This window comes from Lepidochelys kempii, chromosome 19 (genome assembly GCF_965140265.1).
Source record: "Lepidochelys kempii isolate rLepKem1 chromosome 19, rLepKem1.hap2, whole genome shotgun sequence".
NCBI lineage: Eukaryota > Metazoa > Chordata > Testudines > Cheloniidae > Lepidochelys > Lepidochelys kempii.
The window spans coordinates 9,619,228-9,741,123 of NC_133274.1; the positions used below are offsets into that span (position 1 = coordinate 9,619,228).

At 51.8% G+C, this 121,896-nt stretch overlaps 8 protein-coding genes across 14 annotated transcripts in view; 6 read left to right on the forward strand and 2 right to left on the reverse strand.

Moving 5' to 3' along the window:
* Positions 1 to 948, forward strand: part of PDIK1L (PDLIM1 interacting kinase 1 like) — a 12,435-nt gene extending 11,487 nt beyond the window's left edge. For all 3 annotated transcript variants that reach the window (XM_073317572.1, XM_073317573.1, XM_073317571.1), the window contains one exon: positions 1 to 948. This exon is cut by the window's left edge and continues 3,012 nt beyond it. The gene's annotated coding sequence lies outside the window, so the exon portion shown is untranslated.
* An 8,490-nt stretch (positions 949 to 9,438) lies between these two features.
* FAM110D (family with sequence similarity 110 member D) lies at positions 9,439 to 25,592 on the forward strand. 2 transcript variants are annotated; one of them, XM_073317569.1, is made up of 4 exons: positions 9,439 to 9,498; positions 11,487 to 11,649; positions 12,665 to 12,789; positions 23,243 to 25,592. In XM_073317569.1, the coding sequence occupies exon 4, from the start codon at positions 23,559 to 23,561 to the stop codon at positions 24,612 to 24,614; it is 1,056 nt and encodes a 351-aa protein (XP_073173670.1). In that variant the 5' UTR covers positions 9,439 to 9,498; positions 11,487 to 11,649; positions 12,665 to 12,789; positions 23,243 to 23,558; the 3' UTR covers positions 24,615 to 25,592. The 2 variants fall into 2 exon arrangements, with proteins under 2 accessions (XP_073173670.1, XP_073173668.1); XM_073317567.1 differs by lacking the exons at positions 9,439 to 9,498; positions 11,487 to 11,649; positions 12,665 to 12,789 and adding an exon at positions 17,812 to 17,894.
* Positions 25,593 to 31,680: 6,088 nt separating this feature from the next.
* Positions 31,681 to 39,179, reverse strand: C19H1orf232 (chromosome 19 C1orf232 homolog). Its single transcript, XM_073318088.1, has 4 exons — positions 39,093 to 39,179; positions 35,635 to 35,826; positions 33,396 to 33,493; positions 31,681 to 31,981 (listed from the first exon to the last, which is right to left on the reverse strand). Exons 1-4 carry the CDS (start codon positions 39,177 to 39,179, stop codon positions 31,681 to 31,683), a joined length of 678 nt encoding a protein of 225 aa, XP_073174189.1.
* A 6,884-nt stretch (positions 39,180 to 46,063) lies between these two features.
* ZNF593 (zinc finger protein 593) lies at positions 46,064 to 48,308 on the forward strand. The gene is made up of 3 exons (XM_073317620.1): positions 46,064 to 46,334; positions 46,792 to 46,854; positions 47,748 to 48,308. The coding sequence occupies exons 1-3, from the start codon at positions 46,138 to 46,140 to the stop codon at positions 47,875 to 47,877; spliced, it is 390 nt and encodes a 129-aa protein (XP_073173721.1). The 5' UTR covers positions 46,064 to 46,137; the 3' UTR covers positions 47,878 to 48,308.
* A 14,214-nt stretch (positions 48,309 to 62,522) lies between these two features.
* CNKSR1 (connector enhancer of kinase suppressor of Ras 1) lies at positions 62,523 to 85,103 on the forward strand. 2 transcript variants are annotated; one of them, XM_073317531.1, is made up of 21 exons: positions 62,524 to 62,772; positions 63,836 to 63,993; positions 64,276 to 64,478; positions 65,280 to 65,364; positions 69,446 to 69,487; positions 69,624 to 69,743; positions 69,822 to 69,881; positions 70,440 to 70,508; positions 72,563 to 72,691; positions 73,138 to 73,223; positions 75,359 to 75,486; positions 76,661 to 76,842; positions 77,521 to 77,551; positions 79,248 to 79,420; positions 80,197 to 80,270; positions 80,666 to 80,737; positions 81,269 to 81,342; positions 82,559 to 82,623; positions 82,859 to 82,988; positions 83,660 to 83,841; positions 83,930 to 85,103. In XM_073317531.1, exons 1-21 carry the CDS (start codon positions 62,721 to 62,723, stop codon positions 84,137 to 84,139), a joined length of 2,325 nt encoding a protein of 774 aa, XP_073173632.1. In that variant the 5' UTR covers positions 62,524 to 62,720; the 3' UTR covers positions 84,140 to 85,103. The 2 variants fall into 2 exon arrangements, with proteins under 2 accessions (XP_073173630.1, XP_073173632.1); XM_073317529.1 differs by having other exon boundaries at positions 62,523 to 62,772; positions 69,624 to 69,881.
* A 2,161-nt stretch (positions 85,104 to 87,264) lies between these two features.
* Positions 87,265 to 87,864, reverse strand: LOC140900584 (claudin-23-like). The gene has a single exon (XM_073318089.1). The coding sequence runs from the start codon at positions 87,862 to 87,864 to the stop codon at positions 87,265 to 87,267; it is 600 nt and encodes a 199-aa protein (XP_073174190.1).
* Positions 87,865 to 91,534: 3,670 nt separating this feature from the next.
* CEP85 (centrosomal protein 85) lies at positions 91,535 to 110,769 on the forward strand. 3 transcript variants are annotated; one of them, XM_073317604.1, is made up of 14 exons: positions 91,535 to 91,616; positions 93,582 to 93,654; positions 95,125 to 95,277; positions 98,312 to 99,039; positions 100,563 to 100,696; positions 101,550 to 101,667; positions 102,096 to 102,281; positions 103,668 to 103,820; positions 104,076 to 104,230; positions 104,853 to 104,973; positions 105,462 to 105,512; positions 105,603 to 105,710; positions 107,037 to 107,262; positions 107,868 to 110,769. In XM_073317604.1, the coding sequence occupies exons 2-14, from the start codon at positions 93,600 to 93,602 to the stop codon at positions 108,029 to 108,031; spliced, it is 2,352 nt and encodes a 783-aa protein (XP_073173705.1). In that variant the 5' UTR covers positions 91,535 to 91,616; positions 93,582 to 93,599; the 3' UTR covers positions 108,032 to 110,769. The 3 variants fall into 3 exon arrangements, with proteins under 3 accessions (XP_073173705.1, XP_073173708.1, XP_073173707.1); XM_073317606.1 differs by lacking the exon at positions 91,535 to 91,616 and adding an exon at positions 92,623 to 92,666; XM_073317607.1 differs by lacking the exons at positions 107,037 to 107,262; positions 107,868 to 110,769 and having other exon boundaries at positions 105,462 to 105,651.
* A 5,723-nt stretch (positions 110,770 to 116,492) lies between these two features.
* SH3BGRL3 (SH3 domain binding glutamate rich protein like 3) lies at positions 116,493 to 120,877 on the forward strand. Its single transcript, XM_073317602.1, has 3 exons — positions 116,493 to 116,678; positions 119,023 to 119,190; positions 119,938 to 120,877. Exons 1-3 carry the CDS (start codon positions 116,631 to 116,633, stop codon positions 120,001 to 120,003), a joined length of 282 nt encoding a protein of 93 aa, XP_073173703.1. The 5' UTR covers positions 116,493 to 116,630; the 3' UTR covers positions 120,004 to 120,877.
* The last annotated feature ends 1,019 nt before the right edge of the window (positions 120,878 to 121,896 follow it).

The following is a 121,896-nucleotide window of genomic DNA, read 5'->3' on the forward strand; positions in this document are numbered from 1 at the left end:
TCTTGCATGTGACTTTGTCTATAAAGGTAAGGTTGGAATTTAAACTTTATAATTAATAAATGGAACTTATTGGAAGTCATCTGTTCATTCTGTTAATGTTTTGTAAATTGAATCAGTACACCAGAAGCCCCAGCTTGCCTTTAAAGACAAGGTCACAGTGCAAGGAGGAAGGTAAAGCTGTGACTGTGTGCACAGTGGTACTGCACAATGTATTAGTAACATTCCGACACTGAAAAGTTGATACTTTTTTGAGGGTGATGTAAGATGAAAGATCGTGCCCTGCTAGAATGACACTCTTGAAGATTTTAAAAATATCAAAATACCAAAGCAGGGATACTAGTCTGTTCACTAATGTACCCTAAAATGTTGTTCTGTCTTGGAATAATATTTAGCGCTTACCTTCTTTGTGAATCAATTAATCTCCTCTGAAGAGTTTCAAAGGATAACAGTGAACCTGCTTCTTAACTTTTGTTGAGAAATTAATTTAAAGCGATAGTTAATGGATCATACGGTAGAACTGTTGATTTCCCAAAGTGTTTCTTTGCACTGATTGCCACTTTAAAGGCTGGGGGTACCTATAAGACCCTCTCATGGTGCTTAGCCTAGTGGTGGTGATGAAGCTGAGTGTTTCATTGGTTAACACTGAATGGTAGTCCTTGAGGTCTCTGGTTTTTGTGTGATTTTGTTGGTCTGGTGTTTTTTTTTTTTGTTTTTTTTTTGAATCTTTGATGTAAAACCTTTGATCAAAATATTGTAGCAGCTACAAAATAATTCACCAGCATGACACAAAGGTCAAGATATTCATCAGCACTTCAGAAAGAGAAGACTTTCTAATCTTTCTTTAAAGTTGTAAAATATATTTTATGAAGAATTTATAAAGGCAGAAAATTATTGTGTAATTTATTTCAAAACAATCATGAACTTAATAAAATTGGAATTTAAATGAAACTTTTTGGAGACTGTAGAGAAACTTTCTTCCTAGTCAGTGTCATTGGGCTATATATTTAACCATCACCTAAACTACAGACTTTTTCAGTCACTTGCTTGCCAGGAAAGGACTATGGAATGGTATCGGTTTCTTAGTATGTCATTTTCTTAAATTAACTTAGTGCTTATGAAAGGTGCTAGATTGATGTCTTTTGAACCCTGAAGTCTCTTCTCCATTCTTGGCAGAGTTCATGTTTTTTATTATTTTTTTGATAACTTTGACAGATATCAGTTTGTTTTTAAGCATTTACTTTTTTTTTAAATTTTCACAGCTGTCAGAAGTTATGGAGGGGTCAGACAAAAGACCGTGAGATTCAAAAAGTTAAAACTTTATAATGGTTAAAACACAAATTGTCAAGATCATGTGTCAAAATATACAAAGTAAATAGCCTTAAAGCAGACTCTAGTAACTTCTCAAGCAGCATTTTTCTTTCTTTGCCTATCTGTAAATTTTTGTTATGGAAGAAAATATTTTTTTTCATGGGCTTGTAGATATAGGTTGAAATTTGATGCCTACTGATATTTGCTGATTAAAAATCGAATCCTTCCAATTCTATCTATGTTCATGGAAGAAGAACATCATCAGTAATTTTTCTTTTGGTTTCCCATCCGTGTGTCACAAATCTGACAGCAGGGACTGATGAGACATAAAGATCAACAGCTAATTTTCTTACCAATAGAAATGGGCCATGTCCGTTCAGTCCCTGCTCTCTCTGAGGCTGTTAATGAGGGTCTAAGTCATGGTGGTAAGAACTTGTGTATAAGACCATTAAGAAGTGGTCTGAGATAACAAAAATGTTCTTGTACATACCACTGAAGGCATCAGATTGCAACAGTTTTCAGTCATTGCCACCCAGGGCTGTCTTTTGAATCTCTGAAAGACCATCTCTTGTTACCAATCCTGTTAGGCTTTTGAGCCTATCCCAGCAGGATATTTGTAGATCGAGATGCATCAACCCTTTTGGGTCACTGACACATATTCTATTAGAACAGAGGTTCTCAAACTGGGGGTTGTGACACCTCGGGGGGTAGCGAAGTTAGTATGTGGGGGTTGCAAGCTGTCAGCCTCTGCCCCCACACCCTATTTCACCTCCAGCATTTATAATAGTGTTAAATATAAAAAATGCTGTTTTTTTTTTTTTTTAAATTCAGGGTGGGGGAGGGGTCCCACTCAGAGGCTTGCTGTGTGAAAGGGGTCACCCATACAAACATTTGTGAACCACTGCTTTAGAATGACCTTTGTACTGTTAACTTATGCTCAAATACACACCAATGGGAGGTTCATCCTAGGGGGATGTCTGTGTTGTGCATTGGAATAGTCAGACTTCTTCCAGAACGATGCCACAAACTGTTCTGAATGTGTGTAGAAATTGTCACCAGCCCAGCAATGACATCTTGCAACATTAGCCTCACTGCAAAGGATTGGAGGGAAGCATTAAAGAAAGGTACTAACTGGCACGTCTCCTTCCTCAAGTATAGTATGTGGGCAGAATGCCCAGATATGACTTTATTGTTTAAATTAGTCTGGTTTTAAGTTGAAGCTGGAAAAAAGCCTCCCCAGTCAGAGGGCAGCACAGGTTGCTTGCTTAGACAGATCCTGGACCCAGTTAGATGTAATTGACACTCTTTGGGGAGGCATGTGAAATGACACTGACTCTCCTAGCACACTGGGGTCCTTGGCTAGGGCTTCTAAGCACAACAGTAATGCTAATAATTATGATGAAAAATCTTAGTTGTGATAATGAGTGGAAATATAAAAATACTCTCAATGATTAATTTAAAAAAATATTGGTATGAGTGTTCCAGACTGAGGGATCGTACAACTGGGGTGAAATGATTAATGTATAGAATAGCACAAGCTGTACACTTTATAAATTCTATTTCCTTGTCTTCTGACTCCCCTGTCCCTCCACCAAAGAAATCTTTCATCTTTGCCAATGCATCTAAATCCTGACCTACGATACCCTATCTATCCCAGTGGAGAAAATGGATCTGGTTCCCAGCTGCGAAAGACTTGTGTGCTAAAATCAATAAGCTAATGCGTTCCTCCCCCTGGTCCTTACATTTTTGCTACAGGATAAAACTGATTTAATTCAAGGCAAAACTGTCCCAATTCCTTGATGGACTGACTTATTTATTTTAATTTTTTTTCAGAATGATGATGATTTTTAAACAAACTAAATTCCCACCCAGCAAACAAAATAAAATGCTAAACCTACATCAATGTATTAATGCTTTTAAAACTGAAATTAATGTGAGTGATGCAAAGAAGGCCACATTTTTCGAAATTTAACACAACTACTTTATTTCACTAATTTTTTGCAAGACGTTAAATTCTAGTCTGATCATGCTCATACTGTATTTATTGGCAGGGCGTTGCTCTTTGAAGCTGGGGTTGTGAACTTTACTTGCTTTTGTTTTTGCTTTCTGTGTTCATTTAAATAATGCTCTTCTCTGTGCATTGGCCAATCAGGGCACTTTCCTAAATTGCAGCGTAATGATAGACGTTTCTTTTGCGGTTTAGATAAAATCCTGTCTGAGGAAACCTACAGTAATTATGCCCCGCCCCTTGGAACATTGCCCTCTTTTAAAGTGCTGCATTTTTTTTCCCCCTTAACATTGACTGTTTGTTAGTACAAGGTCCATTTAAGCTTGTGCAATCTGCATAATGAACTTGAGGTTTTGTGTACTGTTTTTTCTTTCCTACCAAGGATTGGTGTTCATGATTCTTTTATGCTTATGTGTGCCAATTAAATGTCTTTCTAAACTTCTACTGAAGAGCTGTAAGAGAGGAGAAAAGGGTAATGAACTTCTACTAGCATACAAAGGATACTGCTTCAAGGTAAACTAGCAAAAGATGTTTAAACACAAACCATTTTAACAGGGCCCCACAGCTCGCAGGAGACACTGCCAAGTAGCATGTGCTGTGCCTCATTTCTTTTTCAGTCATGGGGTGAGCAGCTGATGCAAAGTGCTGGTTATTCTTATAGGTACAGTCCCACCAGTTAACAAAGAAGGATTTGTTACACCCCATATTAGATGCCACAAATTGCCTCCGTGTGTCTGACCTATCTGGTGAATATTTATGAAAATACATTAGTAGAATACCCAGCTCTTACAGTGCTTTCCATCCGTAGATCTCAAAGTGCTTTATGAAGGAGATCAATATGATATCCCCATTTTAGAGATAGGTACAGAGGTGAAGTGACTTGTCCAAGGTCATCCAGCTGGCCAGTGGTAGAGACAGGAGTAAGAATGTCTTCAGAGGCCCTGTGCAGTGCTCCATCCACTAGGCTGCACTGCATCAGATTGGCTGGCAAACTGCTGACTAAAACAGAAGGTAACTGTGTAAAGAATGACAAATAGTTGTGCCAACTCTAATATTTACCCAGTTCAGCTAACATGTTCTATTGGCTGTAATTTGGAACTTTCAAATGTCCCACTGAGTAATATGGAGCATGGCCACAAGGTGGCACATGATAACCATGATTTTTGCCTGAGTCTGCCTGGGTTTTGAATTGCCTCACTTTAGTGTTGATGGTGATGAGATCTAGCTCTGACTTTATCTGATGAAAAGCACTAAGTCTTACATTTATTTTCAGTAAGAGCCCTGGAGCCTGAAATTTTCTATACAGCAGTGCAAGCTTTCCCCCAGGCTGCTCCTCTAATGTCCCTCAATGTGACACAGAAAGATCATTTCTAGGGGAGTCAAGGTGACCCATTCAGTCTATGGCCTCTGCTGTTACTGCCACAATGGTCCCACTTGTCGTGGTGATTTATTGATGTGAAGCCCTGTTCAGTGAAATCATTTTGATGGGCCTCACTGGAGTTCTCACTGAAGTCACGGGAAGTGGTATCCTAGAGGTGAATCTCCCTTGCTGCAGATTAAGTACATTACTTCTTGTCCTACTCTAGTGGACACAGAGGACAGTGGCACTCTTACAGGAGAATATCAGGGCTCCGAGAAACTATCCTCCAATCACTCCACTCAGAAAGAGCCAGTTGACACAACTGACTTCCTCCAGAAACTCAGCAACATCAACAAGCTCCCTCTGAACACCATCCTTGCCACTATGGATGTCCCCTCCCTGTACACCAGCATTCTTCACAATGACAGCCCTGCTGCTTGCCTCAAATATCTACAAGGCAATGGACAATACTCAGATATCCACCCCAAACATCACCAACCTCATCCATTTCATCCTCATCCAGAACAATTTTACATTCAACAACAAACATTTTGTCTAAACCATGGGAACACCGTTGGTACTAGGATGACTCCCCAGTATACCAACTTCTTCCTGGGCTGCCTTGAGGAAGAACTTCTGGACAAACACACCATGCAACCAATGACATACCGGAGATACATCAATGATATTTTCATCCTCTGGACACAAGACTTAAACTCCCTCATAGATTTCCACCACAACTTCAACAACCACCTCCCATCCATCAAACTCTCTAGAATACTTCCCCACTGGTGTCAACTTCCTGGACACCACGATCAGCTTCAGCAATGGAACTGTATGGACAACTACATACAAGAAACCCACTCATCTACCTTCACAGATCCAGTAACCATTCCAAGCACACCAAGAAATCTGTTATCTACAGCCAGCGCTCAGATACTACAGAAGAAAGTCCAGCATGTACACCTTTTAACACACTTAAAACTACCTTTAGTGAACAAGGACGCCACCCAAGAAATAGATGCCAGTATGGAATGGATCCCCCCAAGATAACCTATTTAATGGGGGGGACCCAAAAACCTCTGATCACATACCCCTAGTTGTCACCTACCACCCCACACTGGAATCCATATGCGGTATCATTAAACAATTACAACCCATATTCCATGGGAACCACTCTTGAAAGAAATTTCTCAAACTAAGCTCATCAGAATCTAGCTCCCCACAACCAGGACTCACCAACTCAAAGCGGCAGCAGAGCCTGCCAAACAGATGCAAAGCTTGCAGATGTATCTCCACTGCTTGGAAGATCAATTTCCTCCTCCCCCCCCCACCCCCCAACACACCTTTCAAGATCCATGAGTCTTACACATGCCTTTCACAACATGTGATGTACCTCATCCAGTGCACTAAATGCCCCAACAACAACTATGTGGGTGAAACCAAACACTCTGCTCTTGAATGAACTCACACAGAAAAATAAGACAAAACCACCGTATCTTCCATAGGCTAATACTTTTCACAAAAGGATCACTCCATATCTGACCTCAGTCCACATTCTCAAAGGAAACCAGCTCAACACCTTCAAAAGATGAGCCTGAGTGCTTAAATTCACAACTTTGTTAGACACTAAAATCATGGACTGAATGGAGACACTGGCAGTTATGGTGGCGTATGACAATCTGTAACCCATTAACCCCTTCTCTTCTCTCCTCCCCCCCCCTTTTTTTTTTGTTCTAGGACGGGGCGGTGGTGGTGGGGTGTGGTGTTAACAGGCCACTTCACCTTGAATGGTCTCTTACAATATGTGTTAATTGCTTATGCTAAACAATCTGTTCCACCTTGTATTTAGCTGAGACACTAAGTACCTTCCCCAGACCTAGAGAAGTGCTCTCTGTAGGTCAAAAGCTTGTCTTTCACGAACAGAAGCTGGTCCAATAAGACATTACTTCACGCATCCTGTCTCACAAAGAGTTGATCCCTGTCCTCTGGGTAACAGCCTTTAGCATATTTGAAGACTCCTATGAAATCCCCCTCAGTCGTCTTTCCTCCAGACTAAACATGCTCAGTTTTTTAGGTCAAGTTTTCTAAACCTCTTGCATATTTGTTGCTTTCCTCTGGATTCTCTCCAATTTGTCCACATCTTTCCTATGGTGTGGTGCCCAGAATTGAACACACTACTCCAGCTGAAGCCTCACCTGTGCTGAGTAGAGTGGGACGGACAGTTACCTCCTATGTCTTACTTACAACACTCCTGTTACACCCCAGAATGATGCTTGCCTTTTCTGCAACTGCCTCACGTTGTTGACTCATTCAATTTGTGACCCACTGTAATCCCAGATCCTTTTCAGCACTTCCCTATTTTGTTGTTGTGCATTTGATTTTTTTTTCCTTCCTAAGTGTGGAGTACGTTCTTTAAATTTAACAAGATGAATTTCGACTAATTCTCCAACTTGTCACCGTCCTTTTGAATTCTAAGGCTGTCCTCCAAAGTGCTTGCAACATCTCCCAGCTTGGTGTCATCTGCAGATTTTACAAGCATGCTCTCAACTCCATTATTCAAGTCATTAATGACCATATAGAATAATACTGGCCCCTGTGGGATCCCACTAGGTACACCCACCCAGTTTGACAGTGAACCGCTGATGACTACTCTTTGACTACAGTCTTTCAACCAGTTGTGCACCCATCTTATGGTAATTTCATCTAGACTGCGTTTTCCTAGTTTGCTTGTGAGACTGTCAGGAGGGACTTTCAAAAGCCTTACTAAAAATCAAGATCTATCATGTCTATTGCTTCCCCCTTTTGCCCTTCTCCCCACCCTCCCCCATCCACTAGGACAGTAACCCTGGGCAAGAAGGAAATTAGGCTGGTTTGGCATGATTTTTTTTCTCGATAAATCCATGCTGGCTATTCCTTATAACCCTATTATCCTCTAGGTGCTTACAAATTGATTGCAAGCACCCATCTCCCTTTCCTACCCTGCCTCCCCCCTTCCTATCAGTGCTGTTGAGAAGCTGTAGATGACTACTGTTGATTAGATCTCAAACACTTAAAAACACTGCCTTGATCCTTTTTGTTTTCAATTTATAGACCAGTACTGCCCCCCCACACCCCCTCCCCAAGCTCTAGTTGCAGGTGGAGGGCCTTCCACCTAGAATGAACAGCAGACAACACCCAGGCATAGAAATCTAGACACTCGCAGCTCTGGTGCATCAGCTCATCTTGCAGTGAGACAGTCATACTGACCTCCAACCATAAGGGACTTTTATGGATTAAAACAAGCAAGTAGAATTGCACCTAGAAACAGATTGGTATGTTGCATGCTCACTGTGGCATCCGAAGGCTTTTAAAAAACAATCTCTGAATCCAGATGAGTGGTTGCCACCCAGCTTCCCATCACTCTCATCCCACCAGTCTTATTTTGCCCACTACAGGCAGAGTCATATATGGCTTTTGTTCTTTCTCTTGAACCTTGGCCCGTACAATATTCTTTGAGCAGTCAAGCCGTTCTATCTGCTAGGCAAAATCTGTGGCATTCTCAAGCGGAAGGTATATTGAACGTTCTAGAGTTCTTACTATCAAGTCCTCAAACTCTGGTCAGGGAAGGACTAGGAGATGGCATGGTAGTAAAAACACCTGAACTCTGTTTGTGCTCTAGCTCAGTGGTTCTCAACCAGGGGTTCACATACCCCTGGGAGTATGCAGACGTCTTCCGGGGGTACATCAGGGATAGCTCAGTGGTTTGAGCATTGGCCTGCTAAACCCAGGGTTGTGGGTTCAATCCTTGAGGGGGCCATTTGGGATCTGGGGCAAAAATTGGGGATTGGTCCTGCTTTGAGCAGGGGGTTGGACTAGATGACCTCCTGAGGTCCCTTCCAACCCTGGTATTCTATGATTCTAACTCATCTAGATCAGTGTTTCTCAACCTGGGAGCTGCAGCCCCAGGGGAGTCACAGGACAGATTTAGGGGGATTGTAAATGCAGGGTCAGCATTAGAGATTGGCAAGCAGGACGATGCCTGGGGCCCCAAGCCAAAGGGGGCCACGTGAAGCTAAGTTACATGCTTCAGCTCTGTCCCCTGGGGCTCGGTCTTCAGACGAGGCTCACAAGTGAAAAACAGGCTGAAGTATCACACTGAAATGTAAGTACAATATTTATATTTCAATTAATTTATTTGATGATTATATGGTAAAAATGGGAAAGTCAGCAGTTTTTCAGTAACTGTGCTGTGACACTTTTGTATTTTTAGGTCTGATTTTGTAAGCAAGTAGTTTTCAAGTGAGGTGAAACTTGGGGTACGCAAGATAAATCAGACTCCTGAAAGGGGCCTGGGGCAACTGGAAAAGTTGAGAACCAAGTCTAGCTTATACTATTGCTAGCATTGGTGAAGAATTACAGGTCGGAATTTTGTCCGTATAGATGCAGCCCTGAAAGGTCGCCTCACCGTGCCCCTTATGTAACGTTGCTCTGAACACAACAGATACACACATGTACATCTTTTTAAGGATACACCTTGTAAAATGACACACTATTGCACACACAAATCTTTTATAAGCCTGTCCTCTTCTGCTCTCTAGGGCAAAACCTTTGTTGCATTCTAAGTGCCAGCAGTCTCTCTGGGCAAGAAAAAGTTTGAAAGCTTCTGTTAAATGTGTAAAATTTTTACTAAGTTACAGGAAGAAAAGTGGCCTTCATTTTTATCAGTGCAGCAAGCTGACGGCTCACAAGAGAGCCTATCCTGAGGAAACTGAAGAGAATTGGAAAATTCAGTTGTCAGTGGGTGGCTGTCTTCCAGAGGAGTCAGGATGTCTCACTTTGGGTACGTCTGCCCTGCCGTCTGACATGCGATTGCAGCTCAGGTATACCTACTCACGCCAGTTTCACCCACGCTACCATGGCTAAAAACAGGCAGCCTAGGCTATCAACATGAGCGTGTGCCCAGGGTCCCGGAGATGCTTGTACAGCCCTTGTAATTGTGTCTACACAGCTATTTGTTAGCTATGCGACTGTGAGCATGTCAACGTGCTGCAATCACGCCTCCGATTGCCGTGTAGACATACCCTTTGTGGCGAGGGACTGTTGTACTCCTGGAGGTGCTGGAATGACTGGCATCCTGATTGCTTCTGGTCATTAAAGATCTCGTCTCGCTTTTTGTGGGAGTTTGGCTGTAGGCCTGGCTGTCCAGGTAGACTTCCATCTCTGGAAAACACATTCTCCCTCCCCTCCCTGCAGTCTCGACTGAACGCAGCAGTCTTCAGTTCTTCTCCCACATGTTTCTAGTGTGTAGCCTTTCAAATTATTTCTTGCCTGATCATCTGGGGTAAATTAGAACTGCATGAAGTCCTTAGTGATCTTCCTGGACTGTTCCATTCTTCTGCCTTCCTGGTTTATAAGATGCTTTGTTATAGGTTGTAGGTAGGTAGATATGAAAGTCCTTTGCATGTATTGTTGTCAGCATTGCCAACCCCAAGTGTTTCATATGTTAGGCCCACCAAAAATAATAAGTTTACAAAATAACAAATGTTCGGTTCTTCTGATTTACTCCTTGGCTCTTCAGCCTTTAGAATCCCCATTTTCCAGCATTTTTCCTGCCAACATGAGGGCTGGAGATCTTGTTTAACCCTCCCCCCATCTCCCTGAGATTGTCACATGATCACCTGACTCCAGGAGCTGGGGCTTTAAGGAAAACCCTCAGATAGCATGAGCCCCGTGATAAAACTGCAGGAGTGGCCGACACTACTCACCAGTGCGTATTAGGGGATACTTTGGGATGGACTTTTAAGGTAGCTTGTTGCCTCAAAGGTGGCCTCTTGTGCAGGTTTCACAATAACTTATGGTGCTGCATCGCCTTTCACCCCCAAAGTGCTTGACAAACTATATAAAGGGATCCCTTCACTCACTTGTGAAAGCAGCCCCCTCTGGATGAAGGAAGGTAGCTGTTCTACACTGCAAAGCAATAGTACCTACCTACCCTACCGGCTAGGAGAGGAAATAAAGAGGAACTTGGGATCGGATTGAAACTGCAAGCGGAATTTGAGATCAGCAAAATTTTCCAATTCAGCTGAAAGTGAGAGGGATTTAGGTACTTCTGAAAATTGTTTTCCAATGTGTTTACAGTGGGCTGGATCCTTACATTGATTTACCCAGGCAGTCTGTGCGCAGTAAGCCTGAACCGCTGATGCTCAGGGCTGGAATAAAAAGGGCTTCTAGTTCTTTGTTGCTCAGCTGAGCTGAGAATAGACGCAGCACTTAGGGATTTAATTTAGTAGGGCAGCAAAAGCAGACACACTCCTGAGGCTCCAGTCCTGGGAGCTGCCCTTTTCCAGTCTGCTAAGGGAAGCTGGAGCTGGCTGGGTTATTGCTGGCAGATGAGGCCTCAGAAACCTTTGTTGTTGTACCTGGAGAGGAATGTTGGCTTATCCCGCAGCACCCAAGACTGCCGTTAGATCGTGACTTGGGGCTCTAAGGCATGATCCGATTCAGCGTGCTTCGTGCGTCTATGCTGCTGGCTGGTGTGGTGGGAGTCTCTTGAGAGCAGCTGGGAACTGTTCCTGGGTGCGCTTTTGTGTCTCTGCCTGCCAGGAAGGTGCAGGCTGTAGTCAAAGGTTTGGTAAAAGGGCCAGGCATTAGCAGGAACAATCCCCATCTGCTCGGCTGCTATTACTCACCTCTGTCTTTACCAGAATAGCTGGTTGAATTCCAGCGCTGTAAACAAACTGAGCATAGTAAGCCATGATTCATGCTGGTGGGGGGCTGCAGAGCTAACAATAAGAGAGGATGTTTTTAACACTGTTTGTTCTTTTCCAGCTTGGCATTTCCAGCGTGGGACCCTCCTGTCCCAGAAAGTTTGCTGAGGGATTCTTCATTTCCCACTCTGGGTGATCCTCTCTCCCCCATTATCACTCCATGCAACTGTTGACCAACAGCCGCAAAGCATGGGAAGGACCAAGCATGTGGGCCTGGCACTCAGGTGCGAAGTAGCTCGCTGGGGTTTTCACACCTCGTCCCATCTGATCTGTGCACAGAAAGCTGGGATCAGCAGTGTCTGATGTTGCCCTGTTCTCCAACCGGGCCTGCCCAGCTTTCTGCAGTGATGGGAGCACTTTGCTCTTCGCAAGTGCCTTCCACCCGCTCAGGATGCCAAAGCACTTGACACACACCAGCTGAAATCACTGCAGCCGGGGGTGGAGGTTAAGTTAGTAGCCTTTTTAAATTTTTTTTTCCCGAGGTGCTGGGCGCCGTTGGCTCCTACTGCTGTCAATGGGAGCATGGGGGCTCCGCACCTTTGAAAATCAGCCCACACATGGCTTACCCACGCCATGCACAGTGACTCTGTAGCAGAGATGTAGGAATAGGACTTAAGACTCCTGGCTCCCAGGCTTATGTCTCCGTCACTCGTACAGAGACCCACCCAAGTCAGGGGCTAGGATTCTCTCTGTAAGTACATGGACAGTTAAGTCTAGCAGTTAGAGCAGGGCCCTGAAAATCAGACCACTGGAGTCTGATTTCTGCCACTGACTTCCAGACTGACCTTGGCCAGGGCCGTTGCTCTGGGTGGTAGCTCCCTCAGGAGCTGCAGCGGATTCAGTGACTGCAGGTTGGGGACGTGCTCTGAGATCCTTTGCTGGAAGGCACTGAAGAAGGGCAGAAAGTTGCTCTCCAGCTCAGCACTTTGTCTCCTGTTGCTACATGAGCAGCAGTAAAAAAGCCCTTAAGAAGGAACATACCTATGGTATTTTCACAGTCCATAAAGGCCCCCACCATCCCCCAGGGGGTGGCATCGTTAGCAGGAAAAGCAAGCTCGAAGCTCAGCCATTGCTAGTCACTTTGTGCCTGCCGATGGCACTCAGATCGCTTTCCTTCCCTGCGAGCGGAGTGCATGCAGCTGCCTCTGTCACTTTCCCCGCCGGAAGCAAAGGTCAGGCTGGAAATCATGTGTTTTCTTTACCCAGACCTCCCTCCCTGTTGCTTCTTTATTATTTCAGATGGGCTCGACGGAGACTTCCACCCCCGGGATGATGTGCTGGGGAAGCCGAAGTGAAACCTAGCCCCTTAGAGTTTTGCTAAGGCCCCAATTCAGCAAGGCTCCTGAGCATGTGGAATTCAGCAGGTGAGTGGTCCCATGGGCTTTAATGGGACTAATCGTGTCATTCAAGCTATGCACATGGATAAGTTCCAGGCTGAATTGGGGCCCGATACCGCAGAAGGACCCATGGATCCGTGTAGGGGGTTGCCTACTGACATGGGAGGTTGTCTTTGATCGTTCAGTGCTGAGAGCTTGAACCATCTCTAGCTCTTTAGGGCCTTGTGCATGCTGGGAACAAAATCACTGTTGCTACAATGGTGTCTGAGCAGGGTTCTAGCTCGTTTCCTTGAGCAGTGCCGGCTGGGCGTTTTTATCTGCCAGCTACGGCGCTGACCCGTGCTGTAGGGACTGATAGTGGAGTCGGCATAGCACGAGTCTCAGAAGACACCCCTGCCCTCAGTCGTCAGGGAACGCCGGCCGAACTCTGCTAGCAACACCAGCCTTGTCTGCCAGGAAGCTCCCACCAGTGCTAGGACCCTCCTGCTGGGGCCAGCGCTCCATCTGTGACTGTCAACTGAACCCGCTCTAGGGCTGGAGCAGGCTTAAAGCATGGCTTGGGCCCGTCCACCATGCAAGACCCAGCTGCGCTGGGACACTTCTTTGTTCTAACTAGGGCCCCTACCATGAAGCTGTCTGGTGTACATAGTCTTCCAGTTATAGAGGTCCTTTGGGCCGGGAAGAAGCCGAGACTTGTGTACGACAGGTGCCACAGATAACTAGGCAAAGTGTCCTGTGGGATCATCCCGAGCGTGAGGAGCGTTCAGAGGCAGCCTCGCTCCAGTCACAGCAAGGACAGTGTGAGCTGTCGCACTCGGGTCCGTGAGAGAGACGTGAAGTGAGCAAGAGGAAGGACGGCATTTCTGCTTTGATACAATGCATGCAATAAATGCACCAGGGAGAAGGCTGGACAGATACGGTGGGAAGAGAACAGGGAGACAGAAATAACTGAACAGGGGCCAGAACTGTCCTCATCCCTGCTAGCGATTTGCGCCATAGTGGCACCTAAAGGCCCCGGCCACATTGTGCTAGGTGCTGACATAGAACAAAGGGGCGAGTCCTGATCTCACGCTCTGCGTCTACACTAGAGCTATGCACCATGCCCGCATAGCCCCCTGGCGTAGGTGCAGCCTACACCAACCGGAGCGTTTGTCACTGTAGGGACACCACCTCCCAGAAGGGCATTAACTATGGGACGGGCAGCCCTCTTCTGTTCAGTGAGCTGCCCCGACACTGGGGTGGTGTTGGCATAACTACGTCAGCCAGGCGTGGCTTTTTCACAACCGGGACCGCGGTAGCTATGCTGACAGAACTTTCAAGTGTAGATCAGGCCTAAATATATGCAAAAGACAAGTGACTGCATCATCTCATTGTTATCTTGCAATGGTACTGGGTCGACCCCAGCTCCTGGCAGTGCCTCTGGCCAGGCAAGGGGGAGCTGGGCTGATCCTGGCATTACCTCCACCCAGACAGGGGGAACTGGGCTAATCCTTGTTCCTGGCATTGGCTCCCTCCGGCAGCGTGGGGCTGATGACGAGGCAGGAAGGAACTGACTCTGCTGGAGAAAGGTGATTGTTGATCATTGGACTCTGTTTTGCCTGTGATATAAACAAACCAGTCTGGGCTGTAGCCCCAGGTGGATTTCCCTTTCCACTTTCCTTCAAGTCCCCCTTCCTTTTGGCGCCATCGCTTCCGGCAATCGCGCTTCGCGGAAGCTGGGGGCTGCAGTCACTCCCCGCCTGCTGGAGCCGCCCTGGCCGCGTATCGACCTGCTGCAACAGCGTGCCCACTTTGTATGTGTTACATTGTCCTGGACTCAGCAGGCCACTGGTGTGAGCAGGAGCCATGCACTAAAAAGTGTGTAAGTGTAAAAACACTGTTGCAACTTCTGTTATAAACCAACCCCAGCTTCCGTTTTAAACTGACTGTAAATTGAGCATCAAAACCAGGGGAAGAGCCTGTAAGAACGGTGGTGCTGCAGGGGTAGGATGTAATATACTCATGCCCCCAATGCATTGTTTCAGGGTTCGGTCTCGCTGGCTTCAATGGGACCAGCGTTGCTGTGACAGGACCAAGCTGCAGCCCTGAAAAGGACGGGAGCCAAACGCATCCCCTGGGAGGGAGGGCGAGCTGGGGGCAGGGGTGATCTCTCTCTCCTTGGGCCCGGTGCCAAATCTCACTTTCCCATCTCTCGTGTCTATGCTCCTGTCCCTCAAAACGGGGGGCTGGAGCACGGAGAACTGAGCCAGGGTTTCAAGTCTGAATAAGCTGAGAGCAGAAGGAACAAGCTGCCCTCTGCCTGCTTCAGCTCTGCCTGCTGCTCCCGCTGGCTGCCCGGAGAAGTGTGCGGCGTGTTGTTTACAGAGCTGGTCAGTCTCCCTGCCTCGGTGCTGGGGAGGGCCCTTTCCCTGCAGAATGAACAGCCCTCAGGCAGGTCAAAGGGCAGATGTAAAAATAACCCCTGGCTTCACTCCACCTTCCTGCAATTTATAAACTCCCCAGGAAAGACAAAAGGCAGGAACCTTCCCCTGGCTGGCCGGCTCTTAACCCTTTTCGCTGCCAAGGAAATGCAGCAGCAGGCCTTGTGCTCTCCCTCTGCTGGTTCAGAGTCTCGTGTCTAGCACCGTTCTAGGGACAGCGGGACACGTGCCTGCTAAGGGACAGTGAGAGGGGAAGTAAGTAACAGAGGTTAGAGCTCAGGCTCAGGGCTTGTGGGGGTTAATGAGCCTAATTCCCCTCTGGTGCAGCTTCACTGCAATGTGTGTTGGGGATGGATCTGGGCCAGCGAGTAAATGCAGCAGATGCAGAGAAGTTCTGGGGAACTATTCTTGCGGTACCCGCCGGTCCAAGGTCCGCTCAGACACAGCCGCCTGTCAGCCCATCAGCACTCAGTTCATGTTTGCTCGCTCAGCGGGGGTCCCCGGGGACGGCGAGTTCCTGCTGCCGGGCTGCACCCCGGGCCTCTGAGTAATGAGGTGTAAAATGAGAAACAGCTGGGGCCCCCGTATCACTGTGTCTCATTCCAGACCTGGTGCTGGCAGGGAGAGGGCAAAGAGAGGAGTGGCTGTTTGCTGCAAGGCCTTGAGGGTTCTCTCCCAGCCCAGACGGAGACACCCACTCCATTGGTGCAACCTGTTCCCTCCACCCCCTCCTGCAACGCCCCAAGTGGCAGCTCAAGGTGTGGAAGCTCAGACAAACTGAGCAGGGGGAATGGTGTGAGGGTGGAGCTTGATCTAGACCAGGGGAGGAAAGCCGGTAGGGAGGAGAACGGGACGTAGACTCCAGGACTTAAGCCCAGTTCCTCGCTTCCTTTGTTGTGATGGGAATTAGGTGCTGAAAACACCTTGGTGAATTTGGGGGTTAATGACAGTGGGGCTTGTTCGGAATAGCCCGGGGAAGCGGGTGGGTAAAATCCGGGCCTGAGCAGTGATGGGCCCCCGGGCAGTATTTGCATGTTACCATTTGTGGCAGAGTTGCACGCACAGGCCGCAGCTCGGATTAGCAGTATCTGTGGTTTGTCATGTGTTGTGCTCGGCGCTGCACGTACACCTGGGGAGAGTCCTGCCCTGAATAGCGCGGTCGACCTGAGCAAGACAGGAAGGATCCTTGCCCCCGTTTTATAGATAGGAGAAACTGAGGCCCCGAGAGATGATGTGACTTGCCCAGGCTCACTCAGGCATCTGCGACAGTGCTCGGCACAGAACACAGCTCTTCTGTGTCCCGGTCCACGAGGCCGGCCTTTCTCTGCAGCCACTTAAAAGGCCAGAGGTTTCCTGTGAATGTCAGAGTCAGACCACCCGTGCCGCTCCAGGCAGCAGGCAGACAGGGCAACGTCAGGGCACCAATTGAAACCTGCCAGGGAGATCAACTGCAGCCACAAATGGATCCTCCCTGGCCATGTGTGCATGCAGCCCCCTCCAGTACCCTAGAGACAGAGATGGGGGCGGGGGGAGCAGCAGGGGCGTTGGAGAGTCTTCTCATCAGGAAAGAAGAGGGTGAGGCATGGATGGTAAAGCAGAGAGGAGGAAGGTAGGCAGAGTTAGCACCGGGGTGTCATTGCAGAAAAATCTGGGGGAGGGAGGGAAATCATGTTGTTATATGTGATTGTCTATTTCCTGGAAAGTCTGGGGGGTGGAGTGGAAGACCCAATGGAGCATATAGACCTATGAAAAGTCTGGGGGGGGTGGGGGGGAACAATTGCCCCATAGCAAATGACGCCTCTGGTTAGGAAGGGGCAGATTATATGTAAACAAGCATAAGGCAGATGTAGGGGAAAGGCCGGGGGCAATGTACAGTGGGTAAGAGACGGTGGAACAGTTTTAGATAGAGTGGGCACTGTGGTACGTGTTGCAGCTGTGCAGAAAAAGGGAATGTGGGCATGAACCTAGGAGAGGGAGGGAAGGTGTTACTGCACTAGGAGCAGGAGGGCAAGGGTTAATGCTGGGTGGGGTCAGGAAAGAAGGGGTTAATTCTGGGTGTGAGTGGGAAAGAGTTAATGCACTGGGTATGAGCTGGAGGGAAGGGGTTAATGCTGGGTGTGAGAAGGAGGGCAGGGGTTAATACACAGTGAGCTGGAGGGAAGGGGTTAATGCTGGGTGTGAGAAGGAGGGCAGGGGTTAATACACAGTGAGCTGGAGAGAAGGGGTTAATGCAAGCTGAGGGCAGGTTGGCAGGGGTTAATGTGGGCGGGAAGGGGATAATGCAGGTGGGCGGGAAGGGGTTAATGTAGGCTGGGGGGCGGGCAGGGGTTAATGCAGTGGGTCTGAGCTGGAGAGAAGGGGTTAATGTAGGCTGGCGGCAAGCGGGAAGGGGTTAATGCAGGCTGGGGGCAGGCAGGGGTTAATGCAGGCTTGGGGTGGGCGAGCAGGGGTTAAGGAGGGCAGGCAGGGGTTAATGCAGGCTGGCGGCGGGTGGGTGGGAAGGGGTTAATGCACTGGGTCTGAGCTGGAGAGACGGGGTTAATGCAGGCGGGGGGCAGGCGGGCAGGGGTTAATGCACAGGGAGGGGATGGCTTTCCCCTGACCCTGTATATCCCGCAGCCGCTGCAGGCCCTGGCTGAGCTCAGTTCCCTGGGAGCTCTTGGCAGGGCAGGACCAGCTGGCGCTTGACTGGAGATGCCTTAGCCGGGCTTGGTGAGTTCACCCTCTGTGTTGAGGTACCACTTGCCTGGAGCCCCCCACCCTGCCCTGCCTTAGAGCCACGCTGCTCGGCTCAGCAGAATTTCTGCTGCAAGGCTGGGGTGGTCCCAGGGGGGAGCAAGCAGGGCAATTTCTTAAAGCCCCGTGCCACGGGAGGGGGCCGTGAAGCTAAGTTGCTCAGGCTTCGGCTTTAGCCCCTCATGGCGGGGCTCAGGCTTCGGCTTTCTGCCCTGGGCGCCAGTCAGTCTAACACCGGCCCTGGGAGGTAGGAATGGGGGGATGCGTGACAATGCCAGGCTCTGTGGGCAGGGCGCAGTGTCTTGTCCCTTGGGGCAGGCCATGCCCTGCTGTGGGCTCCTCTGGAGCCCTGTTGGCTCTGTGCAGCCCTGGCGAGCGGGTGCTACCTTCGGGCGTCCGGCTCAGGGCCCGCGGGAGGCTGGAGACCTGGGCTGGTTGCTTTTGGGAACTGAGGTCTGGCTGCCCTGTGTTTAAGAGCTGTCTCTGCAGGGCACGGGCCAGGGAGGTGGGTGAGTGTCTGCCCTGGAACTGCTTATTTATAGCACTACATTTAGGAGGCGGAAGGTCAGCTCTTTGGGCTTTTTATAGCAGGGTTTTTGTTTGTTTTTTTTCTCCTTGCATCCTAGTGGCCCTGGGATAACACAGGATGGGATCTAAGCTCCCAAATGGAGAAAATTTGGTCTAGCTTCAGTGCTGTGTTAGGATCCACAGGGGAACGCCCCCAGGGGGAGCCTTCCTGCAGCCTTTGCAATCAACCTCTCCTTGGTGAGCAGTGCAGGGGGTGATCTTTCGAGATGCATGTTTTTCCCCGCCTGTGAACTCCAGGGCTGGAGCCAGGTGTCTGGCAACAATGAGCAACGAGGTATCTCATGTGTTGGCTGCTGCTGTCCCAACTCATGTGGCATGTGTGTCTTGGTACGGCACCTCGCCCATGGTGAGTCTTTTGTCTCGGGGCTGGATTTTCAATCAGGGCCAGGTTTTCAAGTGCTCAGCTCCTGTTTATGGCCAGTTTTTCAAGGGCATTCAGTCATGAACCAAGCTGAGCTCCGCTGAAAATCTGTCCTTTGGTGTCCTGGCCATATTCTAACTCGGGAACTCTCTCTCTGCCCTGGCATTTTCACCTGTGCAGCATTCTTCTTCCTTTCCTACACCAGCCATTGCTATAGCGTTGCGATGGGCTGCTCAAGACCTGCTGCATTCCACCCCATAGGTGGGTGCAGTGATCCTTACCTGGCTTTACATACAGGACTGTTATGTGGCTTAATTCATGGGCCTGAAATGCTTTCAGGTTCCCCACAAGGTGCTGTACCCAAGCAGAGTGGTGGTGTTGTGGTAGGAACAATCACATTTTGACTCGGAAGCTCCACGGCAGATCTAGCTGGAGTATACTGGGGAGAGCTGGCAGAAAACTTTCCTGGCAAAATATGGAGATGCGCTGAAATAAAACTTCCCTGTGAAAAAAACTGTTTGTTTGTCTTGTGATAGCATGTGAGAGGCTCAGTCAGTGCACCAGGACCCATTGTGCTAGGTGCTGTACAAACCTAGGACAAAGAGACAGTCCCTGCCCCCAAAAGCTGGTCTGTAAGACCAGAGACGACAGATGGATGCAGGCAGACAGGGAGGCACAAGGGAACCAAAAATGTTGATTTTTTTATTACGTTTTTTTAATTGGGAAAACGCAAAAGGAAATGGTTTGAACGAGTGTTTCACTTTGATGGAACACATTTCCTCTCCCAATTTCTCAGCTTACCAACATTTTGCTTCATGAAAATTCTCACCGTTTTGACTTTTCCTCCTCCTTTGGGATGAAAGCAAATGTGGAAAGAGGGATTTCCTGCAGGCTGGAAATTCCATTTCCCCAGTGGCTCTAATAACAGCTTGGGAGCTGGCCTGTTTGCTCCCCCGCTGACTTGATCTCTGCCCTGAGAGCTGGAGTTGAAATTCCTGCACTCAGGACTGATCAAGGCAGTGAACCTTTCCATCAGAAATGCCCCTTGGGAAGGCAGCAGGGAATCTGTGCCTTTATATCATGCAACCCCTCTTTGCATGACCGAACTGGGTAAGCCAAACCCTGGGCAGCCTCTCCCTGGGTGGCATGAAGTCTCCGTGTGAAAGTCTTCCTGATCTCCAACGTGTGGGATCTTTACCATGACTGTGCAGGTCAGAGGTGTGTGGTGGGATTAAAGGGCAGGAAAGGCAGAAGGAAGTGGGGCTCAGCTGGTGGAGGGTTTGGGTGCTGATCCCTTCCTTCCTAACACCACAGTATCAAACTCCAGCTGTTGCCTCTTTCTCAGTCCCAACTCTTGCTTCTCATCTCAGAAGTCTCGGTTGGTTCAGCTCCAGGGCGATCTGGCTCTGCCATAGACTTCCTGTGGGATCTCGGGCAACTTGCTTAACTGCTTCATGCCTCAGTTTCCCCACTTGTAAAATAGGAATGAGATGGACATGCCTCCAGCGGATGTTGAAAAGCTTATTTTTGTTCTTGTTTGTCATGTGCTTGGAGATCCTCAGCTGAGAAGAGCTAAGTGTTCATGAGACAAGTTAGCTGGGGGGGTGTCTTGAGTGTTCCCTGGCAGGCTGGAGGGGAATTGTGGGGGGAGGGAACGCAGCTCAGAGTGTGGATGGGCTTTTCTCCAGCAATGGGCAGAGAATGGTGACTGCCTGGGGCAAGCAGGCTGGTTAACCATTAGCTTCCGATCAGTCACTTCAGCGCCATTTGTGTCTCTTCTGTTAAAGGAAACCATCTGCTTGGGCCATTTACAGCTTCTGCATCTGACTCCAGGCCCCCTGCACTAGCTGCTGTCAACTTCAGCACCAGATTTACTGCCCTGGTCCCACCCTGGCCCCTCTTTAGCCAGCCCCTTAGGCTCAGACCTTGCTTTGTCCTAGTCCTTCCCTGGATGGATGGTCAGTCGGGAGGTGAATAAGAGCCATTATGCCCAGTGGGCTAATAATGGCTCTCTGGTGGTCACGATGCCAGCAGTGACCTCTGGCTGCTCATTTAGGGCCTCCTATGAATTAGGAATTAGTCATGGGGCAAAGCCAGGGGGGATTTTGCCCTTTCTAAGCCTTGTTTGTTGGAGGCTTGTTCGCTGTGAATGAGAGGTGGTTGGGATCTGAGCCTGCAAAGTTTAATGGTTCGGGGATTGGCCCACCTATTCCAGGAGGAGGCTCTTTGGTTGCTGAGGATAAAGGGTCCCAGAACCAGACAGGTGCTTGTTTATATGACAGTAGCACACGGAGGCTTTGCACGCATACCTAGTCAGAGCCAATCCCTGCCCCAAAGAGCTGACCATCTAAATAGATGAGCCAGATGGGGAAACTGAGTCACAGAGACAAAGGAGGAAGTGACATGCCCAAAGTTGCCCAGCAGGTGAGAGCTGGGAGTAGAACCCATGTCTCCTGACTCCTAGTCCAGTGCTCTAGCCGCTGGGCCATGCTGCCTGCTGGGGGACTCTAGCCCTCGACAACCACTATGGAGTCAGTGTGTCAGCTGGCTGAAACTTGGACGGATTAAAAAAAGCCTTTTTCTTGTTTTCCTTTCTGAAAAGGGAAACCCAGAAGGGAGCCCGTCCCAACCCGGGGCTGCTCAGACGCTGTGATTATTCTGAGCCACGCGGAAGGCGAGTGGAGCCAGAAACGCCCTTGTGGCTTTTCCACCTCCTGCCGTCTGGTTCCTCCCCTCCCAGCTGCTCCAACCTGGCTCCTCCTTTGCTCCCTGAAGGTAGCCCTGGCCGGTGCTGGGGGCTGCCGGGAAGCGTGGCACTTGATGGCCGGATTGTCTTTGTTCTGCTACTGTTGGGCACATAAAGATAAGGCTGCGGGCTCCGGTATTTTTTCCTGTTTAAGTTGCTCTTGGAAGCTCTGCAATAACCCAGGCTGTTCAGTGCTTTCCTCTTCCTGCGGTGATTATTCCCACCTAGGAGCCTGCTGCTGTCTAGAAAAAGGCCCCGTCTTCTGTCCCCTCCCAGGCTCTCTGCTAGCCAGTCCGGCTGTTGTGCCAATGGGCCGTGTGCCCTCCTTGGCTCCTCCTCGGCGTGAAGCACGGTGGCATCCCAGCAGAGCTCAGCCTGCGATTTCTCCTTTTCCAGCATCCTGGCAGCTGTGATGCTTGAGAGGAGCTGGGGCTGCCCCGGCGGGGAGAGGGGGAAGTCGCACCCATTGGAAAAATCACCGGGCCCCTCAACAGCCCGACCCAGACCGCTCTGAACCGCACGCCGCGTCTAGAGGTGGCATCAAAACCCTCCCTGAAACTGCAGCCCCGGCCGGCTGCCCTATCCCACCAAAGTGCCCCCCTCCGTCTCGTCAGTGTCTCGTTTGCTAAGCGGCCCTCTGCGGTAGTTTGGTTTCCTCCTGGCACCTTGAACTCAGCCACGGGTGTGGGTGGTTCACAGGGGCATCTAGCCCGGCCCCTTTACTGGACAAGAAAATCAAGCTCCTTCCCCGCTCTCCTCAGCTCCGGGTTGCCCCTTCGCCAATGCATTCTCCTCCTTCTTCCTCTCCTTCATTCCCCTACCCCCATCGTCTTGGGCTCTGGACTCTCTGGGTGCCCATCTCTGCCATGGTGAGGGGGGGAGGCTCCAACCAGAAGCCCTTGTCTACCCCCAACATGGGGGGTGGGGGGCAAGTTCCAATTTGTGGGGGAGGTGGGGCCCGAACAGACTCCTCCCCCTGGGGCTCTTGTCCTCCTCTTGCTCCTGAATCCTTGATCGATCTCCCACAGAGCAGGCAGCAGCTCTGGGCTGCCCCGTCCCCTGCTGCCATATCCAGGCTCTGTCTGGCTGCGGGGCCTCGTCCGAAGGGTCTTGCTTTGCTCCATCTCTGGCTGATGCAGCTGAGTTGGACGCGCCGCTGCCCGCTGGGGAGAAGACTGTGCTGGGTACAGGCTCTGCCTGACTGCATCCTCCACAGCCCTGGAAAGCGGCTGGGCAGCAGGCAGAGTGGAGCTGGGGGGCTGCAGCCTGGGTGCCATATTATACTGGTGGGGAGCGGGGCACCTCTCTCTGCCCACACTGTGGTGTTGCACCGGGAGGAGGAGATGGCGTATATGTGGGTGTGAATGACCTAGCGGGAGGGTGGCTTCCCCTTGAGATGATGGTTCCTGCTCAAAATGGTCCTTCTCCTGGGGGAAGCTTGGGCGCTACATTGTGCGGGGAATGGGGACGCGGATAAACTGGAGACTTCAGAACTTCTCCTGTGGTGGGACCAGGTCCTTCCCCATCTTGGGGATGGATGGAAGCTGCCCGTTACCCATGCAGGGCCCTTCGCCGGTGGTGGCGGTGACAACTTTCCTATTACTAACCACTTCCCTCCTCTCCTTCCAGGGGCTGAGTGCACCTTCACCATGGCCACCGAGGACTGGCCCCTGCGCTGGGGCAAGGGGCAGAGAGCTGGTTTCCGGGGCTCCCTGTGAACAAGGAAGCTGGTGCCAGAGAGCCCCTCTTGCAGTCCTGTCTGGTTACAGGCTCCAGCTTCGGGGTGAAGAGCCACGTCTGTGTCCTGTGGCCCACGTGAGGGGCTGGCCTTAGAACAGTGTGGATTTGGGGTTCAGGGCTTTTGCGCTATGGTTCCCCTGAGGGGCCCCCCATTGCAGGTTGCCAGGCCCTGTCCCTGAGAGCTGAGGTGCCAGAGCCCGAGACCATGAGGCCTGTGTCTCCTGCAAGCAGCGCCTCCCCCCTGGGGCTGCTGAACCGGGGCCCGGAGTATCTCCGCAGGCAGATGGAGGTGGGGAGCGGGGGCCGCACCCCGAGTGCCGTGGAAAGGCTGGAAGCTGACAAAGCCAAGTATGTCAAAACCCAGCAAGTGATCAACAGCCGGCAGGAGCCGGTGCTGCGTAGCTGCCCCCCGCGGCCTTCCCCTCGCAGCAGGAGGCGCCTGACTCTCCACCAGTGTCACGAGATCTGTCAGAGCTCAGAGCTGGGCCGAGAGAGCCCCAAGCAGAACGGCCCCAGGAAGCTGCTGCCTTCCCCCCAGTCCCCCGTGGCGCGCAGGGGCAGCAGCAAACGCCTGCTGAGGCCCGACTCGCTCATCATTTACCGGCAGAAACGGGACTGCACGGCCGTCAACAAGGAGAATGCCAAGGGCTCCGGCCTGGTCAGGCGGCTCTTCCAGGGGCCTCTGAGAGACAAACTGCCCGGCTCCCCCTCCTCCAGGGGCCTGGACGACAGGCAGCAGGGGCCGGAGAGAGACGAGACCCCCATGGTGTGGGTGCCAGTGGAGAAGGAGGCAGCTAGAACGCAGAGCCCAGGGGGCGGCATCTTCAGCCCGAACGCGAGCCCCATGGTGCAGCCTCCACACGGCACCCAGACGCACCTGCCCAGCCCCCAGTCGGGGCCAGGCCCGAAGGAGGCCAAGAGGGAGCTGGGCCGAGGCTGCTCCCTGCCCCTCTCCGAGAAGGAGAGGTTTTTCAACTACTGCGGCTTGGACCGGGACCTGGTGGAGGTGCTGGGCAGGGAGAGGTTCGGTCCTGCTGGCTGGGACGCGGCCTCCTCCTTGCTCCTGGGGAGCGCGGGCTCGGCCGGCTCGGAGCTCAGTGGGCCGGCCCATTCCAGCGGCTGCGAAGCGGGGCCCGAGGCGGAGGAGCTGGGCGCACGGCTCTGTTCGACCGTCTCCATTATCGAGCGCAACGCCCGGGTGATCAAGTGGCTCTACGGCTGCCAGCGAGCCTGGACCACGGCCAGGGAGTCCACGGTCTGAGGGAAGGGCCCTGGCCGGCCTAGAGAGACCCCGTCCCATCTCAAAGGCTGGGGGCAGGCGATCTCCACTCCAGTTCGGGGCCCAAGCCTGCCAGTCCGGCCTCCAGCGAAGGCCAGGGCAACCGCCCCCCGCTTGCTCTCAGCGTGGGCAGGAGGCGGCCTGGGGCATGAACCAGGCAGATCGTTTGGCCCCTGGGTGAAACAGACGCTTGGGGGGGGAGATGCCCTGAGCTGGCTCCTCCCTCCTGGTCTGCTCTTGCCTTGTATGTGCAAGTACCCACAAGCACCCTGTCTGCACTGGGGCTGCCAACTGGGGGACTGTAATGTAAATGTGGGGGACCCCAGATGCTTCCAGCACTGCATGGCCTAATCCTGCTGAGCGGGGAAGGGGGTGCGGGTGACATTCACCTCTGAGGGCCAGTGTGTTCAACAGAGACTTTCCTCTTTTGAATGATATTTTAAAAGGTGCCCGGGGGAGGCATTGTGCTGGGAGAGGGGGCTTGGAGCAGCTCCCCCTGGGCTGCCCCCCTGCTTCTGCTCCCTCTCGGTTGAGTCTCACCCCCCTCGAGCGTTTGTAGCAATGGGACTGGAAGGGGGAGACAAACTGGCCCTTTAAGCCTTTCTCTGCTGCTACGCTCTCGGCCTGGCCCCTTCACTGATGCAGCCGGCCCTGCAGTAGATGAGGTCGTAAGGGCAGAAATGGACCCTCTGGCTGCGTGGTCTCCTCCCTCTCTGAGGGATCTGGGAATGGCCGGAGGCACTGGCATGATGCTAGCAGGTTGGGGTGTGTTTAGGTGTGTGGCTGCACCATGAGAACAGGATCCAGCTGTAACTAACAGCAGTGTGGGCAGCCGTGAGACCTGGCTGTGCCAGTCCTGGGAGCCCCCGCCCCCAACGCTGCAAAACACCCCACCCACCCATGAGAAAATTTCATTTTGGCTGGATCTGAAAAGTTGAATAAAGCCGGCTGTGTTTTAAATCCTGCCATGTGTGATCTCTGCTCGCCTGCGAGGGGCAAAGCCGGTGAGGATACGTCAGAGCTGTGTCCTGTCTGTGTTTCCCTGCCCCTCTGCCCCCCCTCCCCGCACTCCATGTGGGAGCAGAGCAGCAGAGTGAACTGAGGAGGACTCTGAGCCATTGCCTCTCCTCTTCCCGCTAGAGCCGAGCAGAGGGGTAGACAGAGGGGAGGCGACTGGATGGCAGTGGGGCGTGCTGGGATCATGGCCATGCTCAGGTGGGGTACCAGGGCATCACCAGTTCTCCCACCCCTCTCCCAGCGGCAGAGTTCAACATCATTCTGGAGAATCTGCTTCTCTGTGGCTGGTGGGCCAGTTTCCTCCTGGGGGCTGCGGGAAGATGCCAGCAGGGTCTGCCCTCCTGAGGCCCCTTCCCTCCCTCAATATCAGCTTTGCCTTCAGCAACTTCTGCTGGCCACCATCCCTAGCCTTGCTTCCCCGTCCCAGCCCCCGCAGGGCGGAGTTGAGCTCCCAGGAGCAGAATGATCCTTCCCAGCCTGTGCAGATTCCAGCCTGACGGGAACCTGCCTGAGTGTGCTCTGAGGGATGATTTACTCCTCCTTTCAGGAGCCCCGATTACCCCCGTGACCTGTGCCCTCCTCCTCCAGGTGCTCCAGAAGCTCTGCGGTGATTAATGGCTCCCTTTAATCTGCAGGGGAAGAGTCGTCAGGTTATCTCAGGGGAGTGCTGAACCAACCGACTCCTTTTGTGGCCTCTGCTCCCCACCTGGGCAGTGGCAGCTGCCTCTTGGGGTCACACCTTCTGCTTGACTTAAAACACAAACGGGGCTTCATGCCTCTAGGACTTTCCCAGCCAGCACCACCACTGGCTCTAGCGGAAAGGCCTGTAACCGGCCGGGAGGAATGGCCAATGGGAGAGTGGTTCTCTCTGGTGGGCCATGGAAGGGGAGCTCCTTGGGTGTGGGAAGTTGAGGCAAGAGGGCTCTTTAACCGAGCAGTCCTCAGAGTGGAAAGAGGTGGAGACCCAAGATGGAGCCTCTGCCTCTAGGATGGTGGGTTGAAAGGAGCCCCTCTTATGATTGACTGAAAACTGGAACAGTCCAAAGCCTGTTCAGTGTCTTGGGTTATGAGTTTGTTGGGCCTCAGTCTGGCTCATAGCAGCCATAACATTGCCAGGGTGGGAGGCCAAGCACTCAACAGCCCTGGCCATCCACGCTTCTGTCTTTGCACTGTGCTTCCTGAACAGCTTGGCCTGTGACCCACTGTACGGGAGTACTGCCAACTCCTCGGTCCACAGGGCTCTATGCCTGTGGCATTGGGGCATAACAATGCCCCAGAGTCATAGCAATTAATCTTTGTATTGCTTGAGTTGTCCTTTCTTACAGCCAGGTGCCTCTGTTGCCTGGCATGCACTGTTAGCAAATAACACCTGGATTTCAGTATCTCACTAGTGTAGGGGGCCCTCTGAAAAGCTGGGGGCCCCGCTATCCACCTTAAAAACTGTCTGGGACAGTCCCTGTCTATTCTAACACCTGTCTGCTTTGTGTTTGGGAGCTGCTTGGCAGCCCTGAATCTGAGATCTTCGAGCTAGCCACCGATCTCCTTCAGAAAGTTACATCCTCGCTGCTGCAGCCGAGAGGAGCAGATGATGCTTCAAGTTAATCAGCTGGAACTGCTGAACTCTTGGGCTTGTACCTGGCGTTCTACACATTTACACTTAGTAAGGCCTCCTGGAAGCTGGGCTAGGTAGGTCTGGCTGGGTGACCACAACGGTCCTTTCTGGCCTTACACTCTATGAATGAAAAGAAGTACTTGTGGCACCTTAGAGACTAACCAATTTATTTGAGCATAAGCTTTTGTGAGCTACAGCTCACTTCATCGGATGCATTCCGTGGAAAGTGAAGAAGATCTTTTTATACACACAAAGCATGAAAAAATACCTCCCCCCCACCCCACTCGCCTGCTGGTAATAGCTTATCTAAAGTGACCACTCTCCTTACAATGTGTATGATAATCAAGTTGGGCCATTTCCAGCACAAATCCAGGTTTTCTCTCCCCTCCCCCCCATACAAACCCACTTTCCTGTTGGTAATAGCTTATCTAAAGTGATCACTTTAGTGGCTAAGTCATTATGCAAGGTAACCTATTTCCCCTTGTGTTCCCCCCCCCCCCAACGTTCTTGTTAAACCCTGGATTTGTGCTGGAAATGGCCCACCTTGATTATCATACACATTGTAAGGAGAGTGGTCACTTTAGATAAGCTATTACCAGCAGGAGAGTGGGGTGGGGGGAGGTATTTCTTCATGCTTTGTGTGTATAAAAAGATCTTCTTCACTTTCCACAGGATGCATCCGATGAAGTGAGCTGTAGCTCACGAAAGCTTATGCTCAAATAAATTGGTTAGTCTCTAAGGTGTCACAATTCCTCCTTTTCTTTTTGCGAATACAGACTAACACGGCTGTTACACTGCACTCTATGAATGAAAACTGAAGAAGTTTGATCAGTTCTTTTCTCATGCTGTAGACTTACTGACACCTAGTGGCTGCTCTGGGAACAACAACTGAGTCAGGATGACTTTAATAAAAGTTTACCCCGTTGACGTTCTTTCTCTTTCGCAGAACTGGGGGAGGAGGGAGGTTGGGGGAGGCTTTATATTGTTAACGATAAATTAATGACCGAGGGGTAGGGATGTAAAATTGGGCCAGGAGCTAAGGGCTAGGCTGCAGGATTCATGTGGAATCTATCCCCATTGGGCTGGTGCCAGAAGTGGGAGTTGAGAGGCCAGGCGAGGGGCTGGCTGGGCCCGTGCTCTGTAAGTGGAGATGCGACAATACGGAGGGGGTGGAGGTGCTTTTGTAAAACCTCATTGGCCAGCTCCGATGCCAGGAGTTTGGGTGGGATCCCATATCCTCTGAACCTGAAATTGCAGGGGTGGGGCACTATTGGGATAGAGGATTCCCACCCTATCCCAGGACTAGCAAGAAGGTTAACAAGGCACCATGCTACATTAAAGCCACTCCTGGTCCAGCCCTCAGAGATCCCAGCTCCTGCCTGGTCTTTATCCCTTTTTTTATGCATAGGCAAAACAGAAGTGAGAAAAATGAAGGCCGGAGAGATTCTGATGGGCGAGGTGGCTTCCCTGAGCATATGATCTTCCTCGTGTGCTCTGTAAGCCTTGCTCTTTGTGTAGAAAGAAATACCTGCATCTCAGGGTCAGATGCAGATAGAGGCGCTGCATGGGGCAGGGGGTGCAAGTGGGGGTCATGTCCCCCCCCAATTTCTGCCAGGTTTTATATACCCTGTCCTGAACCCCGCTGCATACCACCAGAACCGTTACATTGTGTGTCCCATCCCCCCCCCCCCCTGCTGTCAACAGTTATGAATCATCTCTGGGTGCAGGGAAGGTGAACTCTTCCCCAGGAGGAGAAGGGTTTGGTTGGCCTGTGCACGATTGTAGAGATGGTTGAAAGGATGTCATGCGGTCCATGCAGGAACTGAATCTGTCTTAAATTTCTCTTGGTGGCCAACTCTCTGATGCCAGAGCAGAGACCGAGAGAACCCGGTGGGCGAGTGGCTCGCAGTCCATCGGCCCACTATGCTGGTCTCTCTCTTTCTTGGGTTCCCCCATTGGAAAGTAGCTCAGGAGAGGGGGCTGCATGGGCCTGGTGAGGGGAGAGGGAACCTGCCCCTCTAGGTTATCCGTTCTGAGCTGGGGGCGATGGACCTATCTCACTGCTAATCCCATCCGAGAGGGGTGGCTCTACACTGTCCTTAAACAGCCGCCATGGACTCCAAGGTTGTGTATCTACAGGCATGATGTAGGTCGTGCTCTGTGAATTACCTGGCCCTTGACCTGGTGAACATTCTCCCTCTGCCAGGCTCCCAGGTAAGTCACTCTCAGGTCGGCTCGGGGCCAGTTTCCGTTGGAGCTTTAGTGCGTGCAGCAGCTTATCCACCAGGGACTAAGCGGAGAATGCTAAACTCATCTCATTCGGACTCGGGGGGCGGATCCTCAGTGGGTGTAAATAACCATACTTCCATTGACATCACTAGTGCTATGCCAATCTCCACAAGCTGAGGATCTGGCCCAGGTTGTCTGGTTTGCCAGGCTGTTTTTCCACTAGACTGCTCAGTAAAGCAAGGGGACATTTGGCCCTGTTGCTAAATGCTCCCCCTGGGGCTCAGCTACTCTGCAACCATACTAAGTAAAAATGTGAAGACCTTTCTGGTTGCAAAGGGGTGACTGTCCTTTGCAGTGCAGCCCTGAGCTTGACGCTGAGCGCCGTAGAGATGACACAAAGAAATAATCCCAGGCCGAGCAATAGCCTCGCATTGTGGAAAAGGGGGTTGAGGGAAGGGATCTTTACTTCATACACTTCTACATATGATAAAGATCAGCTGAAACTCACTGCAAATGACACCATCAGTGTTAAACAGGCACAGCGGCAGGAAAACGGCAGGAGTCACTCATGTGCACGCTGCAAATGCCCCAGCCAGTCAAACTGCAGCCCCCATCCACGTGCGATGGTGGGTCTGAGTCCCAGAAACAGAGTTTCATGCAGGGAAGCTTGGCTGGGTCAGTTCCCTGGGGCTGGGCGATCCAGGCCTTACAAGGATCTGTGGATCAATAATTCACAAGCTTCAGGGCAGCACCATGAACACCTAATTCCAGAACTCCTCCTGCTGGAGGGTGAGTTCTTGGCACTCCTTAGCCAAACACTAACCCAGAGGTGCGAAGAACCTGCTCCTTCTTATCCAGGCTTTGGCCAAAGAAAGTGTAACCAGGGCAGCCAGGCTTTCAGACACGAGTTACGAAGGAAGCCACCATGGCCAAGATCTTTAAAGCGCCTAGTGATCTTTGGTTCTTCATTTTCAGGGTATCCAAATGGAGCCACCTTTAAAGAGGGTCTGGCTTTTCTGAGGTGGGTGCTCTGCTCTTTCAACAAACTGGGCCCCCTTAAGGTCTCCCAGGCTTGGCACCCACAGTCTCTGGTCACTTCTGAAAGCCTTGGCTTGCCAGGTATGGGAAATCCCAGTACACAGAACTGCAGCTCCTCAGGCTATGGGCTTCCACCACTCCAGCCATGCAAGGATCACAAAGCGCTCTAGGTCCATTAATTGCTCAGTCCATGGGGCAGGATCAGCCCAGTCACCTCATGCCATGCCTGGGAGGTAGCAGATAGGCTCTTGCTCAGATTTCAGATATCGTGCAAAGAGATTACGGGACTTGCCCACAGTCACTCAATTCAAGTCAATAGCAGAACAGGGACAAGAACCTGGCAACCCAGGTCCCTGCTCTAACCACTAGGCTGCGAGCAGGCTGTACAGTACGGACAGGGAATGCTTAGCCCTGGGAGAGGCGTTACACACTGAAGTGGTCCCAGAATCTCTCCCCGATAGTGCAAACGGTACAGAACACAAGGGGGGAGCTCAGTGGAGACCTCGCTCTGACAAGTGCTTCCCAGCAGTGGGGACCTCATCCATACCCTGCAAAGAGGCCAGAGCTGCACCAGGGTGATCCATGGGGGGTGTTTTCAGCTGTTTCAATGCTTTACCTACTTGAGTCTCCTGGGCCTGATGGGTGCTGGCTGGACCTCCCCTGTGTCCCCAAGATGCTACCCCGAGCCCTGCACTCCCAACCCAAGTGCCGCTGTTGGCCCAAGGCGAGGCGAGCAAGGCTCCAGGGCAGGCGAACCCTGCAGGTCCCGCCTTCAGCCTCAGAGTGCTGGCTTCCCCGTGCCCAGCCACGTGCGCAGGCCCAGAGGGCGTCACTGTGAGCAAAGTCCATGGAGACCAAGGTCCCCGGGTGAACCACAGAACTTGGAGATGTGAGACGCTCCAGTCTCTCCACCCCAGGGCAGGCTGGGGAGAGGGTGAGGGTGTCAGACACTGAACAGTCCAGCCCCTTAGCTCACAGGGACAGACTCTGGGGCGGAGGGGGTGGGATCCTGCAGCCATGCTGTGGGTGTTCCAGGCTGACGGCGCTGCTGGGGGGTCCTTTGCAGTGACTGGAAGGGTTACAGTTACAGGGAGTGTTCTCCTCCCGAGTGAGGGGTCCTGTGCTGAGGCTGATGGGAAAGGTCCTTCCGCTCTAGTTACTCTTGGGGGCATTTTTATTCCTTATCTCAGCCAGTTTGCTGACCAGGAAGCCCCACTTGAAGGCGCCCTCTTCTGGCTCCCGGAGGTCGCTGCCGTTGTTAGAATAGGAGGCCTTCTCTCCGGGGGGCTCCCCAGGCGCCCCGCTGAACTCGGCCGCTGGCTCGCTGATCTCCGGCTGGGCCGTCTTCTTGTCCAGCGCAGAGGCCTGCTGCCACTTGGCGGCAAAGACATCCCAGAACCCTGAAGTCGTCTTCTCTGCAGAGGGCGACTCTGCTGGCTTTGGTGCCAGGGGGCTGGAAGCAAGAGAGGGGGAGGTTAGGGAGTGGGGAGCATCTGAGCCTAAAGATCCCAACACACACAGGAGAGACGGGAAGGGGGAGAGCGTCAAGGAGAGAAAGAGAAGGAGATGAGCAGCAAGAGGGTGTCGGGCAGTATTGCAGCCTACAGGGAAGAGACTGAGCCTGTGTAGGAAAGGCACAGGCAGACAAAATGATCCAGGGAGGGGCAGAGACAGGATGCTGAGTCCTGGTGTCTGGCAGGCGGCTAGAGTGCAAGCGAGAGAGGCTGATTCGCACAGACGGGACTGTAGTTTAATAAGAATCCCTGAGCCACAGGCTTCCCTTCAGCAGATGTTATTGAACCAGCCTTGTTGAGAAGGGCGTGGCTTCTCATGAAGGCGGGCGGGGGGGGGGGGCGCTACCCAAACCCTAGCCCCCGTTCCCAGGCGCAGGGCCAGAACACAGGCACCAGCCCGGGTCTGGATTTTATAGACACAGCAGAAGCGATGTGGGCACTGGGGTGAACAAGCTGGCTGCAGGGCTCAAGGATCGCCATGCACACGTGACTGGGGGATGCTCTGAACGGGGGGCTTTGAACTCTCCTGGCTCGGGAGGATCTGCACTTTGTGCCCCAGGGTGTGGGACAGGGAACTTCTTATTGCAAAGCTGCTGGCTCTTGGGGCTGAGCCCAGGCTGCCCCGGCGGGAGGCTGGAACGGTCTCCACACAGGCAAAGGAGCCCATTGGAACTGGGTAACTTTTCTACAGTGTGACTGAGGCACCTGGTGGATCTCCAGCGCATTTCTTCTCTCTCCTCCTACGCCGGCTCTGGGGCCAGGAAATGCCTCTCGATCTAAACACTTTGCATCCAGCACTGGAACCATGGGGACAGATTTCCACATGGACATGACCAGGACAAGACAGCAGGGTGTGGTTCTCTTGCCTTCACCTGCGGCCATCTGAGTGGCCCGTGCATCATGTCCTCTGGCTAGTAGCAGCAGGGGCGGGAAGATAGCCGAGGGCGCTGTTGTTGGACACAGTTTTGGGTTCAGACTCAGCCATGGGGTAAAGCTCTCACTGATCTCAATGGGAGTGGGGTCCACATACAGCAGGGCTGAATTTAGTCATAAGCCCTCTCTGGAATCCAGGTTAATGACAACAGAGTTACTGGACTTGAGAGGACCCCTCGCCTGGCTGAGAGCTCAGGTGTACAGGGCCGTACACTCATCCTTGCTCTGGGGGGGCGAAATCCAGATACGCTTGTACCTCGCTGCCTGAAGTCTCACCCCAAGCCACCCCTCGTCCTGATCCTCAGGCCTGTGGCAGACCCTCAGCCCTACCATAAGCTGGGCCATGACTAGCCGGGCACTGCCTAGAAGGACGGGATCCCGACGGGGACGCTACGATGCAGACGCAAGCGTCAGTCTTACTGGTCAGCGCAGGGCTCGGGGGTCAGCAGCTTGTGCTCATCCTCCCTACTGAACAGAGACGACATGCTCCTCCAGCCTCTGGCGCCAGCCCCCTGGACCTGCAGAGCAGAGGGAGGGAAACACTGGTCAGTGAAGCTGCCCGGGTCCAGGCAGGAGTGGAGCTTGTGTGGTTCGGCCGAGCTCACATGGGTCCCTGGGAATGTCAACGGGCATCCATGGGACTGACGCAGCAGGAATTTATTTCCTCTGCCTCCTCCTCCACCACACACAGACTAGCCTCACGGATGCACCCCACAAAGCGTCACCCTCCTCCTCTGTCACCCTCAGCATTATCCCCGCTCCTCCCAAAAGAGCAGTGACTGTCTCCATGCCAGCCACTTGTCCCAGGTTAGGCAGGGGCTGGACACCAGATTCAGAAGAGGGGTCCCTGCCCCGCTCAGCCCTTGCATGTCCACTGCCCCCTTGTTTTCCATGCCCCCCTTTGAGTGACCTCACTGGCCGTTGTGCGGGTGAGGAGTGGGTGAGGAACAGCTGGCAGAGACCCCTGGAGCCCAGAGGAGAGGGGGCGTTTGCCCTTTGTCTTTGTTAGCCTGGGTGTAGGCTCTTTGGAGCAGGACCAGCCTTCTGGTCTGTATTTGTACAGCACCTGGCGCCAAGGGGGCCCGGGTCCAGGACTGGGCCACCTCGGTACTATAAGGACAGCACAGACATTATGACAGCAAATGACCAGGTTCCACGCTCACACTGCCTGTCCCCCACAACACTCAACCACCCCCTCCACCTGTTTATGGGCATCTGCCACCCACTGCAGCAAGAAGGCCTTTTGGTGCCGCGTGCGGTCTCGGCCCACGGGGAGTTCTGCCCATCAGGGTGGTAAAGGGGTGGAGGTTTGACCAGGTCGAGCAGGGCTGGCTGGAGACTGATCAGAGCCAGTGCGGCTGGGTCAGGGAGGGGAAGGCTGACTCTGGAGGGAAGATGCAGCCAGAGTAATGGGTGTCTGGATACAGCTGGGCACCCAGGGCCATACCACCGCACCTAATTTCTAGGGTGCTCGGTGCTCTGTGAGCACCTAAGGCTCTGATCCGACAGCAGACTGGGGGAAGCAGCCCCCATGCCAGGGTGTGATCAGGGCCTCCAGCAGACAGGCACAATGGCCCTGAGGGGGATGTGGGCAACCAAGTGACTTTTTTCCCCTCTTGCGGTTGTAGATCTGCAGTCCCTTTCCATTATCTGCGACCTCTTTGCCTTAGGCCGGGCTCTGGACAGGTACTGGTGCTTTGCTGTCTACCTTTGGAGGGGGTCTGTTTCTTTAAGGACACGTGGAAGAAAGACCAGGCTACGGTCAAATCAAACGCACCTGTCTCTGCTAATTCACATTCATTACAGAAACCTGCAGCCGGGCGAGGACTGGTATTAGGGCCAGGGGGCTTGCGGCCTCCTTATCATAGTCTGGTTTGATTCCCCTGCTCTCCCTCAACACATTATTGTGCACTAAATCCTGCATCTGGCTTTCCCCTCGGAGCACTGCCCTCTCGGCCTGGCCACAGCTCCGTGGCCTTCTTCCCAGCGTGGAGCTCTCCGCTGTGAAATCCGAGCGAGATGAGGCCCAAGCTCTTTGTATCACACTGTGGTGAGGTGAGGTCCCTCCGAGAGCCCCCACGCCCAGCGTTTGGCCTTGCCTCCTTCCACTGCAGCAGGACCCGCCTGCCCCTTGTCTCTGCGGTGAGATCACCAGTGCGTGTTCCATAGCCCAAGCTCGCCTTCTGGATTTTTTTTTTGGCAGTGAAGACAAAGCCCCTGTTACAGGCTGCATCAAGGCAACCGTGCTTGGCTGCCACAGATACGGTAGGGTTGCCAGCCCTCAAGGATTGGCCAGGAATCTCCCGGAATCGGCATCGATCTCCCGGTGGCTATTGAAAGCCATTCAGGAGATTTTAATGGGATATTTTAAGAAAATAACATTACGTCAAGTTGGGGGGCCAAAAAAAAATCTCCCAGAATAGCTTCAGTCAGAGTTGGCAACCCTAAGATGCGGTAGCACCGAGGGGGGTGACAGAAAGCCAGGCGAATCTCCAGGGTAGATTGGAACCCACAGAAACTCCTGAAAACAATCCCAGTGAGCAGAAAATCCCCCCGGCCAGTTCGGCTTGGGTGTGGTGACTGGTGCCAGAGGTATGGTGCTAAGAGAGAGACGGCAGCTCTGGGATGCAGGTGGGTCGCCTAAGATGGGAGGCCTTACCCTTCGTGCCAGCTGGGAGATGGGGTTCGATCCCTCCTCCATCAGAACTGGGGCATCTGTGGTTTCCACCAGCTCGGGGTTATCCCTCTGAAACAAACTCACAGTATCAGCCATGGGGCAGCAGCGTGTGGAGAGGAGGGCCGTGTGAACAGCTGCAGGGGCAGCACCTGGAAAGATCGGCTGGCTCTGTCCCTGGGTGAGTGGAGTTAGCAACGGGATTTCTCACCCCCTTGACTCCCCTCACCCCATTCACTTTTTTCTCCTCCTCCTCTAGCTGCTGCCTCTGGTCTTGGTCTGGTCCATGCACTAACTATTCCCTGTGCAAGGAGCTTCCACCAGACTTCCTCAGTCGTTTGGCCCTGGTCCTAGCGGAGTCCCTTGTCCTTGTGTTTGACCCAGGCTCAGTGTTGTGGCATCTCCTGTCTATTCCCTACTGAACAGAAACTCCCTTCTGCGCTCCCCTTCTCCAACGAATCAGGTCAAGCCCTCAAAGCAGGGAGGGATTAAAGAATTTGGGGGCCCTGTACACTATGAAAATGTGGGCTCCCCACCTGCCTTCACCTAGACAGTTCCGTTAGCTAGAGACTAGCTGTGGGCAAACGAGGCAGCTGCCTAGGGCTGCAGGGTCTGTCTAGGTGCTGGGCCAAACCTGAGTGCGTGACGCTTGATCCTCCCCCACTTCTACCATAACCAATTTTTTGCCCAGTGGTTGGGGGCCTGCCTGAGATGGGGGCCTTGTGCAAGTGCACTGAGTTCACATTGGCTAATCTGGGCCTGCTTCAAACTACCTTATGTGACTAGATGGGAAGCGGAGAGTCTCATGTTATCACCTGACTCCAGGAGCTGGGGCTTTAAGGAAAACACCAAAATTTACACGATTTGGCCACACTGAAGATAAAGTGACCAGGCGAGGTCTCTCCATGCCCCATCTGCCATGCTACAAGAATCTTCTCTGCTCCGAGTTCAGTGACCCCTAGAAATGGGTTTCCCTCATTTCATAGCACTGACCAGCTCTGGAGTTGTACCCACCCCTTCACTCCAATCCCTCCACCCCGACTGGTCCTTCTCTCTGCCCTGTAACAAGCAGTGCTGAGTTCACGGGGCCAGGGCTGGGTTTGTATTTCTCTGCGCCGAAGGGCACGAACCCCATCGCTCTTGCCCCACCCCAAGACTCTCCAAAGTGCTCGGATCTGATTTTTCTTTCTGACTGGATGATTTGTCGGCGCCCAGAACACAGATCCCTGCCAAAAACCGGGGCAGGGCGAGCAAGCCAAGGAGAGCTGCTGAAGCGGCTGGCGGATGCCGGGGCACGAACACAGGGCACCAGAGAGTGCCTGGTTGCCACAGGCTGCAACAGCAGCAGCAGAGGGAAGAACAGCACAAGGAGAAACAGCAGCAGGTAGCGTGGTGACCACAGCACTAGGGGCCCCGGGGGCAGTTGTCCTGCCAGAGACTGGACGTGGCAGCAGCAATAGCTGTGTTCTGCACTGTGCCGCTCTGAGTCTGGGAATCAATGAATAAACCCCACCGTGGCGTGGGGGGGGCTTGTGCCAAAGGGATAGAGGGTGCGGAGCTGGGGCTGGGTGGGGATCCCAGGGGCTCAGGGTACCAGAGCGGGTGGAGACGGGGGCTGGGCGGGGATCCCCAGGGCTCAAGGTACCAGAGTGGGTGGAGACGGGGGCTGTGCGGGGATCCTGGGGGCTCAGGGTACCAGAGTGCGTGGAGCCAGGGGCTAGGTGGGGATCCCAAGGGCTCAGGGTACCAGAGTGGGTGGAGACGGGGGCTGGGTAGGATCCCGGGGGCGCAGGGTATCAGAGTGGGTGGAGACGGGGGCTGGGCAGGGATCCCGAGGGCTCAGGGTACCAGAGTGGGTGGAGCCGGGGGCTGGGTGGGGATCCCCAGGGCCCAGGGTAACAGAGTGGGTGGAGACGGGGGCTGGGTGGGGATCCTGGGGGCTCAGGGTACCAGAGTGGGTGGAGCCGGGGGCTGGGCGGAGACCCTGGGGGCTCAGGGTACCAGAGTGGTTGGAGCCGGGGGCTGTGCGGAGATCCTGGGGGCTCAGGGTACCAGAGTGGGTGGAGCCAGGGGCTAGGTGGGGATCCCGAGGGCTCAGGGTACCAGAGTGGGTGGAGCCGGGGGCTGGGTGGGGATCCCGAGGGCTCAGGGTACCAGAGTGGGTGGAGCCAGGGGCTAGGTGGGGATCCCAAGGGCTCAGGGTACCAGAGTGGGTGGAGCCGGGGGCTGGGCGGAGATCCTGGGGGCTCAGGGTATCAGAGTGGGTGGAGACAGGGCCTGGGTGGGGATGCCCAGGGTACCAGAGTGGGTGGAGACGGGGGCTGGGTGGGGATCCTGGGGGCTCAGGGTACCAGAGTGGGTGGAGCCAGGGGCTAGGTGGGGATCCCAAGGGCTCAGGGTACCAGAGTGGGTGGAGCCGGGGGCTGGTCGGAGACCCTGGGGGCTCAGGGTACCAGAGTGGGTGGAGCCGGGGGCTGTGCGGAGATCCTGGGGGCTCAGGGTACCAGAGTGGGTGGAGCCAGGGGCTAGGCGGGGATCCTGGGGGCTCAGGGTACCAGAGTGGGTGGAGCCGGGGGCTGGACATGGATCCTGGGGGCTCAGGGTATCAGAGTGGGTGGAGACAGGGGCTGTGCGGGGATCCCGGGGGCGTAGGGTACCAGAGCGTGAAGCCAGGGGCTGGGCGGGGATCCCGAGGGCTCAGGGTACCAGAGTGGGTGGAGCCGGGGGCTGGGTGGGGATCCCGAGGGCTCAGGGTACCAGAGTGGGTGGAACCAGGGGCTAGGTGGGGATCCCAAGGGCTCAGGGTACCAGAGTGGGTGGAGCCGGGGGCTGGGCGGAGATCCTGGGGGCTCAGGGTATCAGAGTGGGTGGAGACAGGGCCTGGGCGGGGATCCCCAGGGCCCAGGGTACCAGAGTGGGTGGAGACGGGGGCTGGGTGGGGATCCTGGGGGCTCAGGGTACCAGAGTGGGTGGAGCCAGGGGCTAGGTGGGGATCCCAAGGGCTCAGGGTACCAGAGTGGGTGGAGCCGGGGGCTGGGCGGAGACCCTGGGGGCTCAGGGTACCAGAGTGGGTGGAGCCGGGGGCTGTGCGGAGATCCTGGGGGCTCAGGGTACCAGAGTGGGTGGAGCCAGGGGCTAGGCGGGGATCCTGGGGGCTCAGGGTACCAGAGTGGGTGGAGCCAGGGGCTGGGTGGGGATCCCGAGGGCTCAGGGTACCAGAGTGGGTGGAGCCGGGGGCTGGGCATGGATCCTGGGGGCTCAGGGTATCAGAGTGGGTGGAGACAGGGGCTGTGCGGGGATCCCGGGGGCGTAGGGTACCAGAGCGTGAAGCCAGGGGCTGGGCGGGGACCCCGGGGGTGCAGGGAAGTAAAGCTGGGAACCCCTGGTACCTGCCCCCGTGGGCAGCGATAGAGACCCGAAGCCCCTGCCAGGGCCATCCCTACCTCATCCTGGAACTCCCCCTCCTGCCCCTCTCTGCCCAGACTCTGCAGCACTTTGGACTTGTAGACTTTCCAGAATCCCTGAGTCATGGTGGCAGCCGGGACGTTGGCCCTGAGTCCCAGGGCAGCTGCGCTCCTACAGCCGGTAGCAGGAGAGGCCCAGACAAGCAGGCTCCTTGTGGCTTAGGTGGTGCTGTCTGCCTGGTGCCTGGCAGCCTTTGGCTCAGCTCCTGTGCCCCGCGTGCCTAGGGCTGGGGTGGGGTGCCATTGCACAGCTACACCCAGCTGCTTCGAGGGCTCTGCGGGGAATCGGGGACTTGACGGGATGCTGGAGAGTGCTGCAAACTCGCACCTGGTACAGGCGGGTGCCTGCTGGGATCTGGTGTCTTCATTAAAATTGCAGAGGCCTCCTATGTTCAGACCACAAAGAGGAACTCGATCCGGGTCTGACCCAGAATGCCAGTGGGCTCCTAGACATAGGGCCGGTGGGCCTGCGGGGAGTTCTATCCGCCTGATCCTGGAGGGGCTGTTCCCTGTCCTTCAGCTCCCCCCATATCTTGCCTCCAGGAAAAGATTCTCTCTAGCCCCTCATCCATCCCCTCTGTCTTGTTCCCAAAGGGGGCTCTCTTCTGGGCCACAGCTACCTTCTCCATCCCACTCCCTGAGTCTGTGCCTGGCCAGCCACCATCTATGTCCCTTTGCAACAAAGGTCTGTCTCCTGCCTACTCTGTTCCCCTGCCCCTGTAGAGTCTTCCAGCTCCCAGGGTGAGGTCCTTGCATGGCCCCCACCCCCTCCCAGGTCCTGCAGACAGTCTCATCCCAGCTTGGCTGAGCTCTTGCGTTACACTTCATTGTTTGTGGCCTGTAACAGATCCCCCCTGAGAAGGGGCGCCTGGAACACAGTATCTCAGCAACCAGCTGAAAATAGTGTCCGGAAGCTAAATTATTCCTTAGGAGTCGCCAGCCCTGCAAACCCATCTCTTCTCATTCACATATTTAATTTCTGTTCAGGGACGGAAAGCTTTTTGGAGCTGGGTCTATGCAAATTGCAAACAAGAGAGGAGAACTTGAAGCTGGAGTAGAAACAGGGCAGCTAGCTACAGTCTACGAGGAAGGGGCTTCTTGCCTGCCACATATGAGATGAACGGACATGGAGGCAGATGGCCACTGGTGTTCTGGAGTGGCAAAACCCTGATGTCTGGTACGGGGGTGTCTTTTGTTCTGCCACCCTACCTGAGCTGCACTGTGTTAATGACAAGAGGCCTGTCTGCCATTGCTACGTGACTGTATGTATTATTGATTCCTAAGCAGAGAGGTAATGTGATCACAGGTGGCTAGCTGACTGACAGCTGCTTCTTTGTTGTGGATTGACAGGTGTATCCAACATGCACGACTCCATGTTTGCTGCCCTTCATGCCATTAAGACACCCACCTACAGTGGAGTTTAGTCATGCTGAGAACCCCCCCCCGCTCAGTGCACCAGTGACTTCACCCAAAGTGGCAGCCATGCACCTTCCTGTTCCAAAGGTCACCCTCAGGTTAAAACCCCTTCACTGTGTTGTTTACCTTTTGACCCTCACTCTGCTTGGGCAGAGAAAGCAGAACAGGGTGGATCACCGGTTCTCTAGTCAGTATCAGATTCTCCCCTTGTGGGGGAAGGTTGCAGACACTGCAGGCAAATTTACACACCCCAATCAAATGCTATTTACCTCAGAAAATCAAGACCCACAACCACATTTCTAGGTTTGTTATTTCCTGCCAAACGCTTTAAACACATCAGACAGGACCTGGTGATGGCACTTTAAGCTGCCATCCCACAAAAGCCTGCTTTTGATTTCATCGAAATGCAAAGCCAAAGTCAGACTCACTGAGTGTGTTTAGGTTTCAGAGTAGCAGCCGTGTTAGTCTGTATCTGCAAAAAGAACTTTCTTTCTCTTCGGGCTTTCCAGATCATTCCCTGTAAGGGTACAATACTGCGACTAACTGCACGTGTCTGTATCACTTTTCATTCAGCCAAGCTGCCTTAAAGAGTTTATTTATAGAGATCATTCATCCACCACTCAGGCATGCTCACCTCTGGGGTGGGAGGTTACAGCTGTTTATATACAGCAAGGGGCAGGGCCCAGTGTGGTTTCAAGCAGAAAGTGAAGTACATTAGAACGTAAGAACGGCCATCCTGGGTGTGGTATTATGAGTGTAATATAGTATCTCATGCATTCGATGAAGTGAGCTGTAGCTCACGAAAGCTCATGCTCAAATAAATTGGTTAGTCTCTAAGGTGCCACTAGTTCTCCTTTTCTTTTTGATAATATCTCATTGAAAGGTGACAGGGCCAGAAAGAGTTAATTAACTCACAGACTGACCTGACCCATGGCCAAACTTGAGAGACTGGTTAGGAAGATACCTAAAATGAATAGAGCTTTGAAATGCAAGCCTGTATTGTTAGAGATAGAAGGGTAGATGTTTGTTCAGGTCTTGTGATGTAAGCCAACAAGTCTTGTCTATAGCTTTGATTCAAAGATCAAAAGTATTAGTATTTAGGAAGACACTTGAGGGAAATTGTATTATTGTCTATATGTCTCTTTGAAGGTTGTGTGTGTAACCTGTATCTGAACTGTTTAATGGATAAATTACCCTGTGCCAATTGCCATGATGTTTGGAAGAAGGAAAGTTAAGCCTATTGTTTTCTCAGGCCAAAAAGCTGCTGGAAATGTATGAAAACCTTGGGACACGATCCTTCTTCAGCTCAGATCTGCTTTGGGTTTCAAGAGGGGGAAACCTTAAGCCATAAGGATTGAGATCCCCAGTCACTGACTGGAGTCACCCTGAATATGGACATTGGACTATAACCTATGGACTATTTCTAAAAGGACTTTTGGCAACTACAAGCTCATCTCTGCCATGTATCTGAACCTCAAGAATTGAACTCAGGTCTGTCTGTATATTGATCTTTTAACCAACACTCTCTCTCTCTTTTTTCTTTTTTAATAAATTTTAGTTTAGTTAATAAGAATTGACTATAAGCGTGTATTTTGGGTAATATCTGAGTTATCATTTGGCCTGGGTCTGGGGCTTGGTCCTTTGGGGTCAGGAGAACCTTTTCTTTTATTTGATGAAATAAGATTTTCAGAATTTATCACTATGTTTGACGTGTATCTGGAGGGAGGCCTGAGGCTGGGTACTTTAAGGGAACTGCATTATTTGGACATCTGAGTACCCAGGGAGGTGCTAGAGAAGCTGTTTTGGGCTGGCTGGGTAAATCTAAGTATTGGAATATCCACCAGCGTTTGGGGTTTGTCTGCCCCGTTTTGTTTGTTCACCCTAATTGAGTGACCTCAGCTGGCTCCCACGGGCAGCGCCGTCAAACTGGGTCAGACCAAAGGTCCATCTAGCCCAGTATCCTGTCTTCTGACAGTGGCCAAGGCCAGGTGCTTCAGAGGGAATGAACAGAACAGGTCATCATGCCTCACGTGGACACCAACAAATACATAGCTGGAATTAGTCTGCCTCACCTGTGTATTAGTATTGTTAAAATAGGTATCAGAGTTATAAAAGTGTGCTTAGTGTTTAGACCTGGGTTAGTCAATTATTTTTGCCAAGGTCCACGTTTCTTGGTCAAGGTATAGTCAAGGTCCGGTCCGGGCTCCAGAGAAACATTTTTCACACCAAGTGTCACTGTTCAACGAACACATACAATTCTATGTTATATACCCTATTGCTTATATTTTTAGTGCATTAAATGAAAAATAAGATCAAACCACTGTATAACCTAAAAATAACCTCCAAGAAAGATGTAATAAATTACATCTGAGACTTTGAGAAAGTACATAGAGGAAAAAAGAAAAGGAGTACTTGTGGCACCTTAGAGACTAACCAATTTATTTGCATTTATTTAGTATGCATCCGATGAAGTGAGCTGTAGCTCACGAAAGCTTATGCTCAAATAAATTGGTTAGTCTCTAAGGTGCCACAAGTACTCCTTTTCTTTTTGCGAATACAAACTAACACGGCTGTTACTCTGAAACCTGTCATTATACATAGAGAAAATGTCAAATCGATGCAAACATTAGCATTAAAACACTTTCAGACAACTGTTTTAAGTTTTGAATGTGTTTTGTCAAATAAGACTATTGTAGGCATATATGTATATAGAGAGATAGAAAAACATATTTGAAACTTTCAAGCCCTTTGTGGTTTATTTAATAAGTATCAGAGTATGAAAGAAAATAACACTTAGTACACATGAACTCTTTATCTTTTATGATTCAAGTCTTTCCAATAACAAATACACATCCACTTACATGTATTAAAAAAAAAATCATGAATAATTACTGTGAAATACCTGTTAAAACTGCAGTATCACTATTGAAAATGTAATTTTATACAGCAGTACAAATTTAAAATAAAATATGCGTGAATAATGTATGATTATACTGCTCGTCATCGGTGGGGAAAGTGATAGGTCCTCTGCTGGACAAGAGCCTTGAAGTCTGGAGTGAGTTCAGTCAATGCAAGAGAAGGCAATTGCACAGATGATTATCAGTCAGAACAGAGCGATTACAGGATTTCATGTTGATTACGGGATTTCATGTTGTTCGTTGTTGAGAATGCTGATTCACACACATAGGTCGAGCCAAACACAGTCAAAATGTTAGACAATGCATCCGACGAAGTGGGGATTCACCCACGAAAGCTTATGCTCCAATACGTCTGTTAGTCTATAAGGTGCCACAGGACTCTTTGCCGCTTTTTCCAAATGTTAAATGCCACCTACCTCAAGTGTGGAAAGTTTCAGCTGTAGTTTCAGCATGCTGCACCCTTAGCACTTCATTGGCTTGTAAATCAGTAAACTCCTGCTTTAGTTTTGCTTTTTCAAACATCAGGAATGGATGCTTTTGCTTGATCAGACTAAGTGCCATTTGCTTGTACCACGAATGGATTCCTGACACGCAGGAAGATGTTGTGAATGCTTTCAGATTCTGGAACCCTCTGCAGGAAGTTTTGAAAAAGTCTGTCCAGAGATGATGCCACCCGAGTAACGTCTGCAGTGTCCCAGCAGCTCAGCAGGGTAGGGAAATGCAGCATCTCTCCAGGTTCCAAATCACTTTTGAAGAGACTCAGTTTGTTTTGAAATGAGGGGACACTACTGTGGAGATCCATTATGTTGTGATTTTACCCTTGTAGCTTTAAGTTGAAATCATTTAAGTGGCCTGTCAAATCAACAAGGAAGGCCAGAATGCTCATGCTTGCGGCATCCCTCAAAACCACATGTAACTCTTCTGCCTTTTTCCCTGGAATGTTATGTAGATATTCTTCCACATGAACTCGAATTTCCCACAGCCTTCTTAGTAGTTGCCCTCTGCTCAGCCAGCAGATGTCATTATGAACCAACAGGTCATCATAATTGGCAGATACTTCTGAAAGAAAGCTTTTGAACTGTCTTTGTTGCAGTGATGACTTGGACCGAAGGAAGTTGACAAGTTTAATCACCATTGACAATACAGTTGCATACTCATTGCTAAGCTTCGCACAAAGTTCGGTTTGGTGAATTACACAGTGATAGCAAATCAAATTGGGGTTCAGATCTTGCAGGTGTTTCACAAGCCCTCTGCAAGTGCCCATCATGGCAGGAGCGCCATCTGTTGCAACTGACACAATCTGAGTTACGTCAAGACCTTCATTAGACAAAACAGTTTGAACAGAATTAAACAAATCTTTGCCTAGCGTGCAACAGTTATGCAGTATAAAGGTCAACAACTCCTCCCCAAAATTCTCTCCATCAAAAAAATGGGCATATAGTGCTAGGTGCGCTGTGTCCCTGATGATATGGGACACTTCCACAGCCATGGAAAATTTTCCCATTTGCTGTTTCATACACAATTGCTTGAAAAAGTCTTGTGCCATCAACTCAGCGTGCCTAATAGCTGTTGTGTCTGAGAGCGGCAGTTGTCTGAAGGCGTCAACAATGTCTTTCTTCTCTGCAAAAAAGGATTTCAGCTGTAGTAACCATGCACTGCTTAATAACGTCTGCACCTGCAAAAGGTTTTCTGTGTTTTGCCATTATCCACACCCACCGCAGTGATGCTCCAGTTGCCTTTTCCTAAGCACAAGTAGCCTTTGAAATAGTATCAGTGCTCAGGAAAAGGCAACTGAAGCATCACTTGCCTTCAATATGTATCCTTCAATGAAGCGATCTTGTCTGATCTTCATTGGGAGCCCAGTGGATACTTGTGGTCAAAATCCATGTGCTTCATTTCGTAGTGCCGTTTGAGGTGCCCACATTTAACAACAGCCACAGTCTCTGTACAAATTAAACATACTGGTCGACCCCTTGGACGTGGTGGTAAAACAAAACAATAAGCGTCGGTCCACTTTGCTTCAAACGAACGGTTCTCGGTGTCGACTTTCCTTTTCTTTGCTGCCATGTGTAAACACAGGTGTGGAAAGGGCTGGAGGTGGGACGACCTTGGCTCACCTTTGCTCCTCCTGCAGTTCACCCACAGGCCCGGGAGAGGGGCTGCAGGGAGGGAGAGGAGCAGGCCCAAGAGCCCTCCCCTTGTCGCAGGAGCGGAGGACAGGGAAGCGCGAATCTGCCGCAAGCCACCGAACTCTGTGCCTTCTCCTACCTGGAATGGGGCCTGCTGGGGCAGGGGGAGCGAGCAGAGCCCGTTTCCCACAGCAGCCCTGATTGGCGGCCAAGGATAAAGCAGCCAATCAGAGGAGGCTTCCCCAAGAGAGGCGGGAAATATACCCCCGCCCCCAGCAGCTGCGGGGGAATTGTGGCCACGACCCCGAGGAGCCATTTTGGATTTTGATGAGGGAGGGGGTCATTGCAGGGAGCCAAGGGGGGCGTGGCCCAGCCCCGCCCCCGCCTGCCCTGAGTTCTGCTCCCACCCTGGCCCTGTGCCTTTCCCGCATGCGCGCTAGGTTCGCTCCCCTGACAGGAGCGGGAGGGACGGTCGCTCTGTGATGAGGTCACAAGCCGGCGCCGGCCGGAAGCGGAAGTAGGGGAGGAAGCGGCGGCTCCGTTTTCTCTCCCAGCCGCGCCATGGCGCCGCGGAGCTCACGTCACACGGGCTCGCACAAGGCGCACTCCCTGGCCCGCCAGTGGAAAGCGAAGCGGCGGCGCCGGGACCTGGACCAGATCCACGGGGACCTGCGGCCGGACAACGCGGCCAGGCTGCTGCACCAGGAGCCGGACCCCGACATGCCCGGGAGCGCGCAGCACTACTGCCTGCACTGCGCGTGCGTGAGAGTGGGGGGGGGCATTGCGCGTGAGGCGGGGGGCGGCTGCGGCGTCCAAATGGCCCCTCCCGCCACCCGGGCTCGTGCTCCTGCCTCCGCGGGGGGGGGCCCAACTGCCGTGGGGCCCCGGGGCTGCCCGTGGCCTGCGGGGTGTGAGGGGCGTGTTCCCAGGGCCCAGTCCCCTGGGCTAACCGGGAAGAGGCTCCCGAGCCTGCCTGCCTTCCCCCATGTCTGTACAGCGGGGCCCCGGGGCCGAATACTTAACTTCATCAGGCCCCTTTCCCCACCTTCTGATAGAAACAGTGTTTGGTCAGTAATGACCTTTGGTATCCTGAGCCTTCAGCTCTGTCTTCGGGCTGAGCCTGCAAAGCCTCCTGTTTAGTTCTTAGCTTGACGCTTCCACGGAAAGGGCAGGATTGTGTTCAACTGCCTGAACGTCTTTCTTCTCTCCCGACAGGCGATACTTTGTCGATTTGAATAGCATGAAGGAACATTTCAAATCTAAAGTTCACAAAAGAAGGTAATGTAAATTCTGTTGTGAGGGCATATTTTTCTTAGAAGCCTATTAGCATGAAGAAAAAAATCTGATTTATTTGGGGTTCTTATGAATAAGAAATCCCCCACTCCCTTTTCCTTTCAAAAAGTTACTTGAAAAATCTCTTTTCCCATCTCTTCTCCCCACCCCACCAGTCTTCATGGCTTCTTAAGTCTTCTAAAGAGAGTGTAATTCCGCTAGTGGCTGAAAGTGTCCATTTAGTCACAGAACAGGTGGTGCAGCAATGATAGCTTTGCCACTGCTGTTTTTTCAATCCCACTCTGAAATTTGAGTACCTGAGATTTAGTCTAGATGTACCTGGCAATGTCAAGTGCAGCTTTAACTGGTTTCAGTTTGTGGTAGTTTTTAAAGTGCTAGACTTACAGCGGGAACATTCGCAAAAAGAAAAGGAGTACTTGTGGCACCTTAGAGACTAACCAATTTATTTGAGCATGAGCTTTCGTGAGCTACAGCTCACTTCATCGGATGCATGCCGTGGAAACTGCAGCAGACTTTATTTATACACAGCATAGTCTGTGTGGTATGTAGATTGTAATGGATTTTTTACCTTCAGTCCTTTTGGTACGATGTCCATCTGTTTGCATTTGGAAAGGAAGATGATGTCTGTCTGTATCTGTACAAGTTTTTTCATGCAGTTGATAGATACTCCATACGGCTAAATGCAGTGCCTTGCATAATGACAGGTTTCAGAGTAACAGCCGTGTTAGTCTGTATTCGCAAAAAGAAAAGGAGTACTTGTGGCACCTTAGAGACTAACCCATTTATTTGAGCATGAGCTTTCGTGAGCTACAGCTCACTTCATCGGATGTATGTCACAACTCATGTTCCTCTCTTGGGTTTTTTTTTTTCTTTTTTAGACTGAAGCAGTTGAGTGAGGAGCCTTATACCCAGCAGGAGGCAGAGAGAGCAGCTGGGATGGGATCCTACATTCCTCCAAAGAAGATAGAAGTACAGACTCAACCGCTTGAGATGGAGGAATCCAGCTGAATAGGGAGGACCAGCAATTGTTCTCCGATCCATTAGAAAGCGCCCTTGTTTAAAGCCCCACTTCGTGGCAGCTTATTTTCTGAGTTCAACAAGTGTCTTTCTAAACACTCCCCCTGCAACAAGGCATAAAAATTAACTCAGCTGTTCTCATTAATTCTTCAGCAAGGAGTAGAGCGCTGGCCAGTGGAGACCTTTGGACCCTCTTGGTTTGGCAGATATTGTGCGTTATGTTCTCATTGGCAACATGGACATACAGTGCAGCTAGAGGTCCAGAGAAAGGATGACCAGCGTCCTGGTGATATTGACCTGATTGTTACAGTCTTTTCTCTTTGTGTTAGTATTTTAAGCAGTGGATGCAGCTCTTGAGGAATGTGACCTCTGTAATCATCCATCAAACTATTTTAATAAACAAGCTGGCAGCTGCTAAATGAGCCATAGAACATTCCTTGCCAGTTTGATCCTGATTGAGTTGTAGGGACTCAGTTTGGAAAATGAGCTGAGCTGAATTGTTAGCAAAAACATCCCTTTCACCATCCAGCTACCTGGACAGGGCTAATCCCACCAGCTTGATTGTTCATTATGACTGTTTGAATTTAATTGGTTGAAGTAGCCTATCCTTTCATTTGTGGGGCACCTAGATAAGAGGTCTGAGCAGCCTCCAGCTTGGTCACTGCTAAATTCACTGCTATATTTATTCTTAATATATTTCCTTTGGCAGATGTTCTAACATCTCAAACAATTTCCTTTCTGCCCTCTTCAAGTGTCTAGTTAACTCTTCCCTGGTATGGGAGGATGACTTACTAAGCTCCTTCCCTTCTCTTCTATCAAGAGGAGTCTGCTGAAAGACATCCCCAACCCAGCTGATCCCAACCTCATCACATTGTTAGGGATGGATACAAATTGCATATGAAACTGTTTAAAACCCACTGACAGTCATTTGATTGCGGGAGATCTCCTTCCAGCCAGGGAGCTGTTTTTGATGAGATCAGTAACCTAAGAGGAGGGACATGCAGATTGTAGGCAGAGTCCACATTGACCCACTTTACAAGTAGGGGACTAACAATTCAGCCCTGTTCCACCAGATGTAGGATACTACTGGCCGGCATGTGCCAATATGCTGCCACAGCATAGCGGGGTACTTGGCTTGAGCCCCTCAAACAGTGAGGCACTTTCTAGAAAACACATAGTCTGTGTCTGGATCTGCAGGGTGGAATGTGGGGAATGCCACTGTCTGCTGTAAGTCCCTGCAAAGCAAGTTCAGCTAATGCTGGGCACTGCAGTGCATCAGTGGAAATTAAACATCTTCACTTCTCTTCTCTTTCCCCCCCCCCAAGGGTGGGGAGACCATCTCTCCCACCCCAGGCCTTTGTAATATTTTTCTCACCTGACCGTATATACTCTATTGGCCACATGGATGTGGGGTGGCAAAAGGATGAGACAAGCAGGTCACTTAATATAAAGGGATTTATTTGACAAACACCAAATGATTTCCTCTGTTCTCTCCTCCCCAGGTATAAAGGCGGGTGATATATTATCAAAATTTAGAAATGCCTTGTATTAACATCTAGCCTTCCCTGTTAGCAGCATAAACGTAGCAAGTGGGTCGCAGCTGTAGAAATGTTCAGAGAGGTGATGGGTGTGAAGATTAGCCTGATGCTGTCTGAGAAGGTGAAGTGTACCTGTCCCTGGTGGGTGGGAAGAGACATGTACTAATCTCTCCATGACAGTGTCCTCGCACAATTGCTGCAATTAAGTATTTAATGTCAGCCAGTCTGGACTTCTTGAAAAATCCCCCTTTCTAATCTGTACTTGAACAGCATGATTTAGGTCCCAGCCATCTCATTGTGCGCATTGTTATATAACAGCAATCGGCAATGACCTTGTTCCAGCTTGTTTTGCTATCCTATGATGCGCCGCTCCTAGCTGAGCTGGGCGGGGGGAGATGATGATAAAAGGGCTCAGTCAACCATGTGTAACATCCTCTCTCGCTATCAATGCAGCGCATTCCGCCTGTCATACCCCATCACATTGGTTTAGAGAGGGGGGGCACAAGTGCAGCCAGTGATGTGGAAATTGCTGTCTGGAAACCTCTTGTTGGAAATCTCATAAGCCAGCGTGACTAGTAAGCTACCAAGATGGATTCTGCTCCTGGCCTGGGAGGATGCCTTCTAGCCTTTCAGCCTCAGTTCCTGCAGATCCTACTTTATGATCTCACTTCTGTGTAAAGTGGGAGACATCCCACTGAAGTTTAGATTCCAGCCTCCTGTATGGAAGTAGGTTCCCCAGCCTTCTGTCATGAGCTCTGGTAGAGCTGCAGGGAGAAGTTCTAGCCTTTCATTTAGTAGCTTAGTTGCATGTACTGGAAGGGTGGAGCAAGGACAGGTGCTGGGGTGGTCAGTGGACAGGGTAGGACTTCCCAATTAAAATCCATTGGCACAAACTGGTATAACTCTATGAGAAACTCTGGAAGGGGTGTGACAGCTTCACCTACTCAAGGTCTCTGGACAGCAACTACAGTGAGAGGCTAGGAAAAGCAAGACAGGCCAGAGAGCATGTACCGAGCGATCCCTTTCAAGCCAGCACAAAGCAAGTTAGGAGATGCTTCTTGCTACCCTTTTAGCATGGGTCCAGGAGAGCAGCGTGAGGGAAGCCTGTGACTAACCTTCCATTACAGACCAAGGAAGGAGAATGTAGCTGACCCTAGTGTGAGAGCAGGACTGGAGAGTGATGCTGTTTGTACCTAATGGATGTCCCCTGTGCCCCAGAGTGAATGCCAGTGCCCAAGACCTGGTCCCCACCACCATCTCAGAGCTGCAGGAATCTCCTTCGCTCTGGAGCACTCCATCCACGCAGCTGAGCCTCATGGTTCTGGTGGGGTTCTAACTGGGTCAGTCATTTGGCGGACACTGTAGTAGGACAGACTTAGCCCCATGATGGCCAGGAATAGAGCCAAGTGATTCACCAGACGGTCTTTAGGTTCGGACTCCAGCCCCTTGGCCAGCTGCATCTATGAGAGGAGAAAGGCAGCTTTTTAGAACAGGTGAGGCAGATGGTCCCAGCAGATTGAGGGGAGAGGAACTTGATCGTCTCAATGCTTGAGGGACAAGGGAAGCCTGTCTCCCATCAACCCCTGTGGGTTGTGAACTTGAAGAAACCCCATATTCCTTGTGGATGGCAGGAGTCTGTATCCAGTGATCTGCACCAATTAGAAATGGCTGCAGTTATATCTGCAGTGCAGGCTTTCCTTTAGCTAGGGGCCTGCCACAGGGGACACCTTTCCTGGTATGCAGACAGCAAGGAACACCAGCTGACCATTCCTGGCTAATACGCAATCATGTCCATTCAAAGCCGCCCCAGGAAATCTTAGAAAGTGTTCTCCATGCACGGCTCCCTGGATGATGGGATTTAATATGCGAGTGGCAGGTGCTGTCACTTCTGACCAAGAGGCTGTCTGTAAATTCTTCAACTCTATCCTCTAGCGGAGTGAACCCTGTTGCTGAATATATCTAGGCATCGCTGCCCTTCTTTGTGGAACCATTATCTCAGCCCTAGTGACTGTGCTCCAAATTAAGAGCAGATCAGGGTTTCTCTTATGCTACAGTGGAACGTGTCTGTTTCTCAGCTGTGTTCTCATTTGGGATGGGGAATCCAGGCCCCTGTGGCCCTGAGATCAGAATCTGGGTCTGAAATGCAGCCTGCCCATTTTGATAACCAGCTCTTCCAAAAGAGAGATTTTCTGTGGTGCAGTGTCCTAAGTGGCAAGGTGGAGGAGAACAGACAGACAAAGCCTACAACAGTTTTCACAGGAGTGGTTCTGTCCCTTTCAAAGTGGGGATTTCAGGAACAATAACCATCTGCTCTGCAGGTGATGCCAGTGAAGCCATAATAATGCCCTATGGGGAAGGCGTTACCCTGCACTTTATCCGTTACCCTGCACTTTACCAGCTGAAATGCTGACTTGTTAGAGCCAGCACCGTTCCTTACGTGGAGCCCTTTAGGCAAACGCCCCTCCGTTCTGCTCCTGTGAGCAGAGCTCCTAGCCTGAAGCTAGCAAGCTGAAACCTGCATACACCTGGTGGGTGATTGCCACTTTCCTCCCCACTCATGCTCATGGCCTCCCAAGGCAGGGCTTGCCATCATACACCCTGTAGAGCAGGTGCAGTTAGATCTCAGCGCCACTGATGATGCCCCTGGTCCCACTATGCCCCCATCAGCAGCATTGCTGCTTAAAAGCGGAAAGTTCAGTTGCAACTCCACTCTGAGCTATTAGCTCCATAGGGAGAGGGAGAGGGAGACTGCCGCTGCATCCTATAGCCAGTCACTGGCGGAAATGGGAATGGAGCCCAGGAATGCTGGTTCCCAGTCCCTTGCTCTAACCACTAGCCCACGTTCTTTAAGCTGCTCTGAGTCTTATTCTCTTGCTGGAGCGGTGACTAGCCGGGCCAGGACCATGACTGTGCCTGCCTGTCTGCATAAGGCTGTGTGCTTGGGATGGGTTGAAGGAGGAATCGGCAAACTGGCCTTATCCCGGCCATTGCTATGGACAGCAGAGAGCAGTTCCTTCTCCTGCGTGATGCTGCATGATCAGTGCTGCAGGGACATTTGCTCTCCGCTCACGTGTGTCTACGCAGTGTCCTATGTAGGGCATCACCGCTCAGGTGGCACAGAGCGTGCCTGGCACCCATGGAGCCAGCGTGGGCAGGCTCAGGCCTGCCTGAGGACGAGCTGATGAGGCAGGGGCAGGGCAGCCCCGTGAGGGTGGGGGGAGGCATTAGCACCTCAAATTTTGATCTGTCGGAGCTGGGCAGTGATTGCCACTGCAACTGGGTGATTGAGGCAAAGCGGCCTCGGCACAGCTATGAGCCCCGTACCTGTAAGTGCAGCTGCTCACAGAGCTATAAGCTGGGGGCCGGGGATGGCTCAGCAGGGCTGAGATGTGCAAAATGCCTGGGACCCACGGGCGCAAATCACAGCAGGCTCAACGCACTGTGAAGTCAATCAGAGGAGTTGGAGGTAGTTTAGTGGGTGTGGGCCCACCAAGTCCTGGCTATTCCGCGTGGACTCAGGCTCTGTTCGGAAGAGCGGGCAGTTGCTCCAACATCCTTGATTAAAATGTCCCCTCTCCTAACGGTGTGGCAGTTGGCTGCCTCCCTCTCCCCCAGAAGAGGCTCCAGGGATTCCTCAAAGCACTGAGGTACGGGCAGGGGCTACGGAAGTGCCAGATACTGATCCTCGACAAAACAGGGAGGCCTGGTGCACTCGATGGGAACTAACTCTCGGTTTCGGGTCGAAAACACCAAGACAGACAGGAGGAGAGAGGCAAAGGGATCGACCCTATCGGAGCTACAATTCCCAAAGCGCCTCAGGCCCCGGGATTGCTCTGCTCACTGGACAAGAGAGGGTTCAGGCCTGGAACTGGAGGGGGATGTGGGGGGGGAGGGGTGTTACCTGGAGCAAGCGGAAGTACCCCGGGGTTAAGTGCCTGAGGCGGATGATCATGGCTCCCAGAAGGAGGAAGGGTGGATGTTGGGTGCCGTCTTCTGCTTGTAGTCAGGCAGCTTCACAGACTTGCCTTGACTGCCTCCGGCTGTAGGAGGAAGATGGGCAGAGTTGAAGATCAGGGAGGCTGTTCAGGAACCAGAGGAAGCAGAAAACAGTCTCCACCCAGATTAACAGCCATAAAGACATGTTCTTTGGCCCACGGAAATCACTGGGAAACAGCCTGCCCCCCTCACTCCCCCAACCTGCTCCAAACCAGCGTTTCCAAAATGCACCCCCAGCCCAATGGCTGAGCGCTCCATCGTTAGGCCAGGATTAGAATCATGTAATTAGTGTTTCCCCTTAGATGCTCCTTCCCAGTTCCCAGCATTGGCACTTATACCCCAGGCTGGCGCTAATGGCCTTTCCCCAGGCTTGCGGGGAGAGGAGCATGTGTTTTCTCCACACCCCATTTTGTGATGGGAATCCCTATCTAAATTCACCTTCGCTCTGAACCAATTCCTGGACCCCAGCCTGTTCTTCCCCCAATAGAAACAATTTCCTCTCAATGCAATGGGGACGGGTTTCATTGTTGATCGCTTACCTGTGTTGGACTCCAGTCCCTGAGTGCCAGGCAGCAGGACTGGCAGGCAGCTGTGTTGTGGCGCTTTTAAATATTACCCACACACACCCCCGCCCTGATGACGATCCCAACCACAGCCAGCCCCGGGAGCAGCTGTCACAAGAGATCAGCGCTCGCTGCTTCGCCGAGCGCATGCGAGAGAGACACTGAGAGGGAGAGGCATCTGCCGGGCAAGAAAGCGTTTCGTCCTGAATATATCGTTCTGGAATCTCCTCCAGTGCCCGCTAAAGAGGGGCCAAGCAGGAGGGAAGCAAAGAATCACACCGGGCACGAGAGAACGGCTGGGGGCTTCGCTTGAAGGTTACGGATCTGGAGAGATGAGGATGGAAACATCTTACAAGTACCAACAGGGGGCGCCCTTGCCTGGCTGGGATCCAGCTGCCTTGTGGGAAAGGTGCCTACTTAGCTGCAGGTGTGAGATGCCGGATGGAATGGTGCTGTGGTTAAAGCACTGGGCTGGGACTTGGGAACAGGGATCCGGCATGAAGTCTGAACCTCACGGTGAGCCGTTGGGATGGGTTGTGCCTGTCCAGGCCCCAGTGCATGGAAACTTTCTAATCACATCACCAAAGCTGAAACTCGCTTTCCGCCCCACGCCAACCCCCAGCTGCTTTCCCAAGCAGTTTAGACGGCTGGAGATTATCTCATGAAAACAATCCCAGCAGTAGACGGGGGTCAAATTCACGACAGCAGCAGCCTTAATCTGAGTCAGCATGGGAAATCCAGAAGCACAGTGACAGATGCTGATAATCCGGCCTCGCTCCCTGGGGAGGATGGGCAGACAATTGCTGCAGGACAGGAGGAGCTGTGTATGGAAGCCCTGGGTTGAAGGAACATGGAGGGAGCATCTTGCCCTCCAGGCCCAGGAGAGGCTGGAGCCTCCAGATCAAGGTGAGAGCTCATTGGTGATGTGTTGGGTGGGAAGTGCATGTCCAGAACTGGGTGAGCATCAAGAATGAATTCCCCTTTGTCAGTGAAGGGGGAAGCAGCTGAAGACTGAATTCCTTGTCCATCCCATGACAGCTGCGTCCTTCCAATGGGGGGATGGCTTCCGAGAGAGGAGCAGAATTGAAAGAACATGGGGCGTGAAGGAGAGACCATCAAACGGCTCCAAGGGCTCTGGGAAAGGGTGAGGAGGACAGTAGGAGCCGTGGTGGGTGAAAGGAAGTGTGGTCTAATGGACTGGACACCCGACCCAAACTTCCTGTGTGACCGTGGGTGAGTCACTCGATCTCCAGAGCATGCATGGTAATGCCATGAGCCTTCCTCGCAGAGCGAGCCGTGACACCAGACCCTGCTCCGTAGGTGTCTGCTTCCCAAAAATCACCACACACCCGGTGCTAGTGGCTCCCTGTGAGTCCGGGCAGCAGAAAGGCCAAGGGCTGACTGAACTCCCCTTTCATCGCGTGAGGGGGGCGCTCCTGAGCAGGCCCCAGGCACTCCAGCAGGGCAGGGTGGGAAGAGCTGACAGTGCCGGTGTCCCTGCTCTATACGGTCTGTGTCTACACACAGAGCCTCTGCCGGCATAGCCCCCGAGCGCAGCACAGGCTCCGCGTGCTCTGACAGAAGGAGGTTTTGGCTGGTGTCGGAACACCACCTCCCCGAACGCCCTTAGCTGTGGCGTCGAAAACCCTCTTCTGTTAACATAGCAGCATCTACACTGGGGTTTTTTAGCTACGTCGGTCAGGAGTATGGGTTTTCACTCCCCCTGGCTGTCAGAGCTATGCTCGTATAAGGTTTCAGTGTCGATCAATCATAGGCAATATCAGCCACCCGGCCCTGTCCGTCCTGCACCTTCCACCCGCATTCCCTTCACTTGAGGGCAACTTCTAATCATAAAATCTAGTGCTTCCCATCAAAGGAGGTCAGTGTAATGAGCCCCATTTTACAGAAGGGGAAACTGAGGCACAGAAAGAGGCCCAAACTCACCCAGCAACGGAGCTCGGCATAGAACTCACCTCTCCAGAGTCCCAGGCTAATGCTTTAGCTGCTGCTACTCTGAAGAGAAACCTAAAGAATACAGCCAAAGCCGCCTCTCTGATTAGACAGGTTTGGAAAACGCCCCTGCAGATATTGGAGCATGGAGCTGGACAATCAGCCAGACGCCCAGCCCCTTCTATCCCTGTCTGATCCTCTCTTTGTATTTACAAAAGCAGAATAAAGCGCCTACCGATGCAAAACCTGAGCTCAGAACAATTGCTCTAGGCCAGTTCTCAGACAGGGCTCCTAGCCTGCAGTGGAGTGGGTGGGGTAAAGCTCCCTACTGGAGTCAGCATGGCGAGAAATGCAGGTGTCTCCCTATAACAAGGCAAGGAATGTGCCAACTGAAGTGTCTGAAAGCAAATCGCCTGTCGGTATATCCTCAGGAGGCTCCTAGGGTGTGATGCCCTGTAATGATGGGATGTCGGGCTTTCCTGTCCTGGGGCTAGTTCCTAGGGAGCTAGATTGTTAAAGGTATTTAGGTGCGTAAAGATCAGGCCCTAAGGGACTAAGAGCCGCAGTTCTAAAGCGTCTGTGGAATTGGTTCCCTTTGCCATGGTTTGTATTAGTGGAGCCTAGCAGCATCGGCCAAGATGGTGGCTTGTTTGTGCTACAACCTGGAGGAAGAGACCGTCCTGCACCGAAGAGCTTGCCACTGAAATAGACAAAGAGCAGAAGAAAGTGTCGTGAGCCCCATTTGACGGGGGGACCGAGGCACGGCGGGATGAGGTGACAAGATCATGCAGGGGAGTCCATGGTAGAGCTGGGAACCGGAATCCCAGCCCAGGACCTTACCTACAAGATCATCCTTCTGTTCTGGGGAACTGCTGCCCTCTACTCATGAGGAACCCCCACCACAGGACAGTGATTTTGCCCCCTCCTCTGTTCCTTGCTGGACTACAGACAAACCTCTCCTCCTCCCCCTGCAGATCTCAGATGCCGAACACCCCAAGTGCATGCTACAAACAGTCTGCCCGGCACGGTGACCAGTATCTGCAGCACCACTGACCACACAGGAGGGAAGATACTGCTGGGTGAGTGCTCAAGGGGTCTGTAGATGACTTCCTAGACGAGTCTTGTGGCTCTTCCAGCCTGGATCCAGTGAGCGACTGGAGCTGGCTGCAACAGCCAGATCTTGCAAAACCTTTCGGGAGCTCAGCTGACTTCAGTGGGACCAGCTCAGGTGAGGAAGGTCGACTTGCCTGGGAGAGGCTTTGCAGGGTCAGGGTCATCTCTGTTGGTGCATCTCGCAAGCTGACCTGCCCCTTCGCTCAGCAGAGCAGCAATGTTTTCCAAAGGGAAAAAGAACAGAAAAAGTGGGCAACTCGACCTTCCTGTGTGGGACTCCTGGGCTGGCCTGCAGAGCCCTGAGCAGGGCTGTGGAGCTGCTAAGGGGAAAAGTCCCCCCCCACCCCACCCCCGTGTAACTAAGAGATCTGGAGACCGCCCGGGCAAAGAGCAGAGTGAGTGGGTGGGAGTGAGGCAGTCCTGGGGGCAGGAAACTCACTGGGAGGGTGTGTGCATGTGGGAGAGGGCTTGACAAGACCGAACAGAGAAGGGGTGTTCTTGCATGGGAGAAAGTACTGTGGGGGTGGGGGAGAAGATGGAGAACAGAGTTGAGTATTTTGTGGATATTATCTCGGGACTGTCATTGACTGGCACAGCCAGGCCTAACATGGATGAAGCCTGTAGGCCTGGGAAACAGGCAAGTATTATCTCCATTTACAGAGGGGGAAACTGAGGCACAGAGAGGGTGAGTGATTTTCCCAAGGTCAAAGAGGAAATCGTTGTCAGAGCAGGGATTAGAGGCCCTGACACCCAGTCCTATGCTCAGACCACGCCGCTTTCCTCAGTGGAGATCCTGCCTCTGATGGGACGGGAGAACAAAGAACCCAGTGAGGATCCGGGGAGGGGGGATTAACGTGGCCGAGGTAGGTGTGTGTGTGTGTGTTTGGAGGGGGGGGGGATGCACAGCATACAGGGGACTGGGAAAGAGGTAACACACCACTCCTTCAAATCTTTGCTGCAGAGAGGAGGCTAGTCCAAGTGTTACAGTGTCAATGCAGCCCTTCAATTGGAACTCCCAATGCAATTAGGAGAATTGGACTCCAGGGTGCGCTGCTTCCACAGAACCAAACAACATCCAGAGAAATGATTCAGGTCTTTCCCAATACTTTAGCTAGAGCGTGAATTTACCATGTGCTTTGTCCTCCGCTGTCATGCTTCACTAGGATTGCAAAACACTTTCCAAGCAGATATGAACATCTCCTCACAACGCCACGTGAGGTGGGCAAGCATCATTATCCCTCTTGTATAGATGGGGAAACTGAGGCACAGTGCGGTGAGTTGGCCAAATTCATTTTGGTGCCAGGAACAGAATACATATCTCGTGACTGACCAGGCCTAGTGCCCTAACCACTAGACAAGGCTACCTCCCCTTTCCTCACTGGTGTTTTTGGTTTTAGATAACCTTATATTTTAAAATGCACCAGCTCCTGGATCCTTACAGGGGCCCCCTAGTGCTCCTGAGAAGGGAATAGCAGCAGCAAACTGGTTACATTTGTTTCCTTTAGAATCAAGGTTTTGACCTGGAAGTGTGAGCAAAGAGTCTGCAAGCCAGGCCTGTCAGAGCTGTCTCCCGCAAAGGGGAATCCGGAACGGTCACTCTAAGTCTGAGCAAGGATCCTTGGGTCTGGGTCATCCTTGGGATTGTCCAACTCAAGCCTGCTCTTCTCAGCAGCTACCTCATGGCAGCTTTGTGTTAGAGGCAGAATTTCATTGACCTTTTGTCCCTTGAGCAACGAGTTTCTTTTGTGACAGGAAGATTTGGGCCAAAGTTCTCGGAAGTGGCCTCTGATTTTGGACGCCCGACGTGAGACACCTCATGCCTGATGTTCCCATAGTGAGGAGGGGAGGGGAGAGCAGTACTGGGAGGGGGAAAGTAATCCGTTGCAGGGGATGTCATGAGTAACCCCAGCAGAAAGTCTGGGACCTTGTTACCTGGATAACTGCACTGAGCAGGTGTGGAGGAGGCAGGTCTATATTAGAAGGGGAATCCTTTATTATCACTGATTGTAGTGCAGACCAAAGAGAGGAGGTAGCTCTGGGCAGCTACTGCACTGAGAAGAGAAGCGGGGGGGATAGTTGTGCCCAGGTGGGGCAGGGGAAGCCTGTTGCGGGGCTGGCTGCAGTGACCGCAGGGTATGAGAGCAGCTTTGCCTCGGAGCAGGACTGTGCTGGTGGGGAAGGTCTGGGCCCCTTTCGCACGGCTGATGGAAATGAGGCAATGCACAAGCAACGGCTGCAAACTCTACAGAGAGCTGACCCTAGCCATGTGTGGAGCGTTGGCTGGACAAGTAAAACAACCCCCTGGTGTAGAAGTGTAGCACAGATATAAAGTGAGGCTTGCGCTGGCTGGCACATCTCCTCTGAGGGTTTGCACTGGCCCAACTACCTTGGTGCAAAAAACCTTAGACTTCACTAGAAAGCACTTAACACTAAATGTTGAGGGTTTATATGCATGATTACAGATGCTCCTCTGTGAAACGCTTATTTGCTTCCCCTCCAGAGGTCCTGGAGAGTTGAACTGTGCAATGTGTAATGAAGGAGAAGCTGTATTTAGCAACTTGGATTCCAGCTCTATTTATGAGGCTCCAAGATACTGCAGAGTCTGAGAAGAGACTGAGAACGGTTTTTCTGGAGACCTCACCAGCTTCTGAAGAGCCGTAGTGAGGGTGTGTGCAACAATGTGAGGGATCATGCTTAGCCGTTCCTGGGGTTGTTAGTCAGAGGGGATCCGGTTAGGGTAAAGCCTTCCAGAGAAGATTAGGTGAACTCAGAATCTGACCATTTTAAGGGATGTATATTTAGGAAGTGTTGTGGCTTCCTAAATATACATCCCTAAAGGCATACCACCATAAGTGACACTTACAATTCAGACACCCCTTTTGGTCCTGATCACCTACCAACTCCCACAAAAAACCAAACCCTAACCCAAGCAGAGTTTAGACCCCAAAGAGGGAGAAATGCTAAAGACTCCATGAAGTTGCTATTGATTTTACGTGGAAGAAGCTCAGATACTATGATGTTGGGCAACAGTATAAAACCCTAAGGTAAATAGATAGTAAATGAGACCCTGATTAATGTCCAGGAAATATCTGTGGATGTTAACACCACCCCCTTGATGTGCAATAATCCAACAGGATCTGAAAACAAGGACACTGACTCTGCTAAGATCTGGGATGTGCACTGCTAACTCTTGTGACAGGTCTTTTGATGATCTTGACAAACTGGAGAAATGGTCTGAAATAAACAGGCTGAACGTCAATAAGGACAAATGCAAAGTATTACACTTGGGACGGAGTAATCAATTGCACAGATACAAAATGGGAAATGACTCTCTAGGGAGGAGTACTGCAGAAAAGGATCTGGAGATTATAGTGGATCACAAACTAAATATGAGTCAACACTGTTGCAAAACAAGCAAACATCATTCCGGGCTGTATGAGCCGGAGTGCTGTGAGCAAGACACGCGAAGTCCTGCTTCCTTTCTACTCAGCACTGATAAGGCCTCAGCTGGAGTCTTGTGTCCCGCTCTGGGCACTGCACTTCAGGAAAGAGGTGCGCAAATTGGAGAAAGTGCAGAGGAGAGCAACACAAATTATGAAAGGTCTAGAAAACATGATCTACATGGAAATATTGAAAAAATTGTTTAGTCTGGAGAAGAGAAGACTGAGGCGGGGGACATGACAACAGTCATAGGCGCCAACTTCTAATGGCGCCCGTGGGTGCTCGAGCCCCCTCTGCCTCCGGCCCCGCCCCGACTCCACCCTGCCCAGCCCTCATTCCAACCCCTTCCCCAAAGTTCCCACCCCAACTCCGCCCCCTCCCTGCCCCTCTTGGACTCCTTCCCCAAATCCCCGCCCCGGCCCCGCCTCCTCCCCTGAGCGCGCCACGTTCCCGCTCCTCCCCCTCGCTCCCGGAGTTTGCTACAGCTGTTTGGCAGCGGCAAGCGCTGGGAGGGAGGGGGAAGGAGCGGGGACAAGGTGCGCGCTCAGGGGAGGAGGTGGAGAGGTGGGGGGGCACCCACTAATTTTTCCCCACAGGTGCTCCAGCCCCGGAGCACCCACGGAGATGGCACCTATGATAACAGTCTCCATGTATGTAAAAGATTGTTATAAAGCGAAGGGTGAAGAATTTTTCTCCTTATCTACCGAGGACGGGACAAGAAGCAATGGGCTTAAATTGCAGCAAGGGCGGTTTAGGTTGGGGCATCAGGAAAAACTTCTTTTCCGACAGGGTGGTGAAGCACTGGAACAAATTGCCTAGGGAGGTTGTGGAATCTCCGTCACTGGGGGTTTTTAAGAACCGGTTAGACCAGTGATAATCAAACCTCAGAGTCACAGTAGTGTGAATTCCGTGGTTCATCAGTATTTATATATACTGTATATGATTCTCACAGCAAAATGACTGACTCGGTGTTATTATTTTATCAACTACAATTGGGTAATAACATAGTAAAAGCCCCCTGATTGGTTAAGAACTTAGATTGGTTAATAATTAAATCACACAGTGTTTTGATATCACATGCTGCAAAGAGCCGCCGGAGACCCATTAAAGAGCCACCTGCAGCTTGCGAGCCTCAGTCTGAGTATGACTGGGTTAGACAAACACCTGTCAGGGATGGTCTAGGTGATACTTAGTCCTGCCTCAGTGCAGGGGACAGGACTAGATGATCAGTCGAGGACCCTTCCAGTCCTACATTTCTAAGATTCTGTATTTCTCCAAGTATCTACCAAGGTGAATCCATTTTACAGAGAGGGAAGCTGAGGCTAAGTGACTTGCCCACGGTCATGCACTGGGGCAGTGGCTGGGTATAAAATCCAGGAGTTTCTAATTGCCAGCCTCTGCATGAACCAGTAGGACATGCTCCCGGATGACATGCAGTCATCAAGGCTGGTGTTTGCTTTAATATTTAGAGTGAGGATGTGATGTTTAGCCACACTCTGTTAGTAATAATGCTTTGTACTTTTACAACACATTTCCTGTAAGGATCTTAAAGCACTTTACAGACTTAAACTCTCATGATTCCCCTGCGATGAGCTGGTAGGCCAGCTATACTTATTCCCATTTTACAGGTGGGGAAACTGAGACACAGAATGTCAGTGGTGAGCATGTGTTATAGGTGCCGGATCTGCAGAGGCTACCTGTGACAGCCCCTGCTCGGGGACCTTGCTTCTTTAGCTCAAGTTGTAGCTGCACAAGACCTCCTTTTGGTTCCAGGCACGTCAGCCAAGATAGCAGGTGTTGTGTAAGTGACTCGGCCACGATCAGATGAGGACTCTGATGGAAGATGGAGCTCCTGGCACCCAGTCCTGCCCTCTGCCCACTAGGGCACGCTCCCTCACTGGCCAGGGCTGAGGTAAACAACCTACTGTGGGTCTGTGCCTTTAAGAGAGTCAGGAGGCAGCCTGGGGGGGACTGGGTGTAACCTTGTTGAATCAGTGAGACTGGAGGGGGTTGGAGGCTGGACAATAGTTCTGAGCTGGGTTGCTAAGAGCTTGGAATTCCCCATGGGGAGGGGAGCAAGGGACCTCCAGAGGGGGGCGGGCCTCACCCTGCTGAGCGGCAGGCAGCTGCACCAACCACAGAGCTGGCTGGGACTTACCTGGTGCGGCTGCCTCCGCTCAGGTGTGTCCGGGAGTCCTGCCCCTGGACAGACTTTCCGGGAAGGGAGCTGGGCATGGAGCCCATCGGTGCCTGGAGCCCTGTGAAGGTGGCGCAGTGGCTGAGAGGTGAGTGTGGTGGAGGTTTCAGGGCTGGCCAGGGGCTGGAACAGATTGTCCGGTGGGGGGTGCTGAGAGCCATTGAACCAAACTGTAAACCCTGTGTGTGATGGAAACCACTTCAAGCCAGCAGGCATGGTAGCACCCCTCATTCCAGCACCTGTGGCCAGGGGGTGCACTCCAGCCCCTAGGGCGGGCAGGCGGCTGCCCGCTCCCACGGCAGAGTCTGTGCTGGCAGGAGGAGCTGTGCAAGACCTGCTGGGAGCAGGAGTGGCTGAAACCTTCTGGGGGGCCCTGGCAGAGGCGGGTGAGACTCATGCGGGCATGGCGTGGCTGGGCACGGCTCGGATCCCTGCCCTGGGGGAGGAGAGGCATTCCTAGGGGAGGATATACAGTCCAATGCAGGGAGGTGCACATGCTGGGGTGGGTGGATATGCAGCTCTCTGGGGACCTGCCAGTAGGGAGGAAACAGATCTGGCAGCCAGGGAAGGCAACTGGTGTTACACACTTGGTGGGATGGGGGAGAAGGTAGATCCGGAGGTTCTGTTCTCCCAGTCTCCTGACACGAGGACGAGGGGCCCATCAGTGAAACAGAAAGGGGACAAACTCAAAACCGCCACAAGGAAATATTTTTTCCCCACAGTGCGCAGCGAGATGGTGGAACTCACGGCCACAGGATGCGTCTGAGGCCAAAACCTCCGCAAGACTCCAAAGGGGTTTGGATGTGTTTGGTGGATAACAGGAATGTCTGGAGTTAGACGAGTTAATGCTATTCTGGAAGTGCATGCTTCAGGGCTTAAGCCAGCCTCTAACTCCTGGGGTTAGGAGGGTTCCTTCACCGTGCTCTGAAGCAGCGGGTGCTGGTCTCTCTCCAAGGTTGGCCTAGGTGGTTTCTGATCGAGCCTGGCAGTTCCTGTGCCCCTGAGGGAGCGGCGGTGGTGAAGGCGAGCGGACAGGAAGGCCTGGCAGAGCTGTCAGCAGAGGGGGAATCCAGGCTGAGGTGGTGGTGGCAGATGTCTGGACGTGGGCAATCTGGGAGCAGCTGGGTAGTGACTGCGTTTGCCCCTTTCAGGCCTGGACAAGGTGCTGCAGCAGTATCCCTTTGAGACGTGGTCCCTGACCGGGAACGATTTGCTGCAGCTGTCCTATCGGCGCTTGGAGGAGCTGGGCCTGAGGTGTGTTGGCCATCAGGAGCTCATTCTGGAAGCTGTGGAGCAGCTGTGCGTGCTGGTGAGTGAGCGACCGTGAATCTGGAGTGAGGCCCGCTCCCGATCTCCAGCACCGCCTGCAGTGAGCGACGGTGAGAGGGTTCCCTCCCAGGTCTCACCTGCGGCCTTGCTTCCCAGAGGGAGGGAGCTCTGGGATTCAGGGGATGGGTGGATTTCCCCCCCCCAGCAGTTTTGGGGAGCAGTGCAGAGTTGTGGGGTGTCTGCCACCCTCAGTCTTCGTTCTGAGCCGCTCCAGGGCTGGCTCCTCTCTCCTCTGCTGAGCTAGTTTGGATTGTTCCCCCAGAACTACGAGCTGGAGACCACCAGCCTGGGGACGCTGACGGAGAAGCTGCAGCAAGTCGCTTGGACCACCCAGACCCTCATCCTGAGCCGCAGGAAGGTGACCGCGTATGATGGCGAGGCCATCGAGACGCCCTCCCCGGACCTCCTGGCCTGCATTGCTGAGCTGATCACGGCGGCCAAGGGGCTCTTCACCTGGCTCAGCAGGTACTTGCTTCCCCAGTCTGCAGAGGCCAGGGAAAGAGCATGGAGAGACTGGAAGGCCAGGGCCATGTAAGGAGGGATCCCACATGATAAGGAAGGGGATCGCTGAATGGCACGGGGGGCAAGCTACAGGCCTTCTGTTTCTGTGGGGTTTGCATACACTGTCTTTCCAGAGGTGGAAAGGGATGCCAGACCAGTGCTGTCAGGACTGGTTGCGTGGCAGCCAGTGTCTCCCTGGCCAGAGGAGGATGGTCTATTAGCACAGAGGGACAAGGCTCCACTCAGTGACTGGGGAGGGGAGGGCTGTGACCACGCTATTCTTGATGATGGTGAAAACAGCAGCAGGCCAGCCTGGAGCCTTCTGTGCAGAGAAAGGGCACATCATGGGCAGTGGCTGGACAAGGGTCCTCTGCCCGTGTGCTTCTGCCCTGGAGGGACCCCCTCTTGGGGCCAGAGGGGAGTTTCGTCTCCACAGCCTGCTCATTCCTTTGCTGAGCCTCCCCACAGCAGAAGTGGCTCTATGGGGTGTGGACACCTGCGTGGTAGGAACAAGACTGAGACTCCCAGCTTGTTCCACTGGGCGCCCGGCAGCTGCCCACTGCAGGCGAGGAGCTCTGCGTTCTGTCACCGGCTGTTTGTGCCAACTGGGGCCCCTTCAGAAAGCTCCGTAAACTCCTGGAAGACTGTGTTTAAACCCCTGGCCCGAGGGGAGGACGGTGCCTCAATTAACTTGAGGCTCGTTGGGCCCTCTCCTCTCCTGCCTCCGTTTATCTAATGACTCCGTCTCACTCACGCACCTCATAGGTATCTCTTCTCTCACCTGAATGATTACTCAGCCAGCCGGGACATTGTCTCGCTTTGCGGAGAACTGGCCCAGATCCTGCAGAAGGTCAGTAACGAGGGTTTAAAAATCCCAAGAAACCAAAGCCAGACTGTGTCAGGGTTGGCATGTTTGTGTGTTACCCCTGAGATGTGCAGGGGGCCTGTGGATATGGGTGACGTCTCTTCAGTACTCGTGTCGTGCCGGGGTGTCTCATGACCTCGGAAGTGAGAGTAGGAGGGGCAGAAAAGGAGGGTGGCCCAAATACCATGGTGATGGGCACAGTGTAAGGACTGACAGTCACACACACCGCACACACTTTTCTCACTAGCAAACGATCAGTGAGATGTTTCCCAAAACTTCATCAGGATCTCCCCTCCAAAATGTTCCTCCTTGGCTGATAAATACCCCCTTTCCCAAGAGAGCGTGAACTCCTAGCGGGACTGGGGAATCTATTTATTTGTTCTTATTTCAATTCAAAACATTTTCTCTTAGTCTCGGCAACACTGCTTGACCAGCAAATATTCTGGACGCTGTCAATTTAACCACTGTGTTACTAGCCCCTGGGATTTTAAAGCTTCTTTCCCATCCTCTAATTTGTCCCTCGTCATGCTTTGTCTGTGCATCTCCCTCAGCTCAGAGAATGAAAATTGCTCATGTCTGTTTCATGTTTGTTTCAAAGTCCATTTCACTTTTGGGCTGTCCCCTGCTGCAGTGTTTGGGTTACTAATGCTTTAGGTAGATGTTGTTTAATAATGTGTGTTTTCATTACAATTTAAATCTGTACTGGAGACCTTCCTGTTGCTCTTAGTGTGTCCATACATCTAAATGTTGGGCCACTTCTGAACAGACAAGTGAACCTTGCACCGGTTCAATAGTATATTTTTCAGGGATAAAGCCGCGTGTGTTGATAGACTAGCCCAATGTCCAATTTGGAGCTTGTCGCTTATAGAGGAACCCAGCCATATTCTTCTGCATTATGATTTTTATCCGTGAAATCTGGTTCATTTCATAGGCAAACAATTTGCCCTTCCAAAGTGTTTTTATCGGACACGGGGCGCCGTCCCCTCTGTCAGGGACGGGTTAGCGGTAGCTGAGTTAGATGAATGGATATTGGTGGAAGGATGGAGAGTGTTAAAAGAAGGAATCTGACTGGAGATTATAAACTGTCAGCTGATGGAACAGATAACCATACCCTGCCTTTCAATAGTTCCCTTTCCCTACAGTTCTCAAACTGATTTACAAACATGAATGAAGCCCTATTAAATAAGTCAGGGTCACCCACATGTGTAGATAGGGAAACTAAGGCACAGAGATGAACTGATTTGCTCAATGTGTCAGGACTAAAATGCCTGAATCCTGGCTCCTCATCTCCTGCTCGAACCACTAGACTCATGACTATAAGCAAGTCGCTGCTGAAGGGGTGTATGTCGGAGTGGTGGTATTTGGGTAATAGGAAGGAGTGCTGTTAACTACCTTCATCCTCCAGTTCTCCTCTGTTCACACGTCTTCTGCAGTGCTCCTTCATCTTGCATTCACAGGCTGCGAGATGGTAAAAGCAGACTCGGGTCTCGGCATGCCTTCTAGCCAGCAATGCCTTTGTAGTCCACAGGGCCCAATGGGATCCCAAGTATGTTCTGACTCTTCTAACAACTTCTTGGACCCCAGCAGGGCTCTCCAGCTAGAGTAGAAGGTTAGCAGGAAGAGGTACCCACCGACAGCAGTGCTGGTAGTTCAAATCCTAGGCATGCGCCTTTCCTTCAAGAACCCACTTTAGGGGCAAGTCCATGGGTACCTGGGGAGCCCATCAAGGAAGGATCAGGGAGGGACAGTAGGTTTTAGTGTTGCAAACATGTTGTGAATGCTTCCTGGAGAGAGGTCTGGAAGTGGAGCATCCGTGCCAAGTGGAGAGACCGCGCTTTGCCTGGGGTGTATGCCATCAGGTCACTTGAGCCCTCGTCGGTATCTATCTTGGGAATGGCCTTGCTTTATAGAAAGGTTATGGCAGTGATTCACAGCTGGCCAAAGGAACGTGTGTCCCTGAGATGCCCAGGGAAGGCTCTGTGCCTCTGAGGTGCTGCCCAGGGGAACGTGGGATATAGGGGATGAGAGAGCCATGGGTGTATCCGCAATCGGACCCCTGGCCTGCCACAGCTCAGTCAGCTGCAAGGAAGGAAAGAGAAAATGACCAGTGTGAGCAGGGAAGGGACAAGGAGATAAACAACATCAAAGTGGGGGTGGGGAACTGTTCTTTATATAACCCTGTGATTCACCCTTTGAGATCAGGTTCCGGGCTGGGGGGGAGCTCAGTTGTCCGTAAGACTCAGCTGAGCGAAAGGGAGGAGAGAGACTAACGGGCCGAACCAGAGATTCAGGGGACGCTGTTCTGCTGAGCCACAGGTACTGGGAGCTAATAATTCTCCTAAAGATCCTGGCCTGCTCAGGGTGGAATGCAGAGTCCGGGGCACCCGCAGGAGAGGGCGTGTCAGGAATGGGCTCTGGGCTTCTCTGGCTTTGGAGACAGGGCCTGGAAGCGTGGAAGGGACGGGTAGCTCTGAGGTGGGGGAGGGGAGATTGTGACATGGAGAGAGATGGAAAAGGAGACTCAGAGAAACCTTAATGGCTTGTAAATGAGTGGGAGAGGGATGGAGGGCAAGGGGACAGGGTCTGGGGGGCAGGAGACAGGGTGGAGGGCTAGGGGATGGGGTCTGGGGGGGAAGGAGGGAGGGTGGAGTGCTAGGGGACAGGGTTGGGGGGGCAGGGGCAGGAGGGTTTAGGACTGTGGGGCAGGAAGAAACTGACCCTACTAATAACCTAAAAGTAGAGCCTGCTGGGATATTTTAGGGTTAGAGCCAAGATCCACCCGTGCAACAGAAGGGCGCTCAATGCCTTGCCTGCTCTACCTTGCTGTGGTTCACACCTTCCTCTGCCATGCTAAGCCAGGAGGTCCCTGCCATTGTGCCCTGCGGGGTGGGGATTCCTTTCTGCTCCCAGATCCAGAGGTTGGTGTAACTGTGTCTGAGCAAGAATGGCCTCAGTAAGGCATCTCTCACCCATTACCCCCTGTCCCCCATCCCATAACAATGGACTCTTCTCCCTTGGGGAGGGGACGGAGCCTTCCAAACACCGACTGCCCTCTGGACAGACACCCCTCTGTGTCTAGCCCAGCGGCTGCCCCACATTCTCGCCACGTGCGCTGCCTGGGTTGACCAGTTCATTCTTATTTCCCATCTCCAGGGTGTTTCCCCCACTCCTGCCCTCCAGCAATCTCCTCTTGTCTTAGTCACTCTGATCTTCCAGTGAAATTCCCAAGAAGAGGCTGGAGGTGGGGCCTCGGGGCCTCATCCGAAGCCCCTGGAAGCCAAAAGGAGACTCTCAAAGGTCTGTCCTTAGAGCGAGGAGTACCTCCGACAGCAACTCGGATCCTGGATCCTCTTTCCGTTGCTATACGGAGTCGTGTGAGGGCTCAGCGCAATTGCCCAGTGACTCCCCAGCCAGATTGTCGGGGAGTCGGGTGCTGCGTGGGCGGCTGCGCGCTGTCCGCCCCCATCCGGGCTAAATGGCAGAGACTAAAATGACCTCTTGGCAGAGTACCCGTCTCTGGGAGCATGAGTATCATCAGCCCACCTGCAGGGGCCAATCGCCTGTCCTCGAGGATCCCAGTGTGCTCCTTAGGCCTAGATGTGATCGGCCAGGCTTTCCCTCCCCCAAACACGGGCTTTCTCGCAACACGCAGCCGCTGTCTGGGAGGAGCCAGGCGGCACTGACGGGAGTGTGTGAAGAATGGCGTCTCCGTTGGAGACAGCTGGAGGAGTCGAGGCTGGTGGAATGCAACAACCTGCCCTGGAAGCGGGCCAGGATGCTGGGGTTAATCCTGCTGCTGCTCTTAAAAACCAGTGCTGAGAAGTCTTTCGTGACCACACAGCCTTACGTCTCGCCTGGAGGCCAGCGGCACGGCACCCTCTGGGACAGGGCGGGGGCATTGGGAGAGGAGCCACCAGCACCTGGAACCTGTGGGCTGTGTTGTGATCCCCACCGTCATCCCAAGCAGGGCCGTCATGATCTGCTCCTGGCTTGGAAGAATCTCGGGGAGTTACAACATATAAAAGCTGGATCGACCTAACTTATTGCGTGTCTCTCGTTCTTCTAGGACTGCGGAGTGTCTGAGAGAGAGAACCGGATCCTGCTGATTGTAAGTATGGCTGTGCCGCTGCCGTGTGTGTGTGTGTGTGTATTCTGCAACCCTTGAGGTCGCTGCTGCCCTTCTGTAGAGGCCGTGAGGTCCTGGCGGGTTTCCGGAGGAATGAGTCTTTCCTGCTGTCCTTCAGTGCAGGCACCTCGCGGGGATCTGTGAGAACATCTCGAGCTGCAGCCCGGCAGCCCTGCTGAACCAGACTGCCATCTTGGAGAGCGTCGACCTCGTGCCCACCGAGCCAGAGGACAGTCTGGTGAGTCCGCTCCTCCGCCACTGGCTCACGCTGGGGACTCGTTTGACGTTTCCAAACTCTGTCTGTCCCTCTTTGCAGGGCATCGAGATCAAATCCACTAACTCCTGCCTCCACTTCATAGCGGGAACCGCCACTAAGGTGAGAGATTTGTCGGGGCCGGGGGGTGGGGGAGGAGATGGCTTCTGATTTGGTCTTTCCAGCCTGCAGGTGCAGGGAGATGGCTCAGAACTGGTGTCCCAACATAGCCCCCTTCTTAAACCTGCCTACACTGGCCCATAATGAGCAAAATCCATTTTCCCCCTGGGTATCAGAACCCCCTGGGCTTGTTAAGGCACCAAACCCTCTTCCTGAACCAGCTAGGACATGGGCTGCACTGGACAGGACTTGGCTGAGTCCTTCCTACTCAGCTGCCTTGTGGCCGTGTGTCACGCTAGCCTTGGCCAAGGCTTCAGCCGGCGCCTTGGTTCAGTCGTCTCCTCCTGCGCTCACGCCTGTGATTGAACGGGAATCGCCCAAAAGATCAGGCCTGCGAGTTAATGGTTAATCCCCCTTTCCTGAGCCCCTCTGACTTACATCAGCCAGAGAGCTGCTTAACTCTGATTAGGCCGCAATGTAAGTGGCTTGAGAGCTTGTCTCCGCTTCCCAACGAGCACGGTTCTGACACCGCTCGGGTCTTTTCCTTGCCTCTCCTCCTAGTCTCCAGCTGACGACTGCAGCCAGATCCTGCCGGGGGATGAGATCGTTCAAGTCAACGGGCAGGTGGTGGTAAGTATGTCCCTGTCCTCGGTCCGTTAGCTTGCTGGTCTCTTGGGACAGCCAAAATCCTACTAGGAAAGGGGGTCTCTGAGTGTAGCTGCAATCATGGCTGATGTATATGGTCTGCCCTGGCTGATCCTCATCTGTGTTAAAGTGGGGAAGAACCTCACACTCGGTAGGGGGTGCAGCCTGGCCTCTGGTTAGAGTGGGGGGCTTTGGGTTCTAGTCCTGACTCGCTGTGTCACCTTTGGCAAGTCACTTTCATTCTCTCTGAGTCTGGTGGGGCTCCCCACGTGCGAGACTCTTTCCCAATGGAAGGTGTGATCCCAGCCCCGAAGGGATCAGGCTAAAACTCACTTCAACTCTGGGCCTTGCGGACCCCCTCCTGGCAAGGGGATTGTGCTGGCTCCCCCTTTATAAAAGGCTCTGAGGTCCTTGGATGACAATGCAACATATCCCTACTCATGTTTACTAAGACTGGTTGGTTCCCACTTAATTGCCCTGGACCCTCTTGACTGTAGGAGTCAGATGCCACTGGGATGCTAGAATGGCTAGTTTCCTTTATTAGAAAGCCTGGTGCTAGCTTTTTTTTCTTTCCTCCATCCCCTCTTCGCTCTCTGACTCACATGCTGCATGGAGGAGAAGCAAATGCCACCAAAGCCTGGCTTCCCCCTCCCCCTCCTCCATTCTAAACACAAGTGCTTGGGCACACCCAGGAAACAGGTAGAATCGCTGTAAGGAACCCAGTGTTTCTACCCTGACTCTCTGGCAAACCACATGCTCAACAGACTGAAACCAGATGAGAGAGGGGGAGGAAAGGAGGGTTTCAGGCTCAGTGCTGGGAGAGGCCAACACCCAGCACTTGGCTGAGCTCTCCACGCTTACCAACATCAGTTAATTTAGCCTCGTAAATCTCTACTGCCCACTTGAGTGGGGTCAGAATCGTTCTCTCCATTTGACCGTGAAGCATCTGGTTAGGTGGGTGACTGTCTGCTTGAGCTGGTCAGAAAACGGGTCTTTTCCTGTGGGAAGAAAAGTTGACTTTTCAGCAAAAAATCAAAATCTGAAACAACTGGGTTCAGCAATGGTGCTGCGGTACCCCCTGGGAGTTGTCATTTGAGTGCTCTTGCTCCCATCTCCTCTATACCTGGGCTCCCTAGTTGGACTATATCTCCCATGATGCACCAGTCTCACCTCTTGGGGAAAGCAGATGGTGCATGACAGCATCTCTGGCTGTGATGCAGCATGGGATATGTAGTCAGGCTGGAAAGCCCAGCATATAGAGGAGACTGGGGACATGAAGCAGCTGGAATACAGCTCCCATGAGGCACCACAAAAGATCTATCCAAAATGAAATGTTTCAGTATTTGAACAAAACCTTAACCTCTTTATGGGCATTCAGGTTTGCAGCAACAATAAAATCAATTTCCACAGAAATCAGATACTTAGAAAAATGGAAAAAATTGTTCCATTGAAAACCAGTTTTCATGGAGAATTTTCAGCCGGCCCTCCTGCTGACCCTCTGACAGGGAGGACCGGCTGGCTGGCTGCAGGCTATTAGCTGAATGTCTCTGACTTGGCCGGTGGTGCTGCGGAAATGGACAGTGAAATGAGAAGGGCATGGATGACTAGCTTACGAAACTGCTTTGATGGCCAGGTGTTTAACTGGTTTGTCACGTCGTTTGGAATCCCTGGTGGGCATGGTGGGATTGTTGCTGGCTAGCTGGATGTCTTGTGAAGTGCGTGGTTGCTGAATCACACGCCTATAGATTCCCTTGTCTGCACCATGGAGCTGTAATAGATGCAGGTGTCTAAACCCTGACCACTGCTTGTATCAGGTGCCTAGGGAGAGAAACATCCCCTTTCTGAAATCCAGTGGCTCGCGGTGCTCATGGTCCAGAGTAATAGTTACCAGACACGAGATCAAACTGATGGCCTCACCAGCTGACAGAGCCCATGTAACAGAGCAGAATGACTTGCAGAGTTGCCTGTTTCAAACAGCCCATTCAGTGTGATTCGGCCTGTGCTGGCGATGAGCACTGACCTGCTAATCCCATGTGTAGGTGGGTTGGACTCGAGTGAATCTGGTAAAGAAAATACTCGAAAAGCCAAACCAGGTGACGTTGGTGCTGAAGAAGATTCCACTAACCTCTGTGGGGTCCCCGTGTTCCCCCAGGTCTCCGTGCCATCAGGTGAGCCCGACCCGGTACCCCCACACCCCCAGCATGAGGACTGAACCTTTACTTGCTGTGCTGGATAGGCAGTGACCGGCTAGGAACCCAGTGGTGCTGGGCATTCGGAGGTGGATCGCAGGGCCCTCTCTGCCTGGTCCCCAGGGCTAGCCGTTGCTGCATTGCTGTCTTTTTGGAGGGGGCACCAGCTCCCATCCCCACCCAGCATGCCTCATTGTGCTGGCTGGAGGCTCCTTCCTGGGGCTTAGCAGTTCTGCAGCTACCCTTTCATTCCAGGCCCTATCTCGGGTCAATGCTTTTGTGAAGTGCCCCGAGTTTCCTCTGACTCAGTGCTGAAGGCTTTGTCCCAGCAACACAGAAGAGCACTAGTGTGGTGACCCTGCTCTGCTGTGCGTCTATTGAGCTCCAGTGGTGCGCAGGATGGAAATTCGCTGACTGTTTTATAGGCACCTGGCAGCTTCTTGGGTGCTGCAGAATCTCCTGGCTTGGAAAGCAATGACTCTCCAGTAAGCTTGGTCTCCCTGCCTTCCAGGTAAGAGCCCAGAACCTTAATCCAAAGTGACTTCCTGTTGCTAATCTTTCCCTAGGCCTCTCTAGCGGCTCTGCCCTGTGGCTTTGTTGGGAGGAGTGATGAGTCATTGTCTGTTCATCACAGAAAGGTGGGGCGGGCAGGGACCTCAGAGGTCTAGTCGAGCCCCCTGCGCTGAGGCAGAAGTCAGTAAACCTAGAATCAGCATCTCTCAGATGTGACCACTAGGGGCTTTTCTTGCAGCCATGGGGGGGTGGTAATAGCCCCTCCCTCTCCCTGTTGCTCCTGGATGCACTGCCCTGGTGTTATCTGCTGGGGCGGCCAGCCAGGGTTGCGCCCTGCCCTCCTCTGGAGACACTTGGGGCACAATGCTGGAGGAGCAGGCAGCCGGTGAGTTCCCCACCTTCCCTGGGGCGGTGGTGCTCAGGCTTTTGGCTTCAGCCCTGGGGTGGTGGGCTGGCAGGCGCTGGCAGGCACTTGCAGGGCGGCTTTGGGCTCCAGTCCCAGGCTCTGGCCCCCTGCTGCCTCCCCCAGCCCCTCATCCAGGGCTTAATCTGTCCCCAATCTTGGCAGGGCTGAGTAAGTCTGCTGTGAAAAGTGATACCTGTATGTTTGTTAATTTCACTTTTCACAACAGACTTATTGGCTAGCAGAAATCAGGTATGATGATTTGGACGTGTCTAAGTGCCTCTTTCTTTGTTTCTCCTAAAGCTAATTAAGTATTTTAGGAAAAAGTGTGAGAGTGGCCACCAGCAAGAGTTGGGGGCTGCACTCTGGGCCATCAAAAAATTTGTCCTGAGAACCCCTGTCCTAGACTATTCTTGACATGTGTTTGTCTGACCTGTTCTTAAAAGCCTCTGATGATGGGGCTCCCACAACCTCCCTAGGTAACCTGTTCCAGTGCTTCACCACCCTCCAAGGTAGAAAGCTTTTCCTAATATCTAACCTAAAAATCCTAAATTTCCCCGGCTGCAAACCAAAGCCAATTACTTCTTGTCCCACTCTCAGTGGACTCAGGAAAACAATTGATCACAGTCCTGTTTATCACAACCTTGTAGGTGTTTGAAGTCTGTTATCTTGTCCCCTGTCAGCCTTCTCTTCTCTAGACTAAACAGGCTCAATTCTTCCAACCTTTTCTTGGTCGGTGGTGTAAGTCAAAGACCCTGCTTCTGTAGGTTTGCTCAGGTAGAGGGTAGATCTGATAAGATCACCGTCACCAGAGCAAGGTTCCTGTTTTCAGGCTCGCATGCCAGGGAAATTTGTAATGTTGTTATGAATTAATAAGCAAAACTATTTGTTTCCTTAAGGATCTTCTGGGGGAAGGGGTGGGGAGGTTGAAACGATTAAAACAACCCTCCTCTCTCCTCCGCATCCCATCCTTCCCCAAATGCAAAGGTTCCTGTTTCCAGGGAGGAAATGTGGTCGAGCTTTTGGATCAGACACTGGGAGTTGGGACTCTGGGTTCCATTCCCAGTTCTGTCATAATTTGCTGTGTGACCTGAACAAGTCACAGCACCTCCATGCCTCAGTTTCCCCATCTGGAAAAGGAGGAGGAGATGTCCTTTCCTCACAGGGGTGTTGTGGCCTTGCTAGGCAGTGTTTGCCTCATGGATAGGGCCCTGGACTTCAACTCCAGAGACCTGAATTTTATTCCTGGCTTGGCTGCTGGCCTGCCAGGTGACCTTGGACAAATCACTTTAAATTTAAAAAAAAAAAAAAAAGTCTGTCCCTCAGTTTCCCCATCTGGAAAATGGGGATAATTTATGAAGTGCTTGGAGATCTAGGGCTGAAAAGCACCACAGAAGATCTAGGCAGTATTTATTTATTTATTTTATGTTGTTTTTATCTGGAGCCTCGCACTTGTTTTGCCCCACTGACTTTTCCATTAAGTAACATTTTGTGTGGGAGAGGAAAATGATGCAGCATCAGCTCCTAGATCGCACGTATGGTGCCAAAGGTAAAAACGGCCCACGTGACCAGCACCGACCGGCATTGCTTTGCTGAACTGAACTCTGATGAAACGCTCCCACCCACACACCGTTGGGGCTTGCAGGGTGGCGCGATCCTGCTGAATAGCAAACATACCACAGGGTTGGTTTGCTGTCAAGTGCTAGCTAAAGGTTTCTCCTCTCCTGAAGCGTGATCGCCGGGTTGGAATCGGGGCTGGACTCTGCGCTGGATCTCGCCACTGACGAAGAGGAGGAGTTTGTCTCAAGCCACCCCAGAGAGGAGACCAGGGACTTCCTACGGCAACTCCCCACTGAAGGTAGGAGAGAGCAGATATCCTCTGCATCCTGTGGAAAGCAGCAAGCCCTCCTCTGAAAGGCTTTCCACACTGGTGCGAGCTCTGCTTGTTGCAGGTTAGTGGGACTCGATTGTGGGCAGATACTTGGCTGAGAGTCCTGTGCCCTGTGCAGAGCAACACTGGGACCATAGGTGCCGACTCCGTGGGTGCTCTGGGGCTCGAGCACCCGTGGGGTGGGGGGGGAATAGGGGGTCCTCAGCACCCACCAGCCACAGCTGTTTGGCAGGGCCCCAGTGCTGCCAGCAGAGCAGGGAGCAGCTGGCAGAAGGTGCTGGGGGAGGGAAGGGGCGCCGTGGGGGAAGGGATGGAGAGGGGGCAGGGCCTCAGGCCAGAGCGGGGATGGAGCACCCACCAAGGAAAAATGTCAGCACCTGTGACTGGGACTCCTGTTATAAATGGCGCCCGCCCCGGACACTCTGTCTGCCTCCCGTACAGCGCCGTGCACATTTGAGCCCCTATCTGATCCTCTTTGTGCTACTGTGATATAAGTAAGTCAGGAAAGGGACCAAGCCGACTGGAGTCAGGGCAGGTCTAAAGAGTGCTGCCGACTGCTTGGAGCGGAGGCCTGGGTATCCGGCGTCTCTTCCTGGCTTGGGTGCTGACTCACTGTGCAACTTTAAGCAAGTCCCTTAACAATGCTGTGCCTCAGTTTCCCCATGTGTAAAACAATACTGATAGTACCCTCCTTGCAGGGCTCTTCTGAAACTTTCATCAACTAAGATTCCCGGAGATCTCCTGAGAGATTATCCATTGTGTGATATGTGCAAAGGTGCTCCATGTAGGGCACATGCAGAGCATGTGGTAACATTGGTTCTGGAGGGCCAGCTTCCCCACAGAGTTTGTTTGGTTTACATGGCCATGGGGTGGGGGAAGTGAGTTGAGACTACAGTGTTCGGGTAAAATGTGGCATGGACGATACTGTGCTTCAAGCCTTAAAGGGTAGGCCCCTTGCAAACCTCAGGGCTTGAGCAACTGGAATGGCGCTCATGTTACAGAATAGAGGCTTTAGTGGGGCCAGCTGGGGATCTGGCCCTAAATTTTTAACCAGCTGTCTGACCTCTCCGTGCGAGTGAAATACAAATCGCTATGTGGCTCAGAGGTGTTGGAGTCCCCCTGACCAGTTTGATCTTTGCAGGCGCTTCAGCAGCCCCTACGTTGGAGATCCAAGCTTTGGGGGCAGGATTTGAAGGGCGCAGCTCCCCCGTTGCTGTCGCTCCAGCCAGACCCAGCACCTTGGAACTCGGATCTAAGGAGTCCCCAGAGAACGGAATTGGGAGCAGAAGTCGGGGACCAGAATCTCCCGCTCTTCCAAACAAGGTGAGAGGAGAGCGAATGAGCCTAGGCCAGTCTCTTCCTGTGTGTCTGTACAGTGACAACCCTCTGGGCCTGAGGTGGCTGAGGCCTCTAGGCACTAATGCAGCACACACGACTAAGATAAACATGGATGGGGTTGAGAAGGCCACATGGGCTCCTAATGTCCCTCCCCTATTAGACCAGAAGGAACTCCATTAGAAATTTAAAAGGCAACAAATATAAAACTGAGATGAGAGGGAAAAAATCTTTAACTTTGTGTGTGGTGAACTTGTGGAACTCACTGCTGCAGGATGTCTGAGGCAAATAACAGGACCCTCATCTTCATCCTTAAAAATGATTGGGATTTTCAAATGTGCTCAGGGCTGGCCTACTTCTGTTCCCAATGAAGTCATTGGGAGTATACCCTACCCTGCAGTTAATGTCACCTGGTGGGCAGGCAGCTGCATGCTGAACCAGCTATAGCTCCGGGTGCTCTAAGCAAGAAAGCTATGATCACCCAGCCGTTTCCCGCATACAACGGCCAGCCAGCGAGTGCATTGTCTGCTCTCCACTGGCAGACCAGTGCCATAGACAACGGCGTCTCCTGCACTTTATCGTCTGCCTCCCAAAAGCCTAGTGAGTTGCTTGCATGGCCAGGATCTTTGTAACCACATGTATCTGTGTCCTCTCCATCCCTTTCAGAGCAGCACCAAGAGTTGCTCCAGGCAGAAAGGTGAGTGGCCTCCTCCCGTCCCCCTGTGGGTTTGACAATCTTGAGCATTTTGAGTTAACCAGGGGATTGGAGCATTTCCTCCCCTTTCACAAAGGATTGTTTTTCCCCAGGCCCAAGGCGCATTCTTAGGTTGCACATTAACTTGGCCACAGGGCCGGTGGCCCAGGGCAGCCCGCCAAGGAGGGTGCCGTGCGCAGGGTTTGCCTGAGTCCTGGGGGCTGACCGGGTGAGCAGCAGCGTCTGGAGGGGGCGGGGGGGACCTGAGCTGCAGGGGGGCAGTTGGACAACCAGCCAGGTGACTCCTCCTGATCAGGGCTGCCCCTCCTCCCTCCTGCTGCTCGGCACTGGGAGCGTCCTGTTTGCTGTGCAGAGAGATGGGGGCGAGGCTGATGTTGGGGTGTCCCCCTCCCCCCACCCATGAACCCGGTCTGCACTGAGCTGGGGTGACAGGACGGGGCGGGGGGGGGGGGGGAAATCTGTCCATGCTGCTGCCTCTCTGGGTCGGGCAGCTGCCTGTGTCTGAACAAGCCTTCAGGCTCCTGATCCTGAGGGCTTTCTTAAAGAGACAGCACGCTCCTACTCACTCAGGCGCCATGCACGCGCGCTGTCTCTCCTCACTCCCTCCGCCCCCCCCCCAGCCCCCTAGGGGTGCATGGGGCAGAGGAGCAGCAGTCCAGCGGGGGAGCGCCGGAGGGGGGATGCAGGGGTGTTAGGGGTGAAGGGGACACAGTGCAGGGGTTAGGAGTGAAGGGAGAGTGGGGATCCCGGGAAGCCCTTGAGGGCCAGGGGCAATGGGGGGGAGGGCACCATACCCACGGGGGCCAAGAGCACCAAAATGCACATTTGCCCAGGGTGCGATTTTCCTAAGGCCGGCCCTGCTTGGCCACACAGCCCAGAGGGAAGAGGGGTCCCGTGGGATGTGGCTACCCGGCGTTCTGTGCAGCTTGGCCGCGAGATGCAGAACGCACTCAGGCTGCAGAGCCCTGGAAGGAAGGGCCAGACATGGTGCTTGGGGCTGCAGAAGTGGTGTCCGTCTGGTGCCGCTTCTCTTGGCTGCGGAGCAGAATCTGGGTGTTTCTGTTCTGAGCCTGGGGCTGGGAGAACCTGCTCTGATCCTTTCTCTTCCCCGCCCCACCCTTCCTCCCTCCGTCCTCTGCTCCTTGGTGAGCTTCTGCCGCGGAAGCAAGGGGCTCAGCACTGGGCCGAGCCAGGCCTAGTGCCGGCCGGCTGTGCTGTTCCAGTCCCCTCTCCTCCCCCGCCAGTGCAGCTCCTTCCCCATCTCCTTTCCGCTGGCTGCCAGCTGCTGCAGTCCATAGTGGTTTTGGGGGATGGAGAGAGTCCCTCCAGGGGCTTGGCTGAGAACCACCAAGCTTATTTCCTTTGTGACCAGAGGCAGACTGGGATGAATGGCCGGCGCATTTACGGGCGGGAGCAGCTAGGGCCCAGGCTCACCATTGTCCTGCACCAAAAAGCATGGGACTTTCCCCACTGCCCTACAGGGCTCCTCTGTGTCTCCGCTATCCCCTAGCGGTGAGAGGGCGCAGGGGGTGGGGGAGCCTTGCAGAGAAGCCACTATGAGACTGCTGTCGGGGCAGGGCTGGGGCAGGATTCATGGGAAGCGGGTGGCTCCTCTTTTGGAGAGAGCTCCCCTCGCTGTGCCTCACTCCCACTGCCCCCCTCTCCTCCTTCCTTGCAGGAGTGGCTACCAGGCTGAGCCGCCGGCGGGTGTCCTGTCGGGAGCTGGGCAAGGTGGACTGCGACGGCTGGCTCCTGAAAAAGAAAGACCACGTGGGATTCATGTCCCAGAAATGGAAACGCTGCTGGTTTGTGCTGAAGGGCCACATTCTCTACTGGTACAACCAGCCCAGTGTGAGTGTGTCCCTCAACGCTGGGGATTAGTGGAAAGGGGCAGGTCGGGGGTATACAGAGGTGCCGTGTCCTCAGGGGGCTTAGGGCGGGAGGGAAGAGGGCATTGGCTGCTGGACTCCAGAGATCCTGAGACAAATCTACAGGGACCGTGTAAAGTGAGACAAGTTAGAGTTCGCTATGCTCAGAGCCTATTGGACTGCCCCAGGCCTAGGTCAGCCCAGCCACTGTTGGGTTAGGGAGTCTTTGCAGGTGTGCCGAGGAATCAGAAGTTCAGAGAAGGGGGGAGAGATTTCTGTGCCTCTCCCTCCCGTTAGCGGCACCTTCTCTCTTGGCCCAGTTGGTGCATGTCCCCAAATGAGACTCCTCTACTCTCCGATAACTCAGTGAGCCAAATTCAGAGGTGATCTGTAAGAGGGGTGGGTGGGTGTAACAGCCCCACAGAGAGGGCTGGAAGAAGGTGGATCCTGCACCAGCTTTGTGGGCTTTTTCCCCACTCTCTGACTCCACCAACCCCATTTCTAAGGAGAAGCCTGATCTCTTCTGGAAAGCGCATTCAGGTCTATGTACTGAAAGGCCAGATAAGAAGAGCTGGGGATTATTCTTTATTGTTATAATACCCAAGGACAGCATGACGTTGTTGATTTACCTTCTTGGTACAGTGGCTCTCCTGGCCACAGAGTCCCACATGATGCCCCAAAACCAAATGAATCTTGCTTCTAAACGCCAATGGCAGCAAAGCCCCCTGTGTGTGACATGCCCCTTGTTTCACCGCCCAGGACGAGAAAGCCGTAGGCCTGATCAACGTGTCGACCTACGACCTGGAAAGCACCCGGGAGCAGAAGAAGAAATAGTGAGTACGGGAGATGCTGAGCAGAGACCTCAGCTTCGGGAGAGGAGGGCGAATTTAACCTGGGAGAGGAGGACCCTGAAGCACGGGTGGCGTGGGAGCGCTCTCCGTAGGGCAGCACATCCGTCGGAGCGCTTGGTGCCAAGCCGATTAGCCGTACGCAACAGTGCAGGAGCTCTGTGTGGGGAGAAGCTCCCAGCTGCTCCAGTCCCCGCCTCTCCAGCAGGAGGCGCTGAGTAACAGTGCTGTAGGGGAAACAAGCAGCCCCCTCCCAGCAGCTGGAAATGGGGCTAAGAATGGGACACCTGTTTCACTCTTAACTAGGGGGTAGTTACAGCTGCCCGCTAATACGGGAGGAATTTGTGGAAAATGCAGCCGCATCCTTGTTCTTCTTTCAGTGTCTTCCAGCTCTGCCATGAGAAGTACAAACCTTTCGTCTTCGCAGCAGAGACTCTGGCTGATCTGAGCATGTAAGTAGCCGGGTCGGGTTGGGGCAGGCCAGGCTGTCCCTGCATGAATTTGACATCGCTAAGTAAACACCCTGCGGTGATCCATGCAAACCATGACTGGCCACAAAACCCCTCTCCTTGCTTGCTAAAATACCCGGATGCAGTTAAACTCCAGCATTCTTGGGAGGGACTGAACCAGCCTGAATCCACAGTTCCTGTGGTCACTGGAGGCTGTGTCCAAATGGCCGGTACGATTCAGTGAGGGCTGTGGTTCTCAGGCTGAGATTTGTGGAACCCGCCCCAACGGGCCACAGACTAAAATGCTGTGGGGACCATGCTTTGGAGGTTTTGGGCTGCCAGGAAGGGAGGTGGCTGTGGAAGAGGGCCGGATCTCTCATTCCCAACGGGTTGCAGAAGGAAAAGGCTGGAGACGCATTGGTCTGAGATGGCTTTCGCCACACGTGAGGGGGTGCATGTGATGGAAGGGGAAGTGCCTGGGAACCTGGGAGGGGGTCTCTTTGGTGACTGTCCGTGATCTGTTCGTCTTCCCAGGTGGGTGAGTGGTTTGATCACCGCAAAAACCAAATACAAGCTGGCCCAGGAATCGCTCCCACATAGAGAAGAAGGTAGGAACCAGGCACCTTGCTGAACAGGGCTGGAACCCCACATGTGAACCAGCTATTACATGCCATGTCCCTACAGGGTGACTGGATGAGCCCCTCCCAGAATCCTCCTGACTCCAGTGGGCTCCACTCCCGTATCTACGTGAGCTGGGGGGAGGCAGCAGTGATGCAAGTGGTCTGAAGCGTGTGTGGGGCGGAGGGTCTCTCTCGTAATCTGGGAGCAGCTGCTTCGGGAAGACAATGCTTAAAGTGCACCCCTCAGAACACTGCTCTGTTTTCAATTGGCTGGGTCTGTAACTCCCACTATTCCCCCCCACCCCCGCACGGGTGCACACAGACATTTTAAGTACTGGTGGGGAACCAAAGCTCTTGGATCTTGGAGACCAGTCAGTCCGCACTGCCTCTGGCTTGGGGGTCAGCGTGGGCCCTGTGGCACCCTAGGGTCTGGTCTCTTCTCCAGAGTTCTGTGCTCAGCTGGTGAAGGCCCAAATGCACGGTGACCGAGATCCGAAAGGAGGATCACACACGAGCGATTCGCGTGGGAGACCTGCAATGTGGCGGGATCCATCCCGCTGGCATCGGGACTCCGTGCAGTGATTGCTGATTCATGGGCCTTTTGACAAAAGCGAGGGGACCCCAACTTTGTGGGGGACCCCAACTTTGTGTGCAGGGTAGGACCTTTGAGACTAAAGAGGGACACCCCTGAAAAAGGTGGTGAGTTTGGGGTACAGGGGTCGGGGGAAAGGGTCCTGCTCTGCATTGACTGCTGGCACCCCCCACTCCTCCCCGCTTTGAGACCAAGAATCCAAAGATGTGGGCGAGCCAGGCTCTGTTCCAGCTCCCAGTCTTTCCTTTCCTGGCCTGGGAGCAGCTTGCTGCACCTTACGGTGGGGAGGGGGTGAAGACGAGAATCCTATTGCTGAGCCATGAATCCTCCAGTCAACAAGGGGCAGCAGGGCTGGAGCGATGTTGGGTGACAAGACGCAGTGCGGCCTAATGGTTAGATGGCCAGCTTGGGGACCAAGAGGCCTTGCCCCACCTTCCCACTCCGTGGGGATCATCCCCAGCTGGCAGGCTGGGCCCCTTCTTCTCGCTAAAGTGCGGTGAGATCCTTGGATAGAAGGCGCTGGAGAAGGGCAGCTTGTGCTGGGCAGGAGCAAAGGGTGGTGGCTGGTCCAGGCTTTCCCGCTGACAGTCCCCTCTGCGCGTCTCCCGCCAGACTGCTACAGTGAGACGGAAGCTGAGGATCTTGACGACGACTCTCCCAAGCCTGGCTCTGATCTGGTGAGCGTCACCGGGGACGGGGGTGGACTCTACCGTCCAGCCGGGGAGAGCCCTGGCCCTGTGTGATGGGACATGGGATCAGCTGTTGGCCCTCCCTTTGCGGATGCTGGCGGGCGGGGCTGCGTCGCGGGTGTCAAACGCGGCTCGGCAAAGGGCGAGAGGACGGTGGCTCTTCCCAACCTTCCTTGCTGTTGGGGGGCGGGGCGGGTCTTTAAACAGAAATGTTCTTCCCCAGCTGCCAAGGAGAAGGGAGCTGCTCACCACGCTGGAGAGAGCCCAGCCCAGTGCTGCAATGGGGAGCCCTGACTCCACCGGCCCAGTGGGGAGCCCCGTCCCTGGCAGTGGCAGGCCCTGCTCGCCCCTGGGTAAGTGCTAGTGAGATCAAGCCTGGATTTAGGGCCGCTGTGCTCAGTGTGGCCCCCTGGTGACTGATCCAGGTAAAGCAGTTAGTGAACCCACGGCAGACTCTGCTCACAAAGTTGGTTCTTTCGCTCAAGCAGAGCGGGCTCCGGGGGGCGGGGGCGGGGGGTGGGTGGGGGGTGTTACACAAGTGGGTCCTTTCTGGGGCAGGTCGGCGGGAGGGTGCTGAATGGAGGGCGGGGGAGGAGTTGTCAGGGCTTCTCCTTTGTTGTGGAGAATCTCCTATGGACACCCCACCCATCCCCTTTCTGTTCAGCCTCCCCCCAGGATCTGGTCTGGTGTGTCCCCGTACGATTGGTGTCAGAATGTCCAAAGGGCCATAGATCCTGTTGTGGCACCAACATGCCGTTCCATGAGCTAGCCGCTGTGTCTGGGGAATGTCATATTTCTCCAGCGCCATCTGTGGACGTTCTTAAAACCCTCTTGACCACGGAGAACCAGGGTCCTGAACGGGCTGTCGTGCTGAAGCCTGATCTGCTTGGGGCCATCCTCGCAGCAGGCATCACCTGCTCCCCACAAGTCCATCACCCTGGCACAGAGGCTGTTCCAGCCCCACTCTAACTCTATCTGCTGTGGCTCTCTTCCCCCGCCCCCTTCCTCCCCCCGCCTTATGCAGACTCCCCTGGCGAAGAACTGGAGTCCCTAATTAAGTGTCTGAAGCAAGGCGGGGTGTCTCTCATCGGCACGTGCCAGCTCGTGACCCACGAGCAGTACCGCAAATCCTTCATCAAGCGCAACAAAAACCCCCAGATCAACGAGAGGGTTCACCTGGTCCGGGCTCTGCAAAGCACGCTCAAAGTAGGTGAAACGTTCAAGCCCCCTCGCCGTGTAATGCCCTCTGACGCACAAGCACTGAGCCGTGGGGAATGTTCTTTTCCTTTTGCAGGCGAAGTTGGCTGAGCTCCAGATCCTCAATCAGCTCCTGAACGACTCGGAACTGACCTCGGAGAAATTCAGACACTGGAAAGAAGAGCATCAGGAGTTATACCAGGAAATCCACCAGTGGTGGGTGCACCAGCCAGGCCAGGCTGAAGGTCTAGAAGCAGAACTTGGCGCTGAATCCAGTCCACAGGAAGCTGCCGGTGCGAGGCCGTAACACATGGAAATAAGGCAGATCCCGGGCAATAACGTTCCCTTCATGAACCTCACTGCAGGGAATAACACGTCCTCCTCTCATTCCAGAGAGAGAGTCCTGTCATCTCGTCCCATGAAGAAACATGGTGCTCTGAGAGCAAGGAGGAATGCTGCTTGCTCACAACACGCAGTGCGTCAATGTAACTGGAAAGTGGGATGCATTTTAAAAACCCCGTTTAAGACACCTTAGAGCAGGATTTTATGTAGGGAACCACTTTTGACAAAGCCTTGTAATTCCAAGGACTGAGGGAGGAATTCTCGGAATGGATCCTCGGTTGGGTCTAAAGAGAATTGCTTGTTTTAAAAGAACTGCTGTTTCCATTTCCCAGTGATGTTTAATTAATCTGCATCCATATACTTCACTGACTAACTGACCCCAGCTCTGTGAGGCCAGAACAGTCCCTCTGGGTATAATTCTGAGACTGGGATATTCAACATGTTGATGCCTTGGCATTTCTCATCACTCGACATCCATCCAGAGCCCGATCAGAACCAAGAGCCCGTGTGATGGAAGATCTTTTATGGATAGAAGGATCAGAGAAGTGCTGCCTGGCCCCCTCTGGCTCTGCTTGTGGCGGTAAATATTCATTTGATAAAGAAAGGCTGGTTTTCATATATGTACAAATAATTCTGTGTAACAGTATTTGTGAGTGGACAGAGTCAGACTCTTTAAGTGCCATTCTGTGCTCTGCTACTAACTCCAAGTGTGACCTTGGGCGATTGCCTTAGTTTCCCTATATGTAAAAGGGGATAAGACAGATCTGCCTCACAAAGCTGCTGTATACTTTCATTTATTCATGTGGCCAAAGCTCTTTGAGCTCCCCTGCTGCAAGGCCTTGTTACAGATGTAGGCTGGCAGTCTGAGCCCGAATAAAGATCTGATCCAGCTCCCCTCGAAGGCGAGGGATGTGTTTGCTGTTGAGTGAGCTCTGCTTTGTTCTGTTTAAACATCCTGGACCAGTCTACCGTGCATTGGAAAGAGAGCCGACATCCCCCCTTCTCCCCCCACCCCGAGACGTGTGCTGTCAGGGTTCCCGTTACGGCTCTAAAATGAGCTGTGTAGATGTCACTTTAACATTGCTTCCCCTTCATCCCCCAGTTGTCAGAGCCCAAGCACCAGCCTGAGCCGCAGAGGGCTAGTGCTGTAAAAACAGCTGTGTAGACAAGTCTGAGGAGACGGGCTGGGAGGCTCACTCCTGACACAGCGTCGACAGGCTGACAGCAGCTGGCTCGCTACAGCCCTGCCAGTAATTTGAAGTAAAAGATCCAGCTGTGTTCTAGTATTTTAACTTTGCCATTTTTATTTTTTGTTAATCAAGTGCCTGAGCCCAAGTCCCTTTCCTTTGCTGGCAAATCAGTTCAGGGCCTGTTCTAGCTAACCTCAACTCTTACAGGGACCCAGGTTTGAGCTACTGAAATGCACCCACCCTGTCCCCCTACATGTGAACCAGAAGCTGCCTCTAACAGGCATTTCCTTGGTTGCTTAGGGCAGGAGACGGTTGAGCCTCCATCATCTCATTATCTTCAGCAGCTGCCAGGACTGGAGTCCACTTGGAAGCTCAGGGAGAGTCTTTCTCTTGCTTTCAATAGGCTTTGTTGCCTGAGCGTGCCTTCACCCTAAAGTTACCACCCTCGCTGCTTGGTTCTGCTGCCCCAGCTTTCCGGACAGCCGGAACTGGCTCACCAGGGCATTAAGCTGTTCCCTTGCTCGCCACCTCGCTCTAATTCGGTAACTCCAGTCTCAGCTAGGCTCTGGGCTTGTTCCTGTTGGGATGGGGAAGATCCCTCCATCCCTTGCGAGCTTCTGAGAAAGGAAAGCAGCCATTGTTCTATTTTTCTATTGTCAAAGCGGTTTTCTTTTTCTAAGCACTCTACCCTGCCAGATTTATATACAGCAGAGGTTCGATTTTATGTATGATCCAACCACTTCTCTGTTCCATCCTTAACCTCTCTGCATCTGGCCACTTATAGCTGGAATAGACAGGGGTTGCCTGAACCAGGCAAGGTTGGTTTTCTTAAGCCATGAATAAAACTGCGTTGATGACAGGTCCAGCTTTGCCTCCTTTTCTTAGATTTTAAGTTTTGGAATAGCAGCCTGTCTCTACAATGCAGGGAGTAGCTGGCTCCACGGAGACAGGATCCCAAACCCCTCTGTGCAATAGTCTCTCTCTACCCCTCTTTCCTTGCTTTCATCTCGCTTCAGGGGCTGGCCTCTCCTGCCTGGAGGGATATTCAGCCCCTCTCAAGAGGAAATAAGATGACCCTCAAAGAGAGGGACTATGCTAGGGTGCTCTGGAGGTGGGTGATGTCATCATGTGTTGTGTTACCTGAGCACTTCCAGGGCCTCAGACCAGAGCAGAGTCTAGCTAGGGCCGGGCCCAGGGAGAGCAGCTGAACACCGCTGGCCTCTGCTTGAGGACCAGAAGCATTTGCATGCCTCCTTCCCACCCTCCACCAGCAGCAGCAGGCACCATCCCACCCCTATCAAATCTGTGCTTGGAGAGTCCCGACTCTGCTGCCAGCTATGCTCCTCCCTTATCAATTTGCTTCGGCTGGATTACCTCTGGGTCAGCCCCCACTGCCAGTTCTACACCCCAGCTCCCCCCAAAGCTGCCCTCACTGTGCTTCCCCTGCCCCTTACAGATGTGACACAGCTGGAAGTGTGCACTCCCCTTCTGCTGCACCCTCCCTCAGCCCCTTCCCCCTGGTTGTGGGGGGGGGGCAGTTTTCAAGTAGCATCAGGGAGACAAATCTACAGGCTAGTAAAACCCCAAAGTTGGCACGGCCCCTGAGACACCTCATTAGGGAGACGATCATCAGCCCATCTTTAAAATCAGCTTGATTGAGGGTGTTGATTTTCCCTGCCTGGCCAGCCTGTATAATCCTGTTACCAGCAATGCCAGTCCTGCGGGGCTGAAGATGTGCAGCTTGATCCTAGCGCAGCAGGGTAAAGGCACAGTCATGCTCAAGCGGCTACAGCAGGAGACCCACATGGACTCAGTGCACAAGGAAAAGACAGTTGTAATCCCCCAGAGAACAGTCCCCAACCCCCTCAGTTTCCTCTTCCAGCTTCCTGGTAGCCCCCCCTCAGTAATCCACCTGATAAGGAGCCGCCACATTCCCTGAGCTGCTTTCCTCCTTCCTTTGGAAATTGACAGCCAGACAGATGCCAGCCACGATCTCAGCTACTCCGCCGCTCCAGCCAAGGTAGAGACAGGTCCCGAGCCGGAACTTGTCCCCTGCGGGGGCCTGGGGGTTGGCCATGTTCTCTAGGACTTCGTAAGCCATGTAAGATGTGGCGCATAGATACATGGCTCCAGAGAGAACCAGCAGGAGTCCAGCAGTTCCCGTAAGCTTGGGGTTGGGCTGGTCTGTCCACCAGCGTACCCCCACATGGGCTAGAGAGTAGCTCAGGATCCCTGTAAGCACTGAGATGACAGTGAGTGCTCTCAGCATCTGCATGGGCCAGGAGATGGCAGTCTCCTGGAGGATGGGTTGGCACGCCCTGCCCGGCACACCGATCACCTCCACGCAGCTTTCCCACAGACCATCGCTGAAGGAAATGTCCCGTGGGAAGCCGGGCCGCCTGGAGAATTCTCTCCACTGCGGGGTCACCGTGGCTGCCAGCAGCAAGACCCATCCCATGGGAGCCAGCACCAGTCCAAGGGCCACGGAGCCAGTTGCCATGGTCTGATGAGAAAGAGCCCAGGTCTCTTAGCCTCTTCAAGGGGGCTCCCTCGGGCTGGGATGAAGAGTCGGGCAGAGACGCTGTGCAATCGGGAAGGCGTTTTCTGGGATGCACGGAGCGGAAAGGAGAAAGTCGTCGCTCGTCTCCAGGGTGCTCTCAGGCCGGGCTGGAGGCTGCTGGAACCCGGGTGAAGATGTTGGTTATGGTTCTACTGTCCACATCACCTTGACTTTGTAAATCCTCTGTCGTGAACACGTTTCCTTCCTAACATTTCAAGCCTGTTGATTAAACGTTAAGTGACCCCCCCCCATGCCCCCATGTTACACATTAACATTGCCCCGCGTTCCGCTCTGGCCCTAGATCGTGGCCAGACATAACAAAAGGCTCTAATCATGAATATGCACCAGGAAGGGGCCCCAGTGAGCAATGCTCTATTGACCCCCACCCGAGGTAACTGCGGGGAGAGTGCCTTCTGTTAGACCGTTTATGCTGCTTGGATCGCATCAGCCCCAACATGACGCCTCTGCCTGTACCAGGGCTGAACTTGGCCCAATAGCTTCATGAAGGGCAAAGAGGTTGGAGGATTGGGGTGGGGGAAGGGTGTGAGAGAGAAATGGAGAAGGGTGATGAACACCAGCATTTGCATTGTGCAAGAGGGTATGTGTCTGGGTGGAGGATGGGTCTTGGGGAAAGGGGACCTGGGAGAGCTTGGGTGGGTGGGACAGGGGCTTTGGGTGGGTTGGCTTGGCTGGGAGTGTACAGGAAGGGGAGCTCTGGAAGACTGAGGGACATGGCGGGCGGGGAGACTAGGATCGCTGTGCAGCTGCAAGTGAATTGGCGGCTGCAGGCTCCAGGTTCTCATTGCCATGGAAACATGCCTTATTAAAGATGCCGGGTGCCTCCATCATGTGCACTGTGCTGTACACAATATACTGCACACACTGCACTTTACACTGTGTCTAGGCAGTGGGCTAACATTCTTTCTCAGTTACCCCAGCATGAACCTAGCATAACTCCAGAGAGGTCACGGCCGTTACTCTAGATTTGCCCCACGTGACAGAAGTTGGGCCAGGGGATCCAGTGGTTGGTGCAAAAGAAAGGGAATAGCCCAGGTGGGTTCTAGTCCTGTCTCTGCTATGGACCTTTTCCCCACACTCTGCTCTTCTAGCCTGATGTATTTAAAGGAGCAAGGTGCCAATGTTTGTCTTCCCAAGTGTCCATATTTCTACTTCTCAAATGCTGCCAGGTGTGGAAAGGCATGCTGAGCAGAGGGTAGCATCCCCCCCCCACCCCCCAACTGGTGCTCTGTGGCATAAACAGCAGCTCTAAACCTACATAACAACTCTGGCATCTTTCTCACAGTTGGTAGCTGAAAATGCTTCGAGCTTTCCTCCACTCCCTATACAGGTTTGCTTGGTAGAAATACTTTGCCCTGCTATAGCCCCTTTCAGCCAGCAACACCTGCATAGGTTACAAAAAGGACTCCAAGCACTCCCACTTTTCTGTTTCTTGAACATCACCGTGGGAGAAAGTTCTCAGGGGTGGGAGCTTGTTTGATCAGTTACCTTCAAGGTGGGAGTGGTGTCATTGAAGCCCAAGGAATGCTGACAGGTCACTGAAGTATTTTGTCATATGGGGTTGGCCTGCTGTTCGGTACAACTACTGCAATGGTAGTTAGGTGCCTAAATGGCCTTTTAAAAAACGGTGCTTAGTGCTAAGGGTAAAGCAAACTATAGCTGTGCATCCGCCTGTCAGGGTGGTGGGCTAGGCTGGCTTAGTCCTGCCCCACTGCAGGAGGCTGGACTTGATGACCTCTAAAAATCCCTTGCAGCCCTACATTTCTATGGTTAATTTTGTTAGCTATGAAACTGCTCCGGTCCTTAGGGCTCTGGAACAGAAGCATGCTCCAGGGGCTGGCTATTCATCTCAGGCGAGTCCACCAGCTTGCTGTAATGGGTTTATTAACAAGGTTACAGTTTCTTTCTCAGGATAACATATAATTGGTATTGGCAAAAAAGAAAAGGAGTACTTGTGGCACCTTAGAGACCACAGGAGCGGGTCTCTGGTCTGGAGGGCGACCAGACAGCAAGTGTGAAAAATCCAGACGGGGGTGGGGGGTAATAGGAGCCTATATAAGAAAAAGACCCAAAATTTGGGACTGTCCCTATAAAATCGGGACATCTGGTCACCCTACCCGTCTGTCCCCAGAGAGGCCATACCTCGTCTATTGACCTAGTGCTGTCTACACCATGGCTCTGGTCAGCTTAACTACAGCGCTCAGGGGTGTGGACTTTTCACACCGCTGAGCGATGCAGCTGGGTCGACCTCACGTTTTAGGTAGACGAGGCCTATATGTCTACAAATACACTGGAGATAGCTGCACTGGAGAGCTACACTGGACCCCCCTGAGCCCAATTAGGGCCTTTGGGCTGTACCCAGTACAATTAACCAATACCAATTATATGTTTCAGAGTAGCAGCCGTGTTAGTCTGTATTCTCAGAAAAGAAAAGGAGTATTGGTTAGTCTCTAAGGTGCCACAAGTCCTCCTTTTCTTTTTTGCGAATACAGACTAACACGGCTGCTACTCTGAAACATATAATTGGTATTGGTTAATTGTACTGGGTAGTGCCCACAGGCCCTAATCGGGCTCAGGGGGGTCCAGTGTAGCTCTCCAGTGCAGCTATCTCCAGTGTATTTGTAGAGATATAGGCCTCCTCTACACTAAAACGTGAGGTCGACCCAGCTGCATCGCTCAGCGGTGTGAAAAGTCCACACCCCTGAGCGCTGTAGTTAAGCTGACCAGAGCCATGGTGTAGACAGCACTAGGTCAATAGACGAGGTATGGCCTCTCCGGGGACAGACGGGTAGGGTGACCAGATGTCCCAATTTTATAGGGACAGTCCCAAATTTTGGGTCTTTTTCTTATATAGGCTCCTATTACCCCCCACCCCCGTCTGGATTTTTCACACTCGCTGTCTGGTCGCCCTCTGGCCCGGAGACCCGCTCCCGTGGACGCGGGGGGTGGTCACGCAGCGGCACTGCGGTAGCGGTTCGAGTGCAGAGGAGCCCTGGGGTGCACGGCACGACCGGGGGACCCACCCCTGCACTGGGCGATGCGGACCGAGCAGTGCAGATGTTCTACGTCGGGGGAGGGGGGTTGGGGGGCCAGGGCAGGAGGGCTGGGAACAGATGTTGAGGAGCCGCCAACACCGGGTGCAAAATCTGCAGCTGGGCCTGCAGCTGGGCAAGGCCCCCAGGGCAGGGGGCAGGGCAGGGGCTGGGCTAGCCCAGGCAATGCCATGTGGGGCGGGGGAGGGTACTGAGGGGGGAGGGGCAGAGGCTGGGGGCGGGACCTGGGATTTGAGAGGGGACGGATCAGGGGCGGGCTAGGGGCTGGGAGGCGAGGGCTGGAAAGGGGGCGGGGCAATCGCGTCACAGCCCTAGGCCCCGCCTCCTCTCCTTACGGGTCCCGGTGGCAGACATTTCTCCCTGATGCGCTGCCTCTATTCAGCCGGAAGGCGGAGCTCGTGTCTCTTCGGCCGGGATCGGATCACTGCGAGCCAATGGCGGGGGGCACGAGGCGCACCCGTCGCTCCGGATAGGCGCGGCGCAGCGCGGGGGCGTGGCTCGCTAGCGTGGTGCCCACTCCCCCCCCCCCCCGGCACGGCTGTAACGGTCGCCGGCTCCGCGCGCGCCTGCGTCGCGAGAGAGTGAGGAGGCGGGGGGAGCTCGAGAGCCGAGTGGAGCCAGGTGAGGGGGCGGGTAAAGTCCCTCTGTTCTCCCTCCCCCGTCCGCCCGGCAACGGCCTCCCGCCGGTCCTCGGCCTGGGGGCGCAGCCCGACGCGGGACCCCCCGGCTCTGACCCTCCGCGGCCCCGCTAAGCCCCTGCCCCCAGATATACCCCCGGTCCTGCCGCTCTCCCCTCCCCCATTGCCCCACTCCAGCGGGTACACACCGCCCCCCCCCAGCCCTCCGACCCGTCCCTCTCCTCCCCCCACGGGCGCCCAGGTCCCTCGGGTCCCCAGACACCCCCGCGCCTTGGGTCAGCTCCTAGCCGCCCTGCCCTCGCATCCTGCCCCCTCCCCGCCACTCAGCGCCCCCCCTCCCGCCACGTGTCACAGACCGTGAAACCAGACTTCCTCTGTGAAATTGGAGGGGCAGGGCTGGGGTGTCCCAGCCGGGGCTCCTACCACGTCTCCAGCTACTCTGCATCCCCCCCCAGCCCAGAGGGGATGGATGTACTTTCCCCCTGCATAGCCACTGTCGGGGGAGAGGGGGGATCAGACCCACTTCTGGGTACCTGGCCTGGGTAGCAGCCCCAGGGCTTCCTGCAGCTGCAAGAGATTGCCAGAAGTGGAGATAGGTCTGATCTCCCCTGTGCTGTTGGGAGTGCCCTGCCGGAGGGGGGGATTCCCTGAGGTGGGTCTGATCACCTGCCTTGCTCCCAGAGCAGCTGTGCAGGGGAAGAGCAAGTCCTGTCCCAGCCCAGCCCCAACTCGTAGCTAGGAGCCCCCAGCTGGGGTGTTCCCAGCAGCACAGAGGAGATCAGCCCCATCTCCATTTCTGGGAGCTGGCTGTGGGACGTTCTGGGGCCGCTGACAGCGCAGAAGTGAGGGTAGCAAGCCCATGACCCCCCCCCACACACACACACACAACAGATTTGTGACCCCTCCATGACCCCCTTTTGGGTCAGGACCCCCATGGTTTCACAACACTGTGAAATATCAGTTGAAAAGATGAAATTGACTAATTTTCAAATCCTATGACTGTGAAATTGGACCAGAATGGACCTTGAGTTTGGTAGGGCCCTGCACATAATCATTAACTTGAGCTATCCGGCCAAGTTTTGTTTCTCTTTGCTCAAACTGGAACTCCACTTCTTTTCTTCTCCCCATATCTCATTGCATTCCCTACTGTCTCACCATGTGACTCGTGCCAAATCATTAGCTCTTTGTTTTCAAAATAGAAATATTTTCCATGAGGACTTTGGATGGCAAAATATACTTCATTAAAGTGGGGCCTGCACGAACAGGATAATAGGCAGTTAGTATTTCACAGGATTGAAGGAACTGAGAGCTTGCATTTGATAATTAAGGCGTTTGCAAGTGCTAGATATTATAGGTGTACTCTGGGCAGGAGGTTCATATGTTTGAGATGGTTTCATATACAATAAAGTCAACCAAAGCTCTGGATAGAGCAATGATCATAGCTGATGGTGTAACATCACTTATGACTGACTGACCAGGTTTCTGGGTGTAGTTGTATGAAGTAATCTTTGGAGGGCAGAAATGAACTGGCCAAGTGCTGAGGTTTGTAAAAGGAAATTTTGAATAATTATAGAATGAATACCTGGATATGATGGTGGCTGATGCCCTATAAATAGCTAAGATAGTATAACATATGGCCAGGTTTTATGCTGAGCACTTTAAAAGTGTTACAAACCAGAACATTTTCCATTTCTGAAAAGTGTGGTAATCCAGACTAATTGCCCTTCTTGAAGTGTTAACTGCTGTTCACTACTGGAAAAGTAGCGCTGCCCTGGAAGGGAGGTGCTAATTAAATGTGAAATGTAATGAAGAGAAATGTTTCCTTTAGTGAAGAGTAGCTGTAGTATTTATGTCAGTGCAGGCTTTGTATCCTTCTTGCTTGGCCAGTGGCAAAAATGGATTGGATTACGCTGATTTAAAATATGGTTCTATTTCTTTAATTTTATAGTTGACTGGACTAGCTGTGATGGCCACTCTCGAGAAATGCCCAGACCTGAGGTTCCAGCACACCAGTCCAACAGGTTTGAATTGTGAATTGTTTTCCTTAAGTCATACTCCTTCCATATCCTTGTAGGAGATTCCTTAGGAAACCCAGGAGGTGGCTTATTTACCAAAAGTTTTTTATTAAAAATAAAATCTTAAAACATTTACTTGATCTGTTAGTATCCTGTGTCTGCAAAACAATTGCATGAGTGTCCAGGGACAGATCGTCACACATACAACCAACCTCTCTTAAAATCCAGCAAAGGAGGAGTTCATAATATGATAATATTGCAATGCATCTTTACCATCACCAATATTATCTCTGGTTTCAGAGTGGTAGCCGTGTTAGTCTCTATCAGCAAAAAAAAACCGAGGAGTACTTGTGGCACCTTAGAGACTAACAAATTTATTTGGGCATAAGCTTTCGTGGGCTAAAACCCACTTCATTGGATGCATGCAGTGGAAAATACAGTAGGAAGATATATATACACAGAACATGAAAAAATGAGTGTTGCCATACCAACTGTAACAAGACTAATTAACGTGGGCTATTATGAGCAGGAGAAAAAAACCCTTTTGTAGTGATAATCAGGATGGCCCATTTCAAACAGTTGACAAGAAGGTGTGAGTAACAGTGGGGGGGGAATTGGAAAAACATTTTTTCATGTTCTCTGTGTATATATATCTTTCTACTGTATTTTCCACTGCATGCATCTGATGTAGTGGGTTTTAGCCCACAAAAGCTTATGCCTAAATCAGTTTTAGTCTCTAAGATGCCACAAGTACTCCTTGTTTTTGTTTTTTTTTAGTATTATCTCTGTATGCAAACACTGTCACTCTGCTGCGTCAGAGCACATGCACAGTGATACCGGTGAGAGATGCATTGCATTCTTATCTTCCATAGTGGTGTCCTTTCATCTCTTGCTGACTTGCTTTAAGTCCTCTGTGCCTGTTACGAGAAGATTTGCCATTAGGAAAGAGATTTCTCAAGCAGCAGTATTTCAGAGCAATCAAACAAAGAACAATTAATATCCACACAGTGCGGAAATGTGTGACTACAGCTTAATGCTGATTCTCAAGAAATTGACTTGCTAATCATTCTGGAGAGATTCACTTTTTTTTAATGAATTTGAATTAAATTGGAAGAATTATTTTGTAACCAAAAGTTCAAATTCCATTTGATAAATTAAATTGGCTTGTTGGTCTCCTTGGTAAAATTAATTTCTAATATTTCCTCCGTTCACCCCAGCAAGGGCAAGGATGGGTTTAATAAGTCTCTTCCATTCGCCGTCTGAAGCTTTATTTCTTTGAAATCAGCTGCAAAGTCATCTTCATTTATTGCCTTTCGGTCTCCTTCACTGGCAAATATCTCTGAGCAGGTGGACCAGGCTGGGGATATTTTCCCCTCAGTGTAGGTTCTAAAGGTTGATCTTTGGGGAACACACTCTTGGTGTAATACTGATAGGTAGTGCTCTGAATTATATGCCCATGGTGTGACTCTTTTCCAGACTCTAATACAGGTCAAAAGAGCTGTTCTTTGGAGACCGACTGGAAAACCCCAACTCTGTCTGTGAAGTTCCAGAGTCGTTTTGGTCACTGTTTAAGTATGGCTGACAGTGGGGATACAGCAATCGGGACTTCCTGCTCAGACAGCACAGAGGGTGAGTCTGAATGTCTGATCGTTGCAGTAAAACTGCCGAATTTTTTCTAGTTCTTCTTACAACATAAACCAAGCGTCAAGAACCTCCTGATACAAAAACAGCCCTAGCATTATGAAACAGAGGGGAAGAGGACATATTCTGTAATGAGAATATTATACACTTAGCCATTAGTTTTATAACCTAAAATGTAAACAAACCTATATTGGTTGAGAGACTCATTATCTTACCTAAAGCTTGAAAGGTGATTAGCCAAACTGCATTACAATTTCCAGCTTCAACTGTAGTTACAAGTTTGTCAATTAAAATGACTTTTGGCAGAGGTAGATTAATAATCTTTAAAATGCACAAAGAGCTACTGATCTTCAGCCTCTGGTTCATATTAATGTACTTTCCAATAGTGTGTGTGAGGATCTCACTCTACACAATTTCCCTGACAAAACTATTTCCTCAATATTTCTCTTTACCTGTATTTTGTATGAATTATGGTCAATTTATTAAACTGGATAGAGACTGGTATATGTTGGTATACTTTGACTTGAGCTGCAAACAGAACAAGGGAATTTTTGTGTAATAGTTCTCAATGATACCTAGACTTGACTATTTTGATTGTGTAGTGAGATGCATTCTTCAAGGTCACTTTTCATATTGTATCCAGTCCTAATCAGGGGATTGTTAGTTTGGAGTTCTCCTTGCAGCACAAAGCTTCCCAAGAAGGCCATGACTTTAAGCGCATGGGGAACTGACACTGATATCAATGGGAAATAATCATATTTTTGCTTTTTAGCGGGGGAGAGAAACTGTGGTCATTGACTTATAACTATGTGTGGATCCACTTCTTGTCCTTCTGTTGCTTGAATTCAGGCTTCTACACTTCCACCGCATCATGTTGGCTTTTTTAATTGTGTGCAAGTAATGTACTCTACAGCAGTATAGGAAACTGCACCTTACCTCGTGCTAGATGAGACAAACTCTTGTGTATGTTTGGTCTGAGGCAGTAATGAGGCTTGCGTAGGACAGTGGTTCTCAATCAGGGTTATGCAGAGCTCTTCCAGGGGATACATCAACACATTTGGATCTTAGCCTGTTGTAAAACTAGGCAACATAAAAAGCACTAGCGAAGTCAGTACAAACTAAAATTTCATACAGACAGAATGAAAAAGTAAGCAATTTTTCAGTAATAGTGTGCTGTGATACATTTGTATTTTTTATGTCTGATTTTGTAAGCAGATAGTTTTTAAGTGGAGGTGAAACTTGGGGTATGCAAGACAAATCAGACTCCTGCAAGGGGTACAGTAGCCTGGAAAGGTTGAGAACCACTGGCGTAGGACATTGCTTGTTAACCTAAAGCGCCTTTCAGTCACAAATAAGGAGGGTTTACTTGTATTGCTCCTTAGAAGAAACACTTCTTGTTCACTTCCCCATTCTTCCTCAGGTGTATGGTACCATTTGAAACTTGCCATATTTTCTAACAATGCAAGATTCAAAATCTAGGTGTTCCTAAATAATTTTTTCAAAGTATTGTATGCCTGCACCTTGAGGTTCCCCCTCTAGTCTTTCTCAGCACAAGAAAATTTCCAGCTGCACTCAAAGTTGGGTGTTGTTGTCGATAACACCACAAACATACAGCAAGACAATGTCCCTTCTCTGAAGAGCTCTGATTAAGCTTGCATTACTGATAATTGTTAGAATCATATTTTGACTTTTAAAATCAGTGCACTTGTTATAAGATGCTACTGACTGTGGTGACCATTCCCACACTTCAAGGGACTGATTCATTTCCAGTGGATTCCATTGCTCATGGATAGAACTCAATAGCTCCTGACCAGGATGCTACAATCTAAGTTTAGGGGACTTGAGTGAAGAAATCGGCACCGACTCTCCTCAGTCTGTTTGAAACATGTATTTTTGTCTATTTGGAGGGCTGTTTCCTCTTTTGAAGGAGTCCTAGGGGGAGATGATACCTGCAGGGATTCTTCCCGCCCCGTTTGTTAACGTTGAGAGATGATCCTTCATATTAACAATTTTTATGTAGCTTGAGACATTTGACAGGGTCCTGCATAGTTCCTCATTCCAGTTACTTTAAAATTGTGACTTCGTTCCTTCTCATAAGAACACTCTGATGTTAAAAACATGTGGGAATGCGAGCTCGCTGTCCCAAAACTGGGCTGGAGAAATAGCACGTCGGGATGGGCCTTATGCCAATGCATTGAGAAAACAGGCTAGCCTGAGGAAACATGAAATTAGTGCATTGGTGCCCGAATATATGGGGAAGAGGAAAAATCTACACATTGGAAAAGAAGGCTCTTTGGTGTTTGCCCAGTTGAGCTCCTGTTGTTGCTCTATTGAAACCTGAGAGTTACTAAGAATAACTTCAGACTTCCATGTAATCAGGTTTGGTGGCTGCGTGAGATGACGGATCTGCACTCTTGTGTGCTCTGCTTTGTCCCATTTCCTGTGACTGTGGGACAGAGCCGTTACTTTTAGTTCTAGGAACGGCTGATTTTGTTGCCATGTACCAGGGGAGTTCTAAGGTCAAGTGCTCTGTGATGTGTGTTCAGCTATGTTTGCAGCTTATCATGGGCTTAGCAAAGGCTCCTATTGCTTTTGGTTACAGTGCAGAGTCGCTGTGCTGTGGGATGAGCAGAATGTAATCAAGGCCTCAGTTTTCAGTTCTTGAGTAAGTTTCAGCCTTTTTACTCAATTTCCGGATTTATTTATAAGTGACTAGACAGATAAGTTTATCAATAAGTTTTGATTACAGAATTTTAATGCCAAAATGTAATGATTTAGGATGAATGATAGCAGTTGTTGCACTTTTACAGTTTACTCCGGCCCCATAAATATCATGGGGCTCCTGGAACTTTTAATAAAGGAAAAAGCAATGTGCAAATGTGCCCTTGCACTGCTACTGTGTATGATCTCCCCCAGCCCCTCGACCATAGGAAATGTTCCTAGCAGGATAAGAAAAGGTGGCAATTGTCTTTTAATTGAAAAGTGTTGCTTTAATTCTAACTCTCAAAAATCCTTTCCCTAGAATTTTGCAATTCCAGTAGCAGTTCCTCGTTTCAGCCCATCAAAACCCAAGTGACCATCCCTACAGCCCATGTCATGCCTTCTACATTGGATACTTCACACTCCACACTCTACTCAACAGGTGAGCCAAGCTCTTTGCAGAATGCACCAGTTTCATCAAAACCAGCGGTACCAAGATCGTCCACTGAAAATGTAGGGCTGACAAGAAGTGGAGATCTTACTGCTGTGAAATCCTCTCAAGTGCTGCCCATGGATCTCTTGCATCTCTACGGGACTTCTGGGGAAAATGGTTTTGAGCAGTCCTGGTTTCCCATTTCGGATCACCTGAGAGCGGAAGACACTCGAAAATTTGACACTCCTGCCATTGAGCCTACCCTTAATCAGTCTGTTTTGCTGGATACGCTGTACGCTGACCCTGCCCACAAGTTCCAGGATCCAAGCTTGATTTCCACCTACAGAGGAAAGGAGCCTTACAAAGTGCTGCCAGAGACTAAACCAGCAGCAGGAGCTAGTGAAGCCTGTGAGCCACGAGGTGGTACTTGGCCCACTGGGAGCAGACTGGTGCCATTAGGATTTCAGTCCAATAATGTCTTTTTGAAACCAACAGCGGCGCAGTCTCGGGTGTGGAGGCAGGAGCCTTGCACTTCGCATCCACATCAGAGGGTCTGTGAACTCAGTGCTTGGAGGCAGCAGCTGGACAACATACGGTTGCAAGTAGAACAGATGCAGGTAGAAATTTAAAAAAACAACTCTTTGAAATCGCTTTCTCCTTCCCTCTCCACCTCTCTTGCAGTTATATGTAATGTAACCACAATTCCTGACTAATGCAGTAATGGGGGGAATGTCTCATGCTTCTATTACACATTTTTATACAAATTATCTCAAAACTATCTACATATACATGTGTCATTCCTCACATCACTGAAATGCGGCAACCATGTAACGCAGGGGTGGGGAACCTTTTTTCTATCGGGCCACTGACCCACAGAAAAAATCATTGGCATGCCACACACACAGCCCCATGGGGGAGTGCGGAGGCTTGGGGCTTCCCCCCTGCAGGGGGCAAGCCGGCGCTTGTGGCTCCAGCCCTTTGGGAGGACAGGGAAGGGCGCAGAGGCTCGGGGCTTCCCCTAGGCTCCCGGGTGGGACCAGAAATGAGGCATTCAGGGTGCCAGGAGGGGGCTCCAGGGTGGGGTAGAGGGTTGGGGTGTGGGAGGAGGTGAGTGCTCTGGCTGGGAGTGCAGGAGTGGGCTCCAGGCTGGGGCCAAGAGGTTTGCAGTGGGGGCGCAGAGTCTACGAGGAAGTTAGGGTGCAGGAGGGGGTTCCGACCTGGGGCAGTGGGTTCGGGGTACAGACTCCAGCCAGGTGGTGCTCACTTCAGGCGGCTCCATTCTGGCCCCTAGGCGGAGGAGCCAGGGGGCTCTGTGTGGTGCCTGCTGCCCACAGGCGCCACCCCCGCAGCTCCCATTGGCTGCGGTTCCCAGCCAATGGGAGCTGCGGAGCTGGCATTGGGGGTGGGGGCAGTGCGCAGAGCTTCCCTAATTACCCCTGCTCCTATGGGCTGCAGAGACATGCCGGGAGCTGCGTGGAGCTGACCGGACTTCTGGCAACCCAGCGAGCCAGCGCTTGTGGCTCCAGCCCTGCAGAGGGGCACTGAGGCTCAGGACTTCCAGCCTGCATTGTGGACACTTGCTGTGGGCCGGATGGAATGAAGCAGCAGTCCGGATTTGGCCTGTAGATTCCCCACCCCGATGTAACGTAACACAGCAATGCTACACAATAGTTTAAATCAGGTGGTGATTACCCTTTCCAACGGAAAGTACAGGGGAAACGTATGTAGATAGAAGATGGTGGATATCAGTATTTCAACTAGCAGACTAACCTCGCTCCGTATCTAGACTTTTGGAACAATTTTAAGTAGATTTTTATGAAAATATCAGTCTTTCACTGGAGGGGAGCAATTTTGTTTAGTGAGCAGTTGGTGGGTAGCAATATTAGAAACGAATGGCTTCCAATGAGACAGCACAGTGGTCTAAAATTATTCAATAAACTCATTGCCCGAGCTCAGCCAAAATGACTTGTTCCCAGAGCCCAGACACAGGCTGAAATAGCTCCGTACCAGATGAACTTTCTGCTTGCTCGCGTGCCAGATGAGCACACAGTGCACAAAAATAGCCTCAGCAATGTTGCTGTTACCTTCTGTGAAACTTAAGCCACTCCTTCCTATTCTCTTTTTTTTTTTTTTTCCCCAGTTACAAAATGGAGCTGCTTGCCACCAACCTTCAATGTATGCTACTTCACTGCATTCCTCTGATCCAGCCCAGTGGGTCAGTATCCTGAACACCAGTGAGAATCTACTTAAGGAAAAAGAGATCCTCATTGACAGGTAGGAAGTATTTCAGGAGAGAGCAGTAAGAAAAAAACACAAATGCTAGATCCTGTGGGTTTTTATTGAAACTAACAAATAACATAGTAATTGTAAGAAAACATCTGAAGAAATGCCCTTTTCTTCCATGAGATTTCAGAGTGATTCCCATGGAAGCAAATAGTGAGGAAGTGAGACAGGTGATTCCTTAGCAGCATTGGCTAACTTAGAGGATCTGCAAAGGATTTTTAAAAACTGCGTTTGTGCTTTTTTCCTGCTTTGTGACGGAGAAAGAAGAGCTAAAAGCTTTTAAAATGTGTTCTCCTGTTTGTTTACATGAGAAACATTTGGAATGCCACGTCTGCTCTTCCTCGTTTTGCTCTTTGGGATCTCGGGGATGTTTATTTTGGGCTGGTGAATCTTTAACAAATCTGTCCTGTCTCCAAAGTGCTTATTGACTGTTGATGTCAGGTGTTAACACACATGAAGTTTTAAACATTTGGACTAAAAATCCCTACCCCTGTCATTTGCTCAGCTTAACTCTTCTGACATATGCAATTTCACCAGTAAATTCTCCAGTCACCATAGAGACTTGCAGGGCAGATGAGACCTCAAATTTTTAATGCTAAAAACAAGCATGTTTTTGACAAACGCTTTCAAGTCTTTAAAAATTGCTATTCCTGTGCAGGCTATTTTTAAAATATGTAGCTGCGTTTTTTGTCACGATGTAGGGCAGTGACTGAGGAGCTGTGTGTTTTTGACGGTACTGGGTTTACATAGCTGGCAGAGCGTATTGTCCTCTTGGCTAGAGCAACAACTAAGGGGTACGTTTGAGAAGGATGTATTGTCTGATCTGTCTTTTGTTTTTGGGCAGGCAGAGGCAGCACATCTCCCAGTTGGAGCAGAAGGTGCGTGAGAGTGAGCTGCAGGTTCACAGTGCTCTTCTTAGGTCTGCTGCCCCCTATGGAGATATTTGCATGTTGAGAATGCAGGTAAGTAGGAACAGCAAGAAGTCCATTGAAAATAGCATGCACTAAACCCACTGGCTGCAGTGTGCTTGTTTTAGCGGGTCCTTTCCACGTAGGAGGGGTGGACAAGGTAAAAGTCCATTCCTGGTGTGTGCTGGTGCCAATCCATCTGGGTTTTTCTGTGGCTCTTGACATTTAGATCCTTCGATTTCTGAACAAACTGCAGTGGTCACGCTATTGATGCCGGTGGCTAACAGCACCAGCCAAGCGGTGTGCGAGCTGATACTGCAGGTGCATAAGAGGTGCTGTGAAGATCTTTGGGAGCGGTGAAGGGTGGATAATGCATCAGCGTTGTAACTGCTGTTCTGGAGAATAGGTCTGTTACGTTTAACAGGTGGGTTTAGTGGACAATGGGAACCCTTACGCTGGTTGCTGGGTGTCTTTGTTGGCAGGAGCTGCAGCGGGAGAACTCGTTCCTGCGAGCACAGTTTACTGAGAAGACCGAATCCCTCAGTAAGGAAAAGATTGAACTGGAGAAGAAGCTGGCTGCTTCCGAGGTGGATGTGAAACTGATTCAGGAGACGCTGAAGGAGACCGTGCAGAAGCATGTAGAGGAATTGAAGAAACAAGAGGAGAGGGTATGACTGTCGGTGCTCTAGAACTGAGGCAATGCCTTTTTTTATTTATTTTTTTTCTCCAGGGGGGAGTTGGCACAGTGATGGGCATTGGCTCGAGGAGCCATTCCTGGCACCACCACTTGTTACGTGGAGCCATTGGGACTGCTCTCTTCTCTTGCAGCCCCCAAGCAAAGAGAAACCTCAGCCACTATCAGGCTGTAGTTGTGAGCAACTTGCTTTCAAAAAGAAGCAAAGAAAAACCTCTGGAGTTTCTTTTGCCCTTTAATTTTCTTCAGTATGTATCACTGTAACATCAGTGACTTGTCTAGACCCACTCTTAATTATAATTAGCAAATCATCATTAGTAATCAATATAATTAAGGCTTTATTGTGAAGCGAATGTAAGGGTTAGTACAATAAATAGGTTGGACTCCCTCTCTTGACATAAGTCCTTCCCTTGCTCGAGGTAAAGTCTGACTTATGGATCCACGTTTCTGTGTCACATGGATCACACTCAGTACTTAAACACGCTGAAACTGTCTATTCAATGAGGAATGATTCTTGGCTTAATTAATAAAATGTTGTGTTTTGAGGCTAAGCCATTACTTATTTTTCTTGGGCATTCTGTTATATAAATGTCACACCCTGAGTAGAACTGCCTGTTCCATTCTTGCCTGGTACTAGTAAGAGTGCTCCATTTGGAGACACTCTTCTCAGCCCTATTAGTCCTTGTTCCCTGTAATGTAGTGATCCTATTTTTACAGTTCTAAAAACAAATGATACATAAATCTGCAGTTTGTGGTGAGTGGGTTCAGGGAAACTATTGGGCTCGCATTTTCTCAAGTTCCTCTGATTATTTGCAGAGGGCTCAGAGGTAGGTATAAAACAGGAGCACCCACACATTGCAACACTAAGACCCTTATTTGCAACTTGCGAAGAGTCTGAGGGCTGTGTTAAATTGTGTGTATTTAATGACATCACATTGCTCGGCTTTAATTATTTTTATATTTCAGAATTTTAACCGTATTTTTAATTGTGTGCAGCCTCTTATAAATGTGTGTGTGGCACTTGGTAACTTTTTTAAATTCCAAGAGTATTTGCTCATCCTTCCTTTGAGTACAGAAACCGCTCCTTGCTTGGGCTCACCAGCAAAAATAAAAACCTGCAGTTACAGAGGGCAGCTTAGGAGCTTCTGTGCTGACCAGATACCTAGCATATAACTTCCAATGGATGAAGTTATTTTTCAGATACCAGTGAAAAGAAAAGCTGCTGAGATAAAGCAGTTTGATATTTTGGTGATGGGTGCTGCAAAAATGCTTTGATAGACAAGCTGGAGAGAGAGAGAGACGCACACACATGGAAATTATAACCTAAGCAAATCAAACCTTCAAATGTCTCTTCATGCAGATAAAGGGAAGAGACAAACATATTAACAGTCTGAAAAAGAAATGCCAAAAGGAGTCTGAGCAAAACCGGGAGAGACAGCAGAGAATTGAGACCCTGGAGCGCTACCTGGCTGATCTGCCAACACTAGAGGATCATCAGAAACAGAATCAGCAGGTAAAATGACATCCTCTGTATAGTGTTGCGTTTGAGGCATTAGCCTGGATGCCACAATTTACTGCTGCCGGTTATGCATACACTAGGCTGAGTAGAATTGCAATCTGTCCCTCTGAAAGGGAAATGTTCTGAGCTATGGCTGTAAATTGCCACATCAATAGTAGAAGTCCCTGTCAACTGCTAGGGTAGCCCTAATATGGCGTATGGCAGAGGATCTGTAGACTTGTTAGTGCTGAGCAATGTTCTCTGTTCCAGTTAAAGGAATCAGAACTGAAGAGTTCTGCTCTGCAGGAAACCGTGACAGCGCTGAAAAGAGAGCTTGGAGATGTCCGGGCTGCCTGCAGAGAGCAGGAGATGCAGCTAGAAACACAAAAACGCAAAGAACTGGAGTTGCTTTCCACTGTGCACAGGTAAAGCTCCAAAGATGACAGTGAACCGGACCTCTGCCTAGTAGCGAAGGCCAGTAGCTCTAGAATCCTGAGAACAGAGAAGTGGAATACACGAGAGTGCATCTTTCTACTGCAGCGTAGTTATGAACTGGGCTTGTATTGAGTCTCTGGATATTGTGCTCAAATGTAACTACTAGATAAAATTGAATTACCATAACTTCCGGCTGTTCCAAAGCAGAGGTATGGCTCAGGGAAATGCATGAAGCCTTTCTGCTCCAGATCCCTTGGTTCATATTCATGGAGCTATGTGAAACTAGCTTGTGGACTTGGACCAGTTGCCATTGAATGTGTGTCTATATCACACATGCTACAATTGAGCATCCCATTGTGACAGCCTCAGCAAAGAGGGCAACAGTTGACTGGGTCATGGGGGCTGATCTCCCCCCCCTATTCCTTAGAAGTAAATCACTTCAAGTCACATGGAAGAACATTGACAGGGCAGTGGAAAAAGCTTTTCCCTTCTGTATCCATTCTGTGGCAGAAGATGTCCGTTTCTCCTGTTGTCTCTTTTAAGAGAACCACTGCCAAATTGTGTTGAAATTTCTTACATTTGCCAGTTCCTTTGATGAGCTGTTTATCTCAGCTTGCAGGATAGGATTCAGCAATGTGTGAAGAGTGCAGGCAGAGGGTCACCTGTCCAGGAGGTGGAGAAACAGAAATCAGAAAATGATTCTCTGCAGAAAGACTGTGATTGTCTCAGGAAGGTAACTCTGAATATACAACTCAGACATGGGTGAGACTACCCCACACTAACTCAGATTTGTCTCCTTCCTTCGACTGTTCCACATCAGGCGTTAAAACAGGGGTTCAAGTTTAACATTCAAACTCTTACGAACTTATACAAGCGCTAGCCATTCTCAGCATGCCAAGCCTGGAGGGGTCTAATAGCCATTCTTGGTGCAATAACTGTACAATTCTGTAGTGTTCGCTTAAACATCAAAGTGACGAGAAACTGAAGAATCCAGAAAAGGAAGCAAGTGGGGAGGGGAAACCCCAAGAATGCAGCCTCTCCAGTCTCAGTACATAATTGCTATTCCTATTAGCGCCTTCCACCAGGGAATCTGAAAGCACTTCACAAACCAGGCTGTAATTTAAAGTGATTAAAAACGGATTTGTAGGGCAAATCCCAAGTGGTATTACTGAGTAAGTTTGGGCATGTTCATCTCTTAGACGCAACTGCTTTTGATTTCAGATTGTGGACAAACAGCAGAAGAAGATGGAGCAGTTGTCTTCCCGAATAAAGGTGAGAGGTGTGAATGCTGAAGGTCTGGGAACTCTCGAGCATCGATTATAAGATATGTTGGACTAACTTCTCTCCCTGGGTCTGCTCCAGAGCCTGGAAGAACAGGTGTCTCAGGAAGAGGGGACAAGTCAGGCTCTGAAGGAGGAAGCAATGCAAAGAGAAAACGCACTGCAGCAGCTGCGCACTGCAGTGAAAGAGGTTAGAACTGGAGTTTGTGTATGAACACAGTAGCTGAATGAACAATAAACTGTCTTGTAGCGGGGGATTTAACGTGCCGTTGCTGGTTCCTCCTTCACTGCACCTTGTCAGAGTCTGCTAGCTGCCCTGACAGTGCTCCAGAAAGGGGTTCCCTTGTCTCTATTTTAGAACCATAATTTCTCTTTCATCCCTCTCTCCACCCAGGTGTTGCTTTTGTAATGCCCGAGATCTGGCTATGTGTGGCACCCATGCAGCAGCTTGTCTCCCTAGCTCCCAGCTGTGTGGATTGTAGTTGTAGTTACTGACTTGGCCACCAGGGTGCGGTAAAGAAGTCTTATTCACCACAACTATGTACCAGAGCAGGGGTCGGCACTTTGAGAAGTGGAGTGCCAATTCTTCATTTATTTACTGTAATTTAAGGTTTTGCGTGCCAGTAATACATTTTACATTTACAGGGGTTGGCGGCTGGGACCCCGGGCCGGCAGCGGGCTGAGCTGCTCAGCCCACTGCCGGTCTGGGGTTCCGTCCACTGGCCCATGCCAGGTGGGGTCCTGGTCGCCGGCCCCACTCAGCCTGCTGCCGGCCCTTGGTTCCATCCATCCAGGCAGGCAGCAGGCTGAGCGGGGCTGGCAGCTGGGACCCTGGCTGGTAGCAGAGTGCCACTAAAAATCAGCTTGTGTGCCGCCTTTGGCATGCCTGCCGCAGGTTGCCGACCCCTGTGCCAGAGCCTCATGAGCCATGAATGAAAGAGTCTAGGTTGAATTCCATCTGTCGCCTGAACGTGACCCAAGCACTGAGTGTGTCTCCTGAGGGAGAATTCAGCCTGCATCGAGTTGGGCGAAGAGAAGGGAGAAAGAGCACAGGCATCCCTTGGAAGCCTCTGCATTATTATCCAGACTGAGACCGCCAGGGAGATAGTGGGATAAGGCGCTTCCTGTCCTGTTGATTTTTATATTTTTACCTTTTGAGAGAAGCTGGCTCCTATTTAAGAAACCCTCGTGTTGTGGTGGTCAGGCCCAACATTTGACTTTAAACTGTTCTAGTTGGGTTTGAATCCAGAGGCCATTCTTAATATAAACCCACCCTTTTGGTCACCACCACCACCAGTATCTACACTGCTAAAAGTATATCCCTCTGCTGGCAAGACACAAATTTCCATTCCTGTGAAAAGAAAACATCCTGATTCAGAGAATAGATTCTGGACAGTACCCAAACATTTTAATGCAACGAAAGTCTGTAATGCCTGCTCCACACTGAGGGGCCATTAGAATCAGCTGTCTTATCTGACATAGTTAAGACTTAGCTAATGTTACTTTGTTTCTTCAGCTTTCAGTGCAGAATCAGGATCTGATTGAGAAGAATTTGACCCTACAGGAGCACCTCCAGCAGGTAGAGATGAACCAACTGCTTCCTGCTGGGACAGCTCATCTCGCCCATGAGTTACACAGTGAACTGGCCAGCTGCCTACAGGATTTGCAGTCTGTCTACAGCATTGTGACTCAAAGAGCGCAGGGCAAGGATCCCAACCTTTCCCTGCTCCTGGGCATTCACTGTAAGTACACAAGGGACTAGAGTGATGGAATCTCGGAGTCAGGGGGGGCGGGGGGGCTTTGGTTCATGGGCTGGGTGGAACAGAATAATTAGTTTATATCAGTGGTCCCCAAACTTTTTTCAGGGTCACGCTCCCCCTGAGCTGGGGCAGAAAGCAGGGCTGTGGCTCTGCGGGGTGGGGCTGGGAGCGGAGTTCTGGCGGGGGCCAGGGGCAGAATAGGGCTGGGTGGCACTCCTTCCCTGCCCCCCATGGGGGCTGGCCCGAGCCCAGCCCCCACCACCCGAACATTCCTCCATGTCCCCCTTGGGGGGGTGCCCCACAGTTTGGGGATGTCTGATTTATACTCTAGATAGAATGTTCTCCTCCTGGGTTTCAGAACACTGAAAAGGCTTAAAAGAAACCTGCCTTTCTCTATGCTCTGTCGTTCTATTCAGACCTCTGATTCACAGGCTTTAAAGATTTGAATTCCCTGTACGTATCTGTTGGGTGTTAAATAATGCCATGTACTGTGGATAATTTGTCTGGTGAAAAGTGATGTATTCACTAATGCAGGACTCCTGTTCAGAACTGTATGTCTGATGTGATTTCATTTGCTAACTATACAGCTGTGCAATCTTCAGTTAAGGAGAAGGATGACTTGCTGAACGCAGACATGCTTGCAAAGAAACTGATGGAGGTGAAGCAGCTTCACAAAGAGATCGAGGACTTACGGACTGCAATATCTGACAGATATGCTCAGGATATGGGGGATAACTGCATCACGCAGTGATGGATAAGCTCTCCCCAGGATAGCGTTGGAACAACTGGAAATGAACACCTGAAAACCTGAGGAGATTAGAGCCCATGGAATGGAAAAAACAATCAAGCACCTTACCATCTCCATGCTTAGGTACAAGATGCAGGTGCTTATCCACAAGAGGAAATCAGGGATTCTGATGCAAGGTCATTTAGATGCTGACTGGCTAACTGGAACTATTCAGGGTCTTTGGTGTTCGTCAGACATTGCAGCGACTTTGATCCTTTGGAAGGTGTTACGCTGGATTTGGTGAAGTCTCTGATTTGATCTGGTGGGTGAGTTACTAGTTATCTTCCAAGAATGTCAAATACTGAACATGGAAACACAAGGATTCAAACTGACATGAGAAGGAAGTGGATGCCATGGCCTCTGTCCTTTCTGGTAATGAACAAACCAAGTAGATTCCTTCTGAATATTCTGGCCTTACTGACTGCACAGAAGGGTTCAGAGGAAGTCTGTGGAGTTCATAGACAAGCTGCTAAACCACTAGCACTATTCAATTGTACCTAGAAGTACACGGTTACAGGCTTACCTGCAACAACCATGTACATGGTTCTGGCCCGGATAAATAGTGTGTGGTCATTCGGGTAACCAAGTCTGCATTGCTCAGGTATAGGCAACTGAAGCCTTTCAGTAGCCAACAGGCTGGAAAAAAGGTGATGCTAAAATTGGGTTCTGAAAATGCTAGTCTTGATGAGGCCTTAGGATTTTATCCCTTTAACGGGGATCTGAATGTGGGGAGTAGCAAGTGGATTGCTACTGAAGTGCCTTAATCCTCTAGAGAAATTTCCTGCCTACTTAACTTCATCCCTAATGGATCTGCTGGTGGGATGGGGGAACTGGTCTTTCTCCTAACTGCCTTTATAGCCATAAACCAATCCTGCAGCAGCCTTGGGCATATATACACTCTGCCTGGGAGGTCAGCTCCCTGCAAGCAGCAGAGAGCCTTTGCAGGCCTGCAGCATGTTCTTGCGCAAACACCCTTGCAGCCTCCTGTAGAAGTTCAGTGGGGGAAGTGACCATACTACATTAGGAATCTTTGCATGAGGTATGATCAACGTTCTGCTGTCTGGGATCTGCACAGGGTTTTCCCAAAAGTCCTGCAGGAGGGTGACCCCCTTATATGTCTGCAGTGCAGTCACAGGGAGTCATTGCGGCTCACGTAGACACACCCACTAGATTAAAGCTCGCTCAGTACCAGAGCGGTGAAATCGCAGCAGGGTGGCGCTGGATCTGCAAGCAATTACCCAGGATTCCGTGTGCGCTTGTCACAGATTTATTGCTCCAGTTCCTGAACTAACTAGATTAAAGCTTGCTTGGTTTAGGGTACGTGAGCTGCAACCGCACCCTGTGAGTGTAGTGAAGACAGACCTTAATCTGATGTCAAAATACGCAAATGAAAATTCTTTTCCATTCTCACATTTTGTCAGCTCTCAACCTTAGGGGTGACTCTGAAGTACTAAATGTCGGCTTAGCTGGGAAAGCACCATGGGGCTAATGATGAAACCCGCTGGCTGTCATTTTACTCTTGGTTCAGAAGCTAAGAAGTCAGTTCAGTCAGATGAAAACCCTGCTGACATACGTTAACATTTGGTTGTTGTAGGCTTGCAGCCTTCCTTTGGGGCTGATCCCCAGTTCTGTGAAGATGCTGTTCCTGGTGCTCTTTTGTCGGATTTCATTGAGACCAGTAAAATCTGTTTTTGAAATCTGGCCACCACAATGTATGTTCTGGAAACCACCTGGCTAATAGGCTACCCATGACTAAGATCAAAAAGTATCTGATGGATGGCTTGTTAGCTGGTGTATTCCCTGCTGTGCAGCTACTCTGTCCTTCCTGGAGCATCTGGTGTGGTGCCTGGTAGCGTAATATGGATCATGGCATCTCTCCACAGGTGTTGCCTCCAGCCAGCTCCCTTGCTGAGTTACTTAGACAGTGGGCCAAGACAATTTCTTGAAGTCAGTTGCCCAGACTATTGAGAAATACTATGGGCATGCCGGGGCTAGCAGCACCAAACATGAGTGTTGCTGGGTAACTGGAAACCTTGGTGACCATGTTGTTTAACAAAGATGCTGTTAGCCTGCCAGGGAACCTGCATTTAGCACCTTACTTTTAAAGCAGCCTCACCCACCTTTCCATTTATACCCACAAAAAACATGCAGGGAGGAAGAGAGGAGATATCTACATGTCCCCAGTGGCACCCACAGAGTTATGGTGCAAAACCAGAATCTAGGTCTTAAGAAATGAAACCCTTATGTATTTAAGCTGATACAGAGCAGGGCGCTGCATTTCTGTCCTTGGGGAAAGAGGTGATAGGCTCCTATGTGTCATGGCACTCTGGTAGCATATTACTGTGCCGGTGAGAGGGGTGGGGGGGGTTCATTTTAATCCTTTTGCAAAAGTTTGTATTTAAAAAAAAAAAAGTTATTTGCATACCTTTTTATTAAAGTAACTTTGGTTATAGCAGGTATCCACCAGTTTTGGTGGCTCTTCACAGAGCGCCCGAGACCCTGGTATCCAAAATAACCATGTAGTGTGGTTTGTCTCATTGCTTACGCAGGATGTGTTTAAATAGTTGACTTCTGCCTGGTGTTTCCTTGTACAGTTAAGCACAGGTATATTTATATGAATATTTGTCTTACGCAGTTTATGGTACTGAGTATTTTGGTTATAAAATAAAGCTGCTTTGTTCCTGTTGAGCAGAGCAATTCGGTGTACGGCTTTCCTTCTCAAAGGTGTGGCAGAGGGAGGTGGGATTTGATAGTATTTCATAAGACTCTGCATTGTTCCTAATTACGCTTGTGCTTTGTCAAACAGAAACTACTTCCTTCCTGGCTATACACTGCGACTTCCAAATCAAGCCCCATAGTCTGTCTGCTTCATCAGGGTGTCACTCCACTTGCAACTAGAGTTGCTCTACTGAAATCAGTGGGAGTTTCACTGCCATGCAGGGATGAATCAAGCCCTAGGATTTTTCACTGCACACATGTTGCAGAAGACTTTAAAAAAAAATAAAAAGTTCCTACTCTGTTTGTACAGGGAAGTACAAGCTGACCACGAAGCCTTTAAGATCCAAATAGCAGCTCAGACTGGGCACAGAACTGTGCCTTCCTTTTCATCACGTGCTTCCAGGAGGGCAGAGTTTGATGGGAACTGCGAGTATTTTTCCTTAAAGTACTGCAGCGCTTGCTACCTCCTTTCTGGGGCATTCGGAGCTAGGTAATGGCATCCCCTGAGTGCTCAGATGTGCATGCCAGTAGCTTTGCCGTGAGGTGATAGTACAGGGGCGGGCAAACGTTTTGGCCCGAGGGCCGCATCGGGTTTCAGAAATTGTATGGAGGGTGGGTTAGGGGAGGCTGTGCCTCCCCAAACAGCCAGGTGTAGCCCAGCCCCCGCCCCCTATCCCAGCCCTGCTTCTCGCCCTATCCGCCCCCCCGGGACCCCTGCCCCATCCACCCCCCTGTTCCCTGCCCTCTGACTGCCCTGCCCTCTATTCAACCCCCTGGCCTCTTACCACACTGCCTGGAGCACCGGTGGCTGGCGGCACTACAGCCGTGCCGCCCGGCTGGAGCCAGCACCAGGTCAGGCCGGGCTCTGCAGCAGCAGTGCCCCAGGAGCTCGCAGCCCCCCCGCCCAAAGCAGTGCACCGGTGCCCGGGGAGGGGGAACAGCAGGGGAAGTGCTAGGGCCTAGCCTCCCAGACCAGGAGCTCAGGGGCTGGGCAGGAGGGTCCCGTGGGCTGTAGTTTGCCCACTTCTGTGATAGCAGGATGCCCGCTACCTTCATGTAGGGCAGGGCATGAGGCCAGAATGCTGTACTCCTTAAAGGGAGCCTCGTTGAGTGATTACAACAGAAAGCTGAAGCTGGGGGCCTCTGCCTCCCACGGGCTAGGCTAAGCAGTGTTGCTCTCAAGGATACTTTCCCTTGACAAGCATTGGGAATGGTGGATAGCAGAGGAGGTTATAGGGATTTGGGGAGGGTGAGCGCTAACTGAGCAAGTGATCTGTGCTGAAGGCACAAGTTGGTGCCTTCTTCTAGGTTCCCTGTGGCTCCCCGTTCCCTATTCGAACGCTAAAATTACTTCAGAGTGAGATAAAATTTCAAAAAATGTAATAAATTAATCTTGCCATGTGATTACAAATTTAAATTAGTAACTCCTTAATCAAGGAACTGGGTTTTGACTGGTGGTATGTGACCAAATAGGTCTCAGATCACCCAGTGCCCCATCCCTGCAATGGCCAGACTGCTGAAAGAGCTAGGACATGCCACATCCTGACCCAAAGCTTCCTTTTTGCGCACTACACTGTGACACCTCACCCCGCTTCCACAGTGGGCTTGATTCTCTGATAAGGAGCTGGGTTGTGACTGGCTGTAGCTGACGTCTCAGTTCGCCCCCAAATGACACATTGCTGTGGCAGTTGTTTTGAGATGAAGAGATGCGGCTCCCAGAGGTGTGAGCCTCTATTTCTGGTCTGACCTATATTACCCCCATTTTTATTTTGTTTTCCTTGGTAGTAAACATACAATATGCATGTAAAAATCAGCACAAAGCAATATCCAGCCAAGTTGTTGCAAATCCAGCTGCAGTGTTTCCACAGGAATTATGGGATAGCTACACAGGAAGAAATCTGTCGGAACGTTGCTGCGGCGTTAGATGAATTAAGAACAGGAAAAAAGGGCTAAATGTGTTTTCGATATAAAAATGTGTTATGATTCGAGTTGTCCTTTACTCGCTGCACAACAAAAACGATGATGGAGGGCACAGTTGGCTCTGAAATAATCCATGTCTGGTGGCGGGCTGCAAACATGTAAGGCCTAGTTCTGCTGCTCTGAGTGGTTTCTGAGGGCTTTGCAGAAAACCGTGTGCACCACTAGAGTGCTTACTAACTGTTGGAAGGAATACTACAATGCTACACTTCCAGGCACCTGTGTCCCTGCAGGGCTTAGTGAAGATACTACCTACAGTGGGGTAGCTACTGCCTCTCAGGGAGGTGGAATACTTATGTTGGCAGGAGAAGCCCTTCCGTTGACCTGGCTCTGTCTACACGGGGTTAGATCAGTTTAACTACATTAGAATCATAGAATCATAGAATATCAGGGTTGGAAGGGACCCCAGAAGGTCATCTAGTCTAACCCCCTGCTCAAAGCAGGACCAATTCCCAGTTAAATCATCCCAGCCAGGGCTTTGTCAAGCCTAGGGGGGTGGTGGAATCTCCATCCTTAGAGGTTTTTAAGACCTGGTTTGACAAAGCCCTGGCTGGGATGATTTAGTTGGAGTTGGTCCTGCTTTGAGCAGGAGGTTGGACTAGATGACCTCCTGAGGTCCCTTCCAATCCTGATATTCGATGATTCTGTGCTCAGTCACATGGATTTTCCACATTCTTGAGAACAGTTATGGCGCCATAAGTTTGTAGCATAGACCAAGCCTAAGTTAAACTAGCTGGTGTCTTTAGTGCTGCTGGGATACTCATATAACAGCAGCATGGCTTTGGGCACTTCAGTGGAATCTGGAGAATTCTACCTGTGGCTACAATATCTCCCCCTCCGGTCTTCTTTTAATTCCAAACTTTCATCACCGAAGGCCAGCTCTCACTTTGACCAAGCTTATGGAAACCTATCAAATGGTTCCCAGGGTTGTATGGTATCCCAACAGCCTTGTACCTAGAATGACAACACATTTGCTTTAATAAACTCTTCTGTTTACGCAAATAATTTTGATGACTTCTATTGAACTAATCAATATTTGAAACATTTTAAATATTAATGCTATACTCAAGTTACATGGAAAAGTTCTATAGAGAGGGCAGCTTTTCTGGGTAGGGGCATTTCTTTGTTGTCTGAATAGTCCGTGAATGGTATTTGAAAAGACGCAGATTGCCACTTTGAGATGCATCCACCAAAATGCATCTTTTTTTCTTCCAAATTACTTGTTGTGCACAGAAATCTCCGACGGAAATAGCCGAGGGTCAAATTTTTGAATCTTTCAGTGCTCGGACTTAGCTACACGTGTGGTGAGGAAGAGTCCCCGTGAATGAAACAACGGGCATTCAGTTGATGTGATCCTTTGCCCTTGTTCACTTTGACTCTGAACTTGTAAGAGAAGTTGCCATAACAAAAATATTAATTGAGCGATTGTTGCTCATAGGTGACCCCTAGATTTAAGCAGCCATAAGGATTTGTATTGCTTTTGCACAGAAAGGAAGTTTCTTCATGAATTTCTGCATAGACGTGCTGCATATTTTGGTGCCGTCTCTCTCCCCACAAGGAGGTTTTTGTGGTCTGTAATCTTGATGGAAGCAACTACTGCACCAAATTCCCATGGGGAGGGGGAAACCTTGATAAAGGTGTATGTGTAGAAGAGCCAGTAAAAGGGTTTCACAGATTCAGAGGGAACCACTGGATCACGTAGCCTGACTTCCTCTATACCACTATAGAATTTCATCCAGTTACCTGCGTGCTGAGCCCAGTAATAACTTGTTTGACTAAAACACATCTAGAATGGCATCCACTCTTGATTTGAAGACAGTACAAGGAGCAGCATCCGCCACTTCCCTTGGCCAATGGTTAATCAACTTCACTGTTAAAACATTAGGCACTTTTTACAAAATTTGAATTCCAGCCATTGGTTCTTGGTCTGCCTTTCTCAACTAGCTTAAAGAGCCCTTTAATGCCCACTAGTTTCTCCCCTTGAAGGTATCTGTACACCGTAGTCAAGTCCCATCTCGGCGTTCTTTTTGATAAGCTAAACAGCTTGAGCTCTTCACGGGGAAGGCATTTTTGTCAGCCTTTGACTCATTTTTGGAGCTCTTCTCTGTGCCCTCTCTAATGTTTCAACATCCTTTTTAAAACCTAGACACCAGAACTAGATGCAGAATCCACCTCACCAGGGCCTTAAACAGAGGCAAAATCACCTCCCTGCTCCTATTCATTTTTCTTGTTTATACCCCCTAGGATTACGTTAGCTCTTGTTGCCGCAGGATCGCCCTGGGAGCTCGTGTTCAGAGGCTGGTCCGCTTCATTAATGACTTGGCTAATGGAGTGGAGAGCACATACATAAAATTTGCAGATGAGGCCAAACCGGGAGGTGTTGCAAGTACTTTTGGAGGACATTCAAAAATGACCTTGACAGATTGGAGAATTGGTCTGGATTTCACAAGATAAAATTCAGTAAAGACAAGCGCAAAGTATGTTACTTACAAAGGAAAAACCAAATGCACAACTAGAAAACGGGGAGTTTTCTAGCTAGCTCGTGCTAGCGCAGAAAAGGATCTGGGATTACAGTGGATCACAAATTATTATGAGCCAACAAGGTGATACAGTTACAGAAAAGGCAAATAGCGTTCTGGGGTGTATTAACAGGAGTGTTGCATGTCAGCCATAGGAGATAATTATCACTTGCCACGGGGCATGGGTGAAGCCTCGTCTAGCGTACTGTGTCCAGTTCGGGGTGCTGCACTTTAAGAAAGCTGGGGACAAATGGGAGAGAGTCCAGAGGAGAGTAACAAACATGATAAAAGGTTCAGTAAACCTGATCTACGAGGACAGGTTAAAAAAACTGGGCAGGGACCTGCTACATCTTCAGATACATTAAGGGCTGTTAGAAAGAGGATGGTGAGCACAAGGATGAGAAGTAACCAGCTCCATCTACAGCAAGGGAGCTCGCGGTTAAATATTAGAAAATACTTTTGAAAGGCGAGTTAAGTACTGGACTAGGTTACCAGGAGGTTGTGGAATCTCTGCCATTGGAGGTTTTTAAGAACAGGTTAGACCAAGACCTGTCTGGGATGGTCTAGGTGGGCTTGCTCCCGTCTCAGCAGGGGGGAGATGGATTAGATGACCCCTCAAGTCCTTGCCAGACCCTCCTTTCTGTGAGTCTTCAGAAAGGGGATGGTCACAGGGACGCAGCACCCGGGGGGAAGGAGGGCTTACTTTGCCATGTCCACACTCAGAACCCCACTCACAGGGAGCGAGTCCTTTAGACGTGGACCCCAGTCGGTCCCATTCAGTGGCTGACACCCCTGGCTGTAAACATTTGCACCCGACACAGACCCCCGCCTACAGGATTTTGGCTCGGGACGCTGGAACTGGGCGCCGCGCACAGGGAACCCACACCAGCCTCGGGAGGGCGGGGGCCTCTGCCCACCCCGGCCCGGCCCCGCGGGGCCCCTCCGCTGGATCCTGCGCCGGGGCGGGGGCCTCTGCCCACCCCGGCCCGGCCCCGCGGGGCCCCTCCGCTGGATCCTGCGCCGGGGCGGGGGCCTCTGCCCACCCCGGCCCGGCCCCGCGGGGCCCCTCCGCTGGATCCTGCGCCGGGGCGGGGGCCTCTGCCCACCCCGGCCAGGCCCCGCGGGGCCCCTCCGCTGGATCCTGCGCCGGGGCGGGGGCCTCTGCCCACCCCGGCCCGGCCCCGCGGGGCCCCTCCGCTGGATCCTGCGCCGGGGCGGGGGCCGGCCGCCCGGGGGCGGGGAAAAGCCGCCGCCCGCCCCATCGGCGCCCCGCAGTCACACGCTGGGCGGAGGCAGCTTCCAGCGGCGGAGCGGAGACGCGGGGAGGGAGCGGCCGCGCGTCCGGCACCATGTCCGGCCTTCGAGTCTACAGCACCTCGGTGACCGGCTCCAGGGAGGTGAGCGGGGCCCGGGGCCGGCGGCGCCGCCTCCCCACGGGCTGCCCGGCCCCTCGGCTCGACGGGCTCGCGGGGCGGGGCTGCGGCACCTTCCCCTTCCCCTGGAGCGGCCACGGTCCTGCTTTTGTTCCGGGGGACGGGACCGCTCCGCTCTCCTCCCGCCCCCCATCATAGACCCCAACTCTGCACCCCCCCGTTGTAAACCCAACCCCCCATCCCGCTGTGATATCTGCACCCCCATCATAGACCCCAACTCCGCACCCCCCATTGTACACCCTAGCGCCCCCCGCTGTGATATCTGCACCCCCCACCATAGACCCCAACTCTGCACCCCCCATTGTACACCCTAGCGCCCCCCGCTGTGATATCTGTACCCCCATCATAGACCCCAACTCTGCACCCCCCATTGTACACCCTAGCGCCCCCCGCTGTGATATCTGCACCCCCCACCATAGACCCCAACTCTGCACCCCCCATTGTACACCCTAGCGCCCCCCGCTGTGATATCTGTACCCCCATCATAGACCCCAACTCTGCACCCCCCCATTGTAAACCCAACCCCCCATCCCGCTGTGATATCTGCACCCCCATCATAGACCCCAACTCTGCACCCCCCCATTGTAAACCCAACCCCCCATCCCGCTGTGATATCTGCACCCCCCACCATAGACCCCAACTCTGCACCCCCCCATTGTAAACCCAACCCCCCATCCCGCTGTGATATCTGCACCCCCCACCATAGACCCCAACTCTGCACCCCCCATTGTACACCCTAGCGCCCCCCGCTGTGATATCTGTACCCCCATCATAGACCCCAACTCTGCACCCCCCCGTTGTAAACCCAACCCCCCATCCCGCTGTGATATCTGCACCCCCATCATAGACCCCAACTCCGCACCCCCCATTGTACACCCTAGCGCCCCCCGCTGTGATATCTGCACCCCCCACCATAGACCCCAACTCTGCACCCCCCCATTGTAAACCCAACCCCCCATCCCGCTGTGATATCTGCACCCCCATCATAGACCCCAACTCTGCACCCCCCCATTGTAAACCCAACCCCCCATCCCGCTGTGATATCTGCACCTTCCATCATAGACCCCAACTCTACACCCCACATTGTACACCCTAGCGCCCCCACACTGTGATATCTGCACCCCCCATCATAGACCCCCAACTCTGCACCCTCCCATTGTAAACTCAACCCGTGCACACCCCACTGGGATATCTGCATCCCCTATCATACACCCCAACTCTACACCCCCCCATTGCAACCCCCCCATCCTGCTATGATGTCTGCATCCCCCGTCATACACCCTAACTCCGCACCCCCCATTGTAAACCGAAACCCCCTCCCCACATCCCACTGTAATTGCCACACCCACCCATCATACAGCCTAACTCCCCCCCATAATACACCCCAACTCTGCACACTCCCCATTGTACACCCTAACCCCCCCATCCCCCTGTAATGGCTGCACCCCTCCCATTGTACACCCTAACCCCCCCCATCCCCCTGTGATATCTGCATCCCCCATAATACAATCCCAACTCTGCACCCTCCCATTGTACACCCTAACCCCCTTCCCACATTCTGCTGTGATTGCCACACCCCGCATCCTAATTCCCTCTGGGGCCGGGTCCATCTCCCAGATCCTGCCATGATCCTTGCACCTGTCCCAAATCCTGCTGTGATCGCTGTCCTTCTCTATTATACACCCTAATCCCCCCTTTCCTTCCACATCCTGCGATGATCACTGCACCCCCCATTATGCACCCAAACTTCCCATGGGGCCATGTCCATCTCCTGGATCCTGCTATAAATGCTGCACCCCACCTCACCCCATTATACACCTTATGGGGCTGGTTCCCTCCCCCATATTCTGCTGTGGTTCCCCATGGGGCTGGGTCCTTTTACCTGATCCAGCTGTGATCTCTGCAACCCCATTATATGCACTAATTCCTCCTGGGGCTGGGTCCTTCTCCCTGACACAGCTGTGCTTCTCTCCTCCCAAACTCACTAATGCGCCCTGGGCCAGGTGTCTCTCCAGCTGGGATTCATTCACACACACCCCCCCCCCGCCACTCCCAATAGGGCTCTGTCTTCGCCATTCCTGTCCAGCGGTGACTGACTTCTCCCCAACACGCCCTATTTCCTGTGGGACTTGGTCCATACCCAGCTGTGACTCGTGATTCCTGTCCCGAGTCCCTGTTCTGCACACACCTGGTTTGTGTATGTGTTTCTGGAAACTTAAAACTCTTCGAACCTTTAGCCTGACAGTGGCCGAATCCCAAATTCAGCCACAGGGGAAAGTGTAACCTGCCTTCTCAATCTGTGTTTCAGATCAAGTCCCAGCAGAGTGAAGTGACCAGGATCCTGGATGGGAAAAATATCAAGTATGAACTGGTGGATATCTCCCAGGATAATGCCCTGCGGGAGGAAATGAGGACCAGGTCAGGCAATCCTAAAGCCATTCCACCCCAGATATTCAACGGAGACCATTACTGTGGGGTAAGGCTCAGAATCCAGGTGGCTGGGCTCTCGGGACCTCAGAACCCAGGGGTTTGGTATTGACCTTGATCTCCCAGCCCGGGTGTGCAAATGACGAAGGGCATTTGAAAGGCTTTCTCTGGGGAGAGGTGTCTGGACATGGCGCTACAGGCCCTTGTCCTTTAAGTTTAAAGGCCACATGGAGCAGGAGAGAAGGCTAACACGCAAACGGCATTGTGCGACTGTCCTAAGGGGACCTGGCATTAGGTGGGAGAATCTCCTTCCTTAGAAGTTTTTAAGGTCAGGCTTGGCAACCCCCTGGCTGGGATGATTTAGTTGGGGATCGGTCCTGCTTTGAGCAGGGGGTTGGACTAGATGACCTCCTGAGGTCCCTTCCAACCCTGATATTCTATGATTGCTGAACCTTACCACTGCATTGTGGAAGCCTTCTACGTATTGCCCTGTCATCGCACCTTTGGCTGCAGTTGTCCGTTCTGAAAACTGCCAATGCATTTGCGATTGCGCAACAAATTCTATAGGAGTTTGTGAGGTGAAGCTGGTTCCGCTGGGTACCGAGTGGAAGCCACTATATTTGCTTGCCCTGAACCTGACGGGAAAGGCCACTGAGCTGTGACTTTCTCCCTCCCAGCACTTGTTCTGTTTGTGCACCTGGCTGCTGTGGAGCAGGGGTCCCCGCCTGAGCTGTGTGCCCCTGGTTTTGTTTCCGTCCCTGTTCTGAGCTAGTTTTGTTGCATTTTCTACCTGCAGGACTACGAGTTGTTTGTGGAGGCCGTGGAACAGAACACCCTGCAGGAGTTCCTGAAGTTAGCCTGAGCATTCCTTTCCCACCCTGGACTTTAACTCTGCATTCCCCACCAACTGCCTCTCTGATCACCTTAACTCCTAGGCCCTCAGTGCCATCCCGGCCTCATGATCTATCTCCTGCCGCAGGGAACCCCATGACCAAAACCTCTCCCCTTTGCAGCTGCCTGCTTCCTCCCTCACCCCGATATTGTCTGACAGGGGTCCAACGCAGCTCTGATGTCACTGCACATTCCTTCCAACCCAGCCGGGCCGTGCTCACAATGTAGCTGCCAGTGCCTCTATAGAAAGGAGGTCACCTGAAGTAAGGCCGTTGGAAAGCCTAGCTATTCCTGCGCCCCTCTCCTCTGAATGAGTCTTGTGCTTTAGAAGGGAAGGGTGTGTGCTTCCTCTTTCACCCTATCACCAGCTGCGGGGCTGTGTAAACACAGCAGCTTGTGCTTTCTTCCTCATTCTGAGCGTAGAAATGCTGGCACCTGAGGGCGGTTTGCTGTTTAAACTCAGTGCAGAAGCATTGCACAAGGATAGGGTTTGAATTCCCTCATCAGCCAGAGTGGGGAGGATGAAACAAATAAAACGACTTCAGTAGAGTGCAGAGCTCTCTGGAAGAGGCTCGGAGGGGGTGGGTGGTGAGGGCAGATCTGCTATTAGGGGACCCATACAGTTCCATTAGCACATTCCTGTACTGATGTGATGTGAAAGCTCCCTTTAGGAGCCCCTAGGGCTCAGGGGTTGTTCCAGAATGTCTGACGCTCCAGCCTTCCTGTCTTTCCTTTTTGAGCTGCCTTTCTGCAACCTGGACCAAGTGCATTTTGTTTTCCTGCCAAAAAGCATCTTTCTAACCACTATTGTCTTCTGAGATGCTATTAAATGCTACTAAGCCTTTCTTGCTGGCTTTGGTGTGGTTTTTTTAAATTGGTTTCTGTATTTTGATGCTAGATTGGGCATCATCCTCCTTACCAATTCAGAGGAGCTTAGTCAGTTATGCTCATTGCTATGGCCTGGCACAAAGATCTTGACTCTAGAACGCCAGCTTAAAGAACTTACATGAATGCCTTTACAATTCTGGAGTCTATTCCAGAATTGGTCCCAGTCCCCCTCTAAACACAAGTGAAATGTACATGGCATGGAGGGTGGCAAGCTGCTAGTGAGGAGAACACTTGTCTAAGTAGATGAGCAAAGACCTTAAAAGGGGATCCTTCCTATCTATGCAGCGGGGAGAAGACCTGTTTCCATCCACTCACTGAACTTCCTGTAGGTCAGGACCATGCAAGAAATCAGCTGGTGAGCTGGGGTGAGTGCATCTGAGAGGAGGGGTTTTGATGCAGGATTCTCTGGCGCCATCCTTTTACCTTTCTAATGCATTGTTGTCTGACCAAGGCTTAGCACAGAGGTGAGCAAACTATGGCCCACGGGCCACATCTGGCCTGTGGGACCGTCCTGCCCGGCCCCTGAGGCTAGCCCCTGGCCCCTCCTCTGCTGTTCCCCCTCCCCCACAGCCTCAGCTCACTGCGGCATCGGCGCGATGCTCTGGCAGTGAGCTCTTGCCAGGCAGTGCGGCTGCAGAGCTGCGGTCTGACCTGATGCTCTGTGCTGCACGGGGGCATGACTGGCTCCAGCCAGCCGGCACGGCTGCCTGCCCTGGTGCTCTGGGTCGCACAGCTGGCGCTCCAGACAGCGCAGCAATGGGGCAGGGGAGTTCAGGGTGGTGGTCGGGGGTGGGGGTGTGGATAAGGGTCAGGGCGGGGAACGGGGGGTTGAATGGGACAGCAGAGGGCAGTCAGGAGCAGGGGTGGTTGGATGGGACAGGGGTCTGGGGTGGGGGGCAGTCAGGAATGAGAGAAGGGGTTGGATGGGGTGGTGGGGGGCAGTCAGGGGTGGGAGTCTGGGGAAAGTCAGGGGATA

Excerpts from the sequence above, each read along its gene's own strand:
- FAM110D (XM_073317569.1), top strand. The coding sequence starts at position 23,559 with ATGAGGCCTGTGTCTCCTGCAAGCAGCGCCTCCCCCCTGGGGCTGCTG.
- C19H1orf232 (XM_073318088.1), bottom strand. The coding sequence starts at position 39,179 with ATGACTCAGGGATTCTGGAAAGTCTACAAGTCCAAAGTGCTGCAGAGT. Across the intron at positions 33,494-35,634 it reads TCTCCCAGCTGGCACGAAGG|GTCCAGGGGGCTGGCGCCAG; the intron begins GTAAGGCCTCCC and ends TCTGCTCTGCAG. Across the intron at positions 31,982-33,395 it reads CCCGAGCCCTGCGCTGACCA|CCCCCTGGCACCAAAGCCAG; the intron begins GTAAGACTGACG and ends TCTTGCTTCCAG.
- ZNF593 (XM_073317620.1), top strand. The coding sequence starts at position 46,138 with ATGGCGCCGCGGAGCTCACGTCACACGGGCTCGCACAAGGCGCACTCC. Across the intron at positions 46,335-46,791 it reads CACTACTGCCTGCACTGCGC|GCGATACTTTGTCGATTTGA; the intron begins GTGCGTGAGAGT and ends CTCTCCCGACAG. Across the intron at positions 46,855-47,747 it reads TCTAAAGTTCACAAAAGAAG|ACTGAAGCAGTTGAGTGAGG; the intron begins GTAATGTAAATT and ends TTTCTTTTTTAG.
- CNKSR1 (XM_073317529.1), top strand. The coding sequence starts at position 62,721 with ATGGAGCCCATCGGTGCCTGGAGCCCTGTGAAGGTGGCGCAGTGGCTG. Across the intron at positions 72,692-73,137 it reads CCAGGTCTCCGTGCCATCAG|GCACCTGGCAGCTTCTTGGG; the intron begins GTGAGCCCGACC and ends ACTGTTTTATAG. Across the intron at positions 77,552-79,247 it reads GAGTTGCTCCAGGCAGAAAG|GAGTGGCTACCAGGCTGAGC; the intron begins GTGAGTGGCCTC and ends CCTTCCTTGCAG.
- LOC140900584 (XM_073318089.1), bottom strand. The coding sequence starts at position 87,864 with ATGGCAACTGGCTCCGTGGCCCTTGGACTGGTGCTGGCTCCCATGGGA.
- CEP85 (XM_073317604.1), top strand. The coding sequence starts at position 93,600 with ATGGCCACTCTCGAGAAATGCCCAGACCTGAGGTTCCAGCACACCAGT. Across the intron at positions 99,040-100,562 it reads TGCAAGTAGAACAGATGCAG|TTACAAAATGGAGCTGCTTG; the intron begins GTAGAAATTTAA and ends TTTTTTCCCCAG. Across the intron at positions 102,282-103,667 it reads TGAAGAAACAAGAGGAGAGG|ATAAAGGGAAGAGACAAACA; the intron begins GTATGACTGTCG and ends CTCTTCATGCAG.
- SH3BGRL3 (XM_073317602.1), top strand. The coding sequence starts at position 116,631 with ATGTCCGGCCTTCGAGTCTACAGCACCTCGGTGACCGGCTCCAGGGAG. Across the intron at positions 116,679-119,022 it reads CGGTGACCGGCTCCAGGGAG|ATCAAGTCCCAGCAGAGTGA; the intron begins GTGAGCGGGGCC and ends TCTGTGTTTCAG. Across the intron at positions 119,191-119,937 it reads ACGGAGACCATTACTGTGGG|GACTACGAGTTGTTTGTGGA; the intron begins GTAAGGCTCAGA and ends TTCTACCTGCAG.